Source organism: Crinia signifera, chromosome 4, assembly GCF_055691185.1.
Source record: "Crinia signifera chromosome 4, ASM5569118v1, whole genome shotgun sequence".
In the NCBI taxonomy this organism is placed as follows: domain Eukaryota; kingdom Metazoa; phylum Chordata; class Amphibia; order Anura; family Myobatrachidae; genus Crinia; species Crinia signifera.
In genome coordinates this window covers 284138473-284282651 of record NC_139220.1, presented here as the reverse complement: position 1 = coordinate 284282651, position 144179 = coordinate 284138473, and the positions used below count along the sequence as shown (strand labels likewise).

The 144179-nt window shown below is 46.0% G+C and overlaps 4 protein-coding genes and 1 non-coding gene across 10 annotated transcripts in view; 1 reads left to right on the top strand and 4 right to left on the bottom strand.

The window, feature by feature from the left end:
* Positions 1 to 4739, bottom strand: part of POLR3D (RNA polymerase III subunit D) — a 16424-nt gene extending 11685 nt beyond the window's left edge. The window contains exons 1-8 of one of the 4 annotated variants that reach the window (XM_083184822.1): positions 4601 to 4739; positions 3888 to 3936; positions 3627 to 3789; positions 3036 to 3079; positions 2237 to 2388; positions 2022 to 2146; positions 1691 to 1871; positions 1194 to 1456 (exon numbers count right to left, since the gene is read on the bottom strand). In XM_083184822.1, the coding sequence (XP_083040948.1) occupies positions 1194 to 1456; positions 1691 to 1871; positions 2022 to 2146; positions 2237 to 2388; positions 3036 to 3079; positions 3627 to 3788 (927 nt within the window). In that variant the 5' untranslated portion in view covers position 3789; positions 3888 to 3936; positions 4601 to 4739. Of the gene's footprint in view, positions 1 to 1193; positions 1457 to 1690; positions 1872 to 2021; positions 2147 to 2236; positions 2389 to 3035; positions 3080 to 3626; positions 3790 to 3887; positions 3937 to 4534 lie in introns of all 4 variants that reach the window. The other 3 variants (XM_083184824.1, XM_083184823.1, XM_083184825.1) reach the window with 3 other exon arrangements.
* PHYHIP (phytanoyl-CoA 2-hydroxylase interacting protein) lies at positions 4688 to 17335 on the top strand. 3 transcript variants are annotated; one of them, XM_083184826.1, is made up of 5 exons: positions 4688 to 4748; positions 13032 to 13228; positions 14431 to 14605; positions 15218 to 15335; positions 16119 to 17335. In XM_083184826.1, exons 1-5 carry the CDS (start codon positions 4703 to 4705, stop codon positions 16642 to 16644), a joined length of 1062 nt encoding a protein of 353 aa, XP_083040952.1. In that variant the 5' UTR covers positions 4688 to 4702; the 3' UTR covers positions 16645 to 17335. The 3 variants fall into 3 exon arrangements, with proteins under 3 accessions (XP_083040952.1, XP_083040953.1, XP_083040954.1); XM_083184827.1 differs by lacking the exon at positions 4688 to 4748 and adding an exon at positions 5548 to 5572; XM_083184828.1 differs by lacking the exon at positions 4688 to 4748 and adding an exon at positions 8989 to 9141.
* Positions 17336 to 23602: 6267 nt separating this feature from the next.
* On the bottom strand, positions 23603 to 87187 carry BMP1 (bone morphogenetic protein 1). The gene is made up of 20 exons (XM_083184819.1): positions 86929 to 87187; positions 66411 to 66506; positions 53027 to 53179; positions 52095 to 52212; positions 51821 to 51999; positions 51409 to 51514; positions 50807 to 50931; positions 43096 to 43211; positions 42064 to 42166; positions 41850 to 41966; positions 41301 to 41446; positions 40591 to 40786; positions 40195 to 40320; positions 39868 to 40028; positions 36184 to 36364; positions 33368 to 33493; positions 31852 to 31979; positions 31097 to 31310; positions 27289 to 27539; positions 23603 to 24416 (listed from the first exon to the last, which is right to left on the bottom strand). Exons 1-20 carry the CDS (start codon positions 87080 to 87082, stop codon positions 24282 to 24284), a joined length of 2931 nt encoding a protein of 976 aa, XP_083040945.1. The 5' UTR covers positions 87083 to 87187; the 3' UTR covers positions 23603 to 24281.
* Positions 87188 to 93144: 5957 nt separating this feature from the next.
* Positions 93145 to 93218, bottom strand: TRNAN-GUU (transfer RNA asparagine (anticodon GUU)). Its single transcript has one exon. It is a non-coding gene; the product is annotated as a tRNA-Asn (tRNA).
* A 40245-nt stretch (positions 93219 to 133463) lies between these two features.
* On the bottom strand, positions 133464 to 143015 carry SFTPC (surfactant protein C). Its single transcript, XM_083179835.1, has 4 exons — positions 140788 to 143015; positions 136444 to 136563; positions 135641 to 135748; positions 133464 to 134488 (listed from the first exon to the last, which is right to left on the bottom strand). The coding sequence occupies exons 1-4, from the start codon at positions 140821 to 140823 to the stop codon at positions 134375 to 134377; spliced, it is 378 nt and encodes a 125-aa protein (XP_083035961.1). The 5' UTR covers positions 140824 to 143015; the 3' UTR covers positions 133464 to 134374.
* Between the last annotated feature and the right edge of the window lie 1164 nt (positions 143016 to 144179).

The following is a 144179-nucleotide window of genomic DNA, read 5'->3' as shown; positions in this document are numbered from 1 at the left end:
CCCAGTGTATGCCATTACCTGCCCGCTAGAGATGCAACACCAGTTCTTGGCTCCGGTAACACAGGGTCTAGATCAGGCTTGTCCAAACTATGGCCCGCCAGCTGTTGTGAAACTACAAGTCCCATCATGCTTTGGCACAGTTTTGCTATAAGGGAATGTTAAAACTATGGCAAGGCATGCTGGGCTATGTAATTTCACAACAGCTGGAGGGCCGCAGTTTGGCCATGCCTGGTCTAGAATCTCCCCTCCATTTGCGGTTTGTGGGTGGCATCTTTTTTTTTTTTAATATCAAGTGTATTTATTACGTTTAAATAGGAAAAAAAATAAAACAGCAATAAAGCCCATTGCAGACATGAGTCAGGCAAGCACGAATCAGTAACATTACAACAAAAGGTAATAACAGCCCAGAACTTTGCTATAATCCTGGTAACACAAGTATAGTACAGAATGTGTGCAGAGCATTATGTTCTCATGAACAAATACAAGTAAGGAGTGGGCGGGCGGCCCCCTGGAGGCTATCACACAAGACCAGTCTCCCCCTTTCAACCTCTGTGACTATAGCAAGAGAAGTACCACAGGGACCACAATACAACTCAATGGGGACCGAACCGTTTTCCAGCTACAATAACCTTAACAGCAGCCTGAATTGTATATGTCACACCTTAAGGACTCTTCTAACCAAATACCTCTTAAACCCAGCGAGCAGGTGAATGCAGCCCATCCGTGCACACAGAGGATAAATCATTCACATCGATGTAGTTCGATAATCACTCAGGCTTCAAATGGTCATGTGCAGTCCCCCTTTGCAAATGGCTTCAGCGAGTTGCATAGTCGCCGAGCCACAGGGATCGGTACAGGGCAGGGGCGGGTGTCGCCCATGGGAACGGGGGTGGGACGAAGTGTTCCGGGCGCACACTTCGTCCTGGCAGCCGCAAATAAAAAAGTGAGTCGGGGACAATCAAATGATTTCTCCTGCAGCGGCGGTGGCATGCGAGGGGATGTGTCTTTGTTACACCCTGCATATTAGTGACGTGGCTCGGTGGCGTGGGTATTCGGAGGGACTTGCTCTCTGACACTTGGTAAGTTGCGATCCTCGCAGCTTACAGAGTCAACCAGAATCAGCCCCTAAATGACACCGTTACTACTATTAATCATCAACCTAATGATGCCTTTGGGATGTCTCCCCATCACACCTTGTCCTTGACCAGCAGCATGTGACCATCCTCACTCTGCACTTCAGTCTTGACCGGTCGGGTGTCCTGGGTGGGCGGCTGCCCTGGGAGAGTGTCAGGAAGCTGCATGAAGAAGAGAGTTTCCTCTCCAGAGATGCGTAGAGATTCCAGTAACTCTGGAAGAGACACGTCCTTCCTCTCGGGGGCTTTCTTCACTGCCGGAGGCTTGCTTGTAGGGACACGAGACTTAAATGCGCCCTCCTCTTCCACTGGTTCTTCCTTCACTGGACGGGTGAAAATAACGTGACCCTTTTTAGATTTCAGTTCCCAAATAAATCACCTACATTGCTATAACTGTCTTCTAAAGTGTGCATTCGACTGCGAGGTTATCAATATCATATTAATGTGTGAAGATGTTTGTGGTCCTAATCATTTCCCACCTAACCTGATGGACTATTATGAGGCTTGTATTCATGGGTAGATCATATGCACATGCGATTTTATTGAAGGTTACGGACCTTTGACTGATGAGGGTTCCACTTCCATCTGCTCCTCTTTGGGAGCCATCTGTGGGGGCTTTGTGTCCTCCTCCTCCTCTTCTTCCTCCTCCTCATCTCTGAACAGCCAGCCTGACTGTGCAAGAGGAAGCTGCACAGGCTGATTCTGTACATCGTTCTTTAAACCGGGGTCATCCAAAAACTACAGAGGAGAAGCCAGTGAGACAAAGACAGCGGTTGTGAAAGGCTAAACCATTGGGATTAAAAAGCATAAAAGGGAAGAAGATTTAAAGTGAAGCTACAGTATTGGGGAATAAAAGTAACCATCGATTGATAGGACGCTTCCCATTACCTTGTCATTTTCCAGCATGCGCAGGATCTTTTTAGTCTCCTCTTCAGTTTCCCTTTTCTCCCGTTTTATGTTAATGATGTGCGAGGGACCAAGTTCACCGACATCCGCAGGCCCATCCCACCCAGCTGGAGGCAAACAAGAACAAGGTCAGTCAGCAATACAGTGCGTAGAAGCATGGAAACTAGACAAAGGCCTCTCAGGTATTGGTGAATTACTTTTTTTCTTGAGCTGCTCCGCCGGTCCCTGCTCAAATATGGAGTGACTTTGGATAACTTGTGGTCTTCCACGTCCTCTCCCTGGTCCATCCCCTCGCCGGTCTCGGTTACGCTCAGAGCGTTCATGTTTTACAGACACCTCTTCTTTAGGCCTGATTGAGGAGAAACAGTGGGAAGATGTATCAAAGTTTTATGAGAGATAAAGTGGAAAGTACCAACCAATCATCTTAACACTGTCATATCGCAAGCTGCGGGCCCGATGCCCTAAGTATCAGAAAGTGATAAAGTAGAGAGTGATAATGAACCAGCTGATCAGCTCCCAACTGCCACGTTACAGGCAGGGACTGAAAATGCCAGTAATGAGCCAACTGGCGGCTGCATTGTCACTCGACACTTTATCGCTTTTTAAAAGCGTGGTGCATCTGGCACACGCTTTGTAAAATGCCAGTTAGGAGCTGAATGGCTAGTACTTTTTTACTCTCCACTTTATCACTTTTTGAAGCTGGGTGCATCTGGCCCGGTGTTTGAGAAATGTCAGGAACTGATTGGCTGTTAGTTTATCTATTGCCACTTCATCCCACACCAAAATAAAGAGGATATGTGCATTAAGACTGGGGATGAAGAAGGGAAAAAACATGAACACAAGATAGAGTTTTTATGGTTTATAAGTGGAGGTAAATGAAGCCACTGCGGAGAAGGAGAATTTGGGGAAGTAATAAAAATGGAAAATAGAGCATGCTGGGAAAGGGGGCAAAGACCCTTATTAGTAGAGAGGAAGGCTATGTAGCCACATCCTTACTCTTCTTTTATTTTCCTGCTGATTATGTTTGGAGCAAACGTTTTCTGAAAATAAACAAAATATAATAAGTAACGTGACATGACAAACACACAAAAGAAAGAAGCGAAACCCACCTCACAGACATCTTTGTCTCCCCCTCTATATTACAAAACTGAGGTGACATTATAATCCATTCCAGATATTTCATTATATTCTCCCTAGAGGGGAACCATATGATACCCTGGCAGTCGAAAGACCGACTCCGGCATCCCAAATCTGGCATTTCAACAGGGGCTCTGTAGCACCTTAACCCTCCCTTGCATATGCGTAACCTTACCCTTACTTCCTGCAGCCTGACCCCACTGCCTAAACCTAATCCCCCCTGATCCTAACCCTAAATCCCCCACTAGTGCCCAAACCTAACCCTCCCTGGCCTCTCACTCCCTGACCTGGACATCAGCTCCCTGTATTCTGGAGTCTGCACCCCGACCTCTTTGCAGTTCTAGTGCTAATCTTCTGAAGGCAGTCTAGATGCCAGCAACTTTATACTGAACGCCGTAATCCCGAATTACCTCTACAGTGTTGTCATAACCTGGGTGTGAGTAATCTCACCTTCCTGACACCACCTAGGGTAAGATCCCGGGAGCGGATAGAAGGAAGGCGGCCCGGTGTGAGGGGGGCAGATGGTCTGCGCCCAACCAGGCCTCTGGCACCTGCAGCTGGGGTCCTGGGACCGCCAGAGGCAGAATCAGTCTTCTTAGTGGCATCAGACATCCTGAGAAGTGGAGAATGGGACAAGATATAAAACGATTTAAAAAATGTTGTATGTATACATATACACACACACACACACATAAAGGGAGTTATTCACACCTGATTGCTGTGGCCGCTGCCCAGTGTTGGCTTCCACCTTGTGAAAGGACTGCAAAAAAAAGTAGCAGGATTTTATGGCAGGATGGCCTCACGCATGCGCGCTATGACCCGTACGCATGGGCAGTTGTTTAATAATCACTCACGTACGCATGGGCAGTTGTTTAATAATCACTCACACTGCAAATTCGTAGTTGTGCAATCAGGCCTGAATAACACCCTTAACACAGTTCTATAAGTAAACAGTTGCTGTACAGTGACAGAATGTGAAGAGTCTACAGCAACATTACATAGCACAGGCAACCACTGTATAGCACCCATGCACGGACGTACTAAAAAGGAATGAAAGTCTGGTCTGCTGAAATGGAATGCCAATTGACTATAATGAGAGAAGATTTCATTTATATGCATATTCAGCAGACCAGACTGTCATTCCTTTTAGTACGTCCCCAGATGCACTACACGGCACAGCCAGGCACCCACTACAAAGCACAGGAGCACTACACGGCACAGACAGGCACCCACTATAAAGCACAGATGCACTACACAGCGCAGCCAGTCACCCACTATAAAGCACAGGTGCACTACATCATGGCAAAGGCACCCAAATATAAGTGCAGACGCACTACATAGCACAGCCAGGAAAATACCTAGAAATAGAATAGCCGCAGTAAATCTGACATGATCAATGCACGTATGATCCCTCCAGACCTCACCTGTCTGCCGCCGGCCACCATCACATGTCTTTAACACATACACAGCTAGCAGCAGCCGGGTGACGGATCTCTGTATTACGTCACTTCCGTACCGCCCGCAGCATGCCGGGCAATGTAGTCCCTGCCTGTGTCGAGGCAGCAGCAGCAGGTCAGAGGGGGGCAGCGGTGCAGAGCATTTCAGGCTGTGTCCTACAGAATGGTGTAATCACCATGGCAACACACATTACATTATGTGATTACATGATCATTAGGTGCCAACACGGGTTTGTTACTTGCAGCTGCCATATGGCTGATCCACTTAATGTGATTCATGGAAGCAGCAGACTGGCAGCAGCATATGTGCTACACAAGGGCCTGGTTTCTTCTTCTACAGCTAAAGGGTTAATACATTAGTTAGTATAAAGTATGTCCCCTACTGCCCAATGCATTACATCATCAGATTCAGATGGGGATTGTCACATCAGCTGTCACCTAGACTAGTCTGTGCTGCTGCAATCATTTTATTTTATAATAGATTCTCCATAACTGGGCGGCTTAGTATAAGCACATATAGACTGATTATGGTTACAACCAAAGTACAGTATATAAATTAGCTGTCCTTAGAACAAGATGTTCCGGACTTCCAGAATTCATACTATATTATAGTATTTATTTTATAAAATAATATGGCTTTAGTCTTTATTTTCTAAGTTTTTAGATTATTCTTTTAAGTTAATTAAAAGTTTCAAAACAAAGTTTTTAATGAAGATGAATGTGGGGGTGTATTCTGTATTTTACCTTTCTGTTTCCATTTCATTTTAAACTAATCCCCACCAGACAGATTGTTTGAGTTGTGAATTGGCCACCCGAGGCCATGAAAGAAACATGGCAGAACATAGTGCAAGACGTGTATCCCAAGCACTGAGGTCCACGCCTTCCGCTGACCCCCCATCAAGACATGGATTTATGCTTCTACTCAAACACTAATGATTGGTACACACTAGATTGGCAGTTCCCAACCTTTTTCTCTCCATTACCCCTTAATTAGGCTATTCATTTATGAGTACCCCCTCCTCTCAATTTGAAAGCCTGAGTTTGAAGATACCCATTTACTATGTTGGGTATCAATAGGATCTATAACATGGGCGCAGTGGTGAACAAGGGAGGCAATTTGTGGTGTAACTGTGAGTATTGCTGTAAAATGTGAGCACTTCATTGACCCCCAAAACAATAACAGCTTCAAAGGGCAGTATCAGAAGATAAGACATCTGGACATTAATCTAACCTAATCTAACCAACCACACCCTCCAATGTGGGACCCAAAAAGGGGGTATGACCTCACTGAATGGGCGTGGCCTAATAACAGTGGATGCCTGGAGAGACAGCGGATGCCATCAAATTTCCCCCTTAAGCGTCTCCAGAAATCAAATCTCTCCCCCTTGAGAACCATCAAGTCTCTGCTCATATTGTGTCTCTGGGTGAGATGTAATAAGCCTTGAAAAGTGATAAAATGGAGAGTGATAAACCTTTAAGCAATCAACGGTACTTGTTTAGTTTCACGGCGGCAGCATGGCCGCGCGCTACTTCCGGTTTGGCGCTTGCCAAACTTTCTAAAATAAACTAAATAAACTCCATGCCAACGTGGATAGTTCATACCCCCACTATCCACGTTGGCATAGAGTTGATTTTAGATAGTGTAGCGAGCCACCGAGCCCGTAGCGTGGGCGAGCGCAGCGAGCCCTGCAAGGGGACACAGAGATGCGCACCCATGCTGCCGCTGTGAAACTAAACAAGTACCTAATCAACTCCTACCTGTCATGTTTTTAAACACAGCCTGTGACATGGCAGGTGGGAGCTGATGGCGCTCTCTTATTATATTCTTGACATGACCTTAGGTCCCACCAGTGTCACACTGCTAGAAGCTGCAGGAGCTGTATGATCAGTGCTGGGCTGTACAGGCTTTCTGCTGCTCTGCTGCCTGTCATGTGTGACAGACAATTGTGCAGCAGTGCCAGAAAGTCTGTACATCCCATCGGAGGACATCAATTGTCCAGACTGCCCAGATGCCCCTAGGCCAGGGGTTCCCAAACTTTTTTGAATCACGGCACCCTAGACCATGAAAATATTTTCAAGGCACCCCTAGGCCGAATGCTTCTTATCGAGAAATTCAGAAAAAAATATGGTACTTGTTTCCTAGCACGGCCACAATCGTATGGATCGTGTACCTTTAAGTTAAGGTACACGATCCATACGATGGACCCGACTTCCTTTGAAATCAGGTCCATTTGGCCGGCTAGGACAAAATATCGGGGGCATCGCGTCGGTCGGGACCGTTAACAATGGTCCCGACGCGACCGACGCGATGCCCCCGATTTCCCCATAGACTTCAATGTTAAAAAATATTTTAACATTGAAATCGTGTCGGGAAAGGTAAAATATCGGGGGCATCGCGTCGGTCGGGACCATTAACAATGGTCCCGACGCGATGCCCCCGATTTTTACATAGGCTTCAATGTTAAAATATTTTTTAACATTGAAATAGTGAAAAAATGTGAAAAATGTGAAATGGGCCAATATGACCCATTTCACATTATAGATGTCCCCGTCGTCACCCCACGATAGACGCCAACCCGAAGCGTGGCGAGCGCAGCGAGCCCGCGAGGGGCGGCGGTGCGCGTCCTCCGACCTTTTCATTCCCCTACTATCCACTAGGGCGTGGAGTGAGAATAGAATAGTGTGGCGAGCGCAGCGAGCCACCGAGCCCGAAGCGTGGCGAGCGCAGCGAGCCCCGCGAGGGGACGCGTATAACTTCACAGGTATACGCGTCCCCTCGCGGGGCTCGCTGCGCTCGCCACGCTTCGGGCTCGGTGGCTCGCTGCGCTCGCCACACTATTCTATTCTCAACTCCACGCCGACGTGGATAGTAGGGGAATGAAAAGGTCTGAGGACGCGCACCGCCGCCCCTCGTGGGCTCGCTGCGCTCGCCACGCTTCGGGTTGGCGTCTATCGTGGGGTGGGTTGTACGCCGTTACATTTGGGGGGGTTGGGAAATATTTTACATTGAATCCAATGTAAAATCGGGTCCCAGGGACCCGGTTTACATTTCATTAAAAAAAAAATCGGGTCCAAAATCGGTCGGTCGCGTCGATCGCATCGCATGCGACCAAATCGCATGCGATGCGATCGACCCGATTTTTCCGACACGACCACCCCGATGTAAATCGGTGTGGCCGTGCTAGGAAACAAGTACCAAAAATATTCAACGAAGTGCATTGTGTGTATATGTCACAGTTATCTGGTGAGGGGCAGGATTTGCTTCTGTTTGTGCACATATATTATTAATGGCAGCCACAGCACTGGTTTTGCCTGTTACGTTGACCATTAATAATATGAATTGATCTTGGTCCACCAACCCAAGGCACCCCTGCAAGTTTCCTGAGGCACCCCAGGGAGCCTAGGCACACAGTTTGGGAACCACTGCCCTAGGCTTTTGCCTATACTGCCTATGCTGCCAAGGGCCGGATCTATATGATCTCTGTGACAACGATCCACCTTCTCTTTATCTAAACAGGTCTTCCTCCAGCGACCTGATCTCTCTTTTATTACTTAAATATGATTATCCTAGCAGGGAATCACAGGAAATACACAGGGGGAGATTTTTGGAACGAAAATCTCCTTCTATGGTACTAGTTCCATTTCAATGGTAATGGAGGGCAAACGTCACGGTCTGCAGACACATGCAATCTATATCAGTAAATGGAAAGTATTGTCACTGCAATTAGAGAACAGTTGGGTGCTCGTTAAAAAAGGTTATTGCGTTCTCCAGGCCTCGGCGGGACAAGGCACAGCTTCCTAACAGTTATGAAACAGAAGCTACCATCGTGTTGCCTTGGTTAGAGGGATGGAAGTTTTGTGTCAATAACAGCTGGCGATGGAGGGGGTGTTGGGGGTGCCACCAGCCCCGCTCCATGCTGTCTTTCTGATGACTGACAATGGTTTCCTCTGCTCAGCCATAGAGTGGATTAGAATTGGGCCTATTATTGGCAACATTAATGAGATTAATTAATGCCTTTGAAATACAGTCTTCAGCGCTTGCCAGCAGCTGATGGTGGATCTCACTGATATTTATCTTAACCCCAAACCTGCTGAAACAGACACCCCCTTATAAAAAACAGCCTCAGAGAACATGCAACCCTTTCATTGCTGCATAACAAGGTTTCTGCGCCTTTGGTGACAACACTCGCTGGTCACCTACTGTCTCTGCGCCTTCTCTCGCTCTCTCTTCCTACTTTTAATCTTTATTTTGCATTTCTAATTCTGTCCTCTCAGTGCTGCCTCCTCTCTCTTTTCCTCGCCTCCCTCTCTCTCGCACTCTCACTCTCTCTCTCTTTCTGCCTTGCTGTTACCCTCCTACTCACTATATTTTCCTCTCTCTCTCTCTCTCTCTCTCTCTCTCTCTCTCTCTCTCTCTCTCTCTCTCTCTCTCTCCTCCTCCCTTCTCTTCCTAGCCTCTCATTCCTTCGCTCTCTCATTCCTCAGTGAGGTGACAGGATATTTCCCAGGTATGTCACATTTCCATCTGCTTTATCTTCCTGCACCCAATGTCCCTGTCTCCCTTCCCTGGCGCAATGTGAGCGCTCACCTGTATAGGCACACAGGACGATGCTCTGCAGGCAGGTGACACCTGCCATTTGTGTTTGCTTCCCCTCAGATCTGAACTGTTTATTACACATTGCTCTGCAAGATGTTGAGCAAGACTAAACATGAAATGTGGCATTCTGCAGAACTACACAGAATGCTCTGCGTAAGATTGTTCGGCAAAACATGGTATCAGATGCAGCAATGGAAAAGATTTGGCACGTGTGATTTTTTTGTACATAAATTGCGACGCGCTCTCACGTTTTCCTATTGAAACAGTAATGCGCTGCAGATTACAGAATGTTAATGTGTGCGATGTGTGTGTGTGTGTCATATATATATATATTATATTATATATATATAGAGTATATTTATTTAGTTTCAACCTTTTGCCATCTGGTGCGAGGAGAAAACTATGTTACTATGTTGTACAGTTATGTAAGGGGATGATTTGCAATATGTGTAATGCTCTGCAAAGCGTGTGGCGTTCTGTATAGCTCATTGTTCATAGTTAATTCACTGCTAGCACCTGCGTTTATGAGTAGACTGGTTTCAGTCCATGTTACGTTTATCCAGCCTCTTCAGATACTTTGTTCTAATTTAATCTTAACAATTTGGGATTACACTGTAAGGATTTGCAGTGCTTTGGGTTTGAGAGGTTTTCAGAGTGGGATTGGGGACATTTCTATATGGGGTGGTGGGATGCAGGTGCTGGACTGTGTTCTGCAGTCATTAGGGGCCAAATGATGGGATCTAGGCCAGCTGTGAGTGGTTTACACGTGTGGGAGTAAAAGGAGATATTGAGAGATTAGTACATAACATCATCCCACAGACTGTGTTTCTATTGGAGTGCAAGCATGGTAGAAATGAGCCGAAAAGCAGCAGTCATATAGGGCCTTATTCTAGTTCACTCTTAGAGGCAAATTCCTACTCAGATGGACAAAACCATGTGCACTGCAGGTGGGGCAGATGTAACAGGTGCAGATATAATTAGATTTGGGTGGGGTATAGAAGTGAGATCTATATTGCAGTGTAAAAATAAAGCAGTCAGTATTTACCCTGCACAGAAACAAAATAACTCACCCAAATCTAATTCTATCTGCACCTGTTACATCTGCCCCCCTGCAGTGCACATGGTTTTGTCCAGCTAATAAGGAATTTGCCTCTAAGAGTGAACTAGAATAAGGCCCATAGTGAGGTCCTCTGATATTAGCAAAGAATCGTTTCCAAGTGGCACCTGACTCTTATGCTGGGTACACACCAGGACGATAAATCAATCTAGATCCAATTCCGACCGATTGGATGTAGATTGTGTGGTGATTGGGCCCTTTTATGTCCTGGTGTGGACCGATACCGATCTGATGGGCGGTCCCACGGATCGGTCAGTCATTATTCAGATCCTACCTGCAACAGGTGGGATCTGAAGAAGGACCATACTCCCGGGTGCGGGTCGCCATCGGATCGGACCCACTCACGGTGCACATCGTGAGCGGGTCGTGCCCCCCGCGTCATCGTAAGTGGGTCGGAAGAAACACTGATGACCCGCTCACAATGTGCATCGTGAGTGGGTCGTCCTGGTGTGTACCCCGCATCAGGGGTAAATTTACTAAGATGGGAGTTCTATTAAATATGGGATGTTGCCTATAGCAACCAGTCAGATTCTACTTCTTATTTATTTATTTAACACCATCTAAAAGATAATACATAGAGGGCCAGACAAACTAAGCTTCAAAAGTGATAAAATGTAGAGTGATAAACAACCAACCAATCATCTCCTACCTTATATATTTCAAACACAGTCTGTGACATGACAGGCAGGGGCTGATTGGCTGGTTGTTTATCACTCTCCATTTTATCACTTTTGAAGCTTAGTGCATCTGGCCCTGAATTGGTTGCTATGGGCAACATCCCATCTTCAATAGAACTCCCATCTTAGTGCATGTACCCCTCAGTCAGGTAATGCTGCTTCTTAATTACCCATGAGTGTCTTTGTGTGACAACACATTTTCCCAGTCACCCTGTGTTCCACTAGATAACAGTGGAATACAACCATTAGTGACGGTTAGCAATCGCAATGTAGTGCCAGTTTGAGTGACAGGAAGATGGAGTTGGGGTGGGGGGCAGTACTGGGAGTATTAGAAAGTCGTTTTTAAGGTATGTCTCTGACGTCAGAGCAGACCACTTCCTGGCTGTCTCAGTCGCAAATTACAGGCAGCCTCAGGCCTACTCACAGACAGCAAAGACACTTGGATGTTCCGGAATTTTGCGGATGGATCTGCGAATGGTTAGCAGTTTGTGATACACTCGCAAATTTGCAAGGGATTCTATTTTCTTTCAGTCTGTGCAGCGGATTACATCGTGTAGTCAACCGCAATGTCTCAGATTAATGATTCATGCTGAATAAGGGCCAATGTCTCTCTCCACATTCCTGAGGGGTGGGAGCTATCACAAGGGCAAGCACTGAACTTTACCTTTATATATATATATATATATATATATATATATATATATATATATATATAGAACAGAGGTGCGGCACTCATAGCAGAAATAAAGAGGCAATAAACGAGTTTCTTAGATCCAACGTTTCAATTTCATTAAGCAAAATTTTCATCATGATCCTGATGAAAATTTTGCTTAATGAAATTGAAATGTTGATCTAAGAAACTCGTTTATTGCCTCTTTATTTCTGCTATGAGTGCCGCACCTCTGTTCTATATACCATCCACTCCTGTGAGGGCACTGGCTATTTGAAATACATTATTGGGAGTGCCAGACCCCTGGCTGCTATATATATATATATATATATATATATATATATATATATAGATAGATAGAGGTGAAGGGCTGGCACTCCCGCAGCTGGGTCCAAATACCCCGGTGCCTTCCAGGTCTGGTAGGTAGAAAGATGGAAGAGGCGGCACGCAAATGGGATTTTTTTCAAGTGTATAATTGCCAGCAAAATAGGACCAACGTTTCGGGGTCTTGGTCACCCCTTTGTCAAGGTGCAAGTGGAAATGATTTCCACTTGCACCTTGCTGCCTCTTCCATCTTTCTCTCTCTCTCTCTCTCTCTCTCTCTCTCTCTATATAACATTTGTCACAACATGTAAAACCACGGCTTAGCTGTTTTTCCAAATGTAGCAAGTAGATGGTTTATAAAAAAAATTTTTTGCAGCAGTAGAATTTTGATATGACAAGAAGCAAATTTTTAGAAAAATCACACAGCCTGAGTTTTGCAGTCCAAGGTGTGCCAAATTGCCGTACATAGCACAATAAAACCAAGATTTATGAGAACGCATATCTTACATACATACATACATACATACATACATACATACATACATATATAATTTTTCGGGAGTGTATGCATAGTATATCTATGCCCACTCCAGGGAGAGTTATAGGGCTGAATGAATGAGACATTTGGACAATGGGTACTCAGAGGAAGTGCTAGCTATTGATTGAAAGAGATGTTAGTTACAAATTGTGACACAAGGTGGCACTGTTGCAATAGAAATAACAACTAGCATTACATTTATTCAATGTGTCCTCCAATTTGGTCAACAATAGTTTTCATTTGAAATACATACATAGATGTACTGATAACACTACATAAACCACGAGTATGAGCTAATTATCCCAATGTTTTGGGATTAGTAATTGTTGTGGGCCCTTTATTTTCTATAGAGACCCTCTGCTTGATGCTCAGCTTATGATATAAATAATGATGTGTTTCTATACAGCCATTAGTAAAGTATAACTCTATCTGTAACGGTAGGTAACCTGTGGTATCTCCAATCTCTCCCTCACAGACTTTGCCCCTCTCCCACAAGTACAGACCATGGATCCCCCTCTTACTGCTCCACATGATATTCAGATTAGTGACATAACATGCGACTCATTCCGTGTGACCTGGGAGATGCCACCCTATGACACCAGGCGGGTGACCCACTACTTCATAGACCTGAACAAGAAAGGCGGGCAGAAGGAGAACAAGTTCAAGCACCGGGTGAGTGTTTGGTATTGTAACACTCTAATGCAGAGGTTCCCACACTTGGTACACAGGTCCTCGAACAGTTCACGTTTTCCAGGCCACCTGTGGATCTCTCAGTTGGTCGTATACCTGAGCCCAGCTAAGTGTCCTGGAAAATACCTGCTAGGTGACTGGGTACTATGTAAAAACCAGACCCGGACAAAACCCCGGACCGCCGGGCATCAAACTCTGCAGTCCGGAGCTTGTAGCGTCCGGTCCGGGGGGTGTCCTGTCCTGGGGGTGTCCTTTCCGGAGGGATGCCTGTGATAGCTATCACCAGGGACATGGGGAAGGGGTGATTACAGTCACCCTGTGTGGTCCAGAATGTTCTGTTTTTTTGCTACATGCCCGGACCATCAGATGCGGTCATTTGGTCTACAGCATGAAGGTCGACAGTCATTAGGTCGACATGGGAAAAGGTCAACATGGGTCTAGGTTGACATAGGAAAAGGTCGACATGGTTCTAGGTCGAAATGTCATTAGTTCGACAGGTCGTTAGTTCGAAATTGTCTAGGTCAACATGGGGTTTTCTACAGTTTTTTGAGCCGACGTGCCGGCAGGTGGTATTTCATACCCTACCATCCACTAGGGCGTGGCGGGATAATAAAATAGTGTGCCCGACGCATTGCGAGCGATACGAGGGGATGCGATGCACTTTAAACTGTGTCCATGTCAACTGTGTTGACATTCAGGTAAAAAAACTGTGAAAAACCCCATGTCGACCTAGACAATGTCGAAATAATGACTTGTCGAACTAACGACCTGTCGAACTAATGGCTTTTCGACCTAGAACCATGCCAACCTTTTCCCATGTCGACCTAGACCCATGTTGACCTTTTCACATGTCGACCTAATGGTGTCGACCATCATGCTGTAGACCAAATGATCCCAACCCCTGGACCATACAGGGAGGTTTTATTCTCCCCCTTCTCCTCTCCCTGGTGACAGCTGTCATGTGAAGCCCCCAGACAGGACACCTCCCGTATCGGACACTACAAGCTCCAGACTGCAGATTTTGATGTCCGGTCTGGTGGTCCAGGGTCTTGTCTGGGTCCGGTTTTTACCCATACCCTAGGTGACTTTGGGTTCTGATGAGTTTGGGCACCACAATGATAGTGCATTGTCTGTCAGACATTACTGTTTTACTATGTATGATGATGGTGTTGCTTTTCACAAAGGATGTGCCAACCAAATTGGTGGCGAAGGCAGTGGTCCTGCCTATGACGGTGCGTGGCCATTGGTTCCTGAGTCCCCGGACCGAGTACACATTAGCCGTGCAGACTGCAGTGAAGCGCAGTGACGGGGAGTACACAGTGTCCGGCTGGAGCGAGACTCTCCACTTCTGTACAGGGGGTGAGAGCTGACCGGGCCGGATGTGAAGGGAGTATGGGTGCTGTTACAGATTGTTTACATATAGATATAGATTTATATACAGTATCTTGTTAGCACCTGCGTCCTATATCCTAAAACGACAGCATACAGATGTCCAGTCTGGTAAACGGCTCAGAGTGGTTTTGGCACAGAGGGATGTAGCAAACTTTGGGTACAGTGGAGAGAGATAAAGGCCCTGCTTCATGTATGTAATAAAAGCCAAATAAACAAGTCACTTTGTGCCTGTAACAACAACCAGCCCTGTTGCCATGCAAAGGAAGCAAATATATTTCTGTGCAGGGTAAATACTGTTTGCTTTTGCATGTAGCCCATAGATGTTATACAGCTTTATTAATAACATTGCCATTTAGATTTCAGTCTGGACACACCCCACCCAACCCTAAAGCCCCATACCCACTTGACGATTCGCTCAATGAGCAATATCATTAAGTATGTAACCTTGCATTCTCAGGAGAAATATACTGAGCGTACATACTGATCAGGACAGGACACGGGAGGTGTGCTGATCGAGACTGATCTGAAAACGCCAGAAATAAGAGTATGTGACGGGTGACTTCTTTGTCCTTCACACAGACTACGCAGTGGAGCAGGTGCGGCAGCTTCAGGAGAAGGCAGAAGGTATTGCGGGACGAATGTTGTCATTCCAAGTCTTCTACAGGAATCAGACTGCAGAGTACTTCCAGCATGCCAGGTACCCCTTAGCTGCCTTATGTGACTGGGGGGCTGGGGTTCCGGGGTGTGGATCAAACCTTTGAGAGAAATAAAGTGGAGAAGTTGCCTATAATCCTGGAATTTAGGCTACACTTCATAACAGTGCCCTTTTGGCGGCTTTAACAGAGTGAAATATTGGTTGTGCACACTGGTCCTGGTTGTGTTATATGCAAATATCACAGAGAATGGTCTTGTTCTATTCAGTTATCATTTATTCTACTACAAATAATCTATGGTTGATTCAAGGCAGGCAATGCCAACAATGAGCAATTATAACAGCCCTGGAATCCCCCAGTATCCTTCTGATTCCACCCCTAAATTGCACATTTATGACCATAGCCCCATGGTAATGCATACAAATACGGGCGATTTCCGGGCGACTATAAGTGCAGCACATACATGCTCTAGACCAGTGGTTCCCAACCCTGGTCCTCAAGTACCCCCAACAGTGCACGTTTTCCAGGTCACCCGGCAGGTGCACTCATTATTCAGGCACATTTGAAAAGATCCACAGGTGGAGCTAATTATAGCACTTGTGATTCTGTGTGGAGACCTGCAAAACATGCACTGTTGGGGGTACTTGAGGACCAGGGTTGGGAACCACTGCTCTAGACCACAGGCATCACCCGCATTTGAATCAACCCTTTGGTCTCAGTGAATAGATAAATTGAATATCAGTTCACCGTATAATGTTTATGACTCATTACATGGTAACTTGGTGCCTTATTGAATCATAACTCCATACCGTTCCATCTCTGTACAGGGATAAATGGGGAGGCCTCATGCTCCCATCCTTAAAAGACCAGAGCGGCAGCCACGGATCACCAATCAGTGGCACACTCCATGGCGTATTCTTTAGTTGCAACACAGAGTTCAACACCGGCTTGCCCCAGAATGATTCGCCCTATGGGAGATGGAGGTTGACTGTGCCAGCTGGGAAACTCTTCAACGAGGGCACCCATCTCTACTTTGCTGACTTCTATTGCATGTACAGTGCCTACCACTATGTTGTCCTGGTGCTGGCCCCGCAAGGCTCACAAGGCGATGCCTTCTGCAGTGCTCGTTTGCCACTGCTGGACCCTCAGAATAATCCTTTTCTGACCCGGGGTGAGCAGGGCAGTTACTGGCACGCACAAGATCTTATCCTAGAGATACTCTACACGGAACCCGTTCCCCTGGGCGTAGGGCAACTGTCAGAGATCAAAGGGCATCAGCTGATGAGTCTCTCCACAGCGAATGCCAAGAAGGATCCCAGCTGCAAGGTGTGCAATATCAGTGGGGGGCGCTAGGGGGCACTTGTAGCTTGTCAACGATGTTTGTTAAGTAAAAGGATGTTGTTGTGTGGCTTATGGTGTTGAAAGTGTGATTAGTGCATTTCCAAAACCAGTCCCCACAGAACACAGAGTCTACCGGGATCCACTTACAGGCAGACATGTGAGTGACGGAAAGGGGGGGATGGGCGGACAGGTCAGCCATTGTTTAGTTGTACTGAAAGATTTTCCAACAGGGTATTGTAGGGTCTCAAACTCAAACTAGAGAGACAGTTATGCCCTGTCTGATGCACCTAGATGTCCTCCAGTACAGGAAACCCGACATTGGGGCTTGCAGAAAAGGCCTGGTTCCTCTCTTGGGTAGAGTAGCTGTGGGCTACGGTAGGGTGGGTGGCTAGGCGAGGACAGGGATTGTACAGTACATGCCGGCTGTGGCTCTGAGAAGTTCTTTGGCATGATCAGTTATGGAAGTAGGGATCCAGGTCAAAGTCATGCTGTAGCCACTTTGTGCAAAGCATGATACTAATTAATGGTCCCAGTTCCAGCCCACCTAACGCAAACAAAATCCCATTGTCAGACATGTATTGCTGTGTTGTATACACTTGTTTATAACAATATGTTGTACAAAGGTTGTTGTTTATATCACCATGTTAAAGTGGTACACAGTTTTGAAAACATGTTCACAAATAACATATCTAATGAAACCTGATGCGGTTGTCTTATTTTCACGACGGAAGCAGAATAATGTGCACACGAATGTACTGTGCATCGCATTGATATCTATGGGGCATTGTTATATCATTTATCATTGTGCAGACAACGCCTGAAACCAGCTATTTATTTCAGTGCAAAGACGGACAGCGGGATTATTCCCTGTGCAAATTGACTAAAGGACACAAACACTATGTTAATTACAAATGTTGAAAGAAGGTATCCATGCATTTTACGTTCTACAGTAAGCTAATAGTGATTACCTACTAGCATCAGTCCCACATTCCTTACTTACCATTGAACTATTATGCTCTGCCTATGGTCACAAAGTCATTTCCATAGCATCCCCAGCAAAATGGTGACACATCCTGACCTGTGACCCTAGTGAGGGCATCTTCACATATGGGACAATAAAAGGGCAGCCGCCACAGAATACATTTCCTGAGTAAACACAGCTGTCCTGACAACTAGCTTCCTCGTGTGTTAGTATAAGGCACAGTGCGTAGAATAGGGTTACCAGGTCAACCATTTCTACTTTGCCAAATATGAACCAGGCTACATGGGGGGGGGGGGGGGGGGGGGGGCAGGACAGATGCAGATTGCATGTCAGCAGTAATGATCATGAACCATGAATCCAGGCACATTCCATAGAACTCATGGTAGTATAGCCTACTTGGGGCAGCACAGATGGTGTAATGGTTAGCATTACTACCTCACAGCGCTGTGGAATATGTGTGCGCTATATAAATACCCGGTAAGAAATAATAAGGGTCTGGCTTCCTGTGACAGTAATAATGCCAGCTTTACAAGAGCTCACCTTTAACTTGTCCAATATATTAAAGAACACGGTTCAAGGACAGACTGAAAACCAGATTCACTACCCTGGCAAAGGTCACAAATGTAGTGAATCTATCGATAAGTTAGCTGCAGTATACAAGTCTGTTGTAGCGGATTGTCAGTGTATACATTCCCAGGCACTGATCACTGGTGGAAAGGGAAAAGGCGCCAATCCAATGCTCAGCAATGGAGAAAATGCTGTGCTGAAATACCTGTATACTCAACGTCTTTCCGGATGTCTCAACCTGGTGCCTAAGCTGATCATTTTGTGTTCTTACTTCTCTTCTCAGGCATTACACACTGCTCTTGGATGCTTCAAGTTGATTTTCAGTTTCTAAAGATATATCAGGTATATGAAGGTGGGAACAGAAGATCCAAGGGCAGAATTCAGGCTTAGACCTCAAGTGGTGAACCTGTGCCGCTCACTAATAACATCCTTTACATTTCAGGAATATTAATGTGGACTTAGTAAAGCCCCATATACACTCAAGGATATTGTGAAAGATATCGCTCAGAAATATAGGCTTCTGAGTGATATCAATCACAATATCGTCTAGTGTGTACATGCAATATCATTAATGCACGCTCCCACACAATTATTAATGATGATGATGTCTGCTGAACATGCTTGTCAATTTGGCTATATAGCCAAACAACCCACATGTTCAGCAGGTCCCGGTGATGTCACCGAACGATATCTTATATTGTTATCGTTCAGTGTCTATGCACAACATCGGGACTCATGGCCTATACTATTAATTATATTGGCCGCAGCTCCTATCATCCAGTGCAGTGATTTTCAACCTTTTTACCTTGTGGCACACTAAATAAGACTTTAAAATTGCCAAGGCACACCATGAAATCCCCACAGAAAAACACATTGGAAAAAAAAAAAAACATATTGGCTCCCACATTAAAAACAATCACACTGGTCCCCACAGGTAAAAAAAATAAAATACATTGGCCCTTTACATGAAAAGAAGAGACCAGTAAATAACATTTGAACTGGTGGTGGCTGTAAACGGGTTTGGGTATCTCTAGATCTGGGGGCACACTTGAGAACAGCTCAAGCCACACTGGTTGAAAAACACTGATCTAGTGTATATGGGGCTTAAATCATGAGAAATGGGCCACTTCGGAAATCTTGGGTAAATCTTGTTCTAATTGCTCTGCCCAATCTCGCCCAGGCCAAAATCTAGATCCAGATGCTTGCCATATACATGTAAATCCTTGAAATTCACCTGGGTGTGGACGTTTCTGAGTGTGTGGCCATGATGTACTGACTGCAGTTGTCAGGGTGTTTGTGTTATGAGGGCAAATGTTTGTGTTACTTGGAAAAACTCAGCACAGGGTAAGAAAGCCAGTAATAGAAATGTGTGTTTCCTAGTTATCCTCCCACTGTTCCTCAAAGGTAAATGCTGTATTGCAGGTAATGGTCAATTTTATATTGCTGGTCCATGATGTACACGTCCAGGGGGTACTACGGGAACGCTCTTAGAGGCGTATGCAATCTACTGCCGCAATTTCCGACATGGGAAATAGCGGCAGCTCCCTATTCAATACTGTCATTAGCGACAGCATTAATGCGGCATCACGGCAGAACAGGCCCGACTTCAGAAGCTGTCGGGCCTGTTCTGCCGATAACGGCTGTGGATTGTCGTTATCCAGGCCGCAGATCGACAATCCACGGCCGTTTTCACGGCAACGCACCCTTTGCGCCCATCGGCAGGTGGGACATTGAATCCCTTCTGTCGTTTTTGCGGTCGATCTGACCGCAAACGGGCCCGGATCACGGCTATCGGTGGGGATTAACAGATATCCCCCTTATCTGATTGTCCTTCATTTAAGAGTTGATCTATGCCAGGTTAAGGGGTATATTCAATCTGGGATCACGGCTGTCGATCCCCGCCGACAGCCGTGATCCGGGCCTGTTTGCGGTCAGATCGACCGCAAAACGACAGACGGGATTCCATTTCCCGCCTGCCGATGGGCGCAAAGGGGGCGTGACAGCAAAAATGGCTGTGGATTGTCGATCTGCGGCCCGGATAACGACAATCCACGGCCGTTATCGGCAGAACGGGCCCATTCTACCATGATCCTGCATCAATGCTGTCGCTAATGACAGCATTGAATAGGGAGCTGCCGCTATTTCCCATGTCGGAAATAGCGGCAGCAGATTGCATACCCCCCCCTTAATCCGTAAAATGTGTCATTGCTGGTTGCAACATCTGCCACATTTCCCAATCCATGGTTGTAACAGAGCACGTCCAACAGCCTTCTCCCTACATGTGCCTTAAGGTGCATATACACTTCTATTGGTTCATGTATTAAAAAAATCTTTCATATCGCACATACACACTGAACAATATCGCTCAGGAACATCCAAGGAGCCCCTGCTAACGTTACAGTTGTTTCAGGATATATCAAATTGAGCTACTTGCCCGAATGACAGGGGGCTTATTAACCATCCACACTCACACATATTGTCTGTAACATACACACTGACCAATAATTTTAAACAATATTGCTCACAAAGTCCAAAATGAGCCTTACCATTTAAAAAAAAAAATATACAAAAAAAAAAAAAAAAGAGAAAAAACCTTTAAAGTGGAGCAATAATTTCATAAAAATCATGTAACCTGGACCTTATTCTAGTTCACACGCCAAATTCACTCGCACAGCTGAGAATGGATGTTTTGCATACACATTCATTTGCAGTCTTGTGTGGGTACACCAAATCATTCGATGGTCACTGACCATCGAATGATTTGGCACGTACACGTAAAAATTATGATGCACGATGGTGCACGATGATAGGGAAACGATGATATGGTGCATATGGTGCACGATGATGAGGAAAATAGCTGCATACACACTGTGCATTTTCCCCAGGGTGGACAACTTTCCATAGCAGGATGCTATGGAAAGCCAACCCATCCATGCGGTCGCTCATCCGCTGGTAATACCGGGGTGATGCATCCACCGGCTGCCAACCCACAACCTCCACCATCACTGGTGGGTGCAAATTGGATTCGCACCCTGGCATCTGCACATGTGCAGACGCCAAACATCAGTCCCCTGTGCAAAAGCACAAGGGACCAAACGAACCAGAATAAGGTCCAATGTGCACACAATGTTACTGAAATGCTGCCCGGTATTTGTGTGACACTTGGCCTGATTCAGGAGTAGAAGCAATACTGATGTCAGTGCAGTTGCTTTCAGCTACTGTACATGTGCGATAACTCCAGCACACCCACACGGCACATGTGTACCAGATAGCAATGCTGCATACAAGGAGACGGATTCTGGTTTGGGAATAAAGTAAAAAAGAGAAAGTAACTGAGTATCAGGACAAACCATGTTGTATTGCAATGCAAGGGGGGAGAATACATACAGTAATTTGCATGCAGAGAAAATACCAGCTGCTTCTGCATGTAGCCAGTGGTGTATTGATAATGGGTGCAAAGTGCGTGGTACACACCGAGGGGAGCCCACACCGCACCCATTCTTTAATACTCAGCCTCCAGAGTCCCGTGATGACGGCAGTAGCAGTGTCAAAATTACGGGAAAAATGGCTGCGGCACCATTTTCCTGTCAGTTTGCGCATACACAGTAAACTGTGCACTAAGTGGCGGGTCGGCACTGCTCGGCCCATAGGACGCTGCACACGGGCCTCCTCCTCTCTTAAAGCACCCCTGCATGTAGCCCACAAATGCAGGACAGCTTTATTGTCACAGTGCAATCTACACTTACAGTTAGGACAAATCTAGCTCTCTGCACAGGATACAACTGCCCCACTGCAGCATGGTATTCTCAGGTGCAAGTTACAAAGTTATTGGCTCCTACTTTGGGCCTAATCTCAGGACAAATTTGATATCAAAATGGGCAAAACCATGTGCACTGCAGGTGGGGCAGATGTAACGTGTGCAGAGAGAGTTAAGAGGTGTACACACGGAGCGATCCGTCTAAGCGATTTTGACTACATAGTCAAAATTGCTTAGAAGGTTAGTAAAGATCGCTGGCAAGGTTAGACAAATCGTCCTATAAATATCGCTTGGTAAAAAAAAAAAAAAAAAAAGTTGCCAGCAGTGTGATCTCTAAGCTGTGAGCGCGCACACAACAACTCGACGAGCGTGCGCAAAGACATTACAACAGAGCGCACAAAGCAGCAGTGGTCCCTTTTTGCAGTTGTGGACTCAATTAATGTGTTTCACCCATTAACTACATTGTGTGCTGTGTTTTGAATGTTTAAATGTTTAATATCATTCTGAAGTAAAGTTAACACAAATGCTGAACGTAATTTTCCAGTTATATATAAGTGACGCACAAAAATGTTAATTTCCTTCCAAAGTTGCGCAGCCAAATCTTTTGCCGCACACAGCCTTCGTAAAATTAGAGGGAACATTGGTCGCCAGGCAAGAATAATTTGACTAGATCGCTGGCTGTCTAGTCAAAATAGCTGGTATTCATTGCTGAGGGAGATATTCACTAGGCGATCTGCAATGAATACCAACCAAGTATGTTAATTCTAGTATAATCAAAATCGCCCATAGGCAAAATCGCTTAGTCAAAGTCGCTCACTAGCAAAAATCACTCCGTGTGTACATCCCTTAACTCTCATTGCACATGTTACATCTGCCCCACCTACAGTGCAGCATAGTTTTGCCCATTTTGAGAACAAATTTATCCTACCATCAGGTCTGAATTATTCCCTTTATTCCCAAATCATATACAGGCCAGAAGTCACTAGCAGGAAAGCCAGCAGCGCACAAGAATGGGAGTTACTGGACAGTGGCCGGAAGTCTCCACAATGCAGATCCACATCCACAAGACGCCATGTTTAGAGGAATTGGAGAAAAAAACTCCGAGCAGGCTAGCGGCTGTCCCACAAGTTGTTGGTGCACAAGGCGGACCAAAATTAACATTTGCATATTATTGCAATAAACCCAATAGCAACTACGCCTAACTTGTGGCTGACAAAAGATTTCTAGAACCACTTGCTAGGGATGGCCATCATTGCCTTTGCCATCGATGGCAAAAGTGCAACTGACCATCGATAGTGTAGAAATATTCAGTGGATGACCATCGATATTTTTGCATATCGATTGTCATCCATTTTCTTTGATTGATTGGTCTCATCTACACATATATCAGCATGCACAATACCTAGTGATAAGGCAAAGTGGCAGCCAGCATGCAGCTGGCTCAACCCAAAGGGAAGGGACACCTAGGACACATTAAAGCTCTATGCCAGCCTGTCCGCACATGTGGTAAGGACTGGACCAGATACGAGTACACTCACTTGCACGAGCATACGCAGGTCACCGGCTGTATGTATTGCAAACTGCGTAGAATCCACAATCACACTCGCGTGCATTCACCTTCCTTCTGTAGGATACATGTAAACAGATCACCGGCCCAACACGCATTCACAGTGCGACCATCTTTAATGAGTCCATAGCTTACACATTCATGGCAGAGGCTCTCACTGAGTGGTGGGATTAGGAACCTGTATATGGCTCAGTAAGAAAAACCCTGATATTTCCAATACCGATGGAAGCAGGGAAGTGCCTATAAAATGCTGAAAACCCTTTAGAAGGCTAAGGATATGAGCAGAAATAATAAAAACTAACATTCCAGGGGTTGGATAGATCATAGGTGCAAAATGATCAGGGTGAAGGGGGACAGGAGAAATATTTAAAGTGGGAAAAAAAAGTGGCAATTTTAAAATTGTAGAGGAAAGTCTGAGCCAGCCCGAGCATACCGGCTCCAGGGAATGTAACCAAGAAGCAAAGTTCACAGGATAAAGTAGGTTCCCCATTAAATACATAACCGGCACTCGGCACAGGGTCCAAGCAGGTCAGGCAGAGAGTATGTACGATTGTCACAGGGTGCGTGTATCAGAGAAAGTTAATGTTCATCTGCCAACGTGAGTCTGTGTCCTTGGATATCCCTGAGACTCATCTTGTCCTTTATCCCATGAGACGCGGCATGGAACGAAAAACATCCACAGATCAGATATTGGGGGACCTGTCGTCCAGGATTCATCCCCACAGAAAAACTTGGTCCCAGACACAACGAGGCGGGGGGACAGAGCTGGTGGCCGGTCACTTGCGGACATGCAGAGTGTCCTGGAATTTAGTGCTGGTGTATCGGATGTGAAATCCCTTTTTGTTAATGGAGTCATCGGAGTGGAATCTGAGTGTCAGAGATTCGCCGGTCGAGTACACTTCCTCTGGAGGCTGCGGGCAAGAAGTAATTAATGATATGCTGGTATCATATAGTAAAAAGAGGAGCAGAATACATTCAGGGAGGGGGGAGCGGGAGGCCGCCATGATTTAATGGTCAGATACACAATGAATAATTTTTTTATTTTTTTTAAAGTAAATATTCCCCAAAGTGGACACTAAAGATAAACACGAATATACAAAGATTGTGCGTAATAAAGCAATCAGGCAATAGATGAGCTATTTACTAATATTGTCCTGTAGTTCTCTCATTATACAAAGTGCAGCCATATGCCTGGAGTGAAGTAGGGTTGGCCATCGCCATCAATGGCAACAGTGCACCTGGCCATCGATAGTGTTAAACTATGCAATGGATGACCATTGATATTTTTACCTATCGATGGTCATCCATTTTGTTTGACTGATTGGCCTGTGGGCCAATCAAACATGGGGGCGGAGCTTCACAGGTGTCAGGGGCATAGCTATGCCCTGTGTGCCAGCACTTTGAAAAACAAACAAAAGCAAAACATCGGTTTTGCTGTGCCATCGATGGAGGAAAACCATCTAGTTCTCCACCATCGATGGCAAAAGTATTCAACATCGGCCATAAACCATTAATGATTTTAACTCATTGATGGTCGATGGTCATCCGTAGAGTGGAGCAGGGATTCTGTTGGCTTTACCAATATACTGTATACTATACACAGCAGCACAGCAGCCTGTCTATTCACTAGGAACCACGGAAACAACATTCACCAGTGGGGAAGATCACCGGAATCTGTGCCACACTATGCCATAGTGTAGTTTTAGCATTCCCGAATAGCAAAACTGTGGCAAGGCATGATGGGACTTGTAGTACCCAACAGCTGGAGGGTCATAGTTTGGAAATTCCTGCTGTAAGGTCACACATGTCTAGGGTTTACAAAAATACAGTTTCTTCCTTAACCCAATTTATACCACTTTTTAATTGATTAAAATCTAAACCACCTACAAAATTATGTTAATTTAGAAAAGAGAACGATTTTATTCCTTCTGAAGAGATATAAAATTAATTAACATATACTTGTGTTTGATCTTTTATCCCACGTCCCAGTATTCAGAAAAGCTGGAAAAAGACAGGGAAATGTGACAATATCAGCCATAGACACAAGTCCCTCCTATAGACACTGCAATGGGCACTGCTAGACACAGCTATACACAGGTAGGAAAGCTGGGACAGCATTGGGAAATAGGAGAATAGACTTAAATGATGGTTTCACTGCTCCCTAAAATGCTTTACCCAGTAAACATCAGTGTCAGTCATCCCGATGCAATATCTTGCAGATGCATTTATTATACGGGGCTAGAAATGCATGCCACATTCTAGAACCAGTGACCAAAGTTATCAGCTTGTACTAGGGTTGGAAACCCAGCTCTCTCCGTTAATAGACGCTGAATAAATAATTTCTTGGAACCTCCAGAATGGCCTCCTGTTATGTCCACGGACCTTAACTGCAACCATTCATTTTCTGTATGGAAACAGCCGCTGTGTGTGCTGAGGCTGGCAGCAATTATACCAGGATTAACGTGAGCTGGAGCCAGGTCACTATTTCTGATGTTCTATATAAATATTTTAGTACACCCACAAGGTAAAATAATTATTATGCCCTGGCTGATTTTCTTTAGTCATGTCCTTTTTTTGCCATATAAGCTTCGCATAAGGCAGCACCTGGCAGCGGAGGCCCAATAGATACACTGGCTTAGCCTATACCCCATGGAGCTGTTCTGTGTGAGGAGAGGGGGATGCTGGTGTCTGGCAGGTATAAATATGGCATCATACATGGAAGTACAGACATGCTAATCGCGTGGTTCATGCTTAAAACGTTAGACAAACCAGACAAATAACACGGAGCAAGGGAGGACAGACATGGGGAATAACTCAATACATGTAGCATTCATGTTACAGCAGACATTTTTGGTATGAGAGAGTTTGGATTAGAGGCACCATCCTGCACAGCTTTCAGTGTCAGCCTTCAGCCTGGTGGGACCACGGCAAAATGGTGGCAAAAACCTTTTCCCATTTAGCAGAATAACCCTGACTAAAAATGAGGCATGTGCAGATCCGGATTTACCCGGATCTCAAAACGGGATCTTATTGGCCATTAGCCGTCATATTTTTGCTCGAAAACACGTGACAACCAATAAGATCCCATTTTGAGAGCCGGGTAAATCCGGAACCGAATTCCCGCTGTGCTGGTTTCCTGTACTTTTTACAGTAGTCAGGAAAATCTTAGAGTTTCCGCTACATGAAGATAAGCAGGGAAGAGAGGCCCTGTCAGCGGTTATAGAGATATCAGAACTGTAAAACAACATCTTTTGTAGAATAGCTGAATTTGTGTTAAACGTAGCATATTTCAAAGTTTTTATTGAGGGCAACAAGACATTCCACCATCTTACCCACAATTCCACCACTAGGCTCGAAGCTCCGTACATGTGCAAGGGTGAGATTTCATTGTATTTATGATATCTAATATAAAACCAAAGAGAAGGAAGGTTCTCTGTTCACCATGTTTTTATTTTAACGGCAATTAATTGCATTTTATCTTTATGTAGTGGATGCAGCCATTTCGTAGTATGAATGGAGCCATCAAGTCACTGGGTCCTTTAGAACTGACTGAGGGTTGGTTCAGTCCACCAAATGGCTGCCTCAAATATGGGATAGATTTTATTGTACGGAAAGATAAAAATGAGCTCGGCCCTGATGTGGCAACAGCTATTTAGTTGTTAAGTATACCAGAGGTGACCAAGGGAGACACATAGAAAGATGGTGAAAGATGCATGGATGATGAAGAAATTATGAGGAAATAAAAGAAAGAAATACGAGTGCACATAGACGGGCATTACATACCCCTGACCCGCAGTATCTCCCCATCCTGGGGGCATTTTCGGTCGGCCCATCATACAGCTCTATGTAATCGTATCCACAGTCCTGCTCTTCCTCCAGCTCGAAGCTCTGGAAAACCAGCTCTACTCCATAACGTCCTTCCGACACGATGTGCCAAACACACTCTGAGGCGGACGGGTGTATATCATCTCCAAATTTGGCATGGGAGTAGAGGTCCTTAGTGCGAACCTCTGCCTGCATTGTCCCTCCGCACACTGTAAGTGGAACATACCGCAGCATAATTACCTTAAAACACATCACTATATAGCAGAAAATCACAGAAAAGCGCACTAGTGACTTTGCAAAACAACGCCAGCAATAAACTGCTTGAAAAGAATTTTCATCAAAACAAAATGTCCGTCGCTGTGTCAGAGAGTGGTACTCTAAAGGTGGCCATACACATGCAGATTTATCTTCAGATCTGGCTGGTTGGAACAAAAACATGGTTATGGATGAGAGCAAATGACAGTTGACCATTTGCTTGGAAATGCTGGAAAACTGACAAACTGTCACTCATCCATAACCATGTTTTTGTTCCAACCAGCCAGATCTGAAGTTAAATCGTACTAGTGTATGGGCACCTTTAGCATTGTTCCAAAGCTAGCTATCGCCATATAACTAAACTAGAAGCCATATCCTAAATCCCACACCTTTGCAGTTGTCCTCTTCCAGCCAATTAATCTCCCTGCCTGTTTATATTGTTTAGCACTATACAACATAGCGGACTGTTGTCATTACGTAGGTGTATAGATAAATTAGAGGTTTAGAAATGTGTGGGCGTTGTTTAGACTGTTACATTTTGTACAGATTGTTCCATGACATGTGCCGGGTAGCACCAGGCAGTTAGTGGTGTGTAGGTGGTCTGTTTGTGGTCAGCAAGCAGAGATTTTACAGCAAGCTGCATCGGAAGTAGAGGTTGGGTGGGTTCCTGGTTGTGCAACCCCTCCAAAATCATGTGTTGTGTAACTGTGTCACGTTATGGTTGAACTCCATGATTTATAAAAGGATTGTTAAAATTGAATGTGAAGTCAGCCCAGAAACCATCTAAAGTTGTAATATGTATTATGGATCGGTTTAGATGTGCGTTTAAATAGCATTTATTCATATGGCACCGCCATATACAGCAGCGTGCTCTGTGTTTCAGTATACAGTAATACTTTTTGAAAAAATGAACACATAACCATACAAACAGCAAAAGAGATGTGCCCACTGTCAGCCATATGTCAATGCTATTACGTCCACTATTTCTTTCATTTTCCTATATTATGTAATGCCAGCATAGTACATAACGTTTTACAATTGGGAGTAAATAAAGCAATAAAACAAGAGATGAGTAACCACAGACATACAGAGGGGTAAGAGGGTGCTGCATACAACACCAGTGCCAGAGCAGGGCAATATTGCAGCCTGCATCGGCCCTGTCCCCGACAAGTGAGGGTGTGAGGCTGCAGACGCAAGGAAATCCAGCACAGTCCTGGAACTTACAAACCTTGGAGATCTCTGCAGTCTTTTCTGTGCAATGGGTGGGAGGAGGATGACTCTGGCAGAGAGCTAGTAACAGCCACCGTCTGATTCAGAGGGGAGTTCTATTGAAGATTTGATGTTGCAAATAGCAAACAATCCGATGCTACTTCTTATTTATTTAGCACCTTCTAGAACAGTGGTTCTCAACCTCGGTCCTCAAGACCCCCAACACAGTTCACGTTTTCCATGTCTCCACACAGAATCACAAGTGAAGTAAAGGAGTGCTACTATTAACTGGGACTGGTGTAAAATGTCATATATAACATTTCCAGTGTACGTTTAAACAAATGTTTTTTTCCTTAATTGAATTGTCCACTATCTACTTAGTATTTATTATTTATATTTTATTCCGAGAATGCAACGCTATCAAATGAACCGGCGTCAAAGTGAAGGACTTGCGGAACGTGTTTTACAGTTTTATAATACTGTGACAAACAAAGACTCGAATGTGACCTGGTAGAATTTCAAAAAAGCATCTATCCTCAGGTATATAAAAAAGATCCAGCTTTCTAATGAAATAAGTTTCAATAAGTTTCAAAAAGAATCCAGGTCGTACACCAAAGCTAGCGACCCAGAGAAACATGGAGGAGATCAAGAAGCTTTACAGGAAGTACCCCTCCAGTACTGTGGCTGCAGCGGCGAAGAAAATGAAAATATCTTGGGTAGGAAGAATTAAAGTTGAGAAGTTGGGCATCAAGGCCATAACAAAAAAAACCTCTCCCAAATACACCCAATTTCAAGAACCACGCATCCAAGCAGCATCATTCAGAGAAGGGTGCTGAAGTTGAATATCAACACAAATTTAAGACCAAAGGTAAATTTCCTAAGTAATTCCTTGTTTGGCAAGCTCTTGACTCTGATGAAAAGGTTTCAAAACCCTTTGTTAGTAACACCTCCATGGACCAACGGGTGTACCTTGAAAATTGTATTAAAGGTATATTAGTACACTTCATCCACCAGAATCATTCTCTAGAATCAGTACTCTTCTGGCCAGACATGGCAACATGCCATTTTACAAATGCTGTCATTAACCATCTTCAGGACATTCAGCTTGGATTTGTACGTCGAGAAGCAAACGCTCCGAATTTGCCCCATTGTAGACCTATTGAACGATTTTGGCCTCTATGTAAAAAGAGATATTCAGACTATCCCAGAAAACCCAAAAGTTTGATTGGATTCAAGAGAATTTGAAAAAAAATTAGTTTTGAAGTTGCAGCTTCTCATGGAAAAACGCTTATGGAGGGGTTAAGAAAAAAAGTCAGGGCTGTGGCCAACAAAGGAGAAAAGAAGGCATTGGAGGATGGAGTTTTGTAGTTAAGACCTTTGACTACTTGTATCTGAAATTGTAATTAAATATATTTTGTTGTATAAGAGTTATGACAAAATTTGTCCAGTCTCAGTTAATAGTAGCACTACCTTAATTAGCCCCACCTGTGTATCTTTCAAAATGTGTCAGTGAGCAATGAGCGCACCTGTGCACATGCTGGGTGACATAAGAAACGTGAACTGTGTGGGGGTCTCGAGGACTGAGGTTGAGAACCACTGTTCTAGAAGATAATAGAGAGAATCTATCGGCTGTAATCAGTGGTGCAAGTAAGATTTTTTTCTTGGTGGTACTGATAGCCTCCACCAAAAATGGGCGTGGCCATGTGTCATGAGGGGGCGTGGTCACACAAAGCTAGAGGAGTGACTAAATGACAATAGTAGCATGGCATCAGGAGACAAGGAATGAGAAACAGGGAAAGACTGGGGGTGGGTTGGCTCTTGCTTGTGCTTACAATTGTGGAGCCTGCTCTTCATGCTGTCGGCGCTGCTGATGCCAGTCAGTGTGACAGGCTAAATCATCAGTAGCCGATAGCTGCATCCATCACCAATCATAACGCTGGGTGGGCGGGCTGCGGATGCATTATATTTAGACTTAAAATAAAAATAGAATTGACAGTGGGTCAGGGGGTAAGTGGTACTGCGTACCTGCAACATATTTCTTACAGGTACTCCGTACCACGCCGTACCCCCTTACTTGCAGCACTGGCTGTAATGGACAACATCTAATCTTCAATAGCGCTTTCAGCTTAATAAATTTACCCCCAGAGACTCTAATCTGGGGTGTTAGAACCATACATTGATTCTCCCAGGTACAGAGAGGAGAGCAGAGAATGACCAGCAGAAGTCACTAGAAGTATCGGGAAGATGCGAGTAATTGTGAAGCGACTGTCCCCAGCCAGGCTGAGCAGACCGCACGTCTCACCAGTTGTAAGCTCTGCCAGAAATCCCTTTTTCTGCACCGAGTTGTCAGACATAAATTTCAGGAACATGCTGCTTCCGGGGGCGATAATGGGATCCGGGACCTTACTGCCACAGAAACGCGTGAGGACGGGAGACTGGGCATCTCCGCCAGAATACACTTCAACATGGTCATACATACATTCCTGGTGGGACTCCAGATCCACATCCTTTACCACCTGTCAAACAGAATATGGCTTTGATACATCTTAATCATTTATTACATTCCATACATTTGTCCAATAAATCAAACTTTCTCCATAATCATCTAAAGCCATCTTTTCAGGTGGTAGCTGCTCTAGGAATCGCTGATCTTTGGCAAACGCTCATTGGATTTCAGGGAGCTTATAGCACAAGTCTGACTTTTTACCAACTGTAATATACCCCGATATTGGTCTTCAAACATTGTAGTGCAGTGGTTCCCAAACTGTGTGCTGTGGCTCGGGACACATGAAGGGGTGCCCTGGGTTGGTGGTCCAGGACCAACTCAAATTATTAATGGTTAATTATTTATGAGAAAAACCAGTGCTGGTGGCTGGCAATCATAAATGGTGTACAAACAGAAACAAATCCTGCCCTTTACCGCATAACTGACCCTAGGAATCGCATATAAACCCAATCTTATACATTTTTCTTTATCCTAGGGGTGCCGTGATTCAAAAAAGATTTGGAACCCCTGTTGCAGTGAATAGTACAATTCAGGATATAGAAGCAGCTTACCAGTTTCACTCTGTGCCCTGGGGTGGCGGTCACTTGCCACGTGCACTCCTTTTTGTTGGGGTAGGAGTCTGGCCAGTTAGGGCTTGAGATGTTCTGATTACTGGCGGTGACTTTGTGGTTACAGCCGGCTAGAATGAGGCAGACAATGAGTGAGGAAGTGCTAAGAGCCATTGCACAGAGAGCCTGATTCAGAGTTGATCACTGTTCAGCGAATTTGCAAATAGAACGGTTATGAAACGACTGGGTATGCATTGTGCATGCGCAAGTCCAAACATCGAGAGAAAACGCGTATGCATCGTAAACACAAAGCGGACAAAGGTTGACTGGCAGCAAGCTGACTGTTGGGGGCGGTAATCAGCTGATTTCAGGGAGTGTCCAAAATAAAACTCTCAGGCGTGCCCAGGTGTTTATGAAGAGGGTCTGTGACATCAGAGGTGACCTCTTCTAGCCTGTCTCAGTCACAGATTAAGGGTAGGGTCAGACCTACTCACATTTGCATAGACTGCAAAAACTAATTAATGATCCATTTAGACAGGGCGGGTTTTCTTACTGTCTGGGAGGCAGTTATGTACTCTCCGTTATCTGCAACATTGCACAATAGCGATCAGATCTGAATCAGGCCAAGAATTCTGAGAACCGATCTCTACAAGCTGAGTATGCTCTGAAGTGCATCTGCCAGCGTCTCATTTCAGGAGGGCAATTCGGTCTCACTCACACTGTACACTTATTACTCCATAGATCTGTATTCCGCACACCCACATTGCAGGACAAATGCAGATTCAGAGAAAGGGTAACTGAAAAAGTGCAGCCCCACATGGGGGAGCAGCTACAGGTGAGCCGAGGTAAATCTGTTCCGTATAAGCAAGTCTGGCATAACTCTAGTGCCCATGGGCCTCACTCTACACCAGGCATTCCCAACCACGGTCCTCAAGGCACACCAACAATGCAGGTTTTAGTGATATCCAGGCTTGAGCACAGGTGACTTAATTAGTATCTGAGGGATTCTGATTAAACCATCTGTGCTGAAGCCTGGATATCAGTAAAACCTGCACTGTTGGTGTGCCTTGAGGACCGTGGTTGGGGATGCCTGCTCTACACAGAAAGACATATAATCATATGGCAGCTAAGAACCACTTGGCCCACCTCATCTGCCAACGCTTTTTTTTTTTTAACCTTTTGTTAGCCTCTACACTAGTAGCTCCTCAGGTCTATCCTAAGCATGTTGTAATTGCTCTACTGTATTAGCCTCTATTACCACTGATGGGAGGCTATTTCACCTATCCACTACTTCTTTATAGGTATAAATATACCATTCTTTGAGCCTGGCATTACCAAGCATAAATTATCACCAACATGTTTCCAATTCAGCATTCATCCCATTGTGTGATAAGAGTCCATCTTGCACCCCGACGCCCCTCCCTGTTGCCTATGTAGGTGTATAAGCTGCCACCACCACCACAGTCAGCCCTGGCATATATGGAGGAGGGCAGTACTAGGCACACAGTATTTGGATTACCCTCTTTGCAGTCGTGCTTGTTCTCGTGCAGGGCGAAACCACTCCGACAATGGCAGGAATAGCTGCCCTGAGTGTTGGTGCACTCATGCTGGCAGCCGCCATTATCCCGAGAACACTCATCCTTATCTGTAATACAGGGACAACAGAGAGATCACCGTGGCGAATGGAGAAGAGAAGAAAAGAGGGACGGGCAGGATAGGTCATCACACCCCACGTACCCACCCCACCCCAGATATACCAGCATCATCATTACCTGCAGAACAGAGGGGGGAGCACCTGGTAAGACCAGAGAAGCAGCTTGAAGAGGGGGTTCAATGATGGAAGACATTCATTGACAATCTGGCAGCCATTACTATCCTGCCTCCCTTCATTCACTATTTTATAGGCCAAAGTAAATATCCTGCCAAGGGTGACAAATTTCCAATATTCCAACGTTCCCTCCCCTCCCCCCACCCCACCTTTAGGCACTAATGTACGGATGCGTCTTGTAAAAAAACAATAAAAATAGATATTTATTTACTAAAATAATAATAAAAAAGATCAAATTAACAGTTGTTTGCCAAAACAGAGTCCCCACCAAGCCCAAATGTCTCTAGAGAGTGGCGGGGGCCATTCGGAAGGAATGTGCTGTGGGGAGTGGGCACTGGACGGAGAGAAACGGGCATAGAGGTCGGGCAAAAAGTTGGTGAGGGGTGACTTATAAAGGGTCGCGGGGAAAAAGTTGGAAGGGGGGGGGGGGAGGGGGCTTTCATTAATGGGGGCGATTCTTTTTCGATGTCCTTCCTCTCATTCGTGAGCGGTTCCGATGGAAAGACTGCTGCGGCTGCTGGTTCATTTTTTGCAGCTGTATTAACTTCTTATTGTTCTTCATCTCTGTAATGAGAGAGGGTGGGGAGAGGGAGAGCAGAAGGAGAAGAGAAGGAGCGGAGAGAACAGTAAAGGAATGACGAGGTGAGTGGGGACGGGGAATGTACATCAATAGGAAGGAATAGTGGAAATGAGTGATGGGAATCATGCACAGGCCAATAACATGTAGTATAAAATGTGGAAGCGGAAGAAGGGTAAAGAGCAAAGAAAATAAGGAGATGGGGAGAGGGAGGGGGAACACGAAGTGAAAATTTAGAAGAGAGGGGGAATTGATAGAGACAAGACAAGAGGGATGGGGACAGACAATGGAAGGAGTGAGCAGGGAACAGGGGAGGGGAGTGTAACCGTTTCCTTGTTCTGATCCACGATGCAGAGCTGGGAGCCAGAAGCTGGAGGCATAGCGTGCAGGGAGAAGGGGCGGCATGCAGTTTAGATGCCAAGCACTGCATGCAACCATACAAGGGAAAGGACCGGGCTCAGCCATACCCCAAGACTAATACATATTTCTTCACGACAACACATCAATGGGACATCTAGCTCTAACTCAAATCATGGCTGTATTACAGTTGACCCAGTCTAGTCCCTTGATGTCCCTCATTAACCAAGCAAGCACCCATAGGACACTTTCAGGTTAGATGCAGATGCATTCAGCCCATTACCTTATTCTAGCCCCGTATTCATGCGATCAGCCTTTGAGGCACAACAAGGAGACTGACCACTAAAGCCCAGCAAATCCACACAAATTCAATCGGTTACGGAACTTAGCAGAAAGCTGGAACTTCTACCCCAAATAGTTTTTAGTGATCAAATCTAAAAAGCACAGAGTATTAAAAATATCCAGCGGCAGCATTAGCAGCGGATTTGGGGCCAGATTCTTTAAGCTTCAAAAGTGATAAAAGGGCTTGTGATAAGCAGCCAGCCAATCAGCTCCTTCCTGCCATGTCACAGACTGTGTTTGAAATATGTCAGACAGGAGCTGATTGGCTGGCTGCTTATGACACTCCCTTTTATCACTTTTGAAGCTCAGATAATCTGGCCCTTGCTCCTCTCTAGTGCAATGTACAGAATATGGCAGAAACTAATGTGTTAGAGCCACTGTTAGACCTCCCTTCTGCCAGCATGCCGGAATATCCTCCCTTCTTTGTCCTACAGATCAGTATCCTAAAACTCTGGACCTGCAACAGTGCATGATTTCATGGCATCCCTTTTTGATCCCATCAGAGATATACTGTTCCTCTATACTCTCTTGCCAACACCAAGCCCAATTTTTGAATGGGAACAGTGTCGGAACTTTGAAAGGGACAGAAACATGGCGTATAGGGCGAAGTAACAAAAACAGTCGTAATAACACTGAAGGTCAAACCATTATGTTTAAGTCATTGGTGGTTTATTATTTAGAGCAATATAGTGAATACAATGTAATGCATATATAAAAACAAAAACCACCACCATTTTTAGTGACTACTACATATATTGCATTATACAATATATGTGTGTATGGGGGTATATAGAGCAGCTGCTACCAATATAGCTTAGGACCAATAACAAGGTATTCAGGGGTAGATGTATGAAGCAACGATAAAGGTAGGAGAGGTGACCAATCAGCGCTGAAGTAACATCTATAATTTGCATAATATAAAATGATACAGAGCAACTGGTTGGTTGCCATGGGCCACTTCTCCTCCCTTATCACAGATTCAGAAATCTACTCCTCTGTCCTTTGTAGTCTGACTTAAGGGGTCTTCCAAGTCAGCTGTTACCAAAACCAATCTGCAGGGTTGTGTATCAAGAAGGGAAGATGAAGTCACGAAGCAAGGCAGAAATGTTACCAGGACTGCGCGGTCATCATGCTGAGATAATGATCATTAGACCCAATAGCACCCCCTACCCTCCAGCAGCAGTCAGACAGAAGATGGGGGAGGACACCAGCATGCAGAGGGAATGCTCACCTGAGTAGTATGTAGCCCGGAATCCCTTCTTGGAGACAGTGTTATCAGATTTGAACTCTAGGCGCATATTGTTGTACTGTGATGTGATCACCGGGGGGAGCTCTGTGCCACAAAATGTCCCGAGAAGTTTGGAATCTGCTGTCAGCCCGCTACGAACTTCCACGTAATCATATTTGCAGACCTGGCAGCAGGGGACAGAGATCAGAAGAACAAGGAGAATGAGAGTTAGGACCATGATGAATAAGCAAGGTCTGAGAGAACAGGGTCACATGGAATACAATAAAGCGGTGATTAGGGTAAGAGTGTGAGCAAGCGATGTCATTATACAAGGAGAGGATACACCGTAACACTGAGGTCAGGGGTACAGACACACAGGCATAAGATTTCCTCAATCTACCCTATCTGTCATATTTGTAATGGATTGCAGGTCATGTTGACACCCCAAAAAAAACAAAAATATTGTATTAAAAATATGGTGCACCAAAGCTGGCAAACTGAGAACATCTGGGAGGGGGGAATGCAGAAAACCTTGGAGAGAGATAAAGTGGCAAACCTATAACATTCTGTCATGTCCTGTCAAACACGGCCTGTAAAATGGCAATTAGAAGTGGATTGGTATGTCTTTAGTTTCTATGTACTACCAAGCCCTAGAGAGAGATAGAGTTGGACAGAGATAAAGTCCCAACCAACCAGCTCCTGTAAATTTTATTATTACCAGTTATTTATATAGCGCACACATATTCTGCAGCGCCGTACAGAGAATATTTGGCCATTCACATCAATCCCTGCCCCAGCTTATCTATGGTTCCCTACCACTACCACCCACACACACACACATACACACACACACACACACACACAAACACACTAGAGTTAATTTTGTTGGGAGCCAATTAACCTACCAGTATATTTTGAGAGTTGAAATCGTAGTAACCAGATAAAACCCACCCAAGCATGGGGAGAATATCCAAACTCCGCACAGACAGGGCCATGGTGGGAATCAAACCCATGACCTCAGTGCTGTGAGGCAGTAATACTAATAATTCCCGCTCCTAACATGGAAGTTCGGAGCGGATTGGCTGGGACTTTATCTCTACACAAGGATTAGAACCTAGATCCCTTAGTGACAGTCTTTTGTGTTCTGCAGTAATTTACGTAAAACGTGATAAAAGAGCAATACAATTACATTTCCATATCACATGTAGTCTGGGCAAAAGCTTCAACCAAGAGTCTCATGTACTAGTTCATAAAAACCTTCCATGCGGCAGTAAGTATCCTCTATCTCAGAACGGGATCTGGATAGGTCGACAGTGTCTCGGTTGACACTGTAAGGTCGACATGTATATTGTAGACATGGTTAAATGCAAGGCAATGGACACAAAAAAACCTCATGTTGACATTTTCATGTGTCAGCCTTTTCCATGTTGATTTTTTTCCCTGTGTCAACCTCTTGTCGACCTTGTGCCCCGCAATCTTTTGGGGCCGACCTAGGCACTGCCAATCATATGATTCAATGCTCTCAGAACAGTTTAAACCGTATAATGTTATAATATTGCCTTAAGTTAGATCAGGGCTGAGTCAGCCATTGATTGGTCTGCATCTATTTAAAACCTGTATGTTTGCTCAGGGCCTTTCCTGAGCCGCGTTCCCCTCATTATGTTACATTACCGAGCAGATCCTCCAACACAATAATTCTCCCTTCCCTCAATGACTGAGCTACAAGGACCCGAGGCTGCACTGGCTGATGCTCCCAGCAATAAGCTTTGCATGTCGGGGAAGGTTCTCATGGTGGAATGGAGAGATTCCTATGTCACTTACAGCCATGACAGAAAAATTCCATCTGATCAGCCCACAGAAAATTCCTCCAGTTTCCCCATGGATCATTCATGTCAGTGAAACATTGAGATGAGCAGTTGTTGTCTGCCTCCCCCAGTGCACAGCTCTCGGCCTATGGTGACCTAATAAACAACCAGTAGATCATAAAATCGGGGCAACTTGTAATGCGAGCCGGGCCCGCCTACCTTTATTTGGGATACGGTTTCTAGGTCTACAAGCATTAGGATCGACATCCAGGAAGGTCGACACAAGCATTAGGTCGACGGTCAAAAAGGTCAAAATGGGGTTTTCACATTTTTTGGGGGACCGATATGTATGGACAAGCAGTATTTCATGCCCTACCATCCACTAGGGCGTGCCCGAAGCATGGCAAGCGCAGCAAGCCATGCTAGGGGACAGTGCTACGTTTCAGTGTCCATGTCGACATTCGGGACCAAAACAAAATGTTGACCTTTTGACTGTCGACCTTCCTCATTTCGACCTTCAGTCATGTCGACCTTCAGTCATGCTTGTAGACCTAGCTGCTGTCTATCCAATAATCCCATTCCTTTTTATTTGGCTGTCTGTATCTACTCAGTTTGTTTTATCAGTGTTTCCAATTGTAATGTGCAATGGAATGGGGCAAGTTATCAAATAATTTATTGTAGCCGACTTAAAATTTACCACTGTAGAAATAAGTTGGGAGTTTCAAATATTACAAAAATATAAAAAATGTTACCACGTTCAGCAGGGCTATTTTTGTGCAGGCTCCAGCAGGAACTGTGGCCCTTATTCTAGTTCACTCTTTCTGACAAAATATTTGTTAGATGGACAAAACCATGTGCACTGCAGGTGAGGCAGGTGTAAAACCCCACCCAAATCTAATTATCTCTGCACAAGTTACACCTGCCTCACCTGCAGTGCACATGGTTTTGTCCATCTAACAAATATTTTGTCAGAAAGAGTGAACTAGAATAAGGGCCACAGTTCCTGCTAGAGCCTGCACAAAAATAGCCCTGACGTTCAGTAAAAGCATGTCAAAGTTTTTTTTTTTGTAATTCAGGGGAATACAGTTACTGGTTGGGGCTGCTGGGTACTTGGCTGCATGCATACAGATTATACAGCTGATGTCCCATGCACACCTCTGTTGGTGGAGGTGGATGAGATGGGACATCACAGAACGGTACACATTGTCCAATCGGCTAAACTAAATTTCTTCCTTCAGTTGTTCAGGTCAGATAGCAAGTCATATTTATCCAGATATATAGAGGATTGCAAAAGGCCATAGTGGTGGGTGATAAAACTATTGAATATAAATTTTTAGCTATTTAAAACTTATTGCACATTATAAATGCAGGTAATCAGCCCCCAACTGTCATTTTCGAAGCAAGCGACAAGTGCTGATTGGCTGGAGCACCAGTTTTCAGGAATGAAGTCATTAAGTCAAAAGTATCTAGGATGACACACGCAAAAGGTCGACATGGGGAAAAAGGTTGTTGTGAGTTTTTCATGATTTTTTTTTAACCAACTTGTTCACTCTTTACTATACCAGTGGGCATAGGGGAGACTAAATCAATGTGTACTTGTGGCAATTCTACCGTATGTCAGGGTGATGCTGGAAAGCAAGTGCCCCAATGGGTGAAATATGGCCAGTGTTGGCTGTACCTCAGGCAAGGGAGAGTTTAGTTGGATTTTCAGGGAACATTGGACTTGTTATTTGTGAAACAGTAAAAGATATCCAGAGGTAGGAGACAAGGATTATGGTGGAGCAGACAGTGAGCTGGTGCCAGTGCAGAAGAGGAGAAAACAGAGGAAAGGACAATTCCAAAGCGTGAGGAGAAGACAGTTCTGCACCAGATTAAGACTCACATCATTTCCTTCCGTCTCAAACTGAGCAAACTTGAGCGAGATGCGGAACTGTGTGGGCGCCACCAGCTGCCAGATGCAGTTCTTGTTGGGTGGGTACTCCTTGGGCCACCCTGGGCTGGTGATGGAACCATTCAGTTTGGTCAGGAAGCCACCGCAGGCCGCTGCAAAATGACAGACTACTGAGAAGGTCGCCAACAGGACCCAGTTACCGCACTGTGCAGGGGCAGGCCGATCTCATTGGTAATGCTGGCCTTCACAATAATGGTAGATGGACACCTGTTTGGAGGTCCATAGCAAGTGAGAGAATAGGTCTCCCCACATGCTCACCTTCACATGACTTCTTGTCTGGGGCAAGCTCGTATCCCGGCTCACACGCGCACTTGTAGCTGCCAAGCGTGTTCACACAGCGCTGTTCACAGCCTCCTTTGTATGGTCGGGAACACTCATCTACCTCTGAGGACAAAAGGGAATACACCATATATGTTAGTTAGTTGTTGTTCATACCAACTTATGGTATGAATATAAAAGTGCCCAAATCAGGACAAAAGCAAAAATAAATACATAAAAAAAATCTTAAAGACTAATCATTATGAGCCTTTGCATGCATAAGTTATCTAGCATTCGGTTGATAAGTCGACAATATATAGTTTGACAAACACAAAAAAGGTCGACATGCACAAAAGGTCAAAACAAGCCAAAAGTTGAAGCGAGAGATTTACTGACCTTTGAAGTAGTTGATGGAAAAGCCAGCCTTATTGATGGAGCCGTCAGATACAAATTTAACCCACAGCTGATTGCTGGAGCTTTTGAGGTCTTCGGGTTTGTCATAGCCACAGAAGCGGCCAAGCAGGGGGCTGGTTTCGGTGTTGCCATCCCGAATCTCTAGATAGTCGTAGGCACAGCTGTCATGGCGCTCGATCTGCGGAATGGAAAGGTACAAGATTCAGGGTACATAAACTGACCTGTACAATAAGATACTCTGCCCCCCAACTTGGAACGTCAGGTGTCTGCTAGAACAGTACTCCCTGGGACCACTACAATACTAGATTCTTCCGCTGCCTAAGCATTGTCCACACAGAATTGTATTTATTTCATTTTCTTTTATGAAAGGGAGAGGGGGGGGGGACGGAATTAGAGGAAAGAAAGGCTTAACGTTTTATTTAAATGAAATCTTAAATAAGCAGCCAAAATAAGACAGCTACGGAAGGTCCATATTGCAGCAATCATACCATCCCTAGCATACAAAAAACATATTTGTCATCACTAGCCGGTATACGGAAGCTAGACATGACTGGTCACAAGCTGCAGACTGGCCGTGTTTCCTGCAGTCCAGTCTGTGTTCCCAGCCTTTCCCTCAATACCACATTTCTCTTCCTCCACCAGCTATCCACAGACGGTTCCTCCCCCAGTGACCAGCTCCCCAAGCCTCTGACCTCAAAAGACTGAAATGTGATTCCAATGTGGAACCCTTCAGACACTCGCAACTTCCACACACAGGCCTTGTTGGGTCTGTAATCGTCTGGGTAGTTAGGGGACTGGATGTGACCATTATCCTTCTTCAGTTCCCCTCCGCACAGGGCTATGTACAAGCAAGAACAAAGACAGACAAATTGTAAATGATACATACACCCCACTTAAATACAGTAAACATAGAAAACATCCTAAGTATTTAGAACACAAAGAGGTTGGTAATAATGGTGGCCTGTGGCAGAAGGTCTCAGGCCAGTGGTGGCTTTATAAAAGAGACAGCATTAAGCGCTTCTCAGATATTGAATTTGAAATGTTTGTGTTATTAGACTTCTGATAACGTCTGTTTTAAGCTGGCCATACACTAGGTGATATACATGCAATTTGGACACATTGCATGTATCTGACAGCAGTCCCGTGCGCATCGCACCAGAGGCAGTGAGTCGCACTGGCTGCACAAGCAAAAGCAAAGATTTATGGATGGAATAGGCCCTGGTCACCTCCTATCATTGTACCTTCATACACAGCATGAAAGCCCTTTCCCACGTAGTTGCTGCTGCTCCGAAATTCAATCCACAATCTACTATCGCTGGATATAATTGGCTCTGGGATCTTGTCGCCACAGTAACGGCCTGAGAAAATAGCAGTGAAGTACGGTAACCATTAGAGATCATACAGCCCCACTGTGTTTATTTCAGATGGTGAGGACTAATAGCTGCAGGACAATACCGATGAGTGGGGCTTTCTTCCAATGTCCATCTCTGACCTCTATGTAGTCGTACCAGCAGAGCCGGCTACGGTACACATCCAAAGAGGTAAAGTTCAGCATTATCTAGAACAGAGGATAAAACAGAATGTGCTACATAAAGCACTGCATACAATCTGCATACAGCAAGCACGGAATACAAAGATCATTTCTAATAAACACGAGCCAATGTAAAGCCGCACTACCACACCTACAAACTTGTCAGTTGGTTCCGGATAATAGACCTACAGCAGGCATGTCCAAACTAGGGCCCTCCAGCTGTTGTGAAACTACAAGTCCCATCATGCCTTGCCACACTTTTGTGATTAGGGAGTGCTAAAACTATGGCAAGGCATGCTGGGATGTGTAGTTTCACGACAGCTGGAGGGCCACAGTTTGACCATGCCTGACCTACAGTGTCTAGATGGACCATCAATAGGTCTACTCCAAAAGGTCAACGTGCAATAGATTGACAGGGTCAAAGGCCAATGTGAAAAAGCTAGACACATGACATGACTATTTTTTTTTTTTAACCAGCGTTTTTTCCTAGCTTCACCATCCATGTCAGCATAGAGGGAGAATATAATAGTGTGCCAAGTGCAGCAAGGCATCGAGCCCAAAGCCTGGTCAGCCATGAACGGGTACGCATGACACTAATTGGGGGTCTATGTCTACATTGACAACCCCCCCCCCCTCAAAAAAAAAAAAACACCTTTATGACCCTGACCACATTTTGGGGTCTATCTAGACACTGCCTATCTACCCCTTGTCGGTTCTCATAGGAAATAGAAAGCAAATATGGCAAAACCATGTTACCGTGCAAAGGGAGAGTTACACTTTTTGGTACAGTTAGAATTAGGAAAGGGGGTGTCCTATGTCACCTCTAAACTGCAGTGTAAAAAAAATGCCCAGTAAGTGCCCGCATTTGTGTCCTTAATATTGCAACATGATTTGTAGTGTAACAGAAAAGCATAACGACCTATACACCCGCACACATGACACTGAAGTATAGATACCTTCTCCCCGGGCGTGACAGACAGTCGCCATACACAGTGCACATATGCCGAGTAGCCATTGGGGTAACCTGGAGATGAGAAGTTCCCCTGACTTTCCTGCAGTGTCTCCCCACAAGCTGAGGAAAGATATTAAAAACAAGAGTGATCAGTTATATTGGGGGGCAGGGACGGACATTATACTGCTACACAGTCTGGGGGATAGAGGACTGATGGACATGGCGGGGGACGGACATAATACTGCTACACAGTCAGGGGGATAGAGGACTGATGGACATGGTGGGGGGGTGGACATTATACTGCTACACAGTCTGGGGGATAGAGGACTGATGGACATGGCGGGGGACGGACATAATACTGCTACACAGTCAGGGGGATAGAGGACTGATGGACATGGCGGGGGACGGACATAATACTGCTACACAGTCAGGGGGATAGAGGACTGATGGACATGGCGGGGGACGGACATTATACTGCTACACAGTCAGGGGGATAGAGGACTGATGGACATGGCGGGGGACGGACATAATACTGCTACACAGTCAGAGGGATAGAGGACTGATGGACATGGTGGGGGGTGGACATAATACTGCTACACAGTCAGGGGGATAGAGGACTGATGGACATGGCGGGGGACGGACATAATACTGCTACACAGTCAGGGGGATAGAGGACTGATGGACATGGCGGGGGACGGACATAATACAGCTACACAGTCAGGGGGATAGAGGACTGATGGACATGGTGGGGGGTGGACATAATACTGCTACACAGTCAGGGGGATAGAGGACTGATGGACATGGCGGGGGACGGACATAATACTGCTACACAGTCAGGGGGATAGAGGACTGATGGACATGGCGGGGGACGGACATAATACAGCTACACAGTCAGGGGGATAGAGGACTGATGGACATGGTGGGGGGTGGACATAATACTGCTACACAGTCAGGGGGATAGAGGACTGATGGACATGGCGGGGGACGGACATAATACAGCTACACAGTCAGGGGGATAGAGGACTGATGGACATGGTGGGGGGTGGACATAATACTGCTACACAGTCAGGGGGATAGAGGACTGATGGACATGGCGGGGGACGGACATTATACTGCTACACAGTCAGGGGGATAGAGGACTGATGGACATGGTGGGGGACGGACATTATACTGCTACACAGTCAGGGGGATAGAGGACTGATGGACATGGCGGGGGACGGACATAATACTGCTACACAGTCAGGGGGATAGAGGACTGATGGACATGGCGGGGGACGGACATAATACTGCTACACAGTCAGGGGGATAGAGGACTGATGGACATGGCGGGGGACGGACATAATACTGCTACACAGTCAGGGGGATAGAGGACTGATGGACATGGCGGGGGACGGACATTATACTGCTACACAGTCAGGGGGATAGAGGACCTATGGACATGGCGGGGGACGGACATTATACTGCTACACAGTCAGGGGGATAGAGGACCTATGGACATGGCGGGGGACGGACATTATACTGCTACACAGTCAGGGGGATAGAGGACTGATGGACATGGCGGGGGACGGACATAATACTGCTACACAGTCAGGGGGATAGAGGACTGATGGACATGGCGGGGGACGGACATTATACTGCTACACAGTCAGGGGGATAGAGGACTGATGGACATGGCGGGGGACGGACATTATACTGCTACACAGTCAGGGGGATAGAGGACTGATGGACATGGCGGGGGACGGACATAATACTGCTACACAGTCAGGGGGATAGAGGACTGATGGACATGGCGGGGGACGGACATTATACTGCTACACAGTCAGGGGGATAGAGGACTGATGGACATGGCGGGGGACGGACATTATACTGCTACACAGTCAGGGGGATAGAGGACTGATGGACATGGCGGGGGACGGACATTATACTGCTACACAGTCAGGGGGATAGAGGACTGATGGACATGGCGGGGGACGGACATAATACTGCTACACAGTCAGGGGGATAGAGGACTGATGGACATGGCGGGGGACGGACATTATACTGCTACACAGTCAGGGGGATAGAGGACTGATGGACATGGCGGGGGACGGACATTATACTGCTACACAGTCAGGGGGATAGAGGACTGATGGACATGGCGGGGGGTGGACATAATACTGCTACACAGTCAGGGGGATAGAGGACTGATGGACATGGCGGGGGGTGGACATAATACTGCTACACAGTCAGTGGGATAGAGGACTGATGGACATGGCGGGGGATGGACATAATACAGCTACAGTCAGGGGGATAGAGGACTGATGGACATGGTGGGGGGTGGACATAATACTGCTACACAGTCAGGGGGATAGAGGACTGATGGACATGGCGGGGGGTGGACATAATACTGCTACACAGTCAGGGGGATAGAGGACTGATGGACATGGTGGGGGGTGGACATAATACTGCTACACAGTCAGGGGGATAGAGGACTGATGGACATGGTGGGGGGGTGGACATAATACTGCTACACAGTCAGGGGGATAGAGGACTGATGGACATGGCGGGGGAAGGACATTATACTGCTACACAGTCAGGGGGATAGAGGACTGATGGACATGGCGGGGGACGGACATTATACTGCTACACAGTCAGGGGGATAGAGGACTGATGGACATGGCGGGGGATGGACATAATACTGCTACACAGTCAGGGGGATAGAGGACTGATGGACATAATACAGCTACAGTCAGGGGGATAGAGGACTGATCGACATGGCGGGGGAAGGACATTATACTGCTACACAGTCAGGGGGATAGAGGACTGATGGACATGGAGATAATAACTTCTTATATCATGGGCTTACTAATAGCAACAGAACTTTAGAAGTGGCCAGATCACAGAAGCCCAATATAAATCCACTGTCCCGGCAGAGATGTAATAAACCAGTATTGGTAGCTCCTGCTGTGTTAGATCAATAATACATTGTGCAGACAGTAGGTATGTATGGGAATAACTGTGCATAGTCTCCTGCACAGTGGCACAATGGTTAGCATACCACTAATCACATTAATGAGTGGTTTTAATTTAACCTCACTGTCCTAAGAAAAAGAGGGAAAGCATTTTTTTGCATGAATGCCTACAATCAAATCTCCATCAGACTGAAATCAGTATTAAATAATGAATTGTCTTTTATAACATTTAATCAGAGCAATAACTAGGAGCAGATGTTGAAAACAAAACCAAACAAAAATAAAAAAAAAACACCTAGACATAAGATCCCAGCTCTTCCCCACACATAGAAAGGGCAGACGAGGTGGCCGGCGGAGACAGTGACTGTCTAATTGCATGTCCTCTGTGGTACAGCTCTTCCCCTAACCTCCAACCCTCCCCACCACTCTTTCTGTAGTCGGCCTCCACTCGTGATGATGTCATTGTCATGTGACCTCCAGATCTGAAACAGATGTTAGGATTTGCGATACCCACTGGAGGCTACAGACTCATATCGGTGTCAGACGTAGGGTTAATATACCTCCCAAGCGGGTGTTTTTTATTGACGCAAGGCACCAGTGTCCTCTCTTTCCTTCCGAACCTACCCTATTTAAAAAAAAAAGGTAGAATACTACAGAAATCCATGGAAAATCTCTGCAATTGAATGCCCAATAAATGTCCGCCAGGCCCCTGAATTTATGACAAAATGAACCATATGTACTATCGTTTCCCCCTGGAAGTACAGCAATGTGGTTGTAGTGTTGTCATTTGTGTTGCATTTCCCATTTATTGGAAGTTGAAGCAACCATAAAATTAGCAGTCGCAGAACAGGAAAAGGAAAGGCAGCAAAGGAATTTAACAACACTGGCTCATAATGTTCTGCGCAATGGCCTTGAGGATTCTGAAGGAATGGCGTGCTAACATATGGGGTCAAATGTAATAGGGTGCGAGAATTAGAAAGTGAGAGATTCGGGGAGAGTTTCACCATTTATTTATTTATTTAATGAAATATAAAATGGTAAACCAAACTCTCTCACTTTCTGATTCTCACACCGTATTATATTTTGGGCCATGTGGAGTCTTTAGTTTCTATATATTAAACCTTGGACAGAGATAACAGTGGGCGGAGATAAAATACCAGCCAATCAGCTACTTACATGTACATCATTTTTTTTTTTTAAAACACAGCCTGTAATATACAGGAAATAATGCTGCTGATAGGACCAAGCGCTGCTAATCACAATCATTATAATGAATTCTGCAATCTAACAGGTCAAAACCGAGATGCTTGGCACACTTTAGGACCCAAAAAATATTGGTCCAGTTTTCCAGGGCCATGTGAGCTCACCTGGTAGGTCCCTAACACAGAGACTAAGTCCAGGGTGCTGGACCCCTTAAAGGCAGCACACTAGTGAGAGGCGAAGCTGTTAGTGTAAGAAGCAAAAGCTGCGTGTTTTTGGCTAAAAAATATTGGCCCACCAATCAGGGTTCAGGGACCTCATCTGGTAGGTACTTCAACCTAAAGTTGCCCATAAACAGGTCCGATTTGGACGGATTCCGATGGTTCAGGCCGATATATAAAATCGGGTGAAATCGGCCATGTTTGACATGTGATCAGATCTGATGCACGTTCCTGTACGCATCGGATAAGAACCTGTAGAGGTGCATGTATGATCTATCGGAATGGCTCCCATCAGTGGCACAGCGTGGGTGCTTTTTTTACAGCTGCGATGTAATGCATCCGATTCCCCTTGAACTCCCAGGGAGCCCTAGCAGGGAGCTCAAGGGAAAAACAGGTCAGACTTGTCCCTCACACCAAGCACCTCCATTTTGCTCTATGTTAGATTGCGGAGTTCATTATGATTATTCTGCTTAGCAGTGTTTGTACTATAAAGCGGACATCAGCATCCTTTTTTTTTTCTGTGTGGAAGTACAAGTCTCAGCATGATAGCGCCTCTCATTAGGTCTGCAAGTAGGGTGTGCAGTGCAAGGTCCCCCTCCCCCACGCAGTCTGCAACATGGCAGTTAGGAGCCATTTGGCTGGTACTTTATCTGTCTTCAGGGCTTAGTACATAGACTTTTATCTGTGGCAGCTGGAGACTGACGTATACTAAACCTGGGGTACTATGTGGCAGGCATATACATAGCAAAGTTCTGCACTTCTCCAGGAGACGATGCGGTTAATCCCTCCGCTCCTGGAGTAACACTGCACTGACACTTCTGACCATTGCAAACAAAATACTTCCTCTGGTTGTCAGGGAAATAGGGAAAGCCTCCACTCAGAGGGAGAAATAATGGGAGCTTGTACAGGGCATGACTGATAGGCGTGAGAAGAAAAAGAGACAAGTATTTAGAAGAAGGAAGGATAAAGCCAAGAACAAGCGTATGCTAATATATGGACAGCGGGAGCATTGTGTCAGCGCAGTCAGAGTGAGATGGGCTGAATGCGGACAACACTAATGTATAAGATCAGACAGAAGGATTTCATGCCTGGTGCCCGGACCAGCGCTATACATTACCTAATGCCGGCACAGTGCGATTCCGCGCTGCACGCGCTTTCTGCATCAGTGCTGTACAACCTGATTACGGAGGCTCCAACCAACTTTATAAAGAGGTTTTAGCACTTAAAGTTGTAAACAGGACGGAGTAGCCAATCAGCAACTAGCTATCATTTAGCATCCTAGCAAATGGCAACTAGAATCTTACTGGATGCTATAGGCAGGTGTCAGAGGTGCCACTATAAGAAACAGTGGGCCTGCAATACAGATGCCGGGTGTGCATGCGTCTAAGTTGCAATGTGTAGACTAGATTGTAAGATCCTCTAGCTTACAATCTTACCCTCTTCCCTCTTATTGTCAGAGCTCTTCTCTTCAGCTCTCCCAAACTCAGCGATCATCTTCATCCACACACATCTCCATCTTTGGCCACCAGCACCTAGTAGTACGCTGATCTATTCTACATCTAAGCCAGGGGTGGCAAAACCGGTCCTTGAGATCTACCAACAGTCCACGTTTTCCAAATCCCATAGCTGGTGCACAGCTGTAGCCATTACTAACTGTCACATTTTGAAACCTGCTGCATTCATTCATACTATAGATCCACAGGTGGCCTGAAAAACCATGAACTGTTGGTAGATCTCGAGGGAAGTGGTACATCTGTCAGAACAGACTTAGGTCTACAGTCATTAGGTCGACCCCGGAAGGTCGACTGTCCCCAAGGTCGACATGGCCCAAGGTCGGCATGGGCCAAGGTCGGCATGGGCCAAGGTCGGCATGGGCCAAGGTCGACATGGGCCAAGGTCGACATGGGCCAAGGTCGACATGGGCCAAGGTCGACATGAGTTTTTCACTGTTTTTTGACCCGAATGGACACAGTTGGAGTCGAACCGCAGCCGCTCGCTATGCTTCGGGCACACTATTTTATTCTCCCACCACGCCCTAGTGGATGGTAGGGCATGAAATACCGCCTGTCGGCACAAAAAACAGTGAAAAACTCATGTCGACCTAATGACTGTCAACCTAAAACCATGTCGACCTTGGCCCATGTCGACCTTAAGTCATGTCGACCTTAGTCTGGTCTGACAGATGACCGTTTCCCATCTCGAGGACAGGTTTGCCCCCCCCCCCCCCTGATCTAAGCTGTACTGTGTACTGAATTGTGGCACTCGTTACCTATACTTATTTTTCTTATTTATTTACTGTAATGTTAAGGTTTTGTCTCCCTGTACTGTTCCTTTGCATGGCACTGCGAAACACGTATAATAAATAAAATATAATAATAATAATTATAGACTATTTCATTCATACAGAGTTGCAATCTCAGACACATTCATGGAGAAGCACCGAACTAGGTGAATATGCCACAGCCTACACACAGACATAGCCTAGAACTGGGGTAGCCAACCCTAGTCCTGGAGAGCTACCAACAGTGCATGTTTTGCAGGTCTCCTCACAGAATCACAAGTGAGCTAATTAGCTCCACCTGTGGATCTTTTAAAATGTATCAGTGATTAATGAGTGCAGCTGTGCAGCAGCTAGGTTGTCTGGAAATGGTGAACTGTTGGTAGCTCTCGAGGGCTAGGGTTGGCTACCACTGGCTTAGAATATATAACAATGATCCAGCAAGGTGTGTATAGCACAACCTGTACACCAGGTATGGGGAACCTTCGGCCCTCCAACTGTTGTGGAACTACACATCCCAGCATGCCCTGCAACAGTTGTAGCAAAACTGTAACAAGGCATGCTGGGATGTGTAGTTCCACAGCAGATGGAGGGCCGAAGGTTCCCCATCCCTGCTGTACATAGACACAACTAGGATGTATAACACTGATCCAGCCAGGTGTGTATACCACAGCCTGTACAATAAAGAACTAGGGCCCTTATTCAGATCTGATCGCAGTACAAATTTGTTCTCAAAATGGGCAAAACCATGTGCACTGCAGGGGGGGGGGGGCAGATGTAACATGTATAGACAGTTAGATTTGTGCGAGTTATTTTGTTTCTGTGCAGGGTAAATACTGGCGCCATCATTTTTACACTGCAATTTAGAGTTTCAACACACCCCACCCAAATTTAACTCTCTCTGCACATGTTACATCTGCCCCACCTGCAGTGCACATGGATTTGCCCATGTTGAGAACAAAGGTGTACTGCGATCAGATCTGTATAAGGGCCTAGGTGTGTATACAAATGCCTGTATGCTAATACAGATAGTGCATACACCATGCCAGTGCACAATAGCGTTACCTGTGCAATGATACAGCTTTCTAGCTTGTGCAATGTCTCCAGCACTGAGTCGTGTTCTCTGTCCGATTGATGGTTTCACTCCATTGACTTCATATTGTGGTAGGATTGTGTCTAGGAAAATCCCTCTGTAACAAATACAGCGAGGAGGGAAACATTAGTCATACATGGACTTTTTGCTTTGTTCGTGTCATTCAGAAAGATACCCAAATACCCAGCCAGCTTTTCATTCTACCTTCTTCATGTGCATTTCAGCCATGTCTTTATATAAAGAGACAGTGTTGTTCCTTAGACACCGACAGTATGACCATGATAAAAGCTTTAACATTGTCTGTACACTCAATTAAGATTACATTTACCCAGGTTTTCTGGATAATTGCAAAAGGTTAATAAACAAACAAACAAACAAAAAATCAACAATCATCTGCACGACAAATATAAACTTCTGCGGTGTTGTAATATAGATCATGCAAAAAAAAGTTAACACTCCCTGTTGCTTGCTGGCCAAAAGTCCTGAAAGTCTTCTTGCAATATACACTATAATTTTACAGAGAAAATCCCCTCACCACCATACACAGAAGAAGCTTCTTTTATACAATCCTCACCTGGAAAAAGTATTGCGAGCATAGTGCATGATGCTGTCAAAGTCATAGATCTCTCCTAGAGATTCCACCTCTTCTGGCTCCATTTTCAGGAAGTTATACTCCTGTCCTGAGGAAATAACAGTCAATCAGATAGAACCGCAGTCTATGATTATCCTAAAAGATTCCTAACTGCCAATCAGAAACAAGGAAATTGCTGGCACCACACCTGAGGAGTCTGGCGTGTCCATATTCTATTGCTTTTGTTTTACTACCTACCCTTATAATAGAAATGAACGGTTTTCATGGAAAGTCTACACTATGCTTATAATAATAATAATAATAATAATAAAAACACATCTGACATCATAAAATATAGTTCCTACAGCCCCAGCCCACCAAGAACCCGGTTGGATCTTCTCCCCTTCTCAAGTACCCGGCTGAATGTTTTCCCGAATGATGGACACGTGGTCGTCCCGATCTGGCCTTGTGTGTTCATGCCAGAATCCTATGACATGACCCAGCTCATGAACAACAATCCCAAATTTGTCACAGTTCTTTCCAATGGAGATAGCTTGGGGGCCTCCTCCACGTCGGCCCACATAGGAGCAGCATCTGGATAGGAGAAGACAACAAATAACATGGAATATCTCAAATTGTAGAGGCCCATCCCAAACAAGTTCAGCTTTTGAAGTGTATTGGTACATTACCCGCAAGGTCGGTAAGTGAACACTATATAGCTGTCCTCGTCGGTCCTCTCCAGGAAGGTGACACACGTGTGCTTTTCCCAATGACGCATTGCTTGGCGGAATATGGCTTTCTGACTGCCTGTGACGTAGGCAGGCAAAGATCAGGAGACAGACAGAAGGTGAGAAGATCATAAAGAAGGAAAATCATTGACCATAAAATGAGGAGAGCATATACAGTACATATGGGAATGGGAGGGGGAGCTGTAGCAAAGCTTGGAGAGAAATAAAGTAGATACAGTTCTCTCTCTATCTCTCCAGGCACCTTCTGTTATTTTACTGGATGCGTAAAGTACCAACCAGTGGGGCAGATGTATTAAGCTTGGTGAAGAGGTAGTGGAAGGTGATAACACGCCAATCAACTTTTAACTGTCATTTTTCAAACAGCTGATTGGCTGGTGCATTATCACCTTTGACCAGGCTTAATCCATCTGTCCCAAGGCAGTACAAGGATGGGGATAATCAGAAGGCAGAGGTAGGACAGAACAGAGCACAGGGAACATGATAATATGTACAGTAAGTAGAAATAGCGAAGGACACTAGGGGGGTATATTTGCTAAGCTTTTATAAGTGATGCTGCCCACCAATCAGGACTCTAGAGATTATTTTCTTGATGGAGATAAATACATAAATGTTATGTACTATCTGATTGGTTGTATGGGCAACATCTCCCACGCAGCTTAATAAATAAGCTCCGTGGGATGTTCTTGGAATTAAAATAGAGATACAATAGGAGGCAATACAGTAAAAGGAGACCCAATACCAAAGAGAAATCTGAATGTACAGAAAAATATAATACAGCTAGATTGTTCTCCAGGGATAATCTCCAACTTGGTCCCCTGGACAATGAAACAACTTTGTTCTCTTCCTTTATCCCAAATTATCCCACCGCTCACCAGTGAAGTTTCCACTGACGACATAAGGAATGATCCCATTAGGCCACACTCGCTCCGGTCGAGAGGTAGCAGCTCGTCTTCCACGAGAGACCCTTCTGTCTGTCCTTCCACGTCTGCCGGCCTTTGATGAGCCATTCCTAGCAGCACGGAAAACTGGGGAAAGGAAGCGGATACTAAACATGGACATCGAAAAACAGACACAACAACAGCAGCCACCAGAAAGAGAGAAGATAGTGAAGTGGATAGGGGACATAGTATGGGGTTTAGGAGAAATTGGTGGGGGGATGGACACGAAAATAAAAGAGGATTTAGGAGTCTTTAAAAGCAGGAGATAGAGGACGAGGGGGATACCGGCTCATAGGGGGACAATTAAAGATGCTGGACCTAAAAGACTACAACACAGAATTCTTGTACATGTGACAATTCTGGGGACTGACTTATCTAGTACTGGGTAGGAACCCCCTATCCCTTGAATCAACCTGAAATCATTGTGGCATGGATTCAGCAAGGTCCTGTAAACATTCTATAGAGATCCTGGCTCAAAGTAACAAAACAGCATCACTTTGTACACTGCACTCACTCTCTCTAGGGTCTACCGCTCCTGACCATGTAAACCTATGTGATTCTCGCATGAGATTTGAACTTTTTAGTTCAAACTGCACTGTGTTTATTTTGCCTTGTGATGCGCGTTCCCGTGTAGTCCATATCACAAGGCAAAATAGTAGGTGCAAGCATGTTTGTACTACATTGCATCGTGTCTAGTTCATATAGCACTCTGTATAGGGAATCGCATGCGATATGTTCTTTACAGATTTAGATTACATATTGTAGTCTAGTCCAAATCCTATGTAGATCAAATAGCACAGTGTATAAAGTGCAAATCGCATAGCTATGGAGTCTAAATTGCATAGCACACTGTGTGTGGGCACTATTACTGTATAACACACAGCCCTACATCATTTAAACCAGGGGTGGGGAACCTCAGGCCCGGGGGCAGGGCCGGTGCAAGCCCTGTTACCGCCCCAGGCGACCTGCAGCCCCTGCGCCCCCCCGCGCCGCTCCGACCCAGTCCACAGGGGAGGCACACGGGGGGAGGGGGGGTTGACAGCAGGCACCACCTGCGGATTACAGGGGGGTGGGTGCACGCCTCTCTGCAGCTGACTGGGGGGGGGGGGCAGCGGGCGCCTGCAGTGGATTGCTGCGGTCTAGCAGGGAAGGGGGGTACAGTGGCACCACTGATTGCCAACTAACTCCCGGGGGGGGGGGGGCAGCGGGCTTAACACTGCAGGCAGAAAGGGGGAGCGGGCGCCTGCAGCAGATCGCTGCCGTCTAGCAGGGAAGGGGGTGCAGTGGTGCCGCTGATTGGCAACTAGCTCCTGGGGAGGCAGCGGGCTTAACACTGCAGGCAGGGGGGGCGAGGGCGGGGACGTACGGCTCACCTGCTCCCTGCTAGTACGAACTCCTGGTCACGTGCTGTACAAGGCAGCGCAGAGCTTTCTTCTTCCTGCTCTCCTGCAGCTCTTTACCGCCCTCTAGTGGCCGGCGCCCTAGGCAAATGCCTAAAGCTGCCTAGTGGTGGCGCCGGCCCTGCCCAGGGGCTGTATGTGGCCCCCGTAGCCGGTCTGAGTGGCCCGTCCACCTGCCTGGCAGCTTTGCCAGGAGTAAAGTAAAGTACAGGGGAAATCTCGTGTGAGGTTGGTAGGTTCTCGTGAAATTGCTCTTTATCAACAGCAGCCGGAGACTGTCAGTGCTATTCAGCGGCAGCCGCCGGAGCGTGGGGCCTCAGCAGCAGGACAATTTGTAAGATAATTTTTTACATATTGTCCCCGAAGGATTTTTTCCCCATACAAATGGCCCTAGGCACAAAAAAGGTTCCCCACCCCTGATTTAAACCACTGAAAATTGAAATGTTTATTTAAGGAAAAATTTGGCAATTGTAGTGTCCGCTCAACATCCATTTCAACAACAGTAAGGGGTCTATGTACTAATACTGGGATAGGTAGTGGGAGAAAGACTACAAAGCTATCCACTCCCAACTGTTATTTTTCAAATGCAGCCTGTAACGTGGTAGTTCTGGCTGGTACTTTCTCTCTCTCTCCAAGACATATTGGGGAGATGTCTCAAGCCTGGTGAAGTGATAAAGTGGAATGTGATAACGCACCAGTCAATCAACTCCCAACTGTCATTTTTCAAACACAGCTTATTGGCTATTACGATATCACCTTCCACTTTATCACTTCTCCAGGCTTATTACATCTGCCCCAAAGTCCCAAAATATTTTTTATTACTGATCAAAAGGACATGTAGTACTTCCAGATTTGATCACAGGTCTAAAGCCATGTACACACGGCAGCTATAGGGGCTGATATCGCTGGGAATATGGTCGCTGGCGACCATATTGCCAGTGATGGGAGTGTGCCCCGGCGATAAATCGCCGGGTGCGCGCTCCCGTTTTCAGCCCCGTTCTAATCGCTGATACCGACGGCAGAGGTTTCTTTTCATCAGCGACCATCTCTGGTTGCTGATGAAAAGGGGGCAATATATGGCCCCCCGTGTGTACGCACCTTAATTCAGATAACTAGCCGAGGGGAAGCGTAATCAATTATGTGTGTTTTCTGCAGGCTTCGATCAGATACATTTCTCTTAAAGGTGCCCATACACAAAGGTACAATTATTGTATACAATTTGGACTAGATCGCATCGCATCTCATAGGTTTTGGAATGCAATGAGATGAGATCTAGAACAAAAACTGTGTGCAGCACATACCATTTCAGCTGTGCAATGAGATGATTGCTGGGAGCGCACATCTCATTGCACCGAGCAGTTGTACCATGTATGGGCACCTTAAGAAACTGGGGACAGTAACACGTGATGCAACTGCAAAACTTCTAAAAATCTATGGGGTTGATCCCATCAACCCCAAAGGTTTAGAGGTACCGTTTTAACGCTGAAAATGGCACCCAAATTAACCCTAACTCGCACCCTTCGCAGGGTCGAATTTGCTAAGAATTGCTCATACCCCTGCAAGCATTTTTCAGCAAATTCAGCCCACTGTAAAGTGCGCCTGGTGTTGTGATGATTCGCAAACACCGGGCGCATCCGCAGCCTTCGGGTGTAATAGTATCGATCCCTATATATGAGATTTTCCCCACATTCAGTGCAATACCACTGGAATAACCATCCAGTGATGTCACAACACACGGCAATATGATGTACAGATACTATATAGATAATACAGGGAGGATTCAATTATCCACAAGAATGTAAGAGAAAATTCATCAAACTAAATATATATAAATATATATAGGAATTGAAATATTTTTTTCCCCCAATAACTTTGTGGTCTATAGCATGGCCCTCCCGCTGTTGTTGAACTACATGTCCCAGCATACCCTACTAGACTTTTGTTATTTGGCCATGCTAAATCTGTAGCAGGGCATGCTGGGATGACGTCTAAGAACCAATTGGCAACATTTATCATATGCAAAGTGTTATATATAGCTAAAACTATAAATAGGCCAGTGTTGCACACCTCTACAATCTTAAAGGAGGCACAATAATCAAATCTGCATATGGTCGTAGATACACGCCTTACTATTAGAGGTAAACAACCTCTACTATGAAATGGGGAAATAAATCTGCCACTATTGCCTCTACATGTGCTGGGAAATTCACAGGAACAAAAGGCTACTTTATATTGGTGTAGCCAGTTCTTCAAATCCTCTGCCTTTGGAACCCAAGTTGTAGATTGTTGTTGAATAAAAGAGGACACACCGGCAATAATGTTATTGGACATCCTTCAGGGATGGATTGATACCACAACCCCACAAATCCCTCTATTTTTGACTAAACTCCACTTGTTTTTATTCCGTATGGACTGGATAGAGGCTACTGTTGATAGAGGCAAATCTGTGGATTTTTATTTTATTTTATGGGAACCTTATATACCTACTCTCCCGTCCCTCTTACCACAAGACAAATGATCCATGCTAGCTTAATAACCACTACATTGTATCTAACCAGAATGAGAATGTGATTGTAATATTCACTGCCTCTCCTTAAATCAGGGGTGAGGAACCTTTTTTGTGCCAAGGGCCGTTTGAATGGGGAAAAAAAATCCTTCGGGGGCCATATGTAAAAATTTCTCTTACAAATTGTCCTGCTGCAGCCGTCCCACGCTCCGGCGGCTGCCACTGAATAGGACTGACAGTCTCCGGCTGCTGTTAATTAAGAGGAATCTCACAAGAACTACCAACTTCTTGCGAGAATTCCCCTGTACTTGACTCCTGGCAAAGGGTGGGAGGGCCACCCAAACCGGCTACGGGGGCCGCATACGGCCCCAGGGCCTGAGGTTCCCCACCCCTGCCTTAAAGTAACCTTTAAGTGTCTTATATGATGGCTGGACAAATACAATTTAATATGTTCTATGTTTATTTGAACTTTATATTCTATACGACAATATGTTTGTTGTGTAACATATATACGTCTCAATAAAAAATAAAAAAATAAAAATGTATGTTATTTGACGTATTTAGGATATACACCTCCACACGTTAGAAGCATGGCTTCAGAGTTCGCCAAAATCCTGCTCAGCCTCATCTTTAACAAGCTGACAGTCGTCGCCACATCTGCAAGCTATCATTTGGGCTGCTGACCCAGACGTTGCTGTAGGATCAGATGGGTGAATGTATCCCAATCTGGGCTGGTCTTCCTCACAACCTTCCCCAGGCTAGCAGCCAACTTCGCCACTCTCTGTGTCAGTGCCATGTCAGCGCACTTCGAGCAAGAATTTCCCTAGTGCATGCAAGTGATCAGGGAAGTAATCCGTAGTAGGTACATACAGTACAATTAACAAGGCTATATTACATCATACAGATCGCAAGAACACCAAGAAACTTGCACTTTATCTTTAGCACTTAAGGAGAATGTATAAAAGAGGTTTCTTGCTTTAATGAAAACAATTATATATGTTTAATCAGCAAGGCCAAAACTTGTCACTGCCAAGTACAAGGACGTCTCTGGCCGTCACCGTGTGTATGTGAAGATGTCGTCACTTCATTTTATACTGCTGATGAAGCAAACACCACATGATGCACATTGTTTGTGTACTTCCCTGTCATCGCGCCATGACCTTACTTATCAGGACAAGATTGATAATGACAGAACACTCTGTACAGACATGCAGAACCCCTGCAACACTCTCCTGCTGAATTCTCACCAATCGGTCGTTTCCCCTACTGTATAGGTGAGGGAAAGGATTCCAGTAAGAGTTCAGAGGGGGCAGCCATTTTGTGCGCTGAAACTATCAAATTCACGGCTTAGCAATGGTAACCGTTTCTATTGTATTGAAGGGCTGAATTGTAAAATGACTGTAGTTCAGCCCATAAAATAAGTCCACTCTGTGCAGGCTACATACACACTCTAAGGAGTTTAGTAGACAAGCTGTCACTTGTTTTGCTCTCAGCAAAAGCAGAAATTACCTCATTGTGTTAGGTAAGAGATAACTCTCCATCTGGGAAAGGAAACTTTTCCAACCTACGGTAATACGCTCACAACATGCGCCCCTTGGGTTGGCTCGGCTGGGCGTAGTCTGAGCATTGGTCTCATCAGCAGAGCTGTCCTTTACGGATTTAAAAATTGCACATTATGCATATGGTTTTTACTAAACCAGAAGTGGTGGGATGTATTACATTCAAAATGCAATGCTTGATACATTACACCCACATAGCATTGTCCAGGCTGTTATTACACATGGAAAACAACCACTGGTTAGGAAGCAGTTTGCTGACCAACTCCAAATCACATTTATGTGATGGCAATACAAGAAAACAAATATAAAAGTATACTAAGACAAATACTACTGTATGGAACCCCAAAACACCATTGCAGTACCAGATATGACCACTAGGCTCATGAGAGCTTTTCCATTCTATTCTAACCAGATGAATTTAAAAGGACTATGGGGTAATTTCCTAAAGAGTCTAAAAGTGAAAAGTGGGGCAGCTGTTGGCCATAACAACCAATCATGTTCTAATAAAAATTTACCCCCACCCCCTCCCCCCCCCCCGATACCTGTGCAGGATGCATAGCCCGATGTGTAAATTCCGCAGGTATGCATGGAATGCATACACTTAAACTTTCATGCACCAGCTGACAAAGTAAATGTGGGCTGAAAGCCATGAAGCCACGGGCTTGTCCTGACAAAATGCACCATTTGCAGACATTGCAAACATCATTTCAGTTTGTGGGATTATAGGGGTGAGTGGGCTGCTGGAGTGTACAGTATCATTCATTCCTGCAGATGCCATCCTAATACTAGATCTGGTTATATTCTCTCTCTCTCTCTCTGGTATCTTCTCTCATGTCGGCGCCACTTGAGGAAAGCTGGTCTCTGATGATTTTGCAAAGTACACACTTCTGCCTGTCAGCTGCATCCTCTGTACATCTTCTCTATAATAAACCACAATTAAATGATAATCCTGCACGTTGTTGGACTCCCCACTTAACCTTATCATTTTATGCTGACAACTGTAAAGCTGGGCTTTTTCCTGTAGTCTAGATTAGCTAGCAATGGCTTGCCAGCTGCTGCGTGTAGAGCTGCAAGTCACGGCATGCGGAGAATATTAGGGACATATGTATGACACAGTTCTCTTCCCTATCCGGGCTCCTGCTTCATTGCAGAGCAGGACGCTTTAGCACCTGTACTAAGTGGGTGAGCACATGGGCAGCCCCCTTCCCAAAACCCCAGCATGCTTGGTAAGACCTCAGGTAAGAGCGCAGCACTGGTCACATTATACATTGCTGCAAGGGGAATGTGAACTTTGTTCATGACTAATTATACTTGTTAGACTCCAGTACTGGCCCCCCTTTCTGCCTGGGCCCAGGACATAGATGAGATACAAGACTATGATCCACTCTCCCAGGAGTCTGCTAGATCCCTACAAAATATATCACACCAAAGCTCAGGTTAGCATTACTGCCTCACAGCCCTGAGGTCTTGGGTTTCCGACCAAGTCCCTAAATGTGTAAAGTTGAAGGTTTTCCCTGTGTGGGTACATTGTCCCCTTGGGTACCCTCCAGGTACTCCAATTTCCCTTCCTCCCACATTGCACATACGCACAGGATGTTACTGTAAGCTCCACTAGCGCCCAGATTGATTGATTGGTCAGTATTTTATGTAATGCGCTGCAGAATATGTATGTGTTATATATAAATAACTGGAAACAAAAATAGAACCAGAAGTATCAGTTTGGTTGTACAAAATAGAAAATAAATGATAAGAGACCTTGATACATTCTCACGCAAATCTAACAGGACAAATGAACAACAGAGGTCACTGGCGTAAGTAGGAATACTCTGCGGTTTATTGACGGATTGTGTTTATGCACAATATGTAAAAGGGCAATGGTTTTACATGGCTGGGTCTTGCTAGTAAAAGGCATTGGCCATATAAATATTGGGCTTTGTAAACAAACCTCTATCGAAAAACTGTCAGGTGGCACTCAAAGGGTTAAATGCATAGGGTCATCCCAGATTAATACTACTATAGGCACAGGCCATAACCATCCGTCCCCCCCACCCCCCCCCCCCCCCCACCCCCACCGCCACCGCCTGGTCAATCTGTTTAAAATCTGCTCTGACTCACTATTCATTGCAATACACAGACTCTACACTCCAGTTATACATCTGTGCACGGTGTTCCTCATATGCCTAGTACACTAGAGCAACATCTACCACAGTCAGGCTTAAACAGAAGCCAATTACCTCAGACTGACATTAACACTTGTCATGGACATACCCCAGTGACTGTGAATGGGGATGTGTGGGGCCTAAATCAACAGCGATTCTACAGTTCTCTGGCTTTTCAGATGTGTGTATACGTTTGATGCTTCATCTGTGCAGGGTCCTGCTGTCTGCACACAGAGGCAGGGAACACAGGAGTTCATGTATAGTACTAACCCATTGGATCACATTAGAATAAAGACATTTCGGGCCAAATGTAATAGTGTGCGAGAATTAGAAAGTGAGAGATTCTGGCCGAGTTTTCCAATTCTGTAAAAGCGGCAGTCATTTACACTGAAAAGCCAGTTTGATTTTGCCATGTAGTTGATTGCCCCTTTAAACAATTTATGAATAAATAAAAATTGGGGAAAATTCTCCTAGAATCTCTCACTTTTTGAGTCTCACACACTATTACATTTGGCCCTTCATTGCTATTGTTGTACTAGCTAGGGAATTTGTCAAAATAGGTGTGTGTGTGTGTGTGTTTCCACACCAGTGCTCACTACCCTATGGGGCACTGAGCACTTTTGTGCAAGATGAAGTCGCAGTTTGGTGCGGCAGTCCAGTTGCGGAACTTGTGAGTGGTTGGCCCAGGGTCAAAAATATAATTTTGGGCCCCTCCTCAACTCCAATCCAAGTGCACAATATGCCATTCAGCATTGGGTGGCAGCAGTGGGCCCCTTAGTCCCCAGGGACCCCGGTGCAATGCACTCGCTGCAACAGTGGTAGTTCTGCCCCCGCAGCAGGCTGCATACAGGTTTGCCCGTGTCGAAGACTTGTCAGCAACCGAAATCCCCCCATAGGCCTGCATTTGTATCTCGGTAATTGCAGGGTTGCCGACTTTGATATTAACCTCTCCGGGAGAAGCCCGGAGAGGCAATACGTCAGAGGAGGCAGGGGCAAGGCTGACATCATTTGGCCCCACCTCCCCATGCCATAAAACCTTGATTCGCGGGCCGTGGTGAGGGGCGGAGCTTAGATGCCGCTCTCGTGTAATTTATTTGCCCCGCCCCCTCTCCGCGGACCCATGATTTGCAGTAATTGAATCAGCGGGGAAGGTGGAAGCGGGGCTCTGGCCAGCAAGCGGAAGACTTAACCACCTTCCTGAAGGCCCGGGAGGCAGACCCGATTTTCGGGAGCCTTCCGGCCATTCCAGGGGGGTAGGCAAGACTGAGTAATTGTAATTACTTATATTGGTACTTGTGTAGTTTCACAGTAGTAGTTCCGTCGTCAGCATAGCGTCCCTGTCAGAATCAGCGTAGTGTTCCCACGGCCAGTGTAGTCAGTCAGCGTCCAGCATAGTCAGTCAGAAGTAGCGTAGTGTTCCCGCGGCCCCTTAGCGTCGCCAGTGTCCCTGTCAAAGCCAGTGTAGTGTTTCCGCGGCCAGCATAGTCAGTCAGCAGTACATTGTATCAGTTATGGCTGCCGACAAATTAAGTATATTTAACCTGCCGCAGACGCAGGAGGAATCAGTGAATTTCTTACAGCCTCACCAGTATCACTTTTTGTGAGCGTCATCTCTTAATTTCGAAGAAAACCACTGTGCTGTATAATAATAACCTTCTGCTCCGTGGATTTAATGTCACAGCCCCAAAGCCGGATTGGCGGTCTGGGCAAAATAATGGAGTAGGACGAGAGTCCGGTATTATTTTGTGGATCCGGAGACTGGGGTTCATACCCAAAACATAGAACGCCTGTGGGGATCTTGCAAGTGGCGTAATAAAAGGCAAAGGGGCACTGCATGCCAAAATCTGGACTCATATCTTCAGGAATTTATTTTGTACAAAACTCTCACATACTATCCACATCAGCCCGAAGCATGGCGAGCCCCGCAAGGGGACGCGTTCTGCATCCTTCCAGCTTGTTCATACCCCCACTATCCACGTCGGCATACAGTTGATTTGATAAAGTGTGGTGAGCGCAGCAAGCCCGGCAAGGGGATGCGGAATACATGTAAAGTTATCCGCGTGCGCTCGCCACGCTTCAGGCTCAGTGGCTCGCTGCGCTCACCAAACTTTATAAAATCAACTCCATGCCGACGTGGATAGTGGGGGTATGAACAAGTCGGCAGGACGCGTAACGTGTGCGCTCGCCACGCTTCGGGCTGGCGTGGATAGTGAGGGTTTCAAATAGAGGCATTTGCCAGTATGTAACATGGAGCACTGGCAAATGCCTCCTTTATTGTGCAGGAGACGCACGTGCTACCAAACCCCTAACCCTGTCAGCAGGGTTGCCGTACCCTGCCGCAATACTTATTGTCTCAGACAGACGGAGTGCCTCTCTGCTGGCGCCTGCATGATCCCCTCTACGCCGGCGCTGTGCGAGAGGCGCTCACTAGGCTCGCCAGAGATGCCGGGGACAGAGCTGCTTCTCCTGGGGACAGTACGGTGACTACGCTAGGCAGCCATTGGGCTACGCTGACAACATAGCACAGGCTGCTGCTGTGAAACTACACAAGTACCCTTATATTTTATGTGTCCAAAGCCCTGAATCAACAACAAGACAGGAGGATGAATTCGGGAACGCCTATGGAAGTATAAGGTGATAAAGCAATTGTGGAAAGACTAGTAAACAGTTAAAAAGTATTAAGAAACGTAGAAATGGAAGAAAGCCAGCCATAAATAGAGGAATGTGGTTTCTGCAGAGACTGAGTGGGGTGAAAGGCAGATAAAGGCAACGTGTGGGATTAACATCCCAGGAACTGCATATTGAGATTCAGCTGGCTTCCAGCTAGAGTGTAATAAATACATATAGGGCTGACATGCCTCTAATCTGCGCTACACACCGCGTGCCTCTTCCAGCCGCTGGAGAACACATCCTGCAATCCCTGCACCGATGGCGTCATACAACCATCAAATGAGGGGAGTCACAGTCATAACATATTATGGTTTAGAATGTTGTGAAAAGAGGCGAGATAGGAGCCAGAATATTATGACTTAATACCCACTAATTCTGCGTATCAATGCTCCATAAGATTACTGTTTTTCTACATGTTAAGAGGCTTTCTATTCTACTTTGTTCCGTTGCAATGCTATTTAAGAGTATGGTACTTTAGGGAGAAGAGATTTGGATGAAGTTTTGTATGGATTTAATAAATCTGCTTGAAAAACCAAACAGGCTGATCTTGCTACTAGACTTCAGGTGAGAGTGGTCTCTGTATGGATCAGGAGATTATCATCCCCACTGGCGCCAGCAGTTCCCCCACATATAATAGCCGGCAGACTTTTCTATGGCCGCAGGCTGCGCTAAAGTGTTGTCCACAAAGCAGTCTGGAGGGTCTTGTCCAATCAGCTGGATCGGCATTGTTCTTAAAGCCTGTTAACTGGTCTGTAAACGTCTTCAGACTTTCATGCCTGGAGTAACAACATTGTCCAGCACGAATAGGGGAGAATAGTGCCGAGCTAGGGCATTGGGCCCCTGCAGTTCTGCTGTGTGTGGGGGATGAAGGTCTATTGACAAATCTTATTTTTTACCCCTAGCCAGGATTATACGTGGGGCTTAGAACAAGAAGTGCTCTATTCTTTTCTAAAAAAATAAAATAAACTTTCCTAAAGGTTCCGCTGGTAATGTAACTGCCGACATGTCTCACTGTAGTGGGTCAGTAATGAAGGAGAACGAGAGGGTACCCTGCTCTTCTTCCTTGTGCACAGATGTTTTTGTGGCAGATTATTTTTGGTCTGAATCAAAATTAATGGTATGCAGATGACAGGTCGGCAAAAAAAAAATCTACACCATATGGTCACCGTACGGTCGACATGGTCAAAAGGTTGACAAGGTTTTGGGGAATTTATTTAGAATTTAACTTTTTTATACTTTGCCATCCACGTGGAATTTGATTGGGAATAGTGGCGAGCACAGTAAGACACTGAGCTACATGACACTAATTTTGGGGTCCAAGTGAAAAAAACAAAATAAAACCAGACAACCAAACAAAAATAAAAAAACACAAAAAGAAAATAATACAACATGAAAAGATCAGGTCACCCTTTTCATGTATTGACAATTGTACAGTCTCCTAGAGATGAGAGACGCTGCTGCAGACTTTGAGGGCAGGGCACTCACAAACGAGGAGGCGGGGCTAAGAATGAAACCATGCATGTAATTTAGTCGCAGCCACTCCATACAAAGCGGGGATTACCTTCTTAACCTCCCATCCTGCCCAAAGCACGAGAAATGCTTGAGATGCGGAGATCCGCCTATGCTTCTGGGGGTTGTGGAACTGAACTGTCCTGATTCTGGCAGAGCCCCTTATTAACTGCCACTCCTACTACAGCAAGGCCACGCCCACTTTTTGGACAGCTTTATAAGATGTTGGGAGGTAGGCATTAATTCAGTCAGAACTAACCACTATGCCGGCACACGGACCCTAGTTTTTATGGGTTATGGTATTTTAGATCTACAATGTCTAGGTCGACAGGGTCAAACGGTCAAGATGAGTTTTTCCTTTTTTTTTTGTGTCTATGTCGACATAGGTCACGCCGTAGTGGATGGTAGGGCATGAAATACCGCCTGTCGGCACAAAATAAAAAAACTGAAAAAAAAAAAAAAACTCATGTCGATCTTTTGACCCTGACGACCAATAGTGGTCGACATAGAGTCAAATCTATCATGAGTCCGGATAACGTTTTTATACTTTCAGACAAAATCAAAAGGATACCCATTACTTATCCTAGTCAAGGAGCGTTACCTCACAGCAAGTGTCATACAAATCCCAAACCCAGGACCCCTCTTTAATCCCAGTCGCTCACAGAGAAACACTCCACCAGGTCCATCCCCGGGCCTGCACATCAATAATTCTGAACATAACAAGAAAGATTTATATCTTGGACTGACGTGGAATGGTATTCTTACTTCGTGTATTCAATAACACCAGTGCAAAGATCCACACAACAAATCTATTGCCTGCCACTCACTGCTAACACAGAAATCAGATAGAAGATATTGCATTGCAGTTCAGCAAAACAGGAAGCCTACAAGAACAACAGGATGAGAGACCGGGGAGGTCAGCGCACTAGAGTAATAGATGGTATATACAGTAGGAAACTCAGGTTGTAGGTGAGCAAGATAAACACAGGAAGGGAGAGATGGGAAAATGTGGACAATATTCCATATTACAGAACAGAGAACCAGGGCTGGGAGTACAAGGGAGGAATTTGGAGCTTGCAAAACATAAAACACATGTAGATATTATACAAGTTATTATGTAACAAGCACAAAACGTAACCGTCCCCGTACTGAGAAATCCTACATAACATTGTTCTCATTGTGGGGTAGATGTATGAAGCAGTGATAAGAGAGGAGAAGTGAGCCAGAGGAGAAGTGGCCCATGGCAATCAATCAGCACTGAAGTAGAATCTATAATTTGCATAATATAAAATTATACAATGCAGCTGATTGTATAATTTTATATTATGCAAATTATAGATGCTACTTCAGTGCTGATTGGTTGCCATGGCACACTTCTCCGTTATCACTGCTTCATAAATCTACCTGAGAGAGAGACAGAGTATTGTACCTAGAGAGAAAAGTATGTTCCAAAGTGACAGCTGCAGTGTAATGCATACCACACAGGACAGATCTATACATTTTGTTACAAATCACCTGAAGATATCGTTCTGTTCCTTAAGTTCACAATCCGATCTATCTTGAAGTTGGCCAAGTCCTCTTCATCCAGGGCAATATCGCCCCAGAAAGCAGCTAGAATGGAAGAAAGATGCAAATTAGAAAGCAAGTCTGAAAAGCAGCAGGAAAAAATAAAATCACTGGCCAAAAGTGCCAGCCTCTGTGGCGGGATGCCGCCTGAACTAAGGAAGTGTTTTTTTTTTTTGTAAAGGGGCAATTATTTACTAGAGAAAACCATGCCCTGTAAGAGGCCGGCATCCCACACGGCCGCCACCGAACACAGTGGCTGTTAAATGTGCCCACACATTCCAAATGTATTAACTTCAACAGAAATTGTATAATGTGCCTGGGCCCTGCACACAACATACAGTAGAGCCATCCGTAGGGCAAACCGGACGTGCTTTCACTCTACGCATGTGTCTTTGCCAAGCATATGCCACTAACGGAACGCATATTCACCTGTAACAAGGTATGATAGCATTCTCACACATGTGCTGTGTAGTGCTGTGTAGTGGGACAAGGGAATACACAACCCTGGATCTTTGGCTCTTAGTATTGGGTAGATGCTCCCTGGTGATGATAACTAGCAGGAAACCAGATGTGCACAGGAGAACCGGACAATGCGTACAGATCTGCATATGGATGCAAATAGGAATTCTTAAGGGAGATCCAATTGGCATGTAAAAATACAGACTTTTCGGGATATGGGTAAAACCTAGAACCGGACAGGCTCCTTTCACTGCTCGGTCATTCCGGAGCTTGTAGTGTTCGGTCTGGTTGGTGCCGGTGTCGCATATCGTGAGGCAGAGACTAAAGCCTCCCTGTATGGTCCGGGCATGTAGTAAAAACTGTAATGGTCTGAACGGACACAAAAAATAATTAAATAAAATAAAATTCCCTACTGAAACCACACAGGTTCCGCTACATTTATGCGATTTCTCTGGTCGCAGCCCCACTTCTGCTCATCTGAGACAATTATCCATGGTAATTTACCACGTGTAATTGGACCCCCTTTATTTTACTTGCAATACGAGAGCCCAAAACACCCCATGTGCATTTATCAGGTCCTATGTTACTTAAAACCCAGAAATATAGACGTCCATGGCCCCAATTTTCATACAATTCATAGGACTGTGTCTTAGGCCCAATTCAGACCTGCAAGTTATCGGAGCCCAGCGACCGGGTAAACACAGCTTCCGTGTACGGCTGCACACAGTGGGAAAAATCACACACACTATCGAACGATTTCCCCCCTGCTTGCAAGCACCAAGTAAGTCTGATGACATCAGCGGCCCTCCTTCCCAACAGCCAGGAAATGCCTGCGTTTCTGGAGCGCTCCCAGAAAATGCTTCCTTACCTCCCACAATCACCTGCAAGGTGTCAATCACTCTCCAAACTAGCCTTCGCTGGCTGTGTTCAGACGGATGTCTCATGCATGCGCGGTCTATAATTGCTCAGGCTTCGAACTTGCAGCCCAGCGAACAACTGAATCTGTGAAACCTTGTGTACTAAGGAATAGTCCTGGTTGCTTCTTAATAAGGCAAAAATGGGAGAACCCCCCTTTTTACCAATATTGGACACACTGCTGTATCAGATAAAAGTAACTGCAAACATTATACCTTCAAGAACACTATTGATAATGGTCATGGGAAAGACATTTGTTTGGACATAGTCCATAAAATAAAACACAAAATGACATACAATAATCACAAATGTACAACCTAGTTGTATCTTTATTTTATACTGTATACTATAGAACGTGTCCCTCTGTTCCCAGAAGAACATATTATAAATGCAAACTGCACAAGTATCAACACCTACCATGATGGGGATTCTAATAACCATGGAAACATTTGATCACCAAATACACGCCTCTCCCTCCTGATCCTACATTCTTCCCCCGATTGCCACTTCCGCTCCACCCCAGACTACTCTCACACGTGTTGAAGACTTTTCTTGTTCTGTCCTCAGTCCTCCTCCTTTGGAACTCAATCTCGATCCAAGTCAGATGCTCCCAATGTTGACAGCTTCAAATGTGGACTCAAAACATATGTCTACATCAAAGTCTACAATCCACCTACAGTATCATCACCCGGTGACATTCCCTTCTCCACAGTTCACCTATCAACTGCACGAACCTCCCCTTAACATGTACTCTCCCACAAGCAGGGCCCTCCACCCACATTGTTCCTCACTTGCACCAGTGCTCCTGGTCTCTTCCAGTGACTCTCGTTACTTGCCCTTTGATAGGTACAGGTCCAGTAAGTGCTGATTGGACTTCCCCCTCCAATGACTCACTCCCAATTGTCTGTTAAAAGAAAATGGATTCCCAAGCCCCCGTTCCATATTACGTCCTACATAATAGATCTGTTTTATTGCCCAATTATAGGTTTTTAATGTACCACTGACTTGTCTCTGTATATATGCCCTATACGGCACTGCAGAAACTTTGTGGCACCTTAAAAAAAAAAAAGAAACATACGCGCTGGCATCCTGTGATGTCAGTCACACACCCCCAACAGGCATCGGTGCGCCTGCGTTCCCATGGGAATGCCCAGCATTTTAATGGTGACGCCCATAAAATGCTGGGCATTCCCATGGTCCAGCGCCGTTCCTGCCCCTTGCTCCCCACAATAAACGGCTTGGCAAGTGTGTACGTACATGCGCAAACCCCCAACCATTGGTACAGGCCTAAATTCGACCCCGTCCGATCGTTGTAGTATCACAAACACACACATATTCTCTTTTGGGACCCTATCCTAATGAAAAGGAAACCCCCTTGTATCCAGTCAGCTTTTGGTTACCATTTACCAAGTACATTCTATAAAATGATAGGAATATGTTTGTAGAGGTTTCTCCTCCCCAATGAACACCAATTGCAAGCGGAACCAAACATTGCTTATGTACTAACATATAAAATTAAGCTGGGTACACATCTATACAATCCTTATTTTTTGCAACCGTTCGGCTGACCATACTCCCGTCGGACAGTCCACAAACAACAGCCGACACGCGCGTACACACCTGTACAATTTTACTTGCGACGTCTGATGTACTCCCGTCCAAACAGTCGCAAGAAAAAGATTGTACCACCGTACACACTGTCTCGATTTGGGCTATTGACACGTCATATGTGAGAAAAATTATCATAATGGGCTGGGTTAGGGCATAATTATAGCAGTCACCCTTTTACCTATGAAAAAAAAACGGCGTGGGGTCCCCCCCCACAGCCGTTACCAGCACCAGACTGAAAGAGCCGGGGCTGGTATTAAAAAAAAATCAGGAAACCCGACAAATAGGGCTTCGCTGATTTTTTAAAACCAGCCCCAGGCTCCAGATCCGGGGCTGGTTCCCAAAATACGGGGGACAAAATGACCAGGGGTCCCCCGTATTTTAAGTACCAGCCCCAGGCCAAACCAGCCAGCAGGGTAATGCCACAGCCGGGGGACACTTATTATATAAGGTCCCGCGGCCAAAGCATTCAGCCCTCTGACCGGTCAGCCTGGCCAGGGGTCCTGGGGGAGTGGGGACCCCCCCCAATAAAGGGGTCCCCCCCCCTCCAGGACTTACCTGACCAGGCTGAAGCCTGGTGCTGTCCCCGGTGGCCCTGTGCGGTGGCCACCGGGCTGATTCAGTGTAAAAAAAAAAAAAAATAGATGAAAAACCTATTGTCTTTTCCTGTGGAACTATGAGTCCCAGCAAGCCTCCCCGCATGCTGGGACTTGGAGAACCACAAGTCCCAGCATGCGGGGCATTAAAGGGCCCGCTGGCACTTGTAGTTCCACAGAAAAAAAATAGTTAAATAAATACACACTGACACATTAGAAAAATAAAAGTTTAATACATACATTACATTACACAAACACACTGATACTTACCTATCTTGATCCCGTAGGTAGGTCCCTGGGTCCGGTCCGGTGGCTTGGTTCCGGGGCTGGTCCGGGTCTGGGGCTCCAGGGCTGAAGAGTCCGGGGTCCTGGATCCGTAGTAATCCAAAGGGGTACCTGGGGAAGGAAATCCTACTCACCTACTCCAGTGGCGACCACCTCGGCATCTTCTGTTGAAGTAGCGCTGCTCCCGGCTGCAGTGGTACCCGCTCTGCCTCCGCTACCCCTTTGGATTACTACGGATCCAGGTCCCCTGACTCTTCAGCCCTGGACCCCCAGACCCGGACCCTGGGACCTACCTACGGGATCAAGATAGGTAAGTATCAGTGTGTTTGTGTAATGTACTGTATGTATTAAACTTTTATTTTTCTAATGTCTAGTGTGTATTTAACTATTTTTTTACTGTGGAACTACAAGACCCAGCGGGCCCTTTAATGCCCCGCAGGCTGGGACTTGTGGTTCTCCAAGTCCCAGCTTGCAGGGTAGGCTTGCTGGGACTCATAGTTCCACAGTTTAAAACAGGCATGTCCAACGTTGGCCCTCCAGATGTTGTGAAACTACACATCCCAGCATGCTTTGCCACAGTTTTGCTATTAGAAAATGCTAAAACTATTGCAAAGCATGCTGGGATGTGTAGTTTCAAAACATCTGGAGGGCCAACGTTGGACATGCCTGGTTTAAAACAATAGTTTATTCATCTATTTTTTACACTGAAATCAGCTCGATGCCCACCGCCCAGGGGCATCGAGGACAGCACCAGGCTTCAGCCTGGTCAGGTAAGTCCTGGAGAGGGGTGGGGACCCCTTAATTGGGGGGGTCCCCACTCCCCCAGGACCATAGGCGAATCTAGGGGGTGGTCCGGGGGTGCACAGGACCACCCATTAGTCCATTTTGTAGCTGAGAGATGAGGCTTTCCAATGAGCCCAGCCCCGTGTCTCTAGCCCCCTGGGAACCGGAGATACGACTAGGCAAAGCTGGAATGTTTTCCCTATAGGATAACATGGGACCCGCTAATTCCGACCCCCACCCAGTTCAACAGCTGCCAGTTCCCCCTTCCGCATCACTGAAGCTCGAGGTTGATCTCAGTCGAACCCAAATCGCTGGGCCTTCAATCTGATACCAGGCTGGATCCATATGGGTTAATTAGTTCCAGGGATATTGAGGTGAAACCGTTTTTGTTTCATTTCTTAAACGTAATTTCATGACGGTTTATGTTCTTTGAGGGCAGATTTCTCTGGAACCAAGCAGCCCAGTTTCATGGGACCAAAATCATTCGAAGCCAACTCAAAAGTTCTTCAATATGATACTGGTCTCATGTAAATGGGTCAGTTGGTTCCGAAGATATAGCTGGTTGGTTAAAGGGGGGTAGCGAGAGGGGAGTGGTTGTCTCTCCCCCCTCACACCAGAAAATGCAGGGACTAGGCTGGTGTATAAGGGGTCAGCCTGGGAATGTCCCTGCATGATCCTGGGACCATATTCCCGGGTAAATCCCTGCATTTTCTGTTGTGAAAGGGGTATTATTTCAAACAGCCGTGACCTGCAGTGCTCTGAACACAGCCGGGCAGCCCCCTGCTCTCTGCCCAGCTGTCAATGACTGTCACCCCGGCAGCTTCCACTCCAATTCTTCTTCCAGCTTTCACCTCAGCCCTTCCCCCCCCCCCCTTTAATCATGTGGTGCCGGCGCCCGGCGTGCTCCCCCGACGTCACGCACAACAACAGCGCGCACAATATTTCAAATGTCCACTCGGATAGAGGGGACACCAAGAGGGGAGTGGGAGCGTGCTCTGCGCTGCACTCTGCTCCTCTCCCCATAGAAGCAGCTGCACCGCTCTCCATCTATCCCTGCAGCAGCAGAAAAGGCTCATATAAATATTTACAGTAAGTGGCACTTTTGGGGACATTGCTTAAGGGACGCTACAAGTGGCGGTATGTGGGGGCATTACGCATAATGTGTGGCTTAATGTGTAAGGGGCATTATGGAGTGCAGCATCATGTGTAAGCGGCATTATGTGTGCTGCATCATGTGTAATGGGTACTATTTTGCGCGGAATCATGTGTAATGGGTACTATGGTGTGCGGCATCATGTGTAATGGGTACTATGGTGCCATCAAGCAAGAACCCTCTAGCAATGAGCACGTAGGTAAGCAGCACTTATGTGGCAAATATGTAATGGGCATTATGGTTATATAGTATGTAATGGGCATCATGATGTGTGGCACAATGTGTAATAGGCATTATGGTGTGTGGCACAATGTGTATGGCCATTATGGTGTGTGGCCTTATGTGTAATTGGCATTACGGCGTGTGGCTTTATGTGTAATTACGGAAGGTAAAAGGTATTACGGAGTTTGCTAAAATGTGTAATGAGCATTACTGTGTATGGTCTAAAGTGTAACACCACACCCCTTTTTGTGATGCCACGCCTCCTTTCCATGAGGCCACGCCCCATTTTTTGCACGCGGCTACGCCACGCAAAGGTCCCCCTGCTAATATGTCTGGATCTAGGACCACCATTACCATAATTCTAGATTCGCCTATGCCCAGGACCCCTGGCCAGGCTGACCGGTCAGAGGGCTGAATGCTTTGGCTGGGGGGACTTGTATAAAAAGTCTCCCCCCGGCTGTGGCATTACCCTGCTGGCTGGTTTGGCCTGTGGCTGGTTCTTAAAATACGGGGCACCCCTAGTCATTTTGTCCCCTGTATTTTGGGAACCAGCCCCGAACCTGGAGCCTCGGGCTGGTTTTAAAAAAAATCAGCGAAGCCCTATCTGTTTGGTTTCCTGATTTTTTAATACCAGCCCCAGCTCTTCAGCCTGGTGCTGGTTGCAGCCGTGGGGGGGGGACCCCACGTCGTTTTCTTTTAATGAGTAAAAGGGTGACTAAAATGTAGACGCCGTAACCCGTCTATATAGAAGTTTAGTCACCCTGACGGCTAACTAAAGTTCTATATAGACGGGTTAGCGTCAAAATTTTAGTCAGCCGGGAGGGTGCCTAAAGTTCTATATAGACGGGTTTGCGTCTAAATTTTAGGCACTCTACCGGATGACTAAAATTTTAGCTTAGTATGGCAAAGGACAGCGCTTCAGATAAGAGCTGTTCTTTGCGACCAGCATTAGTCACTGCACTTCTAGGTTTTGGCCCTGGGAGGCTGACTGGCATGGTGGAGGGGTTGGCAGGATCCAATTGGATCGCTCTCTGAGCACAATGTGGAAAGAAGCCCAAAGACTTCTATAGAACAACGTCAGCAAGAGTCCGGCACTACCAGGTTTATTACATATTTAGTTTTCAGCAAATTTATGAAATAAACATTGTCATTTAACAAAGGACTAGCGCATCATTTTAATTATCGTATTCGGATCGTATTAAAACATACTTGGCCCTTGATCACTACTGTAAAATTAGAAGATTGACATTATTCTGCAACACATTAGAACTGAATGTATTTTTTTTTTATTTTGTGTAATTTTCTTGGAATATCTCATTTCTGATTGGATTGGGATGAGCTCTGGATATATATTTCTATCTCCATTCCCATGCTACAAGCGGCACATAGACCCAGGCTCACACTACGCACTACCCGTAATAGTAATCACATTAGCACGGTGCTGGTGCACAGCAGAACAGACTGGGCTATGTGAACTGCAGACAGAGCGAGCTGTGTAAACGGACTCCCCTACAACAAACACACGGATTGTGCACCACCTACAGACACTGTACACATGGACAGTTCCTCTAATAAGGCTCACACAGTAACTAGCCCTTTAAACGTCTGGTGGACAGTGACAGCAGACACTCAGCACACAGAGAGATCCCGGCCTTCTAAGCACTGCAAACACTCCACACAGAAGAAGATATTTTAGGGTAGAAATCAGAAGTGTGATCCTGAATGTCTGTGTGGCAATATTCTATGTATAAAGGAACATCTCAATCAGGATAAAGTCATACGGTCGACAATAACACCCCAGTGTCCACAGTTATGAAGGTGGACAATCTTCGAATATTGACATGTGAATCGTTCACATTGTCAGAATGTGGACATTAGGGTGATCTGTTCCTACTGGGAAGCCGGCAAATCAGATGTCTCCACCAGACTTAAGGGGTGTACACACGGTGCAAATTTGTGCTATTTTCTAAGCAATCTGGCTAGATTTCTTAGAAAGTAAGCACAGATCTCTCAGTGTGTATGCTCCGAGAGATTAAATATCTCTTGCTAACTAAATCAGTGCATTCACTCAAAATCTAGTCAGATTATTTAGCAAATGACTGCAAATCTCTCTGTGTACAGAATGACGATTGCAATCTCTCATTCTGAACCACTACCCGGCCTTTTTTTGCTTAAGCAAAATTGCTTAGCACAAATCTCTGTGTGTATGTGCTCTAACTGTCACATGACTGCCAGGACATGGAAAGCCGATGCGGCCATTGGCATCAGGTAAATGACAGCTGGGCCACAAGGGATGATAAGTTGACATTCTATTACGTCATCATTTCATCAGCGTATATATAATAAATGCGGATATGTTTGACATTACAACCAGATCATCCTGGTCATCACTGAATCTCGACTTCTCATATCTAACCGTGATGATCCCAGATTAACATCATAATGCACAGTACTGTGTAAAATGTTGGTGCTCTATTATGATAATTTATTCAGGCATGTCAGTCACTGCCACAATGGAGCTTACAATCTAGCATCCCACACAAGTACACAAATACTGGAAAGGGGTAGGGGTACTCACCCGGGTTGCCAGTCCTCTGTGCGTGTGGTCAGACCGGGGATCCACACAGGCAGCAGGCGCAGATGACAGGACAGGTGGCGGATGAAGATAACGCAGCTCTCCGGCGCCCTCACTGCAGCCGGTCAGCTGTGTCATCTGCGCCCGCCGGATCCCCTGCACAGAGTGGATCCCCAGCCTGCACCAAGGACCAGCAACCCGGGATGAGTACTCTCCGCTGCCATCCAATCTCCTGCCCGCCTCTGCCGCCATTCCGCCTCGTCACACCAGAAAATGCAGGGACTTTTCTGGTGTGAAAGGAATTCCCCGGCATGATTCCTGGGTTGTATTCCCGGGTGGGACCCTGCATTTTCAGGTGTGAAAGGGGTATAAGTTAAGCTGGGTACAAATCTATACAATCCCTGTTTTCTTGCGACCGTTCGACCGACCGTAGACCCGTCGGACCGTCCACAAACAACAGTCGATACACACCTGTACAATTTTACTTGTGACGTCCGATGTACTCCCATCCAAACAGTTGCAAGAAAAAGATTTGGGCTTTTGACATACATACATACATACATACATACATATACACACACACACACACACGTAATTATTATAATGGGCTGGGTTAAGGGTATACCAAAACAAAGAGGCGTGATTACAGAACCTAAACAAAGTATATAGCTGGACCACTATAAAGACGGGGTACGCGTCAGCTGGCAGGGTGACTAGGGACAGATACGGCAAAGTGACTAGGTAGTCGCTTTCCGCATCTTTATAGCAGTTTGCCGTATCTGTGCCTGCCGGCTGACTGTAGACGCTTTCCCTGAAATTAGAGGTGGGATACAGAAATGCTGGGAGAAAAACCACTGACCACCAATCCTCTAAAGAGGTGCCTGAAGACTTCACATCTGTCTGAGCAGCGGGACGCCGCACTCAGACCACCCACAGTACTGCGCCCCTGTTCTCTCTGTTTCACAATTGTCGACTCTCACAGATATGACATCATATGGACTTTCAGTGACTATTTAATGACTAGGATCACCTCTACCTTTATTGGCTGATCCATACATAGCATTCGTATGGCATCCTTTAGCCGTGCGGGCACTCCTAACCGTGTGTGTTATATAACTTAAAGCAAAATCTGAAATGACAGCGACTGTGAATTAATATCCTTAGCCCTTTTAAGGGTCTGACTGCCTGTGCTGCTCAAATCCTGTATCTGTTGTCTGACAGCCTGCACATATATATATCATGAGCAGCGGCTTCTCTATCTGAGCCGTGGCTCCGTAACCCATATTAACCCCGCCACCTCCACACATGATTTATTCAAGTGTGTTATCTGAATGCAATGTACTAAATATACTACACTGCAGCAACTAGTGTAGTCTATTAATTTTTGATTAACCCCAGTTTATAATGTTATTGCTATTCACTCAATATACCATACTGCAGCAATTAGCGCAGTTCATTACTTTTGTGGCACTATTATAGCGTACTTTACGGCGACCTGCTATAAAGATGGGTATATGTATATTATGATTATTTCTTTAAATATACATGGGGAGAAGTGAACACTTCTTGTGCTGTAGTAGAGATGATGCAGCTATGGAATGCCCACATGGGTGTACCAGCTTTGGCAGTATAGTCGCATGAACGACCAGCATATCGATCGAACGTGCGTACACACTGCACTTTTGTTCCGATATGGGCCCGTCCTGTCGGATGAAAATTAAACAGCAAAGAACTTTGACCGTAGGGGACAGCGTACACACCTATACAATTGAACGGCCGTCCGATCCAGAACGGAAGAACGGCCCGACGATTGTATAGATGTGTACCCAGCTTTAGTCTTGACCAGGCCTGTCCAAACTGCGGCCCTCCAGCTGTTGTGAAACTACACAACCCAGGCAGTAGCCCTGCCACACTATTGCGGTTATAAAATGCTAAAACCGTGGCAGGGCATGCTGGGATGTATAGTTTCACAACAGCTGGAGGGCTGCAGACTAGACTGGCCTGGTCTAGACCTTTGTCCTCATTGGAAACGATAGGTACTGCTGTATCTGTATTACAGAGCCGAATACAATATAGCCTGTGGTGTCCCCGGCATTTAGCACATGGCAAATAGCCCTGAAACCGAAGAAGTACATTAATCATTAAGGAAACCACTGGCTTGACAACTGCATGACAAAATACACAGCTAGTACAAAAGCAGGAATTCTGGGAACAAATCGCAGTTGAGGTAGCAATAAAGATATTCATGCAAGTCTATTATATGTGTCAGAGGTACAAGAAATACAAAAAAAAAAAAAAAACAGCCCAACAGGATTTGGAGCCAATAAAAGATAGGGAAAAAAAAAAAAGACAAATTTTTGCAGCTGGAACAGCAATGAGCTTTCCATAGCTACATGCACAGGCTGCAGGCCCCTGATAGTATATCCAGACTCCGTCCTGCATTTACAATTACAGCAGGAGGCTAGGAACATAGCAATGTGCAGTGTAACAAAGAACAGCTTAGATTTTTCCCTCAGTAATTTTGGCTCTAGCAATCAGACTTTTGCAAATTTGGCAGCTTGCTGTAACTGTGAATGTAAATCACATCCATATGTTGTATTATCTAATTGGAGTAAAATCCAAATGTTGAGAAAAAGATTATTTCTAGGTTGATAATCCTAACTCTTCCTATAAGATGCATATCCAGGAGCTCTCCTCCGTTCCTAGCACTTGTCCTCAGGTCTTTATTTTCATTAAGCTACTCTAAAACCCTAGGAGCAGTTTTACGCAGTCAGCAGCACTGCACAAGGATGTGTTTAGGTGCTTCGCCCTGTGACATCACAATAAGGGCCCGATTCAGACCTGCTCGCTGGGCTGCAAGTAGGGTTGCCACCTCATCCCTTTAAAACTGGAGACATATTAATTACACAGGTTCTGTGGCTGATTTAAAAAAATACAGTTGGAATGAAGTCTGATGGCTGTTTAAAAAAAAAAAAAACAGTTGGAATTGAGTCTTGAAGTGAGCCAGCCACAGAACCTGTGTAATTAATATGTCTCCAGTTTTAAAGGGATGAGGTGGCAACCCTAGCTGCAAGTGTTCAGTGACCAGCGAGCAGGTAGCCCCACCGAACGCACAGGACAGGCTGTGAATTGGCAGCTCACCCAAATGGGTATGAATCAGCCCCTAAGGCACAGATGTACTAAGCATAACTGGTAGGTTACAGTATGTGTTTGGAATATGACAGGAGCTGATTGATCGGTTCTTTATCTCTCTCCAAAGCTTAGCACTTCTGCCTCTTATGGAGGTTGACAAAATGCCACCTGATGCTATTGGAAAAATGCCATGTGAGCGAGACCTTACAGGTACATATCACTTCCAGCATCCATTTCATTACGCATAAAGGTGTAGTAGCTTTTTTTCTTATTTCCAGTAATTATTTATAATAGAAAATTTGCCAATGCCTTGCCCAGGGCTGGCACATGCTTCTTTCGCCTTTGCCACCTTAATATTCTTCTGTTGGAAGTTTGACGCCATGCTATGACATCATAATCCAGCGCTCTGCACTTCCAGCCCATTACCAACATGGTGAAGCCGCAGCCGGCACATTTCCTTCAAGGTCAGTGACGGATCTTAAAGACATGGGGCAGTATTCAATGAGAAAAATTCTCCGTGTTTTATGGCGAGTTTGTGCTTTTCTCGCCTTGGACGGAGACTTTTGCTCTCAAAAAGCGAGCAACCCTATTCAACGTGCACTTCTCACCATCTTTCTAAGTGATTTTCGCCGTGTCTCTCCGTGTAGCAATTCTCCATCTTTTCATGGAGAAGTGGAATATGAACTTTTACAATAAAAAAGTTTTTTTGTTTTAATTTTGGTGTAAAAAAAAAAAATCAGGAATTTTAATCTGTGAAAGGGCATGCTATTTTTATTCATGTGCTTATAGCACATGAATATATATTTAATTTAAAAAAAATTATTATAATTTTTTTTTTTTTTTTTTTTACACAGAGCAGCCAGCAGGGGGCCGGGAGCCGAGCCGCTCATTAGATATTCGGTACTCTTTACCTAGCACAGCGCCCACGATTTTGATCGTGGGCATCGCAGGTTAAAAAAAAAAAAAAAAAAAAAAAAAAAAAAATCGCAGGCATCGCAGCCATTGAATGCACTAAAAATCGGGTGCGACGCAACCGACGCGATGCCCGCGATTTCCCATAGGGAACACTTCAGGGTGGCTATTTGGCCTCTGTGGGCCATTTAACATTGTTTCCTATGGAAAAATCGTGTCAATTGAGGCATTGAACAGTAAAATCGGGTCAATTGAGAAATTTAACATTGTTCCGTATGGGAAATCGCGGGCATCGCGTCGGTCGCGTCGCACCCGATTTTTTAGTGCATTCAATGCCCGCGATGACCGCGATGGGTGCCGTGCTAGGTAAAGAGTACCAGATATTCATATATTCACTGCACCCGATCATTACATATGCACGATCGGGTGCAGTGAATACCCGGCCCCCTGTTGGCTCTCCGAGGGGGCAGCCTGTGTTGCCTGGCTCCAGGGGAGCCCACCTCCCCCCCACATACGTTCTGGGGCAGGCAGGGAGACTTCCATCTCCCTGCCTGCCGCCGTCCTCAGGCTCCCTGCGGCGTCACCTCATACGCCGGATTGGCAGATACTCGCCGCGAGGGGTGCCGAGTATCAGTCACATTGAATACTATCTAAAGTGCCGTGGCGGAGAATCTCCAAACATGGAGAATCTCCGCAAAAATACGGCGAATAAAAAAAAAAAGCTCGCCATGCACGGAGAATATTTTCATTGAATACGGCCCATGGAATGAAGGACATTTTGTCATGCCTGGAGTATAACCGGGGCCTCTGAAATCCTGACACCTTTGAGAACCACCTTTTCCTCTCCCTTTGCCTGGAAAGCCAACAATCATGCAATTCTCACCCATAGTTAAGTCAGGCATGTTAATTGGTAAGACTTTTCACTTGAGGTATCAAGCAATGAAAAGAGTGGAGTAGTTGCCATAGTAACCAATCAACTTCTATAGAACATACTTGATCTTGACTAACGTACATTACTGTGGACATACTGGCTTTTAAGTCGGACATACTGTAATTCTTCATTAAAATCTTTGCGACATCCAGTAGGTACGACTGCATACCGGCAAACACACTTTTGAAAGAGTTGGACATTTATCAGCAGGTTTAAGCTGCTGTCAGTGTTGTGAGAACACAACAATCAATCCTACTCCACAAGCTCGCTGCCTAGGGGTCATCCTCATCTCTGAACTGCCCTTTAATCCTCACATTCAATCTGGCTCTAAATCATGTTACATGCATCTAAAAAACATATCCAAAATTTGTCTGTACCTTACACAAGACACTGCAAAAACTCTAACCCATGCACTCATTATATCACACATTGATTATTGCAATAGCCTCTTTGCTGGTCATCCTAAGAAAAGACTCTCACCACTACAATCCATTTTGAATGCAGCTGCGAGGCTGATCTTCCTGGTTAAACGTTCAACGTCTACTGATCCGCTCTGTCAGTCCCTCCATTGGTTACTTGTATATTACCGCATTCAATATAAAACACTTCTACTTACATACAAAGCCATCACTCTGACTACTCCGACGTACTGTATATCTCTTCACTTATCTCTTATCTCAAAATATATCGCTACCGACCTCTCTGCTCTGCACAACATCTGCGTTTCTCATCCAAACTCATTATCACCCACCTTATGGAATGCCCTTTTATGCACATTAAGACTCTCCTCTATCCGCCAAACTTTTAAGCGTTCCCTGAAAACTCACCTCTTCAGGCAAGCGTATCATATTCCGAAACCACCACATAACCTCCAGTAGTATATATATATATATATATATATATATATATTCACCCCATCAGGACTGTCTTGTAATCTGGTGGGACTGCCATGCTATGGAATCCTATCCTCATGTATCCCTCTTATTATCCCTATAGCTTGTAAGCTTGCGAGCAGGGCCCTCCTACCTCTATGTCGGTTTGTTTCTACCCAGTTTGTTTAATCACTGTTGTTTCCAATTGTAAAGCGCAACGGAATATGCTGTGCTATATAAGAAACTGAAAATAAAAATAAATAATAATTGGAGTCAAGCTAGCGACAACTTTTAGCAGCCCTTTTATATTCACTCAAGCAGCAAAGAGGATACTGCTTTCCTAGCACGGCCAGATTGTATGTGTAGGGCTGATATCTCAAGCATCTCATGCGTTTGTGCGGCATAAGATGATGCAATCGACGAGATTTTTACATTGGAATCAATGTAAAAAGCCCCCAAAACCCCAATTTTAATTGCTAACCCCCCCTCATGGGTGAAATGGCCCCCCCATTGTTAACGCCACCCCACTATTGACGCCAACCCGAAGTGTGGCGGTACGCGTCCGCCGACCTTTTCATACCCCCACTATCCACGTCGGTGTGGAGTTGATTTTATATAGTGTGGCGAGCGCAGCGAGCCACCGAGTCCGAAGCGTGGCGAGCACAGCGAGCCCCGCGAGGGGACGCGGAATACATGTAAAGTAGTCCGGGGGCGCTCGCCACGCTTCGGGCTCGGTGGCTCTCTGCGCTCGCCACACTATATAAAATCAACTCCACGCCGACGTGGATAGTGGGGGTATGAAAAGGTCGGAGGACGCATACCGCCGCCCCTCACGGGCTCGCTACGCTTCGGGTTAGTGTGGATAGTGATGGTGGCGTTAACAATGGTTATTGGGAGCTCACGATTTTTTATCTCATGAATCTCATGGATGCATAAGATCCATGAGATTAAAAAAAAAAAAAAAAAATCGGGTCAATCGTTGATTGTATGCCTTAAGTACCTTAAACTTAAGGCATACAATCAATGAGACGGGCGCCGTGCTAGGAAAGCAGTACCGCAAAGAGTCGTATGAGGATGGCGCTAAGCGGTGAATGGAGAGATCTTGCACCTTTTTCTCAAATTGGGTGGGATGTAATAAAAGAAAATATCTCCCATACAGTATGTACAAAGCTCCAGCCCCAGTGGGTAACGCAATCTTCGGTTTGCTCAATCACTGCTTCTCGTCATGGTCCCCCTACCCTCTTTGATAACACTTTGCAGATGCCTAGGTGGACTCCTGTATCCTAAACCTAGAAGTCCTTCTATAGCAATGGGCAACCCTTATTGAGAGAGCTGTCCTTTACACATTTCAAGGTACATTCCGACTTTGGTAATGTTGGTATGTACCGGATAAGAGGTGGGATGTAATGCATAGCACATCTCGAACACTGAGAGTCCGAGATACACAGTATAGCAGAAAGGGCTCATCGCCGCTCTATAAAAGAAGACCATTTTAATGGTAAATGAAACATAAGCAGTAATTGGGTTATGAACATGTACACGTTTAATCATTCTCTGAATAATGGCGTTACAAAGAAGCGCAGCACGTCTTAGTTGGGTTAACGCTGATATACAATATAATAATATATTTACTTTTTTTTTAATCATTTACCTTGCGAGACCCGGCTGTTTCTGTTAGAACATGACCAATGTGTGTGTGTATTTACCTGCATTTACACTGTGAACAAGTACACAGGTCAGACATGAGTCAGTGTATGTAGGTGATTCACTGCATTGTGTATGAATGAGTGTGTCGGCGTGCGTGTGTCTGCGTGTCTGCCTTTTATGTGTTTATGTGGCAGAGGATCTTCCTGCATGTGTGGGGAGGGAAGAGGAACGCTGTGTATGTGTCAGTGTGTAAAGGAGAGGAGTGAGAGTAAGCGTGCAACAGGGAGATGCTGACAGATGGACAGAAGTGGAGTGCAAGAGTGCCATGGGGTTAGCAGAGTGCTTGGAGTGGTAAGAGACCATGCAGTGAGAATGAGCAATGGGCCATACATTCCCAGCATGTCACATTACTGTCACATACACACATCATGTATTAAAAGACACTTTATAGCTCCAAAATCTCCTTGCTATTTGCGATTATACAAATCCCACCACTGCGCCGCCTGGTACATGTGTTGCACAGCTGTCCAATCTTTTACTTCTTGGTTACAGCCAGCAACACACAATGAAAAGTGATGAGAGAAATAAACGATCTGCTCCTAACTGTCATTTTTAAAACAGTCTGTAACATGGCTGTTAGAAGCAGATTGGCTGGTGGTTTATCATTCTCCATTTTATCACTTTTCAAGATTAGTACATCTGGCCCTTAGTGGGACGTGGGTTGTACTGAACCAGAAACGCAAAAAAAAAACAAAAAACACACACACGCACATTTTGGGGTTTTTACAGAATTTTCGAATGTGCTAAACGCCGGGCATCCGATGCAATAGCTGAAATTACTCTATACAATGGGCAAAGGGACTCCCGGGTCACAAACCGGGAAGTCCAGGTACTGGCAGCCTTTACAAAAGGCAGCTCTTCCCTGCAGCAGTCAGTGGGGATCCGATGAGTTTCCTATGACTCATCAGAAACCACAGATGTGTATGACCATGTCCACTGCATGTGCAGAGCAAGCACACGCAAGACTGGCAGGGGTCAGAGCACTTCATCCAGGGCCTGATTCAGACCTGTTTGCTAGGCTGCATACACGCAGCCTAGCGAATAGATGAGCACCGCCTTCAACCTCCCGCTACCTATCATGCTTCCAAAGGGGGGGGGGGGGGTTTAATCGATGGTCACAGACCGGACCGCCGTGTTCCCAGAGGAACGGCCAGTGTTTTTATGGCCGTTTTATAAAACGCTGAGTGTTCCCCTGATGCCACCCCCCCTTCCCCGTGTTACCGCCTCAGCGTTTGCACAGGGGGTCTGCACATGCACAAATACGGGCATGCTCAGACCCCCCACCATTGGAATTTGGCCCCTTCCAAACAAGCCGGGATGAAGCGCTCAGTGTAGATGATACAGAGCGATTGGGAGCTATAGAACATGGGTTATCCGGAACATATATACACACACACACACACACATATATATATATATATATATATATATATATATGCTGCTGCCCCGTTCGCCAAAGCACTTTATTTTGGCTGTAAATTAACTTTCCAGAATGTTCCCAGCAGGACCTGTTTAAAGGTTCCAGGTGCCCAAGGCTAATACAAATACACATGTAGCTCCCCTTGCAATGCTGCCAAACACGCGTGTATATATGCTCAGGGAATCACCATTCATACTGCCCCTGGGCATATAACAACTGGCATGTAGGATTTAATGCTTGCGGAAACTATGGCTTTAGGCAGTCCAGCTGGCACTGTAGAATAATGTCACCCCACACAGTACATCGGGCGATAGCTATGAAGCATGGTATAATCTAGGCCTTAAATTTGTTCCAGCGCACTGTCACCTTCAAGCCCGACCCCCCCCCCCCCCAGTCCTGGCCCCCTAGGCTGCAGCCTAATCAGACCCTGGTTCTCACCAAGTCCAAGAACCTTTCTAATACAAGTTTTGAAAGTCTGTGTCCTGCACATAAGGGGCTTCTCGCAAATTAAAAATCACTAATCTGTCAGAATAGGTGAAGAGACTACAGCAGCCCTCAAGGCACCCTAATGGTCCAGGTTTTAAGTGTACCCATGCTTTGCCACACGTGACTTAATGAGTACCTCATCTTCAGTCCACCATCTGTGCTGAGCCATGGATATACTTAAATCCTGGAACATTAAGATGCTCCAAGGACTGCGTTTGAGAACCTTTGAATAGTGTAGTTATACTTCTGTACTGCTTTGTGGTGGTTTCATCAGTACATATCCAAGCGGACACTTGAGTCAGTGGATGACTTCACCCATACAGCCTGATAATCCACATGAAAGGAGAGACAGCTGTGCAGTCACAGCTGCCAAATGGCCCAAATTTCAAGGAAAAGAGTTTTCCCTGGATTTGTTTCCATAAAAATTACTGTTCTGTGCATACCGGACACAATTTTCATTGCTCATTCAGATTTGGAACTCAGAGCAGCATTGACAATGCAAATAGAGAACATTAAATAGCATGATCACCAAGTTCCAGAGGCATCATGTATAGGGGACGGTAGTGTGCAGTGTCTACCTGGGCGGTCAGCACAGCACCAATGTCCGTGGGAGATTTGTCAGTGACTGTGGCGGGAAGATGTGGTGTAATCAGCAGCATGGGGAGAGAATGAGGGTTAAAATACCAGCTGCGTTTATGAGGACATGCACGCCTCTGCTAATGCAAGGGAGGCCCCACAACTAAATCTATGGCACCTGCTATTGCGGCAAAGCATTTCTGTATCATTCCCATAGTGCAGTGGTTCCCAAACTGTGTGCCGCGGCTCCGGGGGGTGCCTTGGGACACTTGCAGGGGTGCCTCGGGTTGGTCATCCAGGACCATTCAAATTATTTATGATCAATTATTTATGGAAAAAAACAGTGCTGGTGCCTGCCAATCATAAATATGTGTACAATCAGAAGCAAACCTGCCCTTTACCACATAATTGAACCTACGATTCACATATAAACACAATCTACTTCATTTTATATATATAGGGGTGCCCTGGAAAAATTCTGGTACTCTAGGGTGCCGTGATTCTAAAAAGATGAGTGTAAAGAAGTGGGGAAACAAGAACATAAGTCATTGGTTCTTAACATTTATGAATCACCCCTAGGGCAAAAGGTTACAAAGAAATTCAGAAAAAAAAAAATATTAAATGAAGTAACTTGTCTTACAGTTATGTGGCGAGGGACCAGATTTGCTTCTATTTGTCCACATATTTTATGATTGGAAGCCGCAAGCACTGGTTTAGCCTGTGCTGAACCACCAACCCCAAGGAACCCCAGCAAGTGCCCCGAGGCACCCAGATAGGGAACCTCTGACAACCAATCAGCTGCTACATGTCATTTACAATTTTTAGAATGCACTTGATACATATTACTTGAAAGCTGAATGGTTGCCATAGTGAACGTCCCCACTCTTTTCACTGCTTCATACATCTCCCCACAGTGAGGAAAGAAGTACAGAGAGTGAAGAACATAGCGGGTAGGAAGCGCAGAACATGTGATTATTTACAGTTTCTTACATAGCGCAGCACATTCCAGTACGCTTTACAATTAGAAACAACAGTTATAAAACAAGCTGGGTAGTCACAGACCGATATAGGAGGTAGGAGGGCCCTGCTCGCAATCTATAGATTGCTTTCACAGGTGAGCACAATGAGTCTATAGCACTATATATGCAATACATACATAGTAATTATTACATTACATGTATTTTTCACATAGTAAGTAATTTATAGTACAGAACACAAGAGTTCTGCTCACAGTGGCCATCAACCAAGGACACATCAGTAACATCTCCCGATGCCTGACTATCACCAATGTCCTGTACATAATACCATGTAGTCAGGGCTCCCTCTCTGGATAACAGTGGGCTGAGTATGTCTGTGTGGCAGACTCACAGCATAACCCACAGGAGCTCCCTCATCCGGGGACCAGGGACACATCAATGGCACAAAGTAACTTTACCCTGGATGATGAATGCGGCTTAGTGCACAGTAACAATGAAAAGGTGGAGCCCCAAATGTGCAACAATGTTACCAATTAGTCTAATTACAGTCTCTATGATGGAATGCAAATGTCATTAATGACTGTATAGGTATACAAAACCACTGTACACATAGAGCTGCACATGCACACAACTTTATCTGTACACAGGACAAATATGTGTCTGCTGTGTAATAAATGCCCTGATGATACATGTGTATATATCCACAGACTATACAGACACACACTTGTCACAGGCAGAGAAATACACAAATTCCGGAATAAAGTGTCATCTAAACTGTCCTAAGTTCTCCTCTGTGTGATCCCTTCCCCCTCCTCTCCCTCACTGCTCCCCCCTCCTCCCCACTGCTCCCCCTCTCACCAGCCTTGCAGGGGTCCTTGTAGTCAATGTTTTCCTCCAGCTCCTCCAGATCATAGGGGTAATCCAGGAATTCCTGCCCCTCTCCCAGCAGCAGGAGCACCCGAGCCAGCAGCAGCAGGCATAAGAGCAGGGGGGGGCTGCCTGTCCAGGGCATCCCAGCAGCAGCAGCTCTCTCAGCTCTGGCAGAAGCAGGGCTGTGGGCTGCCTCTGCTCTCCGGCTCTCTGGCTCGCTTTTTGGGATGTGATTGAAGACTGGAGAGAGGCGGGATCTGTAGGGATCAGCCCCCTCTCCGCAGCCCGTGGGATATCATTGTGTCCCTGGGAAACAGCCAGCCTAATAGGGAGGGAGGGAGGATAGCTGTGCGGACCTCTAACCCCTCTGCTGCTGGGGTTGTGCTGGGATTGGAGGCTCCTGTGCACATGGAAGCCCTGGGATGCTGCTGGGATGTATTACCCATGTTTTTGCTGTATGTGGGTTTCTGTAGATAGAGGCACGGGAAAAACAGCTTTCTGCAGAGCATTGCATCTGTAATGCATTCATGGTGCAAGGTGCTAAAGACAGCATTTTACTACTGGCTTTAAGGGCAGGAATGTCCAAACTATGGTCCTCCAGCTGTTGTGAAACTACAAGTCCCATTATGCCTTGACACTGGTTTGCTGTTAGGGAATGCTAAAACTATGGCAAGGCATGCTGGGATGTGTAGTTTCACAACAGCTGGAGGGTCGTAGTTTGGACATGCCGGCGGTTTAAGGCTAGGACAATGTATACGAACAGTTCTGCCAATAGAACACATAGGGTATAGGGCGTTATTCTTGTTCACTCTTATGCCCCTTTCAGACCACACTAAAAAAACGTTATTTTGCCGATTTTTAACCGTTTTAATACGGTAATATGTGCAGGCTGAAAGGTGCAGAACCAATTTACCGCTTTAAAAAAGCCGTTTTTGCTAAACGGTTAAAATGCAGGGTCCTACCCGTTTCCGACCCAGTATTTTGTCACCAAAATGGGGTCTGAAACTGTATTTAGGACCCAGCCAATAGTGGTCCGCTCTGTGCATATCTAATGAGCGGACCACTATTGGCCCCCCCAACTTGGGCAGCACAGGAAGGGAATGATCGCACTTAGGGCAGGGGGTTCCTGCAGTGTATGTTAGATCAGTGACGGGGTCCCTAAAGCGGATGGGAACTAGTAGTACTAGTACCCCCTGCCCCCAGCGCGATCATTCCATTTCCTGCCCAGCAGCATCCGCCCTACCTCCCACCCACCCTCCAGCAGCGTCCGCCCTTGCTCCCACCCACCCCGCAGCAGCGTCCGCCCTGACTCCCACCCACCCGGCAGCGGCGTCCGCGCTCCCTCCCACCCGACAGCACTAGCAGCGTCAGCGCGAGTAACCCCCGGCCCGGGAAGCAGGTATATGGGGTGCATCGGGCAATGGGTAGGCCGGTGGGGCCGTGCGTAGACCACTGGCTTTGACCCTGTATTTGAAAACTTTTCAAAAACGGGTCTGCCAGGTATGTTTAAAAAAAGCCAGTTATGCGGTCTGAAAGCAGCATTAGAGGCAGATTCCTTCTCAAATGGACAAAACCATGTGCACTGCAGGGGGCAGATGTAAAATGTGCAGAGAGAATTAGATTTGGGTGAGTTATTTTGTTTCTGTGCAGGGTAAATACTGACTGCTTTATTTCTACACTGCAATATAGATCTCACTTTGAAGTAAAACCCCACCCAAATCTAATTCTTTCTGCACGTGTTATATCTGCCCTCTGCAGTGCACATGGTTTTGTCCATTTGAGAAGGATTTTGCCTCTAAAGCCCCGTACACATGGGGGGATATGTCGCTGAGCTATATATCGCTCATTGTCCCGTTTGCATCAGCGACCAGAGATGGTCGCTGATGCAAAAGAAACTGCCGGGGGGAGCCCGGCAGTGGAAATCAGCTGGTCGCAGGAGCATGTTCCTGCGACCAACGATCACTACGGGGGAAAAACGGGAGCGTGCACCCGGCGATATATCGCTGGTGCACACTCCCATCGTGGGCAATATGGTCGCTCAGCGAGGACAAAGTAGGAGCAATCATTTGATGGTAAGTAACCATTAAATGATTTATTTTGTGCTATTAATCTTTCTGAAGTTAAACACATTTGTTTAATTAGAGTATCAGGTTTCTATACTGATTCACACAAGGTCAAATTGCATTTGGAATTTATTGCATTATTGTATACTGTGCTAAGTGAGAGGAAAATAAATATCACAGTGTATAAAAAGTAAAAAAAAAAAAAGAATTTGAACTGTAGCGGCCATCTGAATAGCAAGTATTGACATACTTTTCAGACCGATGTCTGCAGAAATCATTCGGTGAATGATTTCTCTCCCCGGTGGCCACATGTGCCGGGATTTGGGCACGGGAAGGGGGAGGGGGGTTGGTGTTCTGCGGGGTTGCGCTTACCTGTTCGCTAGGCTGCGAGCCTAATGAACAGGTCTGAATCAGGCCCTCAGAGTGTAACCAGCTTAAGAGCAGGAACACCAATAATCTTCATTAATCGGAAGGTTTACTAGAAGTGGAGATGATGCGCATAGCTACCAATCAAATTCTTATAATTCTTATGATCTTTTATATAGAACCTTCTAAAACAGGGATGGGCAATAAGCAGCCCTTCATCTAAAATAGAACTACATATCCCAGCATGCATTGCAATAATTTTTGCATGGAAAAATAAAAAAATATGGCACAGGGCATGCTGGGATGTACAGTTCAACATCAACTGGAGGGACACCTATTTCCCGCCCATATTCTAGAAGATAATAGAATCCTATTGGTTACTATGAGCAACATCTCCACCTCTTAAACACCGCAGCTTATTAAATATACCTTCATGTGTAGTATTTCCCCAGAGGGCCATTACATGTAAATCCCTTTTCCTACCTCTGCTGCCTGATCACATCTTGTGTTCCAGTGAGGTAAATATGTCACGTTACCATTTTCTGCAGTCTCTGCAGATTTGCCCCTCCCCCTATAAGGTGTCAGCGCCCGAGGAGGAGATTCTTCTACTAAATAAACCCAGGTGTTTGCTGGATTCCCAACTGTGTATGAGAACCCTGGACTCGGTCAGGGATTACATTATGGGGGACATTTACTAAGATGGGAGTTCTATTTCACATGGGATGTTGCTATGGGCAACCAATCAGATACTGGGGGAGATTCTCTAAGAATCTCCGCCCCCCCCCCTTCGCCGCCCATCGCATTTATAATTATCGCATATGTTCTAACATATGCGATAATTATAGCAAAGGACAGCTCTTGCGTTAAGAGCTGTCCTTTGCGGTGAGAGTCGCCGGGTCCCAGCAGGTCCCGGCGGCTCCCCCCTCCCTCACACACCCGGCGCTGCTGCTGCTGCGCCGGGCTCTCCTCCTCCCTGCACCCGGAAGAGGATCAGTGCAGGGAGGAGGTCACAGGTCCGGGCAGCACAGAGCTGTGCTGCCCGGACACAGGTGAGGGGGGAGGGGGCGATGCGGGGCGGCGGGGGGGGGGGGGGCGGCGCGGGGCGGCGGCAGGGGCGGATTTAGGGATGAGGGCGCCCCTAGGCACAACAATAATGTTTACTAAGTAGGACAGTTTATAGGGGCAGTATCTGCATGTCCTATCCATTTACACTCTATTTAAGATGGAATATAGTACAGTACAGTGGATATTTTGCAGTTATTGGTACATTTTGGGCTGACAGTACTATCACAGGCATCTAAGTGCCGCCCACAAACATGTGCCGCCCCTAGGCCGGTGCCTCACGTGCCTAATGGGAAATTCGGCTCTGGGCGGCGGTGGGATGCGGTAGAAGCCCATTGGCTTCTATGGGGCATCGCCAGATTTTTCTGGCGATGCCCCCCCCGCCGGGTTAACACGGGTTAACACGGCGGGGATTGCTTACAGCATCCCAAAATGCGGTAAAAACCCCGATAACGGGGTTTTTACCGCATTTCTTGCTTAGAGAATCTCCCCCACTATCTGTTATCTTCTAGAACAGGCTTTCCCAACCACGGTCCTCAAGGCACACTAACAGTGCAGGTTTTAGTGATATCCAGGCTTGAGCACAGGTGACTTAATTAGTACCTGAGTGATTCTGATTAAACCATCTGTGCTGAAGCCTGGATATCACTAAAACCTGCACTGTTGGTGTGCCTTGAGGACCGTGGTTGGGAAAGCCCGTTCTAGAAGGTGCAAAATAAATAAGTAGATTCTGATTGGTTGACCACAGCAACATCCCACGTGAAGTAGAACTCCTATCTTAGTAAATTTCTCCTATGAGTAGAAGAATGTAACATGCAGAGAGCTGATTACAGGGATGCTGGCAGGTCACAGCCCTCAAGCTAGGTGCACACTATGGGTCTGATTCAGCATGACTCGCGAGCCTATAAATGCCATCCGCCGCACCCCCACCACAGAATCCTCTTGGTGAAGGGATGTATGCAAACACATGCGGCCGAAGTGGAGACAAATCATTCAATATTCGCCAACCATCAAATTATTTCTCTCCCCTTTTATTTCCTTCAGAGTCAACTGAAGATGGGGTGGGCACTAACGTCATGTGACATCTGCCAAACGCCCCGAGCAGGGACCGCTACACCTGCATTCCCATGGGAACGCCCAGCATTTTCATGGGGACACCTATAAAACGCTGGGTATTCCCCTCCAGCCAGGAAACAATTATACGCACCTACATCACGGGGCAAGTGATAGGTACTCTGGTGAGAGCTAATGGCCATCGGATCCTCTTCTTACTCTGTGATCCCTGGTGAGTAAAGTGATGCTGCAAATTGGTAGCTTAACTTTCCAGCTCGGGGGGGAGGAGGGTGTCATGCAGCAGGTGGAAGAGAATCCATGCGGGTAGTTGCAACGGGGGAATTGCCAATCGGCAGCGATAGCTTCGGCACATGCGCAGCACATACTCGGGGTATTTTCTGCAAACAATACCCTGATATGGCTGCAGAGTGACATCACAGGGACAGAGCTTTCTCTCGAGCTTTGTCTCTGCATGAGATGTAAATCAATTATGGCAATGCTGATTTTATCACATCACAACCATATAGTCGGATGCGGTTGGTGATGTCGGCCCCTTAGTTTTTGGTGCTCTTCAATAAACTTTTCTCCATTTTGCTTTGAATATTTTTCAATCTTCAGAATCAGAATCAGCTTTATTGGCCAGGTATACTTGCGTATACTGAGGGCAGCCGAGAGGAATGCTAGGCCCCGGTAAAATGTTGGGGCGTGGCCTAAGTGTGGGAGGTGTGGCCACCTTAGGCCATGCCCCCAAAATGTTTAGAGGAGGGGTGAAAGAAAACTCTAAATACTCTAAACACATCAGCAGCAGCAGTACACACCTGCAGCATGTGCTGTGCTGTGCTGACAGCAGGCTCAGCATGAGCTCTCACGCTGTCAGTGAGAAGCTCTTGCTAAGCCTGCTGTCAGCACAGCACATGCTGTAGAAGTCTGTCCTACTGGGAGGGCCAGAGGGGGAAGGAGGGGGAAGGAAGGTGTCAGACCAGGGCAATTAGTACCCGCTTCCCCGGCCTCCTTAGCGTATACTACAAATTTGTTTTCGGTTTGCTGTGCAGCAGCCAGGTGGGTAACAAGTAAACAGCATACAGTATAAACAGGTGGGGGAACATGTACAGTCATACAGAAAGTTATTCCGAGGGGACACCGTGTTAGATTATGTGCAAAGGGTTATGGCGCGACTAGACAGTGAGGTGGTCATGAGTTCACGTGCCAACAGGTGAACTGCTTGAGGGAAGAAACTTTTTAGGTTTCTGGTGGACCTGGTGGGAATGGCCCTGTAGTGTCTGCCTGATGGCAGCAGGTTAAACAAGCCATAGCCAGGATGTAGTTGGTCCTTGACTATCTTCGTTGCCCGCTTTCATACCTCCCAACATGACCCTATCCAGGAGGGACACAATGCTCTGTTCCTGGACTTTCCACTTAATGTATGATTACCATCACCTGTGGTAAAACACCTTACTTTTCAATTAACCAGTCCCACACAGGTGAAGGCAATCCATCAATTAAGGGGAAAGTCCAGGAACAGAGCATTGTGTCCCTCCTGGCATGGGTCATGTTGGGAGGTATGCGCTTTTTTGGACTGTCCGGATTATCTTCTCCGCAGCTCTGACTACCTTTTGGAGTCTGCATTTGTGTCTCTCTCGCTGACGGAGAAAATGAGTTGCGTCCCTGGGTGGGCTTGAACCACCAACCTTTCAGTTAACAGCCGAACGCGCTAACCGATTGCGCCACAGAGACTGCTCTGATGCTCTGATGCTTCATGTGATCTTGTTATTCAGAAAACGTTCTACTCATTCTCTCCTGTTTGGTTTTATCTTCTCCTCAAATTTTTTTATTGTTAAGAAATAATAAAAATAATAAAAATTACAAAAAAAAAAAACATATCTGTGAGAGGACCAGCAGTTGATTAGAGCATTTTCATACATGAGGTATGAAAATGCTCTAATCAACTGCTGGTCCTCTCACAGATATGTTTTTTTTTTTGTAATTTTTATTATTTTTATTATTTCTTAACAATAAAAAAAAAGTTGAGGAGAAGATAAAACCAAACAGGAGAGAATGAGTAGAACGTTTTCTGAATAACAAGATCACAAGTACACAGGGAATAAATTAATTAACACTGTGCAGCTAATTTTGGAGAACAGTAACACATATTAAGCAAACGTGCCAGCATTTGTTTTAAGAAGGGAAAGGGAGGGAATTGTGATGTTGTAGAAATCTCTGGTGAGAGATATAATTGATATAGAAAAGTAAGTATAATCAGCCGATATATCGGCTGATTGAGAGGCCGATATATCATTGCAACATCGCCCAGTGTGTACGAGCGATATACCTGTGAACGGCATCATTCACCAATATATTACGTCGGCTCTTCTACACAGCCGATGCCTGATATATCTAGAGATATATGATTCTGCACATTGTGCTGTGTGTACAGGTGATGCGCCGACCACCCATACAGCCGCGCCAGGAGCCACCGGTGATTGACACTTCCGTGGGCAGGTGAATGTGCCCGGCAGAAAATGCATTACCAGGGAATTTGGTCCCAGGATCATGCCGGGTCTAGTGCTGGTGTGAATGGGTCCACGGCCAAAAATATCGGTACTTTTTCTAGGCATTTCAACTCTGCTAGCTAGCAAGGTAGAAAAGCCAAGACAAAGTTCTGGGATTTTTGGCTCGGGACCCATTCACACCAGCACTAGACCCGGGAAGCTAGGCTGTTGTGAAAAGGGCAAAATCAGGATTGCCCCGGCATGATCTTGGGACCGGATTCCCTGGTAAGTCCCTGCATTTTCTGGTGTGAAAGGGGTATTAGCAGGGAAGGGGAGCCCTATAGTGCATTAGCAGGGAAGGGGGACCCTCTAGTGTAAGAGCAGGGGAGGGGAGACCTGTAGTTTATGAGCAGGGAAGAGGAACCCTGTAGTGTATTAGCAGGTAAGCGGAGCCCTGTAATGTATTAGCAGGGAAGGGAAGCCCTCTAGTGTATTAGTAGGGGAGAGGAGCCCTGTAGTGTATTAGCAGGGTCAGGAAGGGGAGTCCTAAAGTGTATTAGCAGGGAAGGGGAGCCCTGTAGCGTATTAGCAGGGTAAGGGGAACCCTGTAGTGTATTAGCAGGGAAGGGGAACCCTGTAGTGTATTAACAGGCAAGCGGAGTCCTGTAGTGTATTAGCAGGGAAGGGGAGCCCTGTAATGTAGTAGCAGGGAAGGGTAACCCTGTAGTGTATTAACAGGCAAGCGGAGTCCTGTACTGTACTAGCAGGGAAGGGGAGCCCTGTAATGTATTAGCAGGGAAGGGGAACCCTGTAGTGTATTAGCAAGGGAGAGGAGCCCTGTAGTGTATTAGCAGGGAAGGGGAACCCTGTAGAGTATTGGCAGGGAAGGGGAGCCCTATAGTGTATTACCAGGGTAGGGGAACCCTCTAGTGTATAAGCAGGGAAGGGGAGCCCTGTAGTTTATTAGCAGGGAAGGGGAGCCCTGTAGCATATTAGCAGGGAAGGGGAGCCCTGTAGCGTATTACCAGGGTAGGGGAACCCTCTAGTGTATAAGCAGGGAAGGGGAGCCCTGTAGTTTATTAGCAGGGAAGGGGAGCCCTGTAGCATATTAGCAGGGAAGGGGAGCCCTGTAGCGTATTAGCAGGGTAGGGGAACCCTGTAGTGTATTAGCAGGGGAGGGGAGCCCTGTAGTGTGTTAGCAGGGTCAGGAAGGGGAGCCCTGTAGTGTATTAGCAGGGAAGGGGAGCCCTGTAGAGTATTAGCAGGGAAGGGGAGCCCTATAGTGTATTACCAGGGTAGGGGAACCCTCTAGTGTATAAGCAGGGAAGGGGAGCCCTGTAGTTTATTAGCAGGGAAGGGGAGCCCTGTAGCGTATTAGCAGGGTAGGGGAACCCTGTAGTGTATTAGCAGGGGAGGGGAGCCCTGTAGTGTATTAGCAGGGGAGGGGAGCCGTGTAGTGTATTAGCAGGGAAGGGGAACCCTGTAGTGTATTAGCAGGTAAGCGGAGCCCTGTAGTGTATTAGCATGGGAGGGGAGCCCTGTAGTGAATTAGCAGGTAAGCGGAGCCCTGTAGTGTCATAGCAGGAAGGGGAGCCCTGTAGTATGTTAGCAGGGTCAGGAAGGGGAGCCATGTATAGTGTAGCAGGGAAGGGGAACCCTGTAGTGTATTAGCAGGGGGGGGGACCCTGTAGTGTATTAGCAGGGGGGGGGCCTGTAGTCTATTAGCAGGGGAGCCCCTTAGTGTATTATCAGGGTCAGGAAGGGGAGCCCTGTAGTCTATAGTCTATTAGCAGGGAAGGGGAGCCCTGTAGTGTATTAGCAGGGAAGGGGAGCCTGTAGCGTATTAGCAGGGGAGGGGAACCCTGTAGTGTATTAGCAGGGGAGCCCTGTAGTGTATTAGCAGGGGGGGGGGGGGGACCCTGTTGTGTATTAGCAGGGGGGGGGGCTGTAGTGTATTAGCAGGGGAGCCCCTTAGTGTATTATCAGGGTCAGGAAGGGGAGCCCTGTAGTCTATTAGCAGGGAAGGGGAGCCCTGTAGTGTATTAGAAGGGAAGGGGAGCCCGTAGCGTATTAGCAGGGGAGGGGAACCCTGTAGTGTATTAGCAGGGGGGGGGGACAGACCCTGTAGTGTATTAGCAGGGGGGGGGGGGGCTGTAGTGTATTAGCAGGGGAGCCCCTTAGTGTATTATCAGCAGTGTTGCAAGTAAGGGGGTACGGTGTGGTACGGAGTACCTGTAAGAAATATGTTGCAGGTACGCAGTACCACTTATCCCTGATCCACTGTCATTTCTATTTTCATTTTAAGTCTAAATATAATGCATCCGCAGCCCGCCCACCCAGCGTTATGATTGGTGCTGTATGCAGCTACCGGCTACTGCTGATTTAGCCTGTCACACTGACAGGCATCAGCAGCGCCGACAGCATGAAGAGCAGGCTCCACTATTGTAAGCACAAGCTGCCTGGCTCTCCCCCAAGCAAGAGCCAACCCACCCCCAGTCATTCCCAGTTTCTCATTCCCTGTCTCCTGTGTCCACGCCTCTATTGTCATTTAGTCACTCTTCTAGCTTTGTGTGACCACGCCCCCTGATGACACATGACCATGCCCATTTTTGGTGGAGGCTATCAGTACCACCAAGAAAAAAATTCTACTTGCACCACTGATTATCAGGGTCAGGAAGGGGAGCCCTGTAGTCTATTAGCAGGGAAGGGGAGCCCGTAGCGTATTGTATTAGCAGGGGAGCCCTGTAGTGTATTAGCAGGGGAGGGGAACCCAGTAGTGTATTAGCAGGGAGCCCTGTAGTGTATTAGCAGGAAAGGGGAACCCTGTATTGCAGTGGTTCCCAAACTGTGTGCCGTGGCACCCTGGCGTGCCTTGGGGGGCTTCAGTGGCGGATTCAGGGGGGGGGCACCCGGGCCCCTGTCAATTTGTAGATGAGGATTAGAGCTTTCCAACGAGCCCAGCCCCGTGTCTCTAGCCCCCCGGGAACCGGAGATATCGCCTGGCAAAGCTGAAACATTTTTTCCCCATAGGATAATATGGGACCCGTCAATTCCGACCCCCACCCAGTTCCGACGGCTGCCAGTTCCCCCCCTGGCATCACAGGAGCTTGTGGTTGATGTCATTCAATTCCAAATCGCTGGGCCTTCAATATGATACCAGGATGGTCCATATCGGTCAGTCGGTTCCAAAGATTTTGGGCCTTATTCTGATCGGAGCGGCCAAACGTGCGTACGTTCGCTAATAACGTACGCTATCCGCACGCGGCCGTTGGGGTTAAGTCCACCCACAACTCAGCCGCATACGTACGGCCAGAAACAACGTCGAAGGGGAGTGGCGTACAAATGTGCGTACGCCAACGTACACGGACGGGCCAGCCCTTACACTCCGACAACTGGCGTACAATTGAGCGTACACCACCGTTTACGGACGTCTCTCGTCCGTCTTCCCACCGACTTCTTGCGGCTATCTGAGCGTACGCCAGCTTGCACGGACGGGTCCCTATAGTTTTCAATAGAAAAGTCAGCTTACGTCACCGCTCGTGAGAGTGAGCGTACGTCCGTGTACGCTGACATACCCTTCACATATATGGACCTGCAAATCTTGCCTTTCAACTATAATTATGAAAATTAATTAATTGATTGAATTAATTAATGTGCAAAATAGTGGGCATGGGCTTAAAACATTGCTGAAACATCCTTTGTAGGTGTTAGATGTGGTTTATGTTATTGTATCATAAATACAAAACCTATGTTTGTATTAGAGTGAACACGTTGACACATGTCGACTTTTGTAGATTGAGTGTGCTACTGTGTAAAGTCTATGAAAGCACGTAGTGAATGTGTCTAACTGTTTAACAAATACCTACCTTAGCATATATAAGCAGATCTTAAAAAGATTCTTACCTTAAATTAAACAAACCTTTAAATGTAGAGAAGTATGGAAAGATAAGCTTCCAATGTGTTTGAGTGCTGTGTGTGGCTTGCAGGTAGTGAAATCATGGTTTGGACTTAATAGACTGCAGCATTGGTTATTACATTCAGGTGTATGTGTTTGGTAGTAAGCAGCGTAAATTAGCAAACCCAGGCGCACGCTGGCATGCGGTATCTGTAGGGGTGGTTTGAGATGGCGGTTGGCGGCCGCCTGTTTTGTGTCCGAAATGAACGGTGCTGTAGGCGATCGTGCGGTAGTAGCACCGCTCATTTTTGGTGCACACCCCCGTGTACGCCCATATTTACGCCCATTTTCCCTCATTATTTCGGCCGCTTCCTTCATCACGCCCCTATGCCGCCCCCAATGCCCGTACACTCGCGTATAGGTTTTTTCGCACGTAGAGACCCGTCCGTAAGCGTTGTGGAGTGTTCGCGCCTGCGCATTAGCGAATGTACGCATGCGCAGATCATAAAAAACACCGGGACGTCCGCGTACGGCCCGGCCGCTCCAACCAGAATAAGGCCCATAGTGTGTAAATCAATTTTTTTTCTTTTTGAAATGTAATTTCATGGCTGTTCATGTTCTTTGAGGGCAGATTACTCTGGAACCAAACGTTCCAGTTTCACTGGACCAAAATCATTCAAAGCCCACTCAAAAGTTCTTCAATATGATACTTGTCTCATGTAAATGGGTCAGTTAGTTCCGAAGATATAGCCGGTTAAATGAGATAACTGGTTAAAGGGGGGGGGGGGTTTCTCTCCCCCCTCACACCAGAAAATGCAGGGACTAGGCTGGTATAAAAGGGGCCAACCTGGGAATGCATTTTCTGGTGTGAAATGGGTATCATTTCAAATAGCTGGGACCTGCAGTGCGTGGAATACAGCCAGGCTCTGCCACTGTCAGTGGCTATCTCTTCTGCCTGGCGGCGGCTGTCCCCCATTTACTACGAGCATGTATTCCCCATTGGCAATGAGCATGTAATCCCACATGGCAACAAGCATGGAACCTCTGGCAATGAGCATGGAACCCTTGGCAATGAGCATGTAGATAAGCAGCACTTACTGTATGTAGCATAATTTTTAATAGGCATTATGGTGTTTGGCATAATACATAATGGACATCATGCCATGTAACTTAACGTGCAATGGACATTATGGTGTAAATCAGGCATGTCCAACGTTGGCCCTCCAGATGTTGTGAAACTACACATCCTAGCATGCTTTGCCACAGTTTTGCTATTAGAGAATGCTAAAACTATTGCAAAGCATGCTGGGATGTGTAGTTTCACAACATCTGGAGGGCCAACACTGGACATGCCTGGTGTAATGCGCGCCTTTGGTGGACAATGTCCCTGTTTATGAAGCGTATTGTGAATTTTGTCTTAATCTGTGTGTTATTATGTGAATTTTGGCTCAATCCTTGTGGCATTATGTGAATTTTGGCTCAATCCGTGTGGCATTATGTGAATTTTGGCTCAATCCATGTGGCATTATGTGAATTTTGGCTCAATCCGTGTGGCATTATGTGAATTTTGGCTCATTCCATTTGGCATCATGTGTAAGGGGCAAGTATAATGGGGTCTAGTATTTTGTTGCATAATGTGTAGAAGTTGTTGTACACTACACTCAAGGACACGCCCCCTGTTGAGTGGCCACACTCCCTTTTCCAGAGCGCGCCTTTTGGCGCGCGCACAACTACATCCTTCACTGTTGTTGCCATGGTGGGCCTGCGTATTTTAAATGCCAGGGCCTATTTTTACTCCCATTGCCACCCTCTCTCTGCCGCTCTCTTAGCATGTACACTGGCACCACTAACACTGGCCCTCCCCACCTAAACCCTCTTTTATCATGGTACCCCCCCTGTCATTTTATCCTGGATCCGCCCCTGGGGGGCTTGCAGGGGTGCCCTGGATTGGTGGTCCATGATCAAATTTAAGTTGTTTATGGCCAAAGTAATAGCCAAATTGTGGACAAACAGAGGTGAATCCTGGTAACTACCACATAACTGACCCTAAGGATGAACTATAATCACAATTTTATTAACTTAATATATTTTTCTGACTTTCTTAATGAGAAACATTTGGTCTAGGGGTGCCATGAAAAACGTTCTGATACTCTGGGGTGCCCTGATTCCACCGTGTAGTGAGTTGATCTAAATGTCCATAAATTGATTTTGTGTAATTTGAATAATGCTAGAAATGTTTTCCATGGGGTAATGGCAAATTCTGCTAATTATGGAGACTAGGGAAGGTGGCTCCAGGTTTTTCCAGTATAGAGTATTAATCCGTTAATTTAAACGTTAATTTAAACGTTAATTGAACACAGGAGGACTGCAATCAGGTGTGTGACATCTAAAGACGACACATTTCTTCATGGCTAATGTTGGTGTATCGTATATGTATAGTAGCAGCATAAGTTATGTCTTATCTGTAGTTCACTAAGAAAAAGCTTTATATCTTCTATTAATATTTTATATTACACTGCACTTTGTCTTGGAAATACAGAATAAATCCATTCTCACAGCATGATGTAATAAAATGCCACAGGGCGAGAATACCTCGATAGCTGCTATATGCACTTTCTGTAGGGTTGTTATACCGTACTATCACCTTACACAGGGACGCACATTCATTACACAGGTTATGTTGCTGATTTAAACCAGGCAGAGGCAGAACTCTGGGAGGCAATGGAGTCATCTGCCACCGGGCTCCTGCTCTCAAGGGGGCACCTCTCCTCCCCTGCAATTTTCTGAATAGTTCTGAAATATGTGTTCTATCTCTCTCTCTCTCTCTCTAGATATAGTTATACTGTATTACTGTATACATACTGTATATATGCCTGTTGCCTGTTATATTTCATAACAGACATACAGTATAAACTTTATATAAGGTTATGTGTGTGTATGGGGGGGGGGGGGGCAATACACATCTTGTCTCTGGGCAACTGGGATGAACTTACGCCACTGAAACCAGGTGACATGCAGACTTCATGGTTGGCCATAAATCATGATTAATCAAATGCTACTTCTATTCACCTGAACATTTTTCAGCTTTTACATACTTGGGGGTCTATGTATTAACTAACAGAAGATAAGTCAAAGTCAAAAATGCAGAGAAAATCCTTGTACAGATCACTTCTCTTTATGCCCAGATGGTTGGGGTTTGTGCAGGGCCGGAGCCACCACTAGGCAGCTTTAGGCATTTGCCTGGGTCGCTGGTCACTGGAGGGCGGCACTGCCCCCCTAGGACGAGGTGAGCGGCGCAACTCTCTCCCCCCCCTTACCCCCTGTAGCGACTCGTTGGCCCCAGCCACATCACCCGCCATCCCCTTCCCCCGTGGAGCGACGGACGATCCCCCCCCACAAGTTTGGGGTGGGTCACTTAGATTTTTCCATATTTTTTAAAGAAAAGCACTGTTTTTTTTTTCCAATGAAGATAACATTAAATGAATCAGAAATACTCTATACATTGTTAATGTTGTAAATGACTATACCAACTGCAAACGTCTGATTTTTAAAGGACTATCTACATAAGTGTATAGAGGCCCTTTCCAGCAACCATCACTCCAGTGTTCTAATGGTACATTGTGCAATTATGTCAGCACAGCTGAAAATGGGTTTGCTCATTAGAGAAGCTATAAAACTGGCCTTCCCTTGAGCTAGTTGAGTATCTGGGGCATCACAATTGTGGGTTTGATTATCCTCTCAAAATGGCTAGAAAAAGAGAACTTTCATGTAAAACTCGACAGTCTATTCTTGTTCTTTGAAATTATGACAATTTCATACGAGAAATTGCCAAGAAACTGAACATTTCCTACAACGGTGTGTACTACTCCCTTCAGAGAACAGGCTCTAACCAGAGTAGAAAGAGAAGTGGGAGGCCCTGGTTCATAACTGTGCAAGAAGACAAGTACATTAGAGTCTCTAGTTTGAGAAATAGACGTCTCACAGGTCCTCAACTGGCAACTTCTTTAATTTGATTGGAGCCAATTTCCTCCTCCAACAGGACAATGACCTAAAGCACACCTCCAAATGATGCAAGAACTATTTAGGGAGTGGCCAGCGCAGTCAACAGATCTTAACCCCATTGAGCTGTTGTGGTAGCAGCTTGACCGTATGGTACGCAAGAAGTGCCTATCAAGCCAGTCCAACGTGCATGAGGTGCTTCAGAAAGCATGAGCGGAAATTTCTTCAGATTACCTCAACAAATTAACAGCTAGAATTCCAAAGGCCTGCAATGCTGTAATTGCTGCACAAGGAGCATTCTTTGACAAAAGCAAAGTTTTAAGGACAAAATGATTATTTGAAATAAAAAACATTACTTCTAACCTTGCCAATGTCTTGACTACTGTATATGTTCTATTCATTTTGCAACTCATTTGATAAATAATAGTCAGTTTACACAAAATTGTCTGGGTGACCCCAAACTTTTGAACGGTAGTCAAAACAACAATATCAGGACAGAGCGCTCCCACTTGGGGTATAAAGTCACAATGGTTTTCTTTTCTTGATTGTTGTAAACTTCATATACCTCAGAAAAGGAAAAATAGACAACATACCATTCTCATAGTGTAGTGATTTCTTTAAATTTCGGAATTAATCATTTATATAAGTATATAAATACTCCAATGGCGGAAAGTGAAAAAGGAAATCAGATGATTATTCCCCACTTTAGACCATCCGTATTTTATAGTCTGGCCGTATAGGTGGTAGAAACGTAAAGGTTTCTGTTCCCTCAGATACTGGACCCCTTAGAATAGGACTCGCCAAGTAATTCTGTCACACGTTCATCAAAAGGTTTCTTTGTCTCTTGATCAACCAAGATTTTCAGAAACTGGAGGCCATATGATTCTCCATAAAATATTTATTATCATAAAATACAAGATAAAAACTCCATCAGGGTGCATATCTGGATATAACATGCAGGTAAGTTGATCTACAATCTGGACTTTGAAAGACCAGCTCCCCTCTGTGCCACAGAGGAATGGTGGACGGTGAATTAGATCCAGACAGCGTTCCCTCCTTACTCCACCAACGCGTTTCTGACCCTCTGGGCACAACAGCTATACAGTCTATGTATGTTGGTTTTACACGGTGCATAGGATCCCTGGGATTTGGGCATCAGGTCTGGCATAGAAGTACCCATAGACATCAGGGGATCCGATACGTAATGCCGGCGGTCGGAATCCCGGCGGTCGGAATCCCGACACTGGAATCCCGACATAGGGGGGACGTGGATCGCCCCCCCTTGCGGGCTCGCTACGCTCGCCGCGCAGCGGGCCCGGTGCCTCGCTACGCTCGGCACGCTATTTTGTTCTCCCTCTATGGGTGTCGTGGACACCCACGGAGGGAGAAAGTTTCGGGATTTCGGCGGTCGGGATTCCAGTGTCGGGATTCTGAACGCCGGGATCCCGACCGCCGGCAAATTGACCGCATCCCACATCAGGCATGGCATAGGAGAACCCATAGACATCAGGCATGGCATAGGAGAGCCCATAGACATCAGGCATGGAATACATAAGCCTACAAAGGTGGCCCTTGTGGGCACTGGGGACCCTTGTGGGTAAAAGATGTTGCCATATACCATCCACTGCTTGCTGCTGTGCCATTCATTATGGGCTGACACTATTATCAGTATGGAAGGGGGATAACATCCATGTCTACTGTCAATCCAAAAACTCCAGCAAATACCACACCCATGATTTCACAGAAACCTCCCTACATTCCCAATAAGAAATATGTGGCAAATGAGGTCACTCCACCAGAAACACACACAGCCCACCCGTACCATGCCAACTGGAGTGAGCCCACACCCCTCACTGTGTGATCAGGCTGTGCATTGCATATATGGGGTGCGGTACAAGAGCAGAATATGAAAGCGATGGTTTAGATCCCTAAGAGACCAATCAGAGGACCGTTTGCTCCTTTCCCAGACATCAGCAAACTGCTGAGAAAACCCTACAGGCCCTGAGGATCATTGATCCTGGCACTTGTACACATTGCTGGTCAGATGCGGGTTACACAGTTGCTCAGAGATCAGCAGAAGCGGCCTGTAGGACTTGTACAACGGTTTTGCTGATGTACGGAAATGTTCCATCTGGATTGTGATGAGTAAATTCTGACTAAACATACGTGTGGGCGAGCCCTACATTTTGTATGCTTCTACTTGTGTGCAAAAACCTATAGATTGTAAGCTTGCAGCAGGGCCCTCTAACCTCCAAGTCTGTCTGTTGTTACCCAGATTGTTTTATCACTGTCTACTATAGTAAAGCGCAACGGAATCTGCTGCGCTATATAAGGAACTGTAAATAAATAAATAAAAACACAATATACAGCTCATTATTCTCAGGAACTCAGTTCCCGAACCTGTTTTTTATTTTAAGTCCCCTGCCACGGGGGCCCATTCATCATTGAGCGCATTTACAATGCAATATTACCTCCCAGGATCGCATTTTAAAATGCGATCACTTCGCCGAAAGGAGCCCGTCTCTGCGAATCGCTGACCCGGAAGCTCGGGGGGGAATGCGCATGAACGACTATGCGATGACCTCCGCCGACCCTAGTGACCGCACTGCTGCCCGGGCAGTGTGTTGTGTAGCCCATAGGCTACAATGGGCTATCGCCATCTCAGAATGGCGATAGCCCAGGGGTGCGAAGCCGGGCTGCCTGATGTTGATACATCGGGCAACTTCGCATCCCCATAAAAAAAAACCGCTGCAGGAGGGATCGCAGCAGGGATCGGAGATTCCTGCTGCGTCCCCCCAGTATCACATTCAGGGGATACTTAATATTTGTGGCTAACCCCTACAATGGGTGTTTTCGGGGATTTAGCCGCAAATATTACTTGATAAATGGGGCCATTTGTTTCTAAATACAATATATACATCTCTCTCACTGTTTATCTCTATTTTTATTTAATCGATCCACCCCCAGACCCAGAAAAATAGTACTGACTACAGACCATACTTGCCTACATTTCAAAACTAGTTTCAGGGAGATTATAGTTGGTAATAGAATTTTGCACAGTGCCCCATTGAGGGGGCGTGTCATGCTCCTCCCAAAGGGCGTGTCTAGTTCCATATATGGAGAGATTGTGAAAATACATTGTGAACGTGGTACCTAGAAGCGTGGGTGTGTACTGCTACATCTGAGAGGAATCTTTTAAAATGACTTGTATCCAAATGTAGATGAGCCCCAAAGCAGTTAGTAAGAGCTACTATACTTAATAAAGTGCTGGGAAATGGTGTTGATGATTCAATGTAATTGTATCTGTCTCTCATTAATTTTTCCCCAAAGTGTAACAGCTACATAATGTGGGCTAGGTGAAATGAGGGAGATTGCTAGACTAATGAGGGAGAGATTGCTGTTATTTCAGGGAGTCTCCTGAATTGATCAGATGGGGGGGGGGGGGGCAGTGTTATAAGAAAAGTGTTTTTTTATGGACTTTTGCTAATATACAGTACTATTGCCCCTCTATTGTCGGCTGGATCCATGTTATGCTTTTTTGTATGCTTACCCTATTTTAATTCTCTACTGTTGTACCATAAGTATAATAATAATAATTACAGAAGACATGGAAATAAGTTTGAGAACCACTGCTTTACACATCCGAAACAGGGGATTATTCTGGTTCTCATACGCATGCGAGCACGGTGTTGATTAAATGCGATTAAAGGGCGCACAAGCCCAAGACTGTGGGCGGGATGCGTGGGGGGCCAGCTATGGGAATGCCCAGTGTTTCATGGGCGTTACCATGAAAACGATGGGCGTACCCATGCAAATCGCCCGGTGACGCGGTTGCGGGGGCCCAGTTCCTGTCAAGCGTGCATGCAAATCTAAGTGAGAGTCACTTAGATATGCGTACACACTCCACACCATTCGATGGTCGGTGACCATTAAATGATGTGGGTGTTTCCCCATAGGCTGCGAATGGATGTTTATGTTAAACATCCATTCTCAGACGTGTGCGCAAATTTGCAGCCTTGCAAGTCAACCAGAATAAGGTCCTCAGTCCCAAGGAGCAGCCTTGGAAGAGAAGCGTGGGGACCTCCAGGGGATACATTTACCATCAATCGCGGTATCACTTAATGTAAAGGGTGTGAGAATCCAACATCTGACCTGAAAGGGTTAGTCCCATATGTGAGGACAGTGACTTAATAGAAGCAATATGTAGTGGGTGTGTATCTCCCACAGTGCATACACTTCAGGGCCATGACAGGACTGAGCATGTGATAATAATAATCAGGACATGTAGAACCCTGGGGGCCAATGGGTCCCACTTACACATCGCTAGAATTCAGGATTTGATTCTTCAAAGGTTACAGGGCTCTAAACCTCTCATCAAGACAAAAATGATCCCAGTGTGGGGTTTTCTGCATGAAAATCAATCTATTCTGTAAAAGAGGATTTTTGGCACTACGTTCATGGTCCAGGGTCTGGGCAGCTTTGCTGAGAGAGAAATGCCCCCCCCCCCCCCCCCCCCCCCCCCAAAAAATACAGTCAATAGTGAAAACTTAGTGTGCAGAAAGTAAATATATTGTAATAATCCACAGGTCTGTATGTATTACGCACAGATAATCCACAGATGGAATACATCACGCGCAGCTAATCCACGGGTGATATGCATTACGCACAGCCATACCTCCCAACTGTACCGTTTTCCCTGGAGCGTCCCATTTTTTGGGGGATGTACCCGCGTCCCGCCCGGGGCCAGCAGTGTCTCGTGGCATGGGGGGCAGTTGGGACTCCCGTGTCCCCCTCTGCCCTGCGTCTCACTACATTCTCCTATTGCCCTGCATCTCACTAAATCCTCCATAGCGCCCTAAGTTTCCCTAAATCCTCGATAGCGCCCTGAGTTTCCCTACATCCTCGATAGTGCCCTGCATCTCACTACATCCTCAATAGCGCCCTGCATCTCACTACATCCTCAATAGCGCCCTGCATCTCACTACATCCTCGATAGCGCCCTGCATCTCTCTATTCCCTCCCTAGCACCTTGCATCTCCCTACTTCCTCCCTACCGCCCCCAGCGTCTCACTACATCCTCTGTAGAGCCCTGAGTCTCCCTACACCTGTGTATGCATCACAGCACTGTAGCGGCAGTGCTAGGGGGCACCAGCCAAAATCTTGCCTAGAGCATAAAATTGGCTAGGGCCGGCTCTTCTAGTGATCAAGCTAGACGGATTGATTTACATGCTTAGGCTGATTTAGGCTAAAAGCACCAGACACAACGTCTGTCAGGAGAGGTTGCTTTGAATTTTATTCTTACAAACTTTGGATAGATGGACAGGGCCTCTAACCTGTTCATCAATTTATCATTAACCTTGGTAGGTGTCATGATGATATGGCTCTGACAGGATCCACACTTCCAAAGACATATTGTTCTATTAAGATGCCAACTTGTGGGGAGGGTGACACCTAGTGGTCTGTACTAGAATCACATAACATTACATTTTACAAAATAGTATCAACATCTCTTTCTTTGTTGCCCGTCTAAAGGCCCATACACACTTGACGATTTTCACCTGAAAATCGGTCAAAACAGCAGTTTTGAGCGATTTTCCGCTGAATTTTCGCTGTCAAAGTCTCTTATCTGCTGGTTTTACCAGCATGCCAGAGATGATGGCTGATTTATTCAGCCATCATCTCTGTGTGTGTACGCTGGGCTGCCGGGCTAAAGATTAGCCACTTTGAGCCTGCGTACCGCCCCGCCGCCTCCCCCTGCTCCCTCCCCCAGCACGCACCTGTATTCCGGGCGGCTGCAGTACTCCTCCTAATGCCCGCAATTTCGTCTTGCTGCTGGGCACCCCTCCGCCGGCAGGTCCTCCCGTTCTTCCACGATCATGTCTGCCTGGCTGCCCCCGCAGCAGCTTCCAGGGTCCCCAGCCGCTGCCTCCTCATATGTTAAAAAAAAAAGCAGTTGTTAAAACGTTTATAAAATGAGACCACTGCCACCAATGTGAGATTGCCCACAAGTGTATTTATATTATAGATATATATATATATCTATATATATATATATATATATATATATATCTATATATATCTATATATATCTATATATATATATATTTATTATCTATAAATATAATATATTATATTTATAGATAATAAATATATATATATATATATATATATATATATATATATATATACAGGAGACTGTGGAGCGGCACTCAGGAAATAAATGTAGCAATAATCGACACTACAATGTCGTCAGTTTCAACGTTTCAGTGCTCTGTTTTATTGGCACTATCGTCAGGATACAGATCTGTATCCTGACGATAGTGCCAATAAAACAAAGCACTGAAACGTTGAAACTGACGACATTGTAGTGTCGATTATTGCTACAATTATTCCTGAGTGCCGCTCCACAGTCTCCTGTATTCCTGCTTTATCTACAAAGCTGAGAAGGCACCAGGGCAAGTTACCTGGCTATCAGCACAGAGTGCCGGTCCATCTGCTGATTTATATATATATATATATATTATAGATATAGATATATAGATATATATATATATATCTATATATATATATACATAAATATATCTATAATATAAATACACTTGTGGGCAATCTCACATTGGTGGCAGTGGTCTCATTTTATAAACGTTTTAACAACTGCTTTTTTTTTAAACATATGAGGAGGCAGCTGGGGACCCTGGAAGCTGCTGCGGGGGTGCGGGGGCATCCAGGCAGACATGTCAGGTGGGCGTGTGGCCGGAAGGACCTGCGGGCGGAGGGGTGCCCAGCAGCCTGACGAAATTGTGGCCATTCGGAGGGGTACTGTAGCCGGAATTTAGGTGCATGTTGGGGGAGGGGGGAGGGAGCAGGGGGAGGCGGCGGGGCGGCATGCGGGCTGAAAGTGGCTAATCTTTCAGCCCGTGCTGCGTACACACATAATCCAATAGACACGGCGGGTACTTGTGTAGTTTCACGGCGCCACTAAATCGCATGCGATATCGCATGCGATTTAATACCTGTTCATATCCCCACTATCCGCTGTGGCGTGGAGTTGATTTTATATAGTGTGGCGAGACACCGAGCCCAAAACGTAGCGAGCGCCGCAAGGGGACACGGAATGCGATATCAGGTGTCGCCGTCAACCGACACAAGTACCATAATCCGTGTCCGCTCGCCACGCTTCGGGTTCAGTGGCTCGCTGCGCTCGCCACACTATATAATTTTGACTCCACGCCGTAGTGGATAGTCGGGAAATAAAGAGGTATTAAATTGCGTTTGATATCGCATGCAAAATCGCATTTCTCTGAATATACTCCACCCAGCGATCAATTCTGAATCAGGACCCAAAAACTGAAATGCACAGAATAATATGGCCCCTTCTCCCACCCTTGGAAATCAAACCCAGCCCATTATGTAAATAGCCTTTTACATGAAAGATTTTCAGCAAATTCTTTCACCTCCTGAACATCTCTTGCTCTTTTGGGAAAATAGATCAGTGTGTATGCACTACTTTTGTGACAGATATATCTATCAAAGATTTTGGCAAAGTCTTTTGAAATGAAAATCTTCAAGTGTGTATGGGCCTTAACAATGAGCCTGATTCAGACCGCTAATCAGCTGATTTGCAAATTGAGCGATTATCGAAAGACTGCGCATGTATATGGGGAATAGCAACAGAAAATGCGTATGGATTGTAAATGCAAAGTGGCCAGAGGTTGACTGACAGGAAGCCGGTGTTTGGGGTAGGTAACCGGATGTTTTCTGGGAGTGTCAGAAAAACGCAGGTGTGCTTAGACATTTTTCAGGAGGGTCTGTGATGTCAGCGATGACTACTTACACCCTGTCTCAGTCGCAGATTAGTGGAAGCCTCAGAACTACTGCACAGACGCCAAAAACTGCTTGATGGTTTGGGAATTGCGAATGGATTTGCAAGAGGATAGCGATTAGCGATCTATTTGCAATTCTCTCTCAATTAAGCAATGGACATTTTATTTTTGTCTCTGGGGAGCAGTTTTCTCCTCACAGTCAAGTCTGAATTAGCCCCGTCATTCAGAGTATGAAAACACAAGGGAGGAACGGTGAGGGTGAGCGAATCAGAAAGGCCCTTATTCTGATCGGTGCGGATATTCCCAAATTCTTACGGTGCGGTCCGCACGCCACGCTGTGCGGCGGCGTGCGGGCATCGTCCGTAGAAACGCCCACGTGTCCTCCGCATTCGGACGGACTCACTCTTTAAGAACAGGGCGTGTGTACGGGCGACATAAAACCGTGCGTGTGCGGTGGAAACGTACAGATTCTTGCACGGTCTTCCCGCACAAGCACGGTCTTACCGCGTCAGAACGTACGGGAAGCTGTCCGTACGCCCCGATGCGGAGTATTTACGCACAATCCAACACTTTTGTACTGAGTACACACAGCGATCACATGACCCACTTAGGCTATTAGGCAACCTCCTGAAAAAGGGATTGTTATCAATTTCAATCAATTAAATGCTCATCTATACTAACCCACATTCCTACTACATTCATGACACACATTAACCCTTACAGCATGTGACCCTATCATACATCTATATACACTATGTACATTTTGCTTATTTTTAAACATTTTAAACAACTTACACATATACTTTAGCATGTTAGGAAAAAACACTGACAACTTTGAACTTTAAATAAATATTTATTCACAAACAATAATAACAAAAATGAAAATTAATTTTCAGCATCAATTATGCTTTCAATGAGGCTCGTCATTTGCCGCATCAGGCCTCGTAGACGAAGGAGGGCCCCACGGCGACCCACCTCTGCTTGGGCAGGCTCATCTGTGGAGGAAATTCAAATTTAAAAATGACTAATGATATTCATGCATACATTTAACATAGTCAAACCTACATTTTAAACATGCATTCTGACAGGTGTGTGTGTGTATATATATATAGATATATATATATATCTATATATATATATATATTTCCATATCCAAGTAGTGTAGTTACAGGTCCTCAGATAAACCAGCACCAGAAAACACTTTGCAAGTAAAAAGTTCCTTTTTAATCCATAATGAGGATCAGAAATTCAGAGACAAAGTCGACGAAGTCTCTGACGAAACGCGTAGGGGCGTGGCTATCGTGACGTTTTTTCCTTCAAGCTCCTGGTCTGCAGCACACGCCGCCAGCTTGACCTGCAGTGATCGGAGACGCCGGCGTCCCTCGAGCCTGCATAGCTGTGAGAGGTCCCGTGAGTTAAACAACCACACTGTAACGGTGACAGGAAGATCTTGTGTATGCTGTTTTGCCAGAGGGGATTGTATATAAAACCTAGTGGTAATCAGTCCACTCCAGATGATAAACTCGGTACGAGTTATATATTTTGAACGTCTACTTTTAAAATATTTTTAAAGAAATAAAAAGTGATATTGCACTATTGGGCGCCCCCCTGTCCCTCTTCCTTTTTTCCAGAAATTCCTGGGTACTGTGGATAGGGTACCACCCAGACAGCGGGGAGCAGCAGTCCAAATAATAGGACAAGTGCCAGATACAGAAATCTGCTACCTGGAGAGCAGAAAAATCCCAGAACAGGGATAATTAAGAGCAGGTGTCAGCGCTCCACTACCAGACCCCTTTTGCAGCAATATATATCTATATATATATATATATATATATATATATCTATATATATATTTCCATATCCAAGTAGTGTAGTTACAGGTCCTCAGATAAACCAGCACCAGAAAACACTTTGCAAGTAAAAAGTTCCTTTTTAATCCATAATGAGGATCAGAAATTCAGAGGCCAAAGTCCCAACATCACATGGCAATAACAGTATTTGAGAAAAACACCCTCAGGTATACATTACGTATCCGGCTTCATTGGCCACAGAGAGGATCCCTTAACGGGCCGTTTCGGCGTTACTCACGCCTTTCTCAAAAGGGAATGAGAATTGTGTTGCACAATGTGGTGACTGGAGGGCTGCCTTAAATAGCGCAAAGCTGCTCACTCACCTGTCTGTCGTTACCGCACACCGGGAAACCGCAATCACCGTCTCGCGTCTAGCCGGATACCAGGAAGTGACGTCAGACGCCAACCTTCGTGTTCCAGCTAGCGGGGACGATTTTTTGGTTCCTAGGTGTCAGGCCGGATGTGTCAGAGGGGGTTGCTATGGCAATGGAATGCACAGATACGTAACGTACCTGTAAGGAAGTATCACAATGAAAATATAAACACATCAAGTAAAAGACAAGACAAACATATAAAAATCACACTATGTACACTATGGAAAGGATAATTATGAACGGTCAGCAGTATATCAAAATAGTAGCCTATACCAAACACCACCGGATCGATCAATGTGCATATAAACCAGTAAAAGTAAAAATAATACTAGAAGAATATATAATTATAGGAATGAAGATAAAGTGAACTCCTCATTTAACCCTTCAGGGTTCATCGAGCGAAGTTCATGAATCCAGAAACACTCGCGCTGCAGAAGGATCTTATGTCGATCGCCACCACGTTGCAATGGTGGTACACAGTCAATGGGCATAAACGTAAACTCATTTATCTTATGGCCGCAGTTTGCGTAATGTCTCGCCACCGGTGGAGTATTAGGCTCAATTTTGAGCAGCGCTTTCTTGATGGAACTCCTGTGCATTGAGACCCGCTCTTTGAGCATACGTATGGTCTTTCCGATGTAAATGAGATTACACGGACAGGATATCTTGTATACCACATAGCGTGTTTCACATGTCATTCTTTGACGTAGTTGGTATTGTTTTCCTGTCAGGGGGTGTTTGAAACTGTTAGCCATAGTGATGTGTTTACAGTTAACGCATTTACCACAACGAAAAGAGCCCACCGTCTTCTGTAGCCATGATTCTTTGTGGCCCACACGAGGGCTAACATCAGTGTAGATCATTCGTTGCTTAAGGTTGCGACTGCGTTTATAACAAAACAATGGACTGTCTTGGCAAGATATACCCAATACCGGGTCAGTTTGTAAGATGTGCCAATGCTTTTTTATAGCCATCCGTATCTCGTTTGATGCAATGGAGAACGTACTCGAGAATGTCATCCTCGGCTTGTGTTTCCTGGTTGCTGGCTTCATGAGCTCGGTCCTGGTCAGACCTTTGGCCCGTTGTCTCGCCAGATGGACCTCTTTGATGTCATATCCCCGAGATCTAAAGTCGAGACACATTCTGTCCAATGTCAGATCCAACTCAGTGGCATCAGAGGTGTTACACACATATCTAACTATATATATGAGACATACACCTATACATACATGCATACATACTACATGGAAAGCCTGATTTTGGCCCTCTACCCTTTACTCTGTAGAACACCTCACAGTCATACTGCTCCTTCTCAATCCAAACCCACCCATGACTAAACTCTGAGAAGCATGCCACGCGCTGCACCAATCACAATTCTGCAAACAAAGTTCAGTGTCTGTTATATGATGGAGCCTGGCAGGGGAGTTACACAACTCTCAGGAATGCTCAGTACATTTGTGCAATCAAGCATGGCTTGCCTGCTGATGGTCTGCTCCAGAAATCATTGTCATAATGCCAGTTAGGGGAAGCTGCAGCACTAACCCACTCCCATGCTCAAAAGCATTACTAAGACCAAATCCACACACAATTATGGTGCAAAACATACATGCAGACCGCAGGGGGTGGTTAGCTAGAGGAGGGCCCAGGGGCACTGACCACTTGTTACTCCAGTCTCAGCCACGCCTGGCCATACTCCATTTATGCCATACTGAATCTAGTTTACATAGATCAATCACCAGTAAACTCTACTCACCTATATGAGGCTACAGATTGTATGCAAGCAGCAGGGACATGTAACCCTTACATGAGCAAGTCATCACTTTCTTCCAGGATACAGATTAACTACACAGGTTCAGTGGCACTTAAAATCGACCTGACAGCCATCCGCACAACCTGTGTCATTAATATGTGTCCAGGATGAAAGGGATAGTTTGGCCACCCTATCTAACCCCAAAGTGTGTCTGTTGCTATCCAGTTTGTTTTATCACTTTATAGTATTGCAAAAAACAATTGAATCACCAGTGCTACAAAGCAAATAGAAGATGACTAAAGGAATAATTAATCTTTATGTATACATACCACTTTCCTCCGCCTGCGCCACCTCACAGGCCTCCTCATCCTCCTCTTCAGCTGGTACCACCTCTTCCTCCACCAGCTCCTCCTCCTGTGGCACCATCTCTTCCTCCACAACCTCCTCCTCCTGTGGCACCACCTCCTCCTCCACAATCTCCTCCTCCTCTGGCACCACCTCCTCGGCCATCTCGGCAGTGCCCTCCTCCTGGGCCTGGGACGCCTCTGCCTGCTCCCGTGTCTGTCTTGCTCGATCACGGGCTGTGTTTGGGAAAAGTAAAAAAAGTGCCAATTAGTGGTAATTTGTATTAAGCCTTATCAACCTATAAATGCAAAGGTTATAAGTACAGATAATTGTACAGGCAAACAGCTCCTCAGTGGCCTTTACAAAACACAGCCTGTAACATGGCAGGTATGCTGTGACATTTGGGCCATTGTAAGCATCACAAGCATTAATCCTCCCCAATAACATATTTTATGACCATTACAGGGTGTCAAACAGGAAGTAGCACTCATATATTGTATGCCATGTTTAACTCATGATCAGGCTGGTGACCTTAGTGGATTAAATAATGTCAGGTAATCAATCATGTCCAAATCCACATTTACTGTTTAAATACTCACATCTAGCAATGCTGGCCCTTATTGATTGAAGCCTCTCTGGCTCCCTGCGCCGGAGGTCGGACCACCGCCGCTCCAGCTGAGCGATGGTCCGCCGCACCTGGGTGCGTGCGTATATCCGCCGGCGGGCCACCGCATAGGCAGAGCGTTTCTGCCTGTTTGTTATAAAGGGGCCCGCCCGCCCCAGCCTGGTCTCCATAACGGAGACCAGTGTCCTCAGCTCTGCAGGCGAAAACGGTGCTGCTCTGCCATAAGCCACCATCTTAGCAATGGCACAAATCAAACAATCATGTGCTGTCATTGGTTGATCAGAGTGATATTTGGTATTAACTTTATTGTTCATTTTAACACTAACAGCGTGTATGCGCCCGAACAGACGGCTAACCCATTGCATCGCACACCCATCCTAAACAGTGTAAAATAAGATGGAAACACATTCTATCTAATCAGAGGCGTAGGGAGGGCGGAGCCACCGGAGCTCATGCTCCGGGCGGCAATTGGTTGACTGGCGCCGCCGGCCCGCCCCCTCCTCCGCAAATGATCCCATCCCTGCAAGTGAAGTGTGATGTCTGCACTCTGCATAAGTAACTAACGGGCCGTGCAGCGTGCGCAGCGCCGGCGGCTGCCCTGCCCGGCGCCTGCCTCCTGCCCTGCTCGCCCGGTCCCTGCCGCCAAGCGTCACGGGCGGTGAGGCCGGGCGGCGGGCTGACACTGAGTCGGACCTAGCCTAGGCTATGTCCTCCTCCTGTTTCTGAATTGCTGCTGCTGCTGCTGCTGCTCGGTATGGCTTCCGGGCAGCGCAGGCAGCGTAGCAGCACTGACCGTGACAGAACCTCTTCCAAGCTTTCCTGATGACCATCCCCTACATCGGAGAAGCTTTCCCTCATTTGAAAGATTTTTGCCTCATCTGAGTTCTTAGGACAGTTGGCTGAATGAGCTGAGCTGTGTCTGGCTGTTGGGATGCACTTGCCGGCTTTGGTGAATTTCCTCCAGACGGTGACTACAATGACAGCAATGACTACAATGACGGTGAGAGCAGAGTCCATTACAGGTTGTTATATAGCGCAGCAGATTCCATTACAGTGTCTTATATAGCGCAGCAGATTCCGTTACAGCACCTTATATAGCGCAGCAGAATCCGTTACAGTGTCTTATATAGCGCAGCAGATTCCGTTACAGCACCTTATACAGCGCAGAAGATTCCGTTACAGCACCTTATATAGCGCAGCAGAATCCGTTACAGCGTCTTATATAGCGCAGCAGATTCCGTTACAGTGTCATATATAGCGCAGCAGATTCCGTTACAGTGTCTTATATAGCGCAGCAGATTCCGTTAAAGCATCTTATATAGTGCAGCAGATTCCGTTACAGTGTCTTATATAGCGCAGCAGATTCTGTTACAGCGTCTTATATAGCGCAGCAGATTCCATTACAGCGTCTTATATAGCGCAGCAGATTCCGTTACAGTGTCTTATATAGCGCAGAAGATTCCGTTACAGTGTCTTATATAGCGCAGCAGATTCCGTTACAGTGTCTTATATAGCGCAGCAGATTCCGTTACAGCGTCTTATATAGTGCGGCAGATTCCGTTACAGTGTCTTATATAGCGCAGCAGATTCCGTTACAGTGTCTAATATAGCGCAGCAGATTCTGTTACAGCGTCTTATATAGCGCAGCAGATTCCATTACAGCGTCTTATATAGCGCAGCAGATTCTGTTACAGTGTCTTATACAGCGCAGCAGATTACGTTACTGTGTTTTTTAAGTTTTTTATTTTCAAATGTGACATGCCAACACGTGTTAGCCACGCCCCCAATTCATTACCGGGGGGGGGGGGGGGGCGCGAAATATGCCATTGCTCCGGGCACCATGGCGCCTAGCTACACCGCTGTATCTAATCTATAACATTCACCAAACATGGGTATAAGCAACAGGTGAAATAGTGTGCATCACTAGACACTTACACCTAACTCAACAAGGTACTAAACAGCTATTTTATAATGAAAGCTATGCAGCAGAAACATAGCAAATAGTGGCAGACCTTTTCCCAAAATTAGGTCATGCTGCCATGTGTACACTTACCTTCTACTGGGCCATACTACAGAGGTGGAATGAAAAGTAGCTAGCATCTAAGCTGAATTTGGAGTGGTTTCACATGTGATTTGGATGCTAGCACTGATTACTTGTGGCTAAGTGGTGGACTGGATTGACATATGGAATGGGTAGTGTCAGTTGTACTACATAGCAAACAAGTGCACAGTACAGAAGTACATTCAAATATACATGTCATGTCTGACCTCAGTTTTATTTGGTAATTGGTGTTGGAATCTGCATGTAGCTAATAAATCAGACTTACTGAGTTTGCCAGGTTTTTTTGAAATATTTTTCAACACCAAGGGGCGGGCCGTATGCGCCGCACGGTTGACGCTGGCATACGGGACGCGGCCGTACGGAACGCAGGTTGCAGCTGATTAACGCCAATTACAGAAATAGTATTTAAAGTTGTCCTAGAAAGGCAAACACTTGTTGCAAACATGGCAGGCTCAGAGTCAGAGGAAGATCAGGTGGTGCAGAATCTCTTGTCCCGCATGGAGGCCAACACCACCTATGTCCCACTCAACCCAGAACACCCAGATGGCCCATCAACATCAGGCCAATCAGCAGCTGGGCCATCCTCAGCATCAGCAGAATCATTGGGAACACAGCAGGTGGCTTCCCAACAGAGTAGCCAGCCCAGCACTTCAGGTACAGCAACCGGTGGCCGTGGCCGTGGCAGTGGCAGTGCCCGTGCCAGTGGCCGTGCCCGTGGCCGCAGTGGGGCAACAGAGGAACCAACCACAAGAAACATGGCATATGAACCGCGGGAGCTTGACATCCTGGTGACCCGGGCACGTGATTTAATTGAGTGCCCAGCGGTGAAGTTGACACACACAAGGAGATGGAAGATCTGGGAGGAGATAACGGCGGAGATTAATGCAGTGGCTCCACAAGTTCGTCAGACGGAGCATGTTAAGAAGAGGCAAGTACATGTGTGTTACATTTGAGTAGTACAAGTCCAGTAATGTTAACATTCAATATTAGATGGAGTTGGGCAATGGGTGTTCACGTTGCTTGGAGGCACAGACATGTTGGCCATGACATTGAATTGATAGTTATTGGAGGGTGACTGTTTTTGTATCTTCTAAGGGTTGGTTTGAAAAATGAATATAATGTAAGTTTGGTGTCAGTAGGCACATGTTGTATTATGTTTCAGATTGCAATGGGTGCTACAGCAAACATGAGGAGTTACATGTATTAATATGTACACTTTGATTGCAGGTGGCACGACTTCAAAGGCAACCTCAAGAAGAAATTGACCCAGCGGTGGGAACACAGCCACACCTCTGGGGCTGGCCCCATGCCATCCAAGCTGGAGCTCACCCCCCTGGAAGAGATGGCCCAGTGCTGTATTGCAGTGGATGAGGTCCGGGGGGTGAGCACTATAGACAGCGAGTCCCCAGCGGAAGTGATGGCTTCTACGCTTGAAGGTAATTATTTGCCAGGCCATAAGTAGATGTTTAAAATTTGGCATGAAATGTGTGGTAATTGGTAATTTCTCGTTCAACAGCATCCCCACCGCTTGGTCAAGATTCTCTTGAGGAGGTTGTGGAGTCTGTGCCACCTGGCCCCAGTAGCAGGCCCGTGCAGCAGCAGCCGGGATTGTCCGCGGCTGAATTGTCCATGTGGGGCCGTGTGCTGGATAGTATTGTGCAGCAGGGATAGTCGGCATTCGAGCGGGTGCGTAGGGCCAAGGAGGTGCTGCAGGGTTTGACCACCAGCCAGCAGAGTATTGCTGCAAGCCTGCAGGCTATGAGTGCCAGCCAGCAAGCTATGAGTGCCAGCCACCAAGCTATTGCTGCTAGCCTGCAGGTGCTGGCTGATCAAGCCCTGCGGCAAAATGACCTCCTCCTCCGCCATAATGAACTTATGGTGGAGCTAGTTACCAGCAATAGGGCCCTAATGTCACCCGCTTCGGGTGCATTACCAACATCATCACTCCCTGCTGCCAGAGGGGGAAGAACATCCACCCCCTCACCAGCATGTGCTCCACATGAGCCACCATCTGACTCTGGCCGTGGACGAGGCCGAAGAGCTGCTGCACGTGGCAAGGAGCCTGCCAGTGGCAAACGTGCCCGCAAATGAACTTGTGTCCCCATTAATCTCCACCGTTATGTCTTCCCAAATCTTCCATTGAGCTGTGTGTGTCAGCATCCTGTGTCCAAATCCGTGCCCAGGGTCACCACTTTTGCCCGCGGTTCAAATGTCATGTTTGGTTCCCCTGTTGCCCTGTTTCGGCTAGCATTACTGTGTGCTGTACTTGAAGTGTTGGTGCTGTACTTTTTTTGTGAAGCCACCTGATGTGTTCCTAATGATTCTGCTGTGGCTATTTATTCTATATTATTTCTTTTTTGTCCTGTTATGGTCCCATTTGTTTTGTGATGTTTTTGAAATTTTTACCAAAGTTTCTTTAATAAATGTTATTTTGGCCCCACAAATGTCTGTATTAATTGATACATGCAGAAGTGCCATGTGTATTAGTATTATTAATATTAAGTTGTGTGCATTATTTGCAGTGTAAAAGTGTGTGACAAGTGCAGCATGTAATGTTCCCTTTAAGCTGCAATGCTTCCAATTGTAGCAGTGAGAAGCGTGTAATTAACAAGTAATGGGTAAAGTATGTGATTGTATTGGGTTCAGGTGACATTGGTTGAGGTGCGTCCGTCCTGATTAGGCGTTCCGATTGCCTAGCGCATGACCGAGTGGTGTCCGCAAAGCAAGAGTAGCCTTTTGGACACCGCACATTTCTTCCCTTTTTGTTCGCGTGCATTCGGCGTGCTGTCCGAATGCACGCCTACCAAAATATGTGTACTCCCCCGTGTCCGCCCATGTTTCCGCCCAGTTTAGCCCACTTTGAAACTACGCCCCTGTGTCATTCCGCATGACGCCCATAACACACCCATATTGCCCGAGTGATTGCGGTGCACATTTCTGTACGGTATTAATGAGAACAAGTACGGAGACCATGCGTGGCACATGCGCGTCGCGTTCTCCACGCATGCGCAGACGGCTAAAAAACGCCATCCGAAAGAATACGGAAAAGTATGCACCGATCAGAATAAGGGCCAAAGTGAGAGATTTGGGAAGAAATGTCTAGTTTGTTTTTTATTAAATTAAACTGATTTTGCAGTGTAAATGATTGCCGCTTTAAAAAAGCTGGACATTTTCTTACCACATTTTTCACTTTCTGAATCTCTCATCCTATTTCCCCCAAAGGTTTTATTTTTTTGGATACAATTTGCACTTCTTTCAAAAATCACATGTGTCTTTGTAAATACCTTCCAACTTTGAGGAGAGAAGAGGAGAGATGAGAAGGACCGCTCGTGCGCGCCAAATACACGGCCGCTAAATACAAATATGAGTCGGCAGCCTGCAGGAATGCAGAGCCGGCCCTAGCCCAAATGACGCCCTAGGCAAGATTTTGGCTGGTGCCCCCTAGCACCGCCACTAGTTCCACCTCTGACCCTTCTCCCCTTTCCCAGCACCATCAGCCCTCATCATAGCAGTCATCATTTTGGTGCTCCTACCCGCAATATTTTAAATAGAAACAGTGCCCACATTCGGTGCGCAGCCCAAACAGGGGTGTGTTCTTTCTGGGAAGGGGCATTGCCACACAATTGTACCCCCAATTCAAATTATGTCACACAGGTAGTGCAACTTTATTCACATTATATCAAGCGATGGTGTCCCTTATTCACGTTACATCACACAGTAGTACCACTTTACCTTATGTACATTACTCCTCACATTATTCACATTATACCCTTAGAAAAAAATCCTGAGAAAATATTGTATTTTAAGCACCTCCATGGCCACACTGCAACCCAGCACAAAGCAGTGTGTGCTGGGCAGAGGAGATGAGCTGCAGCTGCTGTCACTTAAGGGGAGGGGCCCTTCCATCAGACTTTGGCCTGGGTAATTTGTACCCCCTACCCCTTTCTCTCGGCACCCCTGATAATACCACACAGTAATGCCCCTTACACATAACACACATTATTAATGTCCTTATAACCATAATGCCCCTTACACATTATGCCAACCTTTATTAATGCCCTTCATACGGATTCAGTACGGAATCCCGGCGGTCGGGATCCCGGCGTTCAGAATCCCGACGCCAGAATCCCGACAGCCAAAATCCCGACAAGGGGGGGGACGTGGATCGCCCCCCCTTGCGGGCTTGCTGCGCTCGCCACGCAGCGGGCCCGGTGCCTCGCTACGCTCGGCACACTAATTTATTCTCCCTCCAGGGGTGTCGTGGACACCCACGGAGGGAGAATGTGTCGGGATTTCGGCGGTCGGGATTCCGAATGCCGGGATCCCGACCGCCGGGATTTTAACTGCATCCCCTTCATACACATAAAGACACACATAATGCCCCTTACATATATGTTGCACATTATTAATGCCATTATACACATGACACACATAATGCCTGTTACACATATGTTGCACATTATTAATGCATTTATACATGACACACATAATGCCCCTTACACATATGCCGAACACTATTGCACAACCAACCCACCCGCAGACAGCACTCGCACAGCCGCTAACACTGTGACTGCTGCCTCTGCTTGGATACAGATGTTTCCTCATACATCTTGCCTCAATAGGCCATGCAGCTCCTGGCCAGTTCTGCTAACGTTGGGTGCCTTTTTTGCTGAAAATGTGTCTTACTTGCATTGTTATGTGACCAGAACACACAAGGAGCTTCCGATGATTAAAATGATATGTGGCATGAATATATTCTGTGTGCGACTGTGGCTGTACCAGCATATGGAATGCTATGTTACAGTAATTTCCATGAATACACTATTTCATATGCAGATACAGCCTCACTCACACACAGAATATAAGCATGCTGCATATCATTTTAATCAGCAGAAGCTGCTGATGCCCCTAGGCATTCCAAATGCCCTAGGCACTTGCCTAGTTTGCCTATGCCTAAGGCCGGCTCTGCAGGAATGGGTCAGATCCATGCAGGCTGCAGTGTAAAAAAAATAGAAAGAATAAATAACTTTAAAAAAAACGGCAAGGGGTCCCTTCGTCCCACGGGCATAACCAGCCCCAGTCTCAAAGGGCTGGTCCTGGTTTTAAAAAATCAGGGAACAATTTAAATAGGGGTTCTCCGTAATTTTTTTTTAACCAGCACCAGGCCAAAGGGCCGGTCCTGGTTTCCAAAATACGGGGAACAAAATGACTAGGGGTTCCCCATATTTTGTGAACCAGCACCAGTCCCAACCAGCCAGCAGAGTAATTCCACAGGCGGGGGACACTTATTATATAAGGTCCCGTGGCCAAAGCATTACCCCCTGGGCAGGGGTCCTGGTGAATTGGGGACCCCCCTCAATGAGGGGGTCCCTCCCCTCATGAATTTACCTGCCCAGGCTGAAGCCCTAAGCGGTGGCCACCAGGCTGATAAATGTGTAAAAATAGAAATAAACTATTGGGTTCTGCTGTGTCGCATACTGGGACTTGGAGAACCAGAAATCCCAGCATGCAGTCCATTAATGGGCTTTCTGGGACTCCTAGTTCCACAGCAGAACCAATAGTTAAATAAATAAATAAATAAACACACACACACACACACAAGAAAAATAAAACTTTTTTACATTCAGAGCCCACTCATACAGATACTTACCTATTTTGACACATAGGTAGGTCTCCGTCCATACGTCCGCTTGTCCTGAAGAAATCCAATGAGGGTACCTGTGGAAACCATACTTATGGGGGTCCTCCAGCATAGATCGCATCCTCTACTGTCCATGTAGGCATCCACGGACTTTGCAAAAAAAACAAACTGACCAACATGACCCACAGACTAAGAAGAGAGGATGTGTGTGTTTACATCCTGCAGCTCCTCCTCCCAAATACCGCTAGTGGCCGCCTAGCGGCCTAGCGACTCTTGATTGGCCGCTAGGTGCCGCTAGACAGCCAATAGCGGTATTCAGGAGGAGGAGGAGCCTCAGGATGTAAACAAACACATCCTGCGGTTCTCTTCTTATTTCGTGGGTGTCGCGTTGTTGTTTTTTTGGCAAGTCCGTGGATGCCTACAAACGAAATGCCAAAAATACGAATACGCAAAAAATAGGCATATTTTTTTATACGAATACTTCTATTTTATGTCTTTTTTGTTAGTACATTTCCCCCGCTATGTGTTTGTAAAAGAAGTATGCAGTGCAGTGTACATTTGCTTTTAACCCTCTGCATGCCAGCATCTCTGTGAGAGATGTGCAGAATATCCACTAAAAATGCCAGCGTCGCTCACATTTGTTATATAAATTCAAATAAAAAATGTGGTGTAAAAAGATTATTTTTCCTATATAAGGTAAACATTACAGGTCATAATGATGAATAAAGATGTTTGCTGGCAATTTTCACACCTATTTTGACAAATTCACTTCGCAATTAAAGGGTTAAATCACAGCATCTGAATTTGCTTTAGTGGGTGTATCTGATACACTCACCTGTGGCCTGCGGCTGTCATTATCATCGGCTGGCACTGGCGGCAGGGTTTGAGTTCTCGCAAGTCAAATTCCTCTGAACAGATATATTTGCATTTTTGGACAGCTATCTTGGCCACAATTTGATGCCACAACACTCATTTATGTACTATGTATGTACTGTTTTGGAGAGCACTAAAGCAAAGAGAGATAAAGTAAGGACCAACCAGCTTCTGTCATTTTTCAAACCTAGCCTGCAACATGGCAGTTAGGAGCTGTTTGGCTGCTACCTTATTTCTCTCCAGGTTTCGTACATACATACCACCCAACTGTCCCGCTTATAGTGGGAATGTTTATTTTTTTGGGGACATTCCTGTGTCCCTCCCGCGGCCAGCAGTGTCCCGCGTGGGGGGGGGGGCAGTTGGAAGACCCCCCCCCCAATCGTCCGTGACTAGACATCTATCCTTGCATCCAGATAGGCTGGGGGCAGAGCCAGCAGCTCGCGGAGCTGTTGAGCATGCCCCCACAGCGGGAAAAACGGGGGCGTAGCCTCGCGGCAGCATTGAGGGTATAGGCCATGCCCCATTTTTGGTAGCCGTCCCGCCTTCCTGTCCAGAAATGTTGGGAGGTATGTACATAGATCCCCTAGTGGGTCTATGTACTATAGGCTCCTAACTGCCATGTTGCAGGCTGGGTTTCAAATATGACAGAAGCTGGTTGGTCATTATTTTCTCTCTTTGCGTTAGCTCTTACCAAAACTTAGTACATAGACCCCCAATGTACAGTAATGGAGTGTTGTGGCATCAAACTGTGGCCAAGATAGCTGTCCAAAAATGCAAATATATCTGTTATGAGGAATTTGACTTGCGAGAACTCAAACCCTGCCGCCAGTGCCAGCTGATGATAATGACAGCCGCAGGCCACAGGTGAGTGCATCAGATACACCCATTAAAGCAAATTAAGATGCTGCGATTAAACCCTTTGAGTGCCAAGTTAATTGTTCAAAATAGGTGTGAAAATTGCCAAGCAAACATTTTCATTCATCATAATGGCCTGTGATACTTACCTTATAGAGGAAATATAATCTTTGTTTACACCATACTCGCCTACCTGACCCTCTTCTTCAGGGAGAAAATGCTTTGTTCCTGGACTTCCCTGGTAATGTATGATTGCCATCACCTGTGGTGAGCTAGGTAATTGATAAGAAAGGTGTTTCACCACAGGTGATAGCAATCCTACATTACCAGGGAAGTCCAGGAACAGAGCATCTTCCCTGTAGGAGAGGATCAGGTAGGCAAGTATGGACTTTTTTTTTTTTATTTATATAACAAATGTGAGCAACGCTGGCAATTTTAGTGGATATTCTGCACATCTCTCACAGAGAATTTGGCACTCAAAGGGTTAAAAGCAATTGTACACTGCACTGTATACTTCTTTTACAAACACAGCATGTGAATGATATAGGAAGGCTGGAAATATTCATGCCGTTCTTAAAGAGAAATACATGTAATTGCGTCTGGTTCAATTAGCATCTCACATGCTCCAGCCAACGTAGGTGTCCTGTGTACTCCTGTCACATTCCAGGCGCATAAGATATTTGCAACTGCGTCCCTCTCTTGGATTTATTTACTAAAAAGGGAGAGCTACCTCAGATGAGATGTTGTTATGGGCAACCAATCAGAATCTACTTCTTATTTATAACATTAGCACCTTCAATCTTGAAGATAATAGATAGAATCTGATTGGTTGCCCATAGCAATATCCCATGTTCAATAGAACTCCCATCTTTAGTAAATAAAACCCCTTTGACTCTGGTCCACAATTGTCTTGTTCTTAAAATTTATTCCAGACAGTAATTCATTATAGAGGGATAGTGCCTTGTGCCACTCACAAGCATTGCTGGAACAATTCACACCCACTACAGAGATTTAAATATCTGCAGCTTTATGCATTCTTGTTACAGTTACACAGTCGCCAACGCACTAGGAAGCAATGCCTGAGATGACCGCAGAGAACCTCAGTGACATCAAATTCCTGAATAGTAATGTGGCTGAGGTGCAGCAGGCAATCCAGTCAGTGCATGCAGGCCCGCCATCAGGATTTTTGGGGCCCAGGAATTATTTCCAGTCTGGGCCCCCCTCCTCACTTGACCTCACCGTAACTAGGCTCCTGCTCCCCCATCTCCTCTTCCGCTGAGCTGCAGCCTGGAGGTCCCGGAGCGCAGGCTTTTTCAACTCAGGATGCCGGCAGCCAATTAAAATGTACGGCAGGTGAGCCAATCAGAGCTCGCGTACCGGCAGCCGCTATGATTGGATGCCGGTATATGAGCTCTGGAGCCTATTTAATAATAATCCCATTTCAAATGCGATCTTGACATGATATTAATGCCCAGAATCACATTGCAATATGTTATTACTCTGGGTGACAGTATTATGCAAGGGCAGTGAAAGGAGCCCATCCATGCAATAAGCTGAGGGGGGTTATTCAGAACAGGTTGCTGATGTGCGAATTTGCAAGCTGAACGATTATCATACAACTGTGCACTATGACACACAGCGACAAAAATCAACTGCAAACCGGCTGCTGTTTCATTGACCCATCGACAGGAAGACGTCATTTTGGGGGGGGGGGGGGGACCTGACATTTTAATGGAGTGTCAAGAAAAATGCAGAGGTGCCCAGGCTTTTTCTTAGGCTGACAGACACAGGCCTGTTATGGAAGGTCAGGGTTGCGTGGAGACTGCACACAGTTTTGCGAATGGATTTGCTGCTGTGCGATGCTTGGCGATATTCTCGCAAGCCATTCGCACACTTGCACCGGGCTTACACTCTAGTGAGGCGACAGCTATCTATTCGCAGGGCTATATAATTTCGTACAGCAGTGATCAGGTCTGAATAACCCCCTAAGTTTGCTGCCAGGGTGCACATGCATATTCGGGGGCTGATGTCTATGGCACCTTATTCCGGAACACGGGATGTTTGGCAGCATTGCATCACCCATAGAACCCTGGGGCAGCAGAAGTTTGCATGCATTGCAAGTACAAGCTGTGGCAGTATTAATCCTGGGGTTGTGAACTGGGATCCTCACTTCCCTATGGGTTCTTAAGGTCATGTTAAAATGATCTCATCTCTTACATATTTGTTGTCTGTTATTTGTCCGTTATGCATTCGGACACTGTTGGACTGATTTGGAGGAAACCAATGTGAGGTGGCTCGATTGGGTCCAGAATAGGCTCACGGCCATACCTGTGGGGGTCCAAAAAGGGGTCCGGCCACTACACAAAGTGGGTCAGGGAAGCAAAATTCAGAGGGTAGAGGACCTGGGGTTTAAGACAAAAAATGTGGTCAGATCCAGGAGCCGACCATGGAGAGGCGTAAGCCAGGCAAGCCATGGGCATGGGGAACACGTTCAGGGCCTTCTGCTGGATGGATTTGGATGAGAACTTCAAGTGACACCAGGCAGGCACTTTGTGGGTCTGGTGGAAGAGCTGCCAGGCTTAATACAAGAGACGGATAAAGGTCAAGTAATGCTAATTGCACAACCAAACTGGGTGCGGTAACGCTGTGGGCCTGGTGGCTCACTGCCCCAGCCACAGGTACTATTCTCCCTCTATTGGGGCTGTGGACCCCCACGAGGGAGAATAGCCACTGTAATTTAACAGTCAGGATTCCAATATCTGTATACTAACCATCGGAATTGCGACTGTCAGGTGGCCATCTGGCACCGACCAAACCCGAGCAATGTCGGGTATCTCAGCTAGTTTACAATGTGCTTTTGACACTGGGTGGGATTTCTAACATCCGCCCTACATCGCTCCCCTCTGCCGGGTACCTCATTAATAATCGCATATATTAATGCAAAGGGGCCGATTGAGGGGCCGGGGCCGACTGCGGGGCATGCTGGGAGGGATCCCTCACACAGCGCTGTGGTAAGAAGCCCATAGGATTCTATAGGGTAGCACCAGCAAAAGCTGGTGATTCCCTCCGCAGCGCTGACCCGGTGTAGGGGGTTTAGAGCATATGGAAATGTGGTTATCATTCAGTATTTTGAGGAAATCCCCCTAAAATACATGTTTTTGGGGGGATCCTAGTAAATATTGAGTATCACCCCAATGTATAGGTGAGGGATATTTACAGAGGTCGCTCCATTCCCTTCAGACGGTTTCTATGGAGAATGCGAAGCTGGCGGATTTTCTGCAGCTGAATGGGTGTGGTCTCTGAAAATGGATGTTGTTTGCTCTGACCTAGAAGTAGTTTGGGTGGTTTTGGGCAGGACTCTAGCCAGGGGTGTGACAGTGTGCTGGGCTTCGAATGGTACCCTGCAGCCAGTAACACTATTACCGAGCTACCCGCAACATTCATGGAATGGTCCAGACAGGCACCCGGCACCTATGTAGCTGCCCGGAATGTTCTACTTCCCAGAACCAATGACCTTGTCCCCTAGGCGTGAGCTCATCACAGTGGGAGGGACTGGCGCACCGCAGTCCTGTTATGGCACTTATTCTGGGTATGGCTTGGGAATGTTGCCAGTAGTAGAGACACAATCAATCTACTGTGTGCATTGAATCAATGCCAGTGGGGCAAAGCCTTTCATAATGACCAACGTTAATAGAGAATTCTCCTCACATTGGTAAGGTGAACATTGGATGTACATATGTAGTGTAATAATCTTACCAACTGTACAGTATTTTCCCTGTATCCGTAAATCTCCTATCAGTCACTGTTATCTCCGTCTTTCAGAAGCAGTCCGGTTGCCAAGTTCTTTTTTCCATGGAAACGACAGTGCAGCATATCCGCAGATGGAACATTGTTCCTGGATACCAACATAAGAGAGGCAGCCTGCAGTTTCCAATGCTGGCTTCCTACACAGGAGGAGGAAACTATTGCTGTTTCTATGGAACAAAGGCTCCGGATTGCAGGAAATTTTCCCTGGGCACATACAGCGATTGCTTCATCCAAGCCGGTGACATGGCCACCACTGCAGCCCCGAATCAGGACCGCTGACCACAAATAGGACCACTGAGGCCCAGCAGTCGGACTATTAGGGGTATATTTAGCAAGTCTTCTCTGTGGAGAAAGTTTGATAAGACTCGCATCATCATGTGACAAATACTACATCATTAATTTTACTTTATTAATATTTATTCATCAAATAAACAATATAGATTTAAAAAAAACAATACACCGCATTGCAAGGCTGTACTGCATGGATCTTATTCCAGCTGTACTCCAAAGATGCAATACTCTAAGCCAGTGGTTCCCAAACTGTGTGCCATGGCACCTTGGGGTGCCCCAGGAGTCGGACACTTGGTTGATGGTCCAAGAAAAATTCAAATTATTTATAATCAATGTAATAGGCAAAACCTGTGCCGATCATAAAATATGTGGACAAACAGAAGTGACTCCTGTCCCTCGCCACATAACTGACACTAAGGATGACATACTGTATGAACACAATTTACTTCAAGTTCTATTATATTTTTTTCTGATTTTCTCAACAATAATCAGTCGGCCTAGGGGCGCCGTAAAAACACTTTGAAGCTCTAGGGCGCCGTGATCCAAAAAAGTTTGGGAATCGCTGCTCTAAGCATTTATGTACAGCCAAGAATATAGAGGCTTGGTCATTTTATTACATGTTACTTGGTAATTCCAGTCTACTTGTTAATACTTCTTATAAGGCTCAAGTGGGAAGGCTTGGGTGGAGAATACAGCTGTTTTCCCGCTCATCCCTGACCACAATCAGAATATGTGGAAGTGCAGAGTCTGACTCATGGTTTCACTGTAATCCAATGGTCGCTGTAAGGCCCTCTGCACAGCCTGACTCACAAAGAAAGGTTGCAGTGGACGGGCTCTGTGGATGTGGCTTCCTGGGATGCTATATTGCTGCGTCAGGATATATAACCTACTACAGGACCATATTTAGACATTTAGGGGGAAATTTACTAAAGGAAATTTGTAAAAAAAATAGGTGTATTTGTATTTAGAAATACACTTATTTTTGACATTTACTATCCCGAAAATATGGCAATTCATATTCGTATTGATGTGCTATCAATACGAATACGAATTGCCGTATTTTCGGGATAGTAAATGTAAAAAATAAGTGTATTTCTAAATACAAATACATCTATTTTTTTTACAAATTTCCTTTAGTAAATTTCCCCCTTATTGCCACAAAGCAAATATATCATTGGAGGCCTCATTCCCTTAACAATTCGGGAGAAATTTCCTAAAGGAAATTTGTAAAAAAAATAGGTGTATTTGTATTTAGAAATACACTTATTTTTGACATTTACTATCCCGAAAATACGGCAATTCGTATTCGTATTGATGTGTTATCAATACGAATACGAATTGCTGTATTTTTGGGATAGTATATGTCAAAAATAAGTGTATATCTGGATACAAATACACCTATTTTTAAAAAATTTTCTTTAGTAAATTTCCCCCTTCCTGTCAGAACTCTACACTTTCTTTGTTCACTTGTTTCTTTTCTGAAGTACGGTCTAACAGATATCACATGACATTTACCTCTAAATGGCACAATGGTGGCACAGTGGTACTGCTGTTGATAGGCCCGGGCCTCTGCGACCAGAAAAGACTTGTGACAGGCAATGGGCGAGAGAGGAAAGGGCAGTATATATATTACGGCTGGGTCTTCTTAACCAGCTACTTCCGGCGCAGGCAGCAGCTCCTCATATAGAACTCAGCCGCTGCTTCCATGGTGGCTCTGCGACACAGGTGGCTGTAATGGCTGTCACCGGGGGCCGGGAGCAGTGAATATTCAATGAGCAGGGACCCGGCACAGTGTATATTGAATAAGCCTGTCCCCGGCCTGTGCATATCTAATGTATTGGGGAACAATATTCAATATGCACTGCGCTGGGTCCCCGCTCATTAGATATGCATGTGCAGCGACTCGTTCACTGTTGCCTGAGTGGGACGCCACTCATGCATATCTAATGAGCGGGGACACAGCGCAGCATACAGCGCACGGCGGGTAGTAGCGCTGGACTTGATCGGCCAGGCGGTCTAATGATTCGCCTATGCTGACTAGATCTTGACTAAGGGCCTGATTCTGGTTCACTCGCAAAAGCAGATTCTCTCTCTCTAATGGACAAAACCATGTGCACTATCTAATGGCAGAGTGACCCCAGGGGGCTGCTAAATCATGCCACAGTGATCAGGTCTGAATAACCCCCCAATGTGCGTGTTTTCATGTGACTAGTATCACTAGTTATCGTTAGCTGGAGACACCCAGGTATGCTTGTGGCCACACACCTTAGTAAAAATGAATCCCGTGAAGGATAATACAACATTGACGGTACTGCGCAATAGCAATCTATCTATTTTTCTGAAATAATATCAACACACTTCGAAATAAAAATACAATTTATTTGTGAATAATATTTAGCACCTAGTTTTTGCCATCCACGTGGACTATGATTAGGAAATGGCCCGAAGCTTGGTAAGGGAAGCGAGCCATGCGAGGGGACGCTTGCTAAAAACTACAAATTGGCACCCCAAAAAATATGTGAGAAAATCATGTCTACCTTTTCATATGGACATTTTCCGTGTCATTAGGTTGACCTAGATATTGTCAACCTAATAAACCACACCCAGGTTTAGGGATGGCTATTGCTGTCATTGCCATCAATGGTTGCCATCAATGGCAATATTGCAACTGGCCATCAATAGGGATAACTATGCGATATTTTTACCTATTGATGGTCATCCATTTTGTTAGACTGATTGGCCCATGGGGAGGGGGGGGGGTCGTGGGCGGGGCTATGATCCATGTCCCAGCACTTTGAAAAAAAAAGAAGAAGCAAAACACGGTTTTGCTTTGCCATCGATGGAGGGAAACCATCTGGTTCTCCCCCATCCATGGCAAAAGTATTTGACATCAGCCATAAACCATTGATGGCCATCCCTACCCAGGATACTAGGGTAACCCATGCAAGCACAGGGAGAAATTACAAACTACACGACTGTGGCTTGTCTAATGCTAATTTACATATCTTGGAAATCATTAAGGGTGGGATGTAGTAACATACATTGCTGCCCCTTGCCACGCCCCCGCCGCGATGCTAGCGCCTATGTACTAACGTACTATCTCCGTCACTTCCTGGGCTCTGTGGCAGTCCCCGGCGTCTCCTTCTCCCCCCTGCAGCCGGAAGGACATCCCCGGCTGTGACATGCTGCTGGGGGAGGAGGAGCACCACGGAGCGGGACAGGGAGGGAGGGTAGGAGTCTGCGGCGTACGGCGGCAATGGGTGGCGATAGAAGCCCATAGGCCTGCCCTGCATTTGAAAATGCAGTAAAACAGGGGTTTTACCGCTATTTCCTCTTAGTACATCCCACCCTAAGAGTAACTGATTCAGAACACAATCTATACATTGCTACAGTATCTACAGTACTATGCAGTACACGGTGCCTTGCCTACAGCTGAGGCACAGTTTGTAACCTGTGGCAAAGCCTAGCAGGGTAAGTGGGCACTACATCCAGATCCACCTAGGCCTGCCTAATTCAGCCAAGGATAAACCCAATTATTATGCGGTTGAGCATTTATCTGCTGACTGTGCATACATATTACATCTCTGCGTCATTCCCACAGGCTTCCCACAGAGTATTTTGTCAAAATGAGACGTTACACGTAGCAGTAGTGTGCAGCGCCATCTACTGTCTATAAAATGGTATTTATGGAATGGGATCATTCGTCAGACTGCATTTAGGTCTACAAGCATTAGGTCTACACCAGGCATGTCCAACGTTGGCCCTCCAGATGTTTTGAAACTACACATCCCAGGATGCTTTGCCACAGTTTTGCTATTACAGAATGCTAAAACTATTGCAAAGCATGCTGGGATGTGTAGTTTCAAAACATCTGGAGGGCCAACGTTGGACATGCCTGGTCTACACCATTAGGTCGACTTGCATTTAGGTCGACCTGACTGAAGGTCGAGATGGGTTAGGTCGACAGGGTCATTAGGTCGACATGTGTTAGGTCGACAGGCGTTAGGTCGACAGGGTCATTAGGTCGACAGGTATAAGGTCGACAGGGTCATTAGGTCGACAGTGAAAAAGTCAACATGTTTTTTTTTTTTCAAGCGTCGACACAGTCAACATAGCACCGCGTCCCTCACATGGCACCGCGTCCCAACATAGCACTGCGTCCCTCGCATGGCTCGCTGCGTTTGGCACACTATTTTATTCTCCCACCACGCCCTAGTGGATGGTAGGGCATGAAATACCGCCTGTCGGCACATGTCGACTCATAAAACAGTCAAATTACCCCATGTCGACCTTTTGCCTGTCGACCTTCCCCATGGTGACCTAATGACCCTGTTGACCTTATAAAAGTCAACCTAATGACCCTGTCGACCTAAGTCATGTCGACCTTCAGTCATGTTGACCTAAATGCATGTCGACCTAAATGCAGGTCGACCTAGTGGTGTAGACCTAATGCTTGTAGACCTAAATGCTGTAGACAGTATGACCGTATCCCGCTGTGCTATGTTAGGTACGCCCGTAGTTAGGAATAAAGTGTAACAGTTTGCGAAAACATTACGTAAACTGCGAAAGTGAATATTGTTTTTAATTTATGTCTGTGTGACTTATCTACTGTATTGCTGTAAGGCGCTCTGAGCCCTGTTAGAGAAGGTGCACTATATAAATAAAACTTAGGGGATTATTCTGGTTCACTCCTGGCAAATTCCTTCTTAGATGGACAAAACCATGTGCACTGCAGGGGGGCAGATGTAACAGCGTGCAGAGAGAATTAGATTTGGGTGAGTTATTTTGTTTCTGTGCAGGGTAAATACGGATTGCTTTATTTTTACACTGTAATATAGATCTCACTTTGAAGTAAAACCCCTCCCAAATCTAACTCTCTCTGCACATATTACATCTGCCCCACCTGCAGTGCACATGGTTTTGTCCATCTAAGAAGGCATTTGGCAGAAGGAGTGAACCAGAATAACCCCCTTACTTTCTTTCTATATTTTCTTTACCTAACAATTCAATCTTCAGGACAATGCCTGATCTGAGCAGAGAATCTGCATTGCATACCTCTGACACAACACAACAAGGTAGCGTGTGCTCACACACACACACACACACACACACACACACACACACACACACACACACACACACACACACACGGATACACAAGGTCTCCAGCTATGAGCACATGGTGAATGCTGAAAGTTTTATTTAACACAAAAAAAAATGAAAGGTTTCCATAAGAACATTCAGACATTAGAAGAAAGACATTCAATGCATTAAGGCTGGGGCCACCTATAGTGGCCTAGTGGGTCCTGCTGAATGGGACTCCTATGAGGCCACCCACACATACGTGACAGGGCCGCAACCGGATGCTGCGGTTGGACAGGACGGTGGGCGACCGGTCAGCAGTGTCCAGATCTGTGGCCTGTTCTGCAGGATCCAGACACAATACTGTGTGTGACCCCACAACGTCTCCTTCCGGCCAAGCAGGTCCTGCTGAACGGGACTCGTTTGGCTGCTATGTGTGGCCCAAGCCTTAGAGGTTAACACATTTCAATGGACAATAATAGGATAAAGAGGAGACGGTACATAGAAGTAACAGGAGACCAACTGATGGGCGGCTGAATGAGGCACATCAGATGTGACAGATGAAGCAGTACAGTGATTACTAATAACATGGTGCAATGACTAACGTGCAGTATTAACCAATTAGGTGCCAGTCCAGGGTATTTTGACTAATGAAAGATGACATTGGATTGGTTGTTCAATCTAAATCTCTCTGCACATTTACATCTGCCCAATTGCAGAGCAATATGGTTTTACCAAGTTGCACTTACTGTTTTTGCTTAGCTCCTAACTCTGCCCCCTGTGTGGTGGTAACAATAGGCAGCGTGTATATATATAAGTAGAAGCTATCAGATACAGGACTATCTGTGGTGGGAGAGAAATTACATTGGACATAATGGTTGTACAAATGGCATATATACAGTATATGTGTGTGCTTCATCAGCAGCGACTAAGTGCCTGGATATGGCAGGTAGAATGTTTGCAGAGCGTGTACACATATGTGTAGGTAACATGATATGATGATGTGCAGGCATGCCAGTTATAGAGGCTGTACATGTAGGTTACATAGTATGACAATGTCTGAACATGGCAGGTAAAGGAGTAAGGAGGACACATTGGGAGGCCTGTGTCACAGCAACGGGAGAGTCCATTAAGTCCAGTACACAGGCAGATCCCCGCACAGCACCCGGATGGTAGTGCCCAGCAGAGATGGGTCGCTCACCAGCTTAAGGGGGTCACTCTGTCTGGCAGCCTCAGATCCAACCTGAACAAGGGAGATGGAATATATGGGAGTCAGTGATGTAACAGGACGACATACTATTCTAATGAGCACGGCTACGCTATATCCTCAAGGAACAGACATATAAACATTGGGCCTCATTCAGACCTGATAGCTGCTGTGCACATTCGCACAGTGGCTGGTTATGGAAAGGCTGCACTTGCATCTAGGCAGCAATGCGTGACACTGTACAGCAAGGTGATTGACAGGAAGCCAGCGTTTGGGGGTGGTAACTGGCTGTTTAGTGGGAGTGCCAAACAGCACAGGTGTGCCCAAGCGTTTCAGGGGAGGATACGTGTGACGTCAGCTTTGGCCTTGATCAGGCTAATGTCATCACAGCTGCCGAGTAACCCCAGAGCTACTCCGAGCCTGAGAACAGTGGTGACCACTGGGGAAATCACTGCATGGTGAGCATACACATCTGCTGTGTAGAGACCTGGAAAACGTGCACTGTTGGGGGTCCTTGAGGACCAGGGTTGGGAACCACTGATCTAGTCTGAGCATTTTTTTTCCCTTTAAGCCAGTGGTTCTCAACCTCGGTCCTCAGGACCGCCCAACAGTGCACGTTTTCCAGGTCTCCTCACAGAATCACAGGTGAAATAATTAGCTCCACCTGTGAACTTTTAAAATGTGTGACTAATGAGTGCACCTGCCGGGTGACCTGGACTTTCGGAGTCATGAGGACCGAGTTTGAGAACCACTGCTTTTGGCAATCTTAACCCTTTGAGTGCCAAGTGAATTTGTCAAAATAGGTTTGAAAATTGGCAAACATAAAATAGTAACTCCCAAATCCCTTTCCTCCTCAGTAGTTAGCTTGAAGCAATTATTTCGGCCAAGTTTCCCTCTAATTTAAAATGAACAAAAAAAAAATAAAAACAATTAAAATAAAATAACATTAAATAAAATGATAGGTCAATTAAATTTTTTCAAAATACTTCATTTTACTAAAACGTTTCTTATTTTGTGGGCTGCCTCTGACAATAGAGGTACGAGTATTACAGAGGTAATAGGCACGGGGAGATATAACCCATCGCCCTGATTCCTATGAAAGCTACTTATTTTCACTAGAGAAAGGGCGTATAATATACAGTATATAGCCCTAATAAACAGACCTCTATCTCTATATTAATATCTCACCTTGCTCAGCACGTTTTCTGCAATACTCTGAAGACTTTGTATGCTTTCCGGTTCCATATGTGTGATGTAACATGCGTGTCCAGGGCGTGGACGCATGCAGATCAGCAGCTGTAAAGAGAGAGAATATTTACTTTTTATGTCAGTTCTTCATTTAATCTTCCTCTGCCTAATCGTTGGCCATCTACAGTGTATCTGCCATGGTTGCCGGGGGTAACGGTTGCTATGCAGAATTCCAATACATTTTCAAAGCCTCATCTGTACATTTTGTTTCACACTTGGGTGTTACACAGTCACCTTTACAAAATCTTTCCACATATTTTCATTGACGCCACTACCAGGGCCATCTTAACAGCATTGTAGGCCACGCGCAAAGCAATGCATTTGGGGCCCCACCATACCCATTCATTAATTTAAAATGTAGACAAAAACAACAATCATAACATCCCCTTGCTGTGGACCCATGCATCATCTTTCCACTTGCTTCCATACAGTGAATGGTTGTCAGCACTTTGATAGGTGGATAGCTTCAGCCATCTACCAATCCGCATGCTGAAAGCCATTCACGGTCTGGCTGCAGGCTGGAGGAAGTTAGAGAAGGCTGGACTCTGATTGGTGGATAGCACCAGGCAGCTTTCTCTACTGCCTCCCAAGGAGCAAAGGAGGCACATACCCACCCAATCTGCCCCAGCTCGAAGGCCCCCACAATTAGAGGGCGCTTGGGCAGCTGCCCATTGAGCCCATACGTTAATATGGCACAGGCCACTACTGGTCATTTTTATGTCAAGCACAGTCCCAGCCAATACCTTGCTGTAGTCATAGACAACACTGGCGGAAGTATTGATGCCGGTGTCCAGGTGAAAGGTTGCAACGCCACTAGCTCGCAGTCCGGTATCTTCTCTATCATGCAGGGACATCTGGAAAATCTGAGAGCGCAGAGACACTGATCAGAGGAGAAGAGAGGCCATACTGTACTATCCTGACCAGGTCTCTGTGACCTCAAATGATGTTTTTGTTCACAGAAAGGGTAACTGATAGGTGTATTTGGATTTATATGGATTTATTTTTGTGTTTCTGTTTAGAATGTGGAATGCAAGAAGTTTTAGCAGGAATTATTTTCCTGTATGTTTGTAATGATCAGAAAAGTTGTGTCTGGTTGCGGGATTCCGACAGTCGTTTGTCCGAAATCGGAATCCCGACTGTTACAAGCCCGATAGCCGGTATCCCAACTAACAGGGCCTATTTTCCCTTGTGGGGCTCCACGACCTCCATAGAGGGAGAATAGAATAGGTGGCGGCCGCAGCGAGCCCGCAAGGGGCTTGAATGCGCTTGCTGCCCTGTCAGGCTCCTGACAGTTGGGATTCCGATGTCAGAGCTGCAACATTGCTGTACTGGTCACTGGAGAGGAGGGTGTCTGCCAAGGGCTGTAGATGTGATAGGCACAGGTTGGGGATACTATTACTCCCCTCCTAGTGAGTCAAAATGACACATAAACAGCAACAATGAATTAGTACTGAAACAATGTACAGTATCAACATGAGCATTACTAAAACCTGATTCTGGTTCACACATAGTGAACCAAATTCGGCCCCTGCCCCAATGGTCGGGGTATGCATGTCACAAAGCTGTAGTGAATAAATCACTAGGTAATGAACAATTAACCCTTTGGGTGCCAAGTGAATCTGTCAATATATGTGTGAAAATGGACATAATGACCTGTAATGTTTACCTCATATAGGAAATATAATCTTTTATACAACATTTTTATTTGAATTTATATAACAAATATGAGCGACGCTGGCATTTTTAGTGGATATTCTCAACATCTCTGACAGAGATGTTGGCACTGAAAGGATTACAGAAGTGGCAATTACATTGGAGAGAGGGTTTTCCTGCCGTGTTTCCCGATGTGGACCCATGCAGACACCACCGTACAGAAGTCTCCCACTAAGGCTCGTTCATCATAGAGCCGACTTCCGTACCTCCAGCAGTGGGGAGCTCACGGTGTGCAGCGTTATGGTACCGGACACCAAGTATCACACCCGGTCCTGAGTCCCAGTCCAAGCAGAGTGGTAACTATATTTTGTGTTCCAAACTCACCTGTCGCTCACAAAATCTATATTCAACTGTCCGATATTAAATCACACTGTGTGATGAATGCATTCATCACACTCTCCAATTGAGGAATCAAAGGAGAAACCATTCTTTATTATTTACATTATTAACGAGCTATTGAGTAACTTACAGCTTTTTATAATGTGCATACCAGCGGCGAAACTATAGCACCGCAGCCCCCGCCACCACGGGGGGGGGGGGGGGGGGGCGCTATGCATGTGGGGGCATGTGCTATAGTTACACCCCCCCCCAATCCCCCGCAGACTTACCTATCTCGCTGGTCCCGGCGGCTCCGTTCTTCTGCTGAGGACCACCACAAAATGGCCGCCCCCATATAGCACACAGTTCTCTGAAACTGTCTGCTGTATGGGGGCGGCCATTTTGTGGTGGTCCTCAGCAGAAGAAGAACGGGGCCGCCGGGACCAGCGCGATAGGTAAGGCTGCAGGGGATTGGGGGGGGGGGTTTGCATGGGCGGTGGGGCGGCGGGTGATTGGGGGTGCTTGGCGGGGGGTGGCGGCGGGGGGGGGGGGGGGTGCGCCCCCCCCCTAACGGAGGGGGGGCGCCCAAAACTTACTTACGCCACTGGTGCATACCACCTGATTCTAACCTAATTCATGGCAAATGTTCAACAAAAGAACAGCTCCTTAATTGCTAGTTACCAAGTGATTTATTAACTACAGTGTTGTGACATGCAAAAGGCATATAACATACAGAATCCTTCTGTAGCTGATAAGTTTATGAAATGGGGCCAAATAGGATTTGACATCCCCCTCGGGTCCGATGCGAGGTCCTGTGCACATCAGACCTGATGCCTGACTGACCTCCGACGCCACCCCCTTCCCGGCGGCGGGTAAGGGAGTCGCATGTGATATATTGCATGTAAAAGGGTATATCGCAGTAGTGTGTGACCACCTTAATGCTGCTTTCACACCGCAAAACCTGCTTTGAACCGGTTTTTGAAACGTTTCTTAAAACGGGTCAGAGCAAGTTAAACCCCTTTCACACTGCATGTTGTAAATTGTATATTACTGGTTAATTAGTGATCATATGTTGGTACATTGTTTCAGTATTAATTCATTGTTGCCTTTTATGTTTCATTTTAGATTTAATTGTTTTGTTTTATTGAAATCTGTAGCTCCCAAATAGATATGAGGGGTGACATTCTATGGGATGAGAATTTTTCGCACTTTCAAAATCGCCCATTATCGCACTTTTTTAATATCGCATTTTTGCCGCGAATTCGCATATTTAATGAGGTGCGAATTCTGGAATGAAAAGTGCGATTAGGTGCGATAATGTGCGAATTTTAGGCATGAAAATGTGCAAATTTTAGGCATGAAAATGTGCGAATTTAAGGAAATGTGCGATTTTTTGTTCATCAAAAAAAAAAAAATGGCGTGGGGTCCCCCCTCCTGAGCATAACCAGCACCGGGCTCATTGAGCTGGGGCTGGTTCCAAAAATACGGGGGACAAAAAGCATAGGGGTCCCCCGTATTTCTGAAACCAGCCCCGGACTCTTGGACCGGTCCTGGTTCCAAAAATACGGGTGTGTGTGTGTGTAATAAAGTTTTACTGCTCTGTGTGTGTGTTTTTTTTAACATTCTTTTTACAGGTGGACTACAAGTCCCAGCGGGCCCATTAATGTCCCGCATGCTGGGACTTGTGGTTCTCCAAGTCCCAGCATGCGGGGGAGGTCTGCTGGCACTTGTAGTTCTTCTGTATCAAGCAATGTTATGTATGGAAGATTTAACACTATCAGGCCGGCGTCCACTGGCCACAGACGCCGGTGACAGCCCCGGGCTTCAGCCCTGGACGGGTGAAGCCTGGGGGGGGGGACCCCTTTATGGGGGGGTCCCCACTCCTCCAGGTACCCCGTCCAAGGCTGACCAGCCACGGTGCTCATGTTTCGGCCGGGGGACCTTATATAAAAAGTGTCCCCCGGCTGTGGCATGACACCGAGTGCTGTTGGAGCCCGGTGCTGGTTTCAAAATACGGGGGACCCCCAGATTTTTTGTCCCCCGTATTTTTGGAACCAGGACCGGTCCAAGAGTCCGGGGCTGGTTTCAGAAATACGGGGGACCCCTATGCTTTTTGTCCCCCGTATTTTTGGAACCAGCCCTGGCTCAATGAGCCCGGGGCTGGTTATGCTCAGGAGGGGGGACCCCACGCAATTTTTTTTGTCAAAAAACACTTTTCCACATTTTTTAACACAGGGCCATGCACAGATCTCTATGATCTGTGCAGGGTTCTGGCCAAATCGCATATCAGAACCTGGTCTGATTTTTTTTAGATTTTTAGACACATTTTTCAAATTCGCATCTCATTAAATATGCGAATTGTATACTTTTCAATGTGAAAACATCTGGATGCGAGTTCTGGCGAAAACTAAAAATCGCACTTCTAAAAAGTGCGATTTCGCGGCAAAACCGCACTTTTTGCCGATTTTCGCATCTCGTTTTTGCGATAAAATTCGCCAAAGTCAGATTATCTCATCCCATAGAATGTCACCCAATACATCACATATAAGCTATTCCTGTGTTTCCACCAACAAAGTAATAGTCCTAGGTTAATTCATGGGCCCCATTGGTAATTCCTCCATAGTTGGTAGATTTACTGAAGCTTCTAAAAATGAAAAGAGGTGATGTTTGCAATAGTAACCAATCAGATTCTGTCTATCATTTTCTAGGATGCAATAGACAGACATATGATAGAATCTGATTGGTTACTATGATCAACATCACCTCTATTCATTTTTAGAAGCTTTAGTAAATTTGCGCCTAGGCGCTTTCCTGTGACTATCAATTGCTATTTTCAGGCATGTCCAAACTGTGGCCCTCCAGCTGCTGTGAAACTACAAACCCCATCATGCATTGCCACAGTTTTGCTGTTAGGAAATGACAAAACTATGGCAAGGCATGCTGGGATGTGTAGTTTCGCAACAGCTGGAGGACCTCAGTTTGGACATGCCTGCTTTATATGGAAAATTGTTAAAGACACAGCTACAGGTAACTGATGTATTATTTACGATTCTTACCGTTTCTGTGTGTTTCTGGCTCAAATGCAGTCCCATCAGGAGCACCCCAAGGAGAACCACAACCAGGACCACCACCACCAGGACCACGCACAGAAGCTTCTTAAGACCGCCACCAATACATGGGATACGGGGCAGCAGCTCTGAGTACACCTAGTACAAGGATAGAAAGCCTGGGTGAAAGAGAAACCTTTCCGAGCAACCCTACCAAGTGATCAGCAGGTGATCTATCTACCAATCTACCATGCTATAAGCAAATGATCATTTTACAGTAAGATCAACAGAGTATGTCACTAATATGGGATCAGCAGAAGATCTCTCTGCCATGGGATCAGCAGATGAGGGCTCTACCATGGGATCAGCAGATAATCGCTACTATGGGATCAGGAGAAGGTCGATCTAACATTGGATCAGCAGAGGCTCTCTCTACCACGGAATTAGCTTATGATATCTCTTCTATGGAATCGTCAGAGATCTCTCTACCAAGGGGTCAGCAGATAATCTCTACTATAGGATCAGGAGAAGATCTCTGTACCATGAGATCATTAGATGAGGTCTCTGCCAAGGGATATACAAATGATCTCTCTACCACGGATCAGCATAGGATCTCTCGGTCAGCTGATAATATCTCTTCTATTGGATCAGAAGAAGATCTCTCTACCCTGGGATCAGCAGATAATCTCTACTATGGAATCAAGAGAAGATCTCTCTACCATTGACTGAGCAGAGGCTCTCTCTAGCATGGGATTAGAGGAAGATCTCTCTACCATAGGATCAGCAGATGATCTCTCTACTATGGGATCAGGAGAAGATCTTTGTACAATGGGATCAGCAGGGGATGTCTCTACTATGGGATCAGCAGATGATGTGTTGGGAACTACAGGCCCCACCATACCCTGATAACTGTCACCAGGGCTGGCAACAGAAATCTTGGGGCCCTGTACAATTATATTTCTGGGGCTCCCACCTAATCCCAAATCCACACAACCCTCTTCTGTACAAGCCTCATTTAACCTTTCGCTGCTCCAGATCCTGCTTTCAGGTGCAGACTTCTCTCGTTCTCAGTCCTGTTGGCCTGGCTCCTGCCTTCTGCTGGCCTGTCACTTTCACAAAAGAACGCCGAGCACTACAAGCAGGCACGGAACAGACGACCCGCGCATGTGCTATAAAGTACAGTAGCCAGGCCATGTGCACACACAGAGTACATGGCTCCGAGCACTGAACGGCAGGGCACACACACAGTGGCACACAGTGTCAGTCAGACTCAGCCACACACAGATGGTGCACAGTAGACGGCCTGGCCGCGAGGGTCACTGACAGGCCAGCGGCCGTGATGGGGCATGGAAGCTCTGGGGCCCTTGAGATTGCTGGGGCCCGTCACACTTGTCCCCCTTGACCCCCCCCTGTTGCCTGCCCTGACTGTCACATGCTGGGGCTTGTAGCAAAGCCACAGGGTGCCAGACCTGCCATCCATTACTCACAGGTGGGGTGTCCAGCAACACAGATTTGCTCTGATCCATGGCTGCCAGTTCTCTGTGATATCAGCGTGCAGTATGTGTGTTACAGAACAGCTCCATGATATATACCTGAACCTGGAATCGCGTCATTACTGTGAAGTGCTCCTAAGGCTCCTTACTGAGTGTTTACACATACACTAAGAGTATTTACAGATCAGAGACACTTATAACATGTGAAGAGGTCTCACTAAAACATTTATTTCCAAAGATTCGCAAATCATTACTTTTGCTAATGCCACGCCAGTAGTCAGCCTGCAGAGCATCCCAGTCAGTCTGCAGAGCATCCCTTCCGTCACCCCATGCTTCCTATTGAGTCTGCAGCATATACAGGCAATCTGTATTTCCTTCCTCGGGAGCTATAATGCAGAGCGCTACTTACCATAGGTCACTACTTACCATAGGTCAATTCTTACCATAGGTCACTACTTACTTACCATAGGTCACTTCATTGTTCCCTTACCAGCCAGTAATATACAAAGGAGAATGTTAACTTGTACGACTCCAGTTGTAGAACTAGAAATCTCAGCATACACTACAAGACAAAGGTTCATTATTTATCCAGACACAGACAATAGGCAAGACTATTGGGTGGATGCTCCCCTGAGATTTCTCTCGAAGCGTGGCAACTCTGAATTAGAAGAAGGACATTGGGCGGGATTCTCTAAAATCCGCAGCCCTCTTCGCCGGCCACCGCATTTCTAATGACCGCATATTCTCTAAAATATGCGGTCATTAACGCAAGGGACAGCTCTTGCGGTAAGAGCTGTCCCTTGCGATGCGGCGCCGTTGCTGGACTTCCGGGTCTATGACTGACGCGCCGGCCGCAGGGCATGCTGGGAGGGATCCGTGACGGATCCCTCACACACCGCTGCGGTAAGAAGCCCATAGGCTTCTGCAGGGGATCGCCAGCTTTTGCTGGCGATTTCCTCCGCAGCGGTGACACTGCGGAGGGAGGTTAGAGAATACAGAAATGCGGTAAAAACCCAGATAACGGGGTTTTTACCGCATTTCTGTAATAGAGAATCTCGCCTATAGGCCCTTATTTAGATCTGATCGCAGTACAAATTTGTTTGGAAAATGGGCAAAACCATGTGCACTGCAGGTGGGGCAGATGTAACCTGTGCAGAGACAGTTAAATTTGGGTGGGGTGTGTTGAAACTGAAATCTAAATTGCAGTGTAAAAATAATGCAGCCAGTATTTACCCTGCACAGAAACAAAATAACTCACACAAATCTAACTCTCTCTGCACATGTTACATCTGCCCCACCGGCAGTGCATATGGTACTGCTCATTTTCCAAACAAATTTGTACTGTGATCAGATCTGAATAAAGGCCATTGTTTTAATCTAAATCTAAATCTACCGTACACTTGTGCGACTACTCCCCTCTGAGAAGTCGGACGCATCCCCCTTTTGAGCCGCCCCGGGACCTGGGGGCAGCAGGATCACTTAAGATATTTTGTATACAAATCTACTATATATCACATGTGATCCCAGCCAAGCCTGGCCAGCTTGGACGCGATTCAGCAGACTGCTTCTGCAGCCATTGCGACTGTCAGGCTCCGCGAGGCTCCAACCACGCATTGGACCTACATCACCCTAGTGTATGGGCAACTTAACTTCCTCAACACAGATGCCTACAATCATGCTGCTATTTTCTGCATTAGCTGAAGGACTATTTGCAGGGCAGCAGTATGTATACTCATAGTAACATAGTAATTAAGGATGAAAAAGGACGTTAGTCCATTGAGTTCAACCTATCTAACTTGTAACTAATGACTTGACTAAGTCATATCTATAGGATTCCCTTATAGTTGCTGTAACCACCCCCACCGGCAATGAGTTCCAGAATGTTACTAATGATGAAGAATCTTCTTA

Bases quoted from the DNA above. Each gene is read 5' to 3' on its own strand.
- PHYHIP (XM_083184826.1), top strand. From the start codon at position 4,703: ATGCCGGGCAATGTAGTCCCTGCCTGTGTCGAGGCAGCAGCAGCAG. The intron at 13,229-14,430 runs GTGAGTGTTTGG...CTTTTCACAAAG, and splicing joins AGAACAAGTTCAAGCACCGG to GATGTGCCAACCAAATTGGT. The intron at 14,606-15,217 runs GTGAGAGCTGAC...TCCTTCACACAG, and splicing joins TCTCCACTTCTGTACAGGGG to ACTACGCAGTGGAGCAGGTG.
- BMP1 (XM_083184819.1), bottom strand. From the start codon at position 87,082: ATGCCCTGGACAGGCAGCCCCCCCCTGCTCTTATGCCTGCTGCTGCTG. The intron at 40,787-41,300 runs GTCAGAGGCTTG...TCCATTCCGCAG, and splicing joins TCACATTTCAGTCTTTTGAG to ATCGAGCGCCATGACAGCTG. The intron at 31,311-31,851 runs GTAAGCTGCTTC...TCTGTTTGACAG, and splicing joins CAGGGCACAGAGTGAAACTG to GTGGTAAAGGATGTGGATCT.
- SFTPC (XM_083179835.1), bottom strand. From the start codon at position 140,823: ATGGGACTGCATTTGAGCCAGAAACACACAGAAACG. The intron at 135,749-136,443 runs GTATTGGCTGGG...CTCTCTTTACAG, and splicing joins TTGTCTATGACTACAGCAAG to CTGCTGATCTGCATGCGTCC. The intron at 134,489-135,640 runs GTGAGATATTAA...TCCCTTGTTCAG, and splicing joins CAGAAAACGTGCTGAGCAAG to GTTGGATCTGAGGCTGCCAG.